This window comes from Ochotona curzoniae, unplaced genomic scaffold (genome assembly GCF_017591425.1).
Source record: "Ochotona curzoniae isolate NIBS_2020 unplaced genomic scaffold, NIBS_Ocur_1.0 contig_2723, whole genome shotgun sequence".
Taxonomy (NCBI): Eukaryota; Metazoa; Chordata; class Mammalia; order Lagomorpha; family Ochotonidae; genus Ochotona; species Ochotona curzoniae.
The window spans coordinates 11092823-11232070 of NW_024465573.1; the positions used below are offsets into that span (position 1 = coordinate 11092823).

At 39.4% G+C, this 139248-nt stretch overlaps 2 protein-coding genes and 1 pseudogene across 2 annotated transcripts; 2 read left to right on the plus strand and 1 right to left on the minus strand.

Annotated features, from left to right (window-relative positions):
• Positions 1 to 23433: 23433 nt before the first annotated feature.
• Positions 23434 to 46528, minus strand: ANGPTL5 (angiopoietin like 5). Its single transcript, XM_040977218.1, has 8 exons — positions 46344 to 46528; positions 43854 to 43995; positions 38473 to 38576; positions 37621 to 37714; positions 34983 to 35083; positions 32999 to 33119; positions 30315 to 30500; positions 23434 to 23753 (listed from the first exon to the last, which is right to left on the minus strand). The coding sequence occupies exons 1-8, from the start codon at positions 46437 to 46439 to the stop codon at positions 23434 to 23436; spliced, it is 1164 nt and encodes a 387-aa protein (XP_040833152.1). The 5' UTR covers positions 46440 to 46528.
• On the plus strand, positions 39495 to 40196 carry LOC121154205 (annotated as a pseudogene).
• Positions 46529 to 50975: 4447 nt separating the features above from the next.
• On the plus strand, positions 50976 to 106983 carry CEP126 (centrosomal protein 126). The gene is made up of 11 exons (XM_040977219.1): positions 50976 to 51103; positions 54002 to 54121; positions 60697 to 60842; positions 63404 to 63515; positions 71727 to 71925; positions 76771 to 78916; positions 85932 to 86044; positions 89465 to 89540; positions 95133 to 95342; positions 99630 to 99694; positions 106337 to 106983. The coding sequence occupies exons 1-11, from the start codon at positions 50976 to 50978 to the stop codon at positions 106397 to 106399; spliced, it is 3378 nt and encodes a 1125-aa protein (XP_040833153.1). The 3' UTR covers positions 106400 to 106983.
• The last annotated feature ends 32265 nt before the right edge of the window (positions 106984 to 139248 follow it).

Here is a 139248-nt window from a genome sequence, read left to right on the forward strand (position 1 = left end):
CACACCTTTAACAGATAGGATCGTAGTTTGGTGAAGAGCATGAAACCAAGCCCAGATGTCTGTTTGCATTCACTTCAGCCTCTTCAGGGCCGCGCACACTTGGGCAAGCAACCAGCTTCAAAGTGCCTTCAGGAGGAAACGCATGTATGCAATGAAATAAACCGGTGGTGTCCCATTACTTGATGCATTAGCGTTGTGTCTCCAGCTTAATGAAAATTTGTGTCTGACAAAATCCTAGAGCAGAAATGACTATTTTCAAGTCTTACATATGAATTCTTATGTAATTCAGATTTGAGAGGTGTAACTACGCATCAACATGAATTTCTCAGCACTTAAACTTGATTTCCAAGATGTTTTCTAGCTTCATAATCCCAGACCAGTTAAACAATAAAACCAAATGGCTAGCTGTTTGTTGGTTCCAACTTTTATTCTCATATTCTCTCTTATTCTCTGTTGGCAAGAGATAAACATTCTTGAATTGTTTAAGTACGGACTGACTATATAGTAATGAACTAGTAGTCAAAAGATTCCTGGGACTGTTTTTGATAGTTTTTTTTTTTCCCAAATAAAAACTTCATCAGATATTCCTAAAGGCCAAAAGGAAAAAAATCTTTGCATGAGCCTTACGTATCTGTGATATTGTCCAAAAACTACTTAAAATAACCCACAAAAATATGCATATGTGTATTTTCCTAGAGACTAATATTTAAAATTTTAAAATAGTGGGAAATCAATCTTAACATGATAAGCACCTCAAATATAAATGATCTATTAAGTCTCTCACACTATAGAGTTATGACTCTCATTAAATGTGTTCATTACAAAGAGATTTTTGTGGCCAAATATTTCACAATTAGCATGGATTAAAATGTAATACATACTATTTTAAACTTCAAAAAGATGAAGATTAGCTTCTGTTTACAAAACAGTACTAATATAAGCATTTTCATCATGTTTGGCCTTGGGTCACTGTGTTTTGGAAATCAAAAAAAAGCACGAATTTTATATTACCACAAAGGGCAACACAGCACAAACTGCAGATGTGTCTGGACACAGGAAGGCCCCATCATTCCTAATCACAGCAAGACACCACTCTCCAAAAAAGTTAAGTTTAAAAATGCCTTTCAGGAATAAATGATTTAAGGAATTCACAGCTGTTCAGAAAAAAAAATAGCAGCAACAGACATTTAGATGTAGATACAGTGCCATTTGTGTGGACTCCATCATGTCAGAATTTAGAAAAATTCTTATATCCACTTTTAAAGTAAAAGGATGAGGTTCATGACTCCCCAGTGATCAAGTGGATTAAAACCCAATCAGAGAGGAGGTATGGAAGGGCTGTGGTTTACACACGGATGTTCACAATGCTTTTTATGTTCTGTTACTTAAGATTGCTCCATGAAGAAAAATAAGGCAGCACATGATAGTCTGGATATTGAGAATTAGGTTTTGTCTTAATCCACTCAAGTTTCTGCAAGATATTACCATTAATTAATATTAACCTTAAACTCATCAATCAAGCAACATAGATTAGCAGGCAGGATCAAAAAACAAAACCCATGTATCTGTTGCCTACAACAAGAGACACATCTCACCAACAAACATATGCAGAAACTAAAAGAGAATGGATGGAACAAAGATATTCCAGGCTAATGGAAAAGAAAAAGAGGCTGGTATAGCCATTCTTATATTGCATAACATAGACTTCAAAGTGAACAATACTAAAAGAGATGGTGAAGAATACCACAAAATGATCAAAGGAGCCATTCACCAAGAAGACACCACCTTACTGGTTGCTTAGGATGTTTTCTTTTACACCTCTAATTTTAGTTGGTTTTTCTCTCTTGCTTTGCTTTGCTAGAATGGCTAAAAGTTTGTTTTGCTCATCTTCTTAAAAAGTGGCTCTTTCTTGTTGCAATTTGTAGTTTTTTTTGTTTCAATTCTAATTATTTTTGGCTGTGATTTCTTGCTTCCTGTTCATTTTTGCTTTTTCAATAAGTCCTTGACATGCATTGTTACATCATTTATTCGAGATATTTCCAATTCTTATAAGCACCTGATGTAATGAATGTCCCTTTGAATACTGTTTGTGCTATATCTCATGGATTTTAATATTTTTGTTTTTATTTTCATTTCTTCAAAAGAGTGGTTTTTGTTAGTAATTTCTTCAATGACACATATGTCACACAGTAGCATCATTTTTTTCAAGATGGTTTTTCATTTTCTTTTTCATTTTTCCAGGAACACGTTAGTCAGTCTGTAGCATGCTATTTAATTTCATAGCATTGTAAATTTCCTATTTTTATTCCTGTTGCTGATTTTGTTTTACAGCTTTTCTCTTAAGGGGATGCATAGTAACTGTGTAATAGAATTATCATATCCAGATGTGAGGATACAATGTGGTATGTATCTCTACTTCCAAATCAAAGATGAACTCTCAATGAAACTGTTGAATGTATCTTGACAATTGGATGCTGTAGTGTCTGTCATTGTCCATACCTGTAATGTCAGGATACAATTATATAGCAAAATGATGGACTTACAACTGTTTATGAAGCAGTATACTGTTCTAATATCATAGGGGAAATCAATGAGGATGCAAGCAATTTGTGGAGGGAGTAAGAAAATCCCAGGACCTATGGAAATGCACCATAAGATAACATAATATAATTAACTAATTAATTTTTAAAACAAAACTGATGTTGGGCGTGGCACAATGGCTCAATTGGCTTAGTCCTCACCTTGCAAGCACGGAGATCACTTATGGGCCTCAATTCATTTTCTGGCTGCTCCATTTCCCACCAGACTCGTTGCTTGTGGCCTGGGAAAGCAGTAGAGGATGGCCCAAAGCCTTGGAACCGTGCATCGATGTGGGAGACTGGGAAAAAGTTCCTGGCTCCTGGCTTTTGATCAGCACAGCTCCAGCCATTACAGCCATTTAGGGAGTGAACCAGCAGATGCAAGATCTTTGTCTCTCCTTCTCTCCATAAATCTGATCTGCTTTTCCAATAAAAATAGATTTTTAAAAATGATGTTGTCATAAGTAGTGACAGAGATAGGATAGAAAATCCAAAAACAAATCTATCTATGTATGGATTCACATTGACTTTTGAAAATCTTTTTTTTTTAATGAGACTAAGTGCTTTTTGGACCAGCAAGATATAGACAGCCATGCGGTGTGACCCCAGGAGAGGGGAGGCCCAGAAAGGTTCCAGGTCCCCCAGGTCTAAGTGCTTTTTGAACCAGCACAGGTGCAGACAGCTGGGCTACGTAACTCCCTGGGGGAAGAGGAGTCCTGGACCACTTGGCAGCAAGCTTTTGTGATTTGGACAGGGGCTTACAGGGGCTCAGGGGCATAGCACAGGTTGGGGTGAGCGGGAATCTGAGGGTTTATGTCCAGGTGGGAATGACTACCGAAGCCAACATTTGCAGGTAAGCGACAGGGCTGAGACTGGGTGGTTTGAAGAGGGGAAGGGGAAGACCTTGAAGGATCAGACCAAAGTACCAGCATGCATGGGAAACCTGAGCTTGGGTGGTTAACACCGATCATAACTGAATACCACTCACTGCATTATGCTAAAGCTAAGGCTGGGGCCTACCTGGTAGGGTTAGATCACAGCACCCACCAGTGTGATTCAGAACAGGAGATGGATAATGTGAAGCTGAGACATGACACTAATCAGCACGCAAGAGAATTAAGTCTAGAGGCAGAATCTGTGGCAGTATGTGGGCTCACCCATATGGAATGGCAATCTTCACTGGCATGTGCAAAATCTCTGGCTTGGAACTGGCCTGGTTGGGGAGCTCAGGGGATGCCCTGCCTGAGTCGGAGATCCCATTGGAGAGCACAGGAAGCAGAATGGGGATAGTGGTCTGGGCTGGATATGGTTGCAGTCTCCCTCAGTATGGGTGTGGACTGAGTCTGGGAAGTGCCAGGCTGGGCCAGATTCTAGCACCCACTGGTGCTCATGAGAGCCAAGGCGGATATACAATTGGTTGGTGTAGATCTTGACTCCAACTGACCCACATGAGAGCTGTGTCTGGGCGAGAACCAGGTATGGTTGGGCTGTAACTCCCAAGAGTAACAACTGGAATGAGAGTGGACCAGCTGGGAAATGACACTGTAGCTGCCAGGACAGGAGGTGGACTAAGTTTTACTGGGCCAAGGACCCACCAGATGCACAAGATCTGCCGCTTGGAGGAGACCTGATAGAGGAGCTTCGAGAACTCCTTTGTCAGGATGTAGTCCCCGCAGCTGAGCACAAGAACCAAGAAGGAAGCAGCCCAGATCATGCTAGGTTATTGTACCTGCCAGCATACATGTGAGTCAGGTCTCGGGCTGGATCAGGCTAGGCCAGTTCATAATATCCACTGGCAGATCTGGAAACCAGGACAAGTTCTGGGATGGTCAGATGCCAACTCCAGCCAGTCCAAATTAGGGCAGAGACTATGGACTGGACTAGGATGTATCACCCACCAACAGGAGCTAGAAATAGGAGCGAGCTGGACTGAGCTGGCTACAACATCCACTGAGGTGAAGACAGCCATGTAAGTCTGGACATGGTGAGTGCCAGGTCTGTGAGTCCTGGTGTGGGAGGGTCAAATGGTATCTGGGTCACCTGACCAGGTCCCTAGGCCTGCTTTGCATTGTGGGTACTGGATCTGTGAGCCTTGGAGATGAGGGGTCCAGTGGTGACCAGATCACATGGCCCAGGTCCTTGGGTCCACCTGCATAGTGGGTGACAGGATGTGAGCCACAGGTCACCTGGCCCAGGGCCCCGGGTCTGTCTGCAAGAATTGATCCTCTTCAATAGAAAAAGTGAAGCAGTGGACAGCAGATTCTGATGCCATGGAGGATATAGCAGCCCACTGGGTCCTGCATAGAACATCTGGTACATAGCAGAGGAAGGAGAACAGAAAAAAAATGGACAACTACCCCAGTCAAAGGATGACAGCAAGTATCTGGGCAAATGGAGACTCTAAGGTCAACTAAGTCAGCCAATTGACATTGGAAAGATTTCTTCGACCATGGATCAGTGAGATCAACATTTCAGAACTACCACAACCACCTGGTCAGAACCCTCAGAGCACACGAAAATTGTGATCCTGGGTTGATATCAGATGGCCTTTCCCCATCTCCGGGTACTGGGGCAGTGGGGAGGTTGGGCATGATCTTGGTGTGCGCAAGATCTACCACTGGGAGGAGACCTGAGAGGGGACCTTGGAGAACTTCTGTGTCAGGATGCAGTCCCTGCAGTAGAGCACAACAACCGAGAAAGGAGCAGCCCAAACCATGCTAGGTTACAGTGCCAGCTGGCATACATGTAGGTCAGGTCTGGGGGCAGGCCAGGCTGGGCCAGTTCAAAACATCCACTGGCAGATCTGAGAACCAGGATGGAGTTCAGGCACTCTCCAAGGGGCCGCAGTGGCTGGAACAGAGCCAAGCTGAAGCCAGCAGCCAGGAGTTTCCCACGTGGGTGCAGAGGCCCAAGGATTTGAACCATCCTCTACTGCTTTCCCAGGCCACAAGCAGGAGCCAGAAGGGAAGTGGAGCAGCCAGGAAGCGATCTGGCACACATATGGGATCACAGCCCATGCAAGGCAAGGATTTAGCCTTTAGGCTATCACACCAGGCCCTGAAAAATTTCTTAATGTGTGAAGGGAAGTATTTCATTTTAGCTGGCTTCCCCTAGGAGGTAATGGCCTGGCATTTAACAAGGGGTAATTTGAACTCTAAAAATCAATACTACTTGCATGTGGGTCATGTCTGAACTGTCCTTAATTCAGGATTAGCATACATAATTGAGTTTGATTTTATGTAGTCTAAAGATAGCACATATTTTTAAAATCACAAAAATGAATGATTTTGAAGCTTTTAAATAGACATAATAAAAAGAATCTTGAGGCAGGAGGATCAATGAATGAAGTTGAATTTAATCTATGGTTTAATATATTACTGCCTTTTAAAAATCATTCAAGTTCTGATAACCAGTAATAGTTAACATTTTGCTGCCATCTGCTGGTAGACATTTGAAGCACCATGTGTAATGCTGTAAAGCTTATTTTGTTTCCAATGAAACTAAATTATTTGTTATTGTTGTCAACGCATGGATGTTTCACACTAAATTTTTTTTAAACACGAAAGATAAACATTGAGCCATAACATATATTGGAGATATGCTTAAGACATAAAAAATGCTTTGAAGAAATACACACAATGGAGGGATGTGGATTTTTCATATGCATGGCTGGCGCATTGTCACCGCACTTCTCAGGCCATTGGACACTTAGCCAGGTCACTGAGAACCGGGAACAGAGATCATCCCTAGGCAAAGGCTTTGAAGGGGAGAAAGAAAAGCACAATGTCCTCAAGCACCACAGAAAGTGCAGTACTCACAGAAAAATAACTAGTGTCACACATGTGCAATCCTAAGCAACTTTTTAAGACCAGAAAATAATTCCACCGCAAAAAAAGTAGACATGTTCACGTTCCAACTGCTCCCCTATTAGATTGAATGAAGTACTGGGTCATGACAAGAGAGAGGAAGGCCAGTTGACTAGTATCTTGCAATACAAAAAATACACATCACTTTACCTCTTCTTCATGTGATAAAGTAGATGAGTACACATAGGAAGGAATTTAGGCTTCATGGTGATTTTTTTGTATTAATTTGGCTAGGGCTAGGTGTGCATTCCATGGTCAGACCACATATCCTGCAATTTTCATCATAGTTGGCATTCTGAATCCAGTGATTCAGTTGAGGGGGGTCCCCAAATAAACCTCCCCAGAAGTAACCCAGACCTCATCTCTGTGTGAGTCAGCCAGTGTGGAGTCCGCCTCAGTCCATCATCACATCAATCTATACATGCACTGATAGTCGCAGTGACCTGATCAGTTCTGGCCCCAGACTCTCTCACATACAAACCAATGGATGTTTTGGCCGAGCCTAACACTGCCCACAACACACTTAGTTCTCATACACACCAACAACAAGTTCAGCCTAATTGTAGCAACCCCAAGCAACCCCCAGACCCAGTTCCTGTGCATTCCGATATGTGCAGCAGTCTGGTCTAGAATGTCCCACATCCCATTTGGCTCTTGTACACACCAGCGGGTATTGGAGACTAGCTCAGCCCAATGGACCCCACTATACAGCCCACACTCATGCCAGCAGGTGCCACTGCCTATCCAGTCAAGGCTGCCCCCAGCCCTGATTCTCATACTCACCAGTGAGAGTTGCAGCCCATCAGATGGGTGCCCACAATTTCCCTACACTGCCCACTCCCAATCACAGATCTTGCACTTAGAATGGTGTACCAGACTTGGCTAGGCTCTAGCACCTGCTGGTGTTTGCAAGAGCCAGGACATAGAAAAGGGATCTGTTGAGCCACGTGAGAGCTAGAGCTGGACATGGAGCTGGCAGGACTGGGCTGCAGCACCCAACAGTATGAAGCAGAATGGGTGTGAGCTGGTCCGGCAAGACCACTATACCTGCCAGGACAGGAGGGCCAAGCCAGACTGAGCCAGGAACCCACTGATATGCACGAGATTTGCCACTGGGAGGTGATTTAATAGAGGAGCTTGGGGAACAACTCTGTTAGGACATAGTCCCTGCAGGTGAGCACAACAACCAAGGCTGGGAGCATCCTACACCAAGCCAGGTTAAGTACCCACTGGCGTATGTGTGGCTCAGGTCTGGAGGTGGGTCAGTGTTCACATTAGGGCCAGGACTGGAACTGTAGCACCCACCAGTATGAGTTGGAACTGGAGGCATGCCAGGCTAAATCAGGCTGTAGCACCCGCTGGTGAACTTACCAGGGTGAGGCAAGCAATGCCAATCTGGGTAACAGCCCACAAGTGCACATAAGACCTGGATGGAGGTTGGCGAGCCCAGCAGGGTAGCTTCATAGGCTCCCTGCACAGCCACTGTTCTCACTGGTGAGCATGAAAGCTAGGACTGAGGGCAGAACAACCATACCCACTGGTGCATGCAAGAGTCAGAGTAGGTGCAGGATGGTTGGGCTTTGCTGTAGCATCAGCTAGTAGTTACTGGGACTGGGAGCAAGTCTTGTCAGTTCCAATCTTAATCCTCAACTCTTGCTGGAAACTTCTGAAGTTTCTTTTGAATAGAATTCCATTCTTCCTCTATCAGTGTAGCACCTTTCAAGCCAAAATTTCTAGTACTACGTTATTCTGTGACTTAGCCATAATTACAGCCTTAATATCTGGGTGGAGAGGTGAGAGCAGTCCTGAAGAGAATAAACATCATTTTGCAAGAAACATTCTTGGGGTTTTTATGACAGTTTAGTAGGCACTGGTGTCTGCCCTCCCCCTCCCCCTGTTCTGTCCCCTACCCTTTGTTCTCCCCTCCAGTCTTAGAGTAGGTCAGAAGTCCATCATACTGCTGTTGAAGTGTCTCCCAACAATGGCAAGAAACATTCTTATGCATAGTCTTATAGCATGAGGAAGTTATTCTTAACAGGAACCTGAGAGTCATTTCTGCAAGTTGATTGAGGGGAGACTAGTGAGGAATCCATTTAGATATCCTTATCTCATGAGTCAGGCCTAAGATTCTTTTATATATATATATAAATATATATATATATATAAAATCTTATATAATATACATATTATATGTATAATCTTTACATAGTTGATTAGAGCACAAAGGGTCAAGGGCTACAGGAAAGTGGGTAAGACCATTGTGTCCACACTAACACCATTTTTTTCTGTATCTGGGGTCAGGGGAGAAACAAAGGGAGATGCCCCACTCAGCCACCCACCCATCCCTGGTCCCCGATGTGAGGCATGCTCCGAGGGTCTTGCTCAAGCAGTTTTGATAGTTCAATAGTTCTGAATTGCTGCCAATCTCGCCATTCCAAGCATGATGAAATCTATTCAGAATCCACTGGCTGACATAGTCTCTTCATGGTTAGGGTTCTCAGGTCAGCAGTTCAGTTGGAGGAATGCCCAAAGAAACTTCGTCTGAGGTGATCCCAGACCTGATTCTTGTGTGTGCTTGCCAGTATAGGGTCCAGCACAGTCTCACATCTCAATCATCTTATGCGCATGCTGGTGCTGGCAATTGCTGGGTCAGTTCTGTTTCCAGCCCTGTCATCCACACGAACCATCGGGTGTTGCAGTCCAGTCCTATCCTGCCCACTTCATACTCAGCCCTCACGCAAACCAGTGGGAGCTGAAGCCTAGTTGGGGCAACTCCCCATAACCCCCACCAGACCTGCTCCCTACCCTGGTTCCCATGCTTGCCAGTATGTACTGCAGACTTGTTCAGTCTGTCCCACATCCCATTAAGCTCTCCTACATGTCAATGGACATTGAAGCCTAGTTCAACCCAACCAGCCCAACTATCCAGCCCACAAACATACTGACAGGTGCCATTCTGTCTAGCCACCCCTGCCCCAGTTCTGGTTTTCATGCACTCCAGTAGGAGTGGTAACCCAAGAGAAGCCTAAGATTGTTCCAACCAGTACTGTGAACTCAACATCTCAAACATTTTGGTTTGGTATTTAAGTTTCTTTGACTTTTAATCATTTTCACTATTGGACTCTGCCTGTTCCTTATCTTTATCTGTCTTCCTTAATGTAAAAATTTGGGGAAGCAATAGAGAATGGCCCAAAGCCTAGGGACCCTGCACCATGTGGGAGACCCAGACGCTCCTGGTTCCTTGCTTCGAATCAGCTCAACTCCAGCTATTGCAGCTATTTAGGGGGTGAACCGAGGGTTGGAAGATCATTGTCTTTGTGCCTGCTTGTCTCTGTAAACATGCCTTTCCAATAAAAATAAATAAACCTTTAAAAATGTTTTTAAACTGCTCTGTATTTTAATTGTCTGTTTCTTAACAAGAGTTTTAACAAAATCCATCTAACTCATTGTTTCCTATAGATTCTTTCCTTTGTATGACTCAAATACCTGACACACTACATCTACAAGTGGTTACTTGCCATATTGCATGACAGACTATCAGAATACATCACCAGTGGAAACTGCATGAGCTCCTTCTATAACAACAATAAGGGTCTTCATTTCCTGGTTGACAGTGGGCAATTCAGTTCCAAAACCCCTTTAATTATTTCCTTTTATAGTCCATGCCCATTCTATTACAATTAGTGCGGGATAAGTTCTCCAGCAGCTAACACTGAGACTGATTTTTAGGACGTGAGATATATTTTAGGAATTAGCCCTTATGAAGGAAGGGGTTATGAAGAAAACTTGATAGAAAAAATTAAGCTGCAATGAAAGGCTAACAAATCTAACAAATAAAAGGGAAACTCCAGAGTGAGTATTGTGCACCAGAGCTTACCTCCTTCAGGCTGCAGTGGTCAGGTTTCTTCACCCTGTCCACCTCAGGCCCTGACTTTGAGTTTCCCAGCAAGGGAGTGACCTTGGGTGAGGATGTTTGCTACCACAGAGACAGACCTGAGGGAGTGGACAACTGGACCACTGCACCCTGCAGAGCTGGTTCTCACACGAGGCTCCCTCTGAGCAGCAATCTCTGCACCCTCCACTTGGTGGCAGTGGAGGAAGGACTAGTCCAGGGTTATCACAGGCACACTAGACTGCCAAAACAACTGCAGCATCTGGTAATTTCCTTGGCAAAGCACAAGGAAAATATATGGGGTTGAGTTGGAAAATGTGAGGCTACTAAATCAGGCAAACACTAACTTTTAGCTTGGGCTTTGCTTAGTGATGTGGATATAATTACCAGATAACAGATTAAAATCTGAATTAGGTTGTTTTCTTGCTTCTTACAGTTAAGTGATAGAAATCTGAGCTCCACAGTGGCCTAAACTGAGTTCTGGCCCCTACAATGTAAACAAAATATTTCTGTCAACTAAGGACTTTTCTATAGCAAGAAGATGACTCGAAAATGGTGAAACCTTTCCCAAACACCTCCACAGAGCATCCTATTGCTCAAATCATTTTGTATCAGAAAACTATGTCTTTAGTAAAAAGCATGCAGCCTGACAGGGCTAATTGGTTTTTGAACATGACATTACTAGGATAAAAACATATAGATGGTCCAATAATACTCAACTTTATTTTTATAATGAAAATTCTGTGTAGAACAAGGGTCTGTGTTAAGTCTCAAATAGAGACTAACAGCCTTCACCAAATTCCAGAACTGTTTCTGTTCAAACCCTCTGCATATAAGGAATGCCATCAGGACTCCCACACAGAGATGGCCAAAATGTACACTACACAAATTTAGAAGTACCACTTCCAATTACAGAAATATTGTAGCGTAAAACAATAAAGGATTTCAAAGACCAAGTGCTATTGCTAATAAGTTTAACGTCAGTACAAATGTGTCTGTTGCCTTAACATGACAAGTTGGTTGGTAATTTATTCTCTTGGCTCTTTCTAATGAAAACTATTGAAATTTTCAAGGTTACCTTTGCACTGGATAAAGAGACATTCCTTGACCTTTTAGAATTATTGGGCATTGGTTCTAACAGTTAATGTTTGGGAAAGCAGAATGCTACTTTGCTGTTTTGACATGATGGAGACTTGTTGAGATTAGAAGATGAGTGGACCGTTGACCATCTTAGCATAGCCCATTTGGCTGTGTAGGTACCACGTGGTTATTTTCCCAGCTTCTCAATGCTTTTTTTTTTAATAGATATCCTCAAGAACTGGAAGAATCTGCACAATGATGGAACACATAAAGAATAATGGCTATTGTAGTAGGAAAAAAAACAACAAATAAAAGCCATATTAGTTCTACAATTCTTTTAACAGTAAATTAGCAGTAGGCATTAGGCCTACTGATTAAGGTGTTATATGTGATGCCCACATTAAACAGCAGAGTTCTTAGCCCAATTCTGGTTTCCTGCTAATACGTACCCTCAGAGGCAGGAGCTTGTAATCAGAGTATAAGACTCTGACAATAAAGAAGGAAGGAAGGAAGGAAGGAAGGATTGATTGATTTTTTTTTTTACCAAACATCCATGGTAAGGTTAAAAACAAGGATAAAAATAAGGAGGAGAGTAAAATAAATGCATCTATTTAAAAATACATAAAAGAAATAACACTGGAAATAAATTGCCAGAATCAACTGTTATGGAATTATATAAATAACCAAAGGCCTGCAATAATCTGTGACTACTCAGAAAAGACAGTTGCATCTTGCTAAAAGGAGAGAAATTAGTTTATAATTTTCTCTATTTCTATACCCCTACTCAGCTCAGCTATATCCCTGAAAACTACCTACAAACACAGAAAAACAGTAGCCAGCCATTCAGTGAAGAAGACAGAATGAGACTGGAGGTCCTTCAAAGCACATTCACAAAGAATCGTTGTTACGCTTTCTGCCTGGTAGTTACCTGGAGGAGGCCCACTCTCACTAGGCTTTCCTTATTGTACCTTATTCAGAGTTCTTCCATTGTGAAAAATGCCTTTCCCCGGGTGAGAAAAAAAATAGAGGATAATGTTTAATATTGCAACTGTCTGAAGCAATGGATAATAATTGGGGATGAGTGGAAGTAAATGGATCAAAATGCTTAAAAGAAAAATGTGACAAATAGCATGTCTATGATGAATTTGAAAAGCTGACCATAATTCTGGTGATTGAGAAAGTCACTTAGACTTACAGGTCATAGGTAGTAGGCTCAGGAAAGACCTGACAATGTCCCACTCTCATATCTGGGTGATCTTGAGGTACTGAGCTAATAGAAAGTGAATGTTACGGCAGAATTGTCAGCTACCTAGCTGTATGTCAACTGCAAACCTCCAAGACAGATTAAACGCTTACTGATCTCAGACATTTGAGAAAATTCCCAGTCAAATAGTAGTTAACCTCTAATATAACCCATTAAGTACCCAAAGATGAATAAGAATAAGGAGTATATGATATTAATTCCAATGATTCACTAAGCAAATGAGTAAATAACAATAACAGCAACAACAATAACCCCCTAGGGCATCATGAAGATATGGGTTCCAGAATTGCCATACTGAGTCATTTTAAATGTCCAGGATAGGGTTTGGATACAGTGGTTAACATTACTTGAGACACCCACATCCCACATCAGACCACCTGGGTTTGTGTCCCAGCTTAGCTCTCAATTTCAACTTTCTGGAAAGCAGCAAGTGATGGGTGACTCAAGTACTTGGCTCCTTGCCACCCACGTGGGATCCCCAGATCCAGTTCTCAGCTCCTGGTTTTGGTCTGGCCTAATCCTGGCTGTGTTGTGGACATTTGGAAAGAAAATAGGAGATCTCTCTCTCTCTCTTTCTTTCTCCTTTTCACTCTCTCCTCCCTCCCCGCTCATTTTCAAAATAAGTCAAAGTAAAATGATAAAATATACAATTTCAAAAGAAAATTATAAAACACAAATAAGAAAGTACAACTCATATATAACATACTCATACAGAAAAAGTCATTAAAAATGGTCCCTGATGAAGACTAGATATTGGAATTACCATACAAAAACTTTAAATTAGCTATCTAAATATGGTCAAATAACTAAAGAAAACCATGTTGGAGATCTAAAGGTAATTTGGAGAAGATAACTCACCAAATAGAGAACATTAACAGAGTTGGAATTTTTTTTTTTAAATTTGGACTTGAGAATCACAATAACAAGTCAAAAATTGGGGCTGACATTTTCAGCATCATGACATAATGAATTAAGATGCTACCTGCAATGCCAGCATCCCATAAGAGCCCCGGTTCAAGTCTCAGCTGTTTCACAACTGATTCTATTCCCCATTAATGCTCCTGCGAAAGCAGCAAACATGGTTCAAGCCCTCTGGCCCCTGTAGGAGACACAGAAGAAGCTTCTGACTCCTGGCTTTGACCTGGCCCTGGCCTGGCCCAGATCGGGCTGTTGAGGCCATTTGGAAAAGGAATCAATGGATGGAAGATCTATCTATCTATCTATCTCCCTTTATTTCACTGTAACTCCACCTTTAAAATAAATAAGATATATACTTTTTAAGTAAAAAATTTACTATAGGAGTACAACAGCATATATGAGCAGATAGAAGAGTCAGTGAACTTGAAGGTAGATTGAGATTGTCCAGTGTGGGAACGGGGGAAAAAAACGAAAACAGAGCCTCAGTGTTCTGAAGGGCAACCAACAAGCATACTGAGAATCCAAAAAAGTAGGAAGGAACAAATTTAAAAAAAAAAAAAAAAACCTTTCCTAAGAATTAATAGCCGAAATTTCCCAAATTTAATGCAATCATTAATGAACACATGCAACAGGTTCCAAAAACTCCAAACAAGTTACAAGGCTGGCATTAAATATTTCTAAAATCCTGGGAATGGTCTCACAATCGGGCGAATATACCTAAAACTACTGAATTGCACTCTTCAACTATATAAATATCCTACTAAAACTGTTCTTTAAAAAAAGAAGGAGAAGGTAAGGATGTTCTGAATCACAAAACCACAGTGAGAAATCTTGAAAATATCAAGCAAACAAAGCCAGTCCATTCACATGAAACATTCCTAATGGACAATTCCGAGGATCAGAAAATAAAGGTGTGGTTTCAGGAGTTGGAGCAGGGGGAGTAAATATAAAGTAGCTGAAAGTGGGTATGGGCTTTCTTTAGGGATGAACAATTTGTACAATTAAATAGTGACAATGCTTACAAAATCTTGTAACTATAATTTTAAAAAATTTAAAAATAAGAAGCAGGAGAGGTGGGCAGGATCATGGCCCAGCAGGCAGCTACTGCTGCCTTGGATGGCTGCACCCCAGATCAGAGTTTTGGTTACAGTCCCAGTTATTCTGCTCCCAAATCAGTTTCTTGCTAATCCACTTGGCAAGGCAGCAGATGTCCGTTCAAGTACTTGTGTCCCTGCCACCCACAGTGAGAGGGGAACAGAATTTCTGGCTCCTGGCTTTGGCCTAGTCTATCTCTAACATTTGCATTCATTTAAGGATTGAACCAGTGGATGGAAGATCTCCTTCTCTTTTTGTTTCTCTCCCTATCTTTCTTTCTTTGAACTCTGCCTTTCAAATAGATACAGTTCTAAAATAACTGAACTGCATACTTTAAAAGAGTGAATTTTATGATATGTAAAGTATACCTCAATTAAGAAAATTTTCTCCTCCCCAAAACTCAGTGGCAAACTATTGTTAAAGTTGCACATTTTTATGACAATATGTTGAAGATTTGATGAACTGAAAATTTTTTTAAGTAGTGCTATACTTTATTTAGAGATGGTTATTACTTCATACTTCTTCTTTTTACAGTTGCAGGAAAAAGAGTAGTGAGCAATATATCAGAAGGCATAGTCAAGCGTCAGCGAGTAGATTTTCTAAGACAGTTATCTTACCCCTGAACAGGACAACCTTCGCTTATCTCTAGGAATGCCTGGGATTCTGCATTGACCCTTAGCTAACGCAAGGTCAATGACCTAATGATTTATGACGTGTTGTTGAAAGTTAAAATTCTCCTGGCAATGTCCAGGACCAGTTTGTTTACTGATGGCTTATACTCAGTGTAACCAGTTTAGACAGCCTGGCTTGGATACATGATCAAGAGAAACATAAAAGACACTCACGCAAACAGAATTAAGTGTCTTTCCCCAAAACAAATACTCTTATCACACAATTTTACCAATTAGATCTGAGACAATATATCCTTGAGCAAAAAAGAAAGACACCGGTGAGCTGGACATGCAAGTTTCGTGGGGCTTCCCTAGGATCTCCTGCTCCCGACCTGGTTGATCTTCTGCCTTTATTGAATATGCTCCATGAGGTCTTAATCATCCAGCCCAATGCACACTTTTATCAGTAGTGCATTTCATACTGAAAACATTTTCTATAAAAAAGAAAAGGAGCAGCAGCCTCAGTAATTCTACTCCAGTGAGGCTTGCAAAACACACTGAGCAAAGATAAGTAGTATGGGCCTGTCCGTGGGCCAGAGTTAACAAACTCAGCAGTTTATGAAAAGAAGACAGTGCCCATTCCCAATCCTGGAAACCTAAACATGGTTGTCCAATCTAAAGCATCAAAACTGGTGAATTCCCCACATAAGGGCACAAGAATTATATTTGTAAAAACAAACAAACAAACAACAACAACAACAAAAACTAGCTTGCACCAAGGCTTGAAAGAAAACATCAGTTCCCTAAACCCAAACTCTGAAGATCTGTGCTAGAGAACTACCCCAGCCCACACCATGCAGACCACAGGTCCAAGTCATTGGTTCTCATGACCTTACTGTGCACACCAGAAAATTGATCCCAACATTTCTGGTAATGTGTGAGTAGAAAAAGGATTGGAATTGAAACGTACCATCATAGCTGTTGAATCTGCACATCCAGTTAAGAACAACAGTCTCAAAAATCTCCTACACGTGTAACTCACTCTCCAGTCCTGTAGAAGCACTAGGCATAAGGTGTTACTCTTTTTCAAATTACAACGCTAATGAGCTATCAGAATAACTGGATCCACACCGTCCTGGGCTGTCATCCTTATTGCTTTCCTTGAGCTCACATCATCAAGAAAATGCCTGGGCATATCCATGAGCCTAACCACCAGACCACTCCTTCTGGTTGCTACCTAATGTGTCTGCTCATCCACTTTCAATCGCTCTGTCATTTTTTCTGCCCAAAATGTAACCAGGTACAGCTTGCCACCACCCTGGAAGATTTCAACAAGGCTCACAGTTCTCTGACCTCCTCTCTAACAAAGACTATCTATGAGTTTATACTCATCGCTCATCTCCTCCCTCACCCACACCCCTGACCGTGTTCTGGACTACACCACAGGGTCTATTCATCTCTTAGACCCGCGAATTCAGCAGCAGTTATCCCCTTGTACTTGCTCGATAAATAAGTGCAGTTAACAAGGGGGAGTCCTGAGGCAGGCGTCAGAAATAATTTGATCCTCCCCACACAAATTAAGCCAGAAGAAATTGAAGCTGGTGAAGCATCTAGGTTGGCAATAAAGAGCTGAAGTAGAGAGTCTTATAAGTAAGGGTAAAATAAGAAACACGTGGGGAATTCTCCCAGCTGGAGACCCTAAGTAGCCTAAGCAAACTTTAAACACATAAAACAAATTTCCTTCCTGTCTTGAACCATTTAGTCTATTCTAACAAAACACCATTAGCTAAGCAGCTTGTAAACATAAATTTACGGGCCTGTATTGCAGGATAGTAGATAGAGCCGTAGCCTGCCATAATGGCATCCCTATGGATACTAGCTCGAGTTCTGTTGCCCCCACTTTTAGTCCAGTTTCCTGACAATGGCCTGGGAAAGGCAGCAGAAGGGGGTGCAAATGTTTGGGCCCATACCGTCCACATGGGGGACCAGGAAGAAACTCCTGGCTTCAGCCTTGCCCAGCACTGACTGTTGCAGCCTGAAGGGGGAAGGGGGACCGAGGAAGGAAGGACTTTCTCTGTCTCTATCACTATCTATAGCTAGCTTTTAAATAATGAGCCAATATTTTTAATACTTCTTTTTTAAATGTTTTTTAGTTTTTATTTTTCATGATGCAGGTCCATAGGCTCAGGGGTTTCCCCTCCACCCTCCCAGGGTTTATTAGTGCTGGTTCAAGTCCCAGATGCTCCATTTTTGATTCAGCTTTCTGCTAATGAGCCTGCGAAAGCAATGTATAATGGTTCTAGTTCTTGGACACAGCTACCTCTGTGGTTGACCAGGATGGAGTTCCTGCCTCCTGGTTTTAGTCAGACCCAGTTCCAGCAGTTGTGGGCATTTGAGAAGTGAGCCAATGGGAAAATCTTTCTCTCCAGTCTTTCTCAGCCTCTCCCTCTCTTTCTTCCACTCTGCCTTTCAAATAAATAAATAAATTTTAAAGTCTTGTTGTAATAAAACTTATATCCAACTGCAAAATTATTGTATTACTAAGGTGAATTAAATACTTTCAGATGTGATTTTAAGAAGTGGTGCAACTTAAAAAAAAAAAAAGCAGTTTTCTTAAAATTCATCTCAAGTTCTGCTTCAAACATTAGTGGAAAATAAAATACCCCAGTCTTACTACCAGCTGCTTAATGCATTAAATTCTTAAGTGCCACATAAAAAGAAATCCTTCTTAAATTCTTATCTTGGGCCCGGCGCGGTGGCGCAAGTGGTTAAGGTCCTCGCCTTGCACGCCCTGGATCCCATATGGGCACCGGTTCTATCCAAGTAGCCCCACTTCCCATCCAGCTCCCTCCCTGTGGCCCGGGAAAGCAGTTGAGGACAGCCCAAAGCTTTGGGACCCTGCACCCTTGTGGGAGACCTGAAAGAGACTCCTGGCTTCAGATCGGCATGGCATCGGCCGTTGCGCTCACTTGGGGAGTGAATCAATGGACGGAAGATCTTCCTCTCTGTCTCTCCTCTCTGTATATCTGCCTTTCCAATAAACAAAATAATAAAAATAAATCTTTAAAAAAAAACTCTGATCTTAACAAAGAAAAGACTATATTAAATGTATAATACCAAGAACAATTAAGTGAAAATGGACTCTTAAATGCTTTAATATTAGTATGGACTCTTAAATGTTTTAATATTAGTGATTTTTTTCTCATTTCTATTTCTCAAAGCTTTTTTAATTACACTTGTTCATTTGAATTGAAAGTACAGATCCTGTGAATACCTTACCTCACCTCTTGGATGGGGAGCTACTATTTATTTTACCTGCTTACCTTCATATCTCCTGTTCTTACATTAATGCATAGCTTTTTCAAACTATTCCTTCATAATATTACTGAAAAACTATTTTTAAATGATATGAGGATGGGTTGATTATGATTATTGATTATGTTTTTATAAGAATGTTCATTGTATAGGACTCAGTGCAATATCCTAGAGACTATTTTGCACATACCAGGATCCCATATGGATGCTGGTTCATGTCCCAACTACTCCACTTCCCATCCAGCTCCCTGCTTGTGGTCTGGAAAAGCAGTGGAGAAAGAATCAAAGGTTTGGGACCCTGCACCTGTATGGAAGACCCAGCAGAAACTCCTGGCTCTTGGCTTCAGATCAGCTCAGCTCTGGCCATTGCATCCACTAGGGGGCTAAATCAGCAGAGACCTTTCTTTTCTTTCTTTCTTTCTTTTTTTTCTTTCTTTCTTTCTTTCTTTCTTTCTTTCTTTCTTTCTTTCTTTCTTCCCTTTTTTTAAGCTACATTTATTTCATTTTATGACACAGTTTCATAGGCTCTGGGATTCCCCCAATACCTCCCCCCACATTGAATTCCTCCACATTGTTACAGTAGTACAGATCATAACCAGTCATGATATCGTCATTGTGGACATGGATCATGCAGAGAGTCCAGCATCTTATTGTCCAGCTAAATTTAACAGTTTCATTGGGAAGCCATCCCTCGGCTGAAAGTAGGGCTGGCAGAATACCATCCCCTTCAATGAAAAGCCCCTACATAATTTCAACAACAATTTACAACATCATGAAGTTAATTGACATGGTATTGAGTGACCAATATGTTAGAAAATGCAAGTTCTTAACCACATCCTGTAATCATTTCATTGACATCTCAATTATAGTTTATACACAACCGGCTGCTATACACCTTAAAATAGCTATATGGTACTATTCAGCTGTCTCATGTCTATTTTCATTTTTATAGTTAGCAGCTTAAAGTATTCAAGCGTGGTTTTTACTGAACTACACAAAATTTAGGATAGTCCAAACAGGTTTATACCTCAAACAAGCCATATGTTAGCAACTGAGGAACAGAACAGTTTTAGGAGGCGTGTGCAGAGAAATCTTCAATACCTTGGTGAGGAGTAACCAATCTTTGTGTCCTACCTAGTTAGGTATATGGGAGTCCAAACTGACTATTTCCTGTCTGTTTTAAGCTTTCCTTATTGGTCTCTGTCTCATCTAATTTGGGGGAGTGGTTCCAGAGCGACCCTGATGGGCATTGCAAGAGAGGGTGGAGAGCCAAAGTTGGAACTGAGTTAGGACCAGAGAAAGCTCTCCTCCCGAGTCCCAAAGGAAGTTAACTGTTCTGTTTCTGAGCACCGCTCAGGGCTCCTGGCTCCTGGCTGTTGTTCTGATGACATTAGATCCTGTGAGGAAGGATCTGGGCTTCTTGCATCCCATGTGGGAGATCCAATAGGGAATGGATGACCTCAGAGTTCTTGGCCTATGAGGGCACTCCAATTCCCTGTGGCCTCCTTGGCAGATGGGATACAGTCCTTGGCGCCCATACTGGTAGTCCTTGGTGAGGATCCAGGAGTCTCCAGGGATGGGATACAAGCCTCCTCCTGTCCTTCTGCTCCGCTCTGGGGTCCCCCCTGCTCTGTGCATATGACCTCCTCTTAAGAGGTTGACAGGATCGCTCTTGGAACCCACTGTATGCCTTTATAGTTCTTGTTAATGTCTAATGCAGATTCAAGTCTGCTGTCTGTAAGTTACCTGTTACAAGCAGAGATCTTTCTCTGTCTCTTATTCTCTCTGTGAATCTGTCTTTCAATTTAAAAACAAATAAGCCTTTAAAAAAAGAATGCTCATTGTATAATAACATAAACAGAACAAATGGCTATGAGCAAACAGGGGCCGGGTTGAGCACATGAGAGCCTCCACACTGCCTGCCACATGCAGCTTTTGCAGTGTGATGAATAGGGTAGGGAAGACTTGGGTTAAAACTCCAGTCCACCTATACATAAGTGGTAGTGATGTAGTTATGTATTAAGCTAAATCATCTTCTTCAGCAAAGATTAATATCGAATTGATAGAACCTTTTATAAGAACTAAAGTCCATGCATAATACTTAGCATAATGACAGGTAGAGAATAAACACTAAATATTAGTTATGATTGAGTATTTGTAATTATGGGTATGTGAATATATTGTATAAAACAAAGATAGGCTGTTTCTTCCTGACACAGTGCTCAGCTGTAGACAAATATTATGAAGCATACCTCTCAACAAACTCACATCAATTTACATTATAACAGCTGTATGAGTAACTCCATTCCCGGCTTCTATACAAATACAGTGGTGTTACTGCATGGAAATGCTGGCAATAGTTATAAGATCAGTTCACAGTGACTATATTCTGACAATTGCTATTCCTGTCCTTTGCCTATTTTATAAGGAGTCTCTCATATTCTAGAATGTATCATATATAAAAATAGACCATTTTTATTTTTTCATTGATTATCCTTTATTTTCCATGATACAGTTTTATAGGTATAGGATAGACTGTCATTTACTAAAATACTTTATCTAGCTTTTCTTCACATTTCTGATTTTAACTTACTATGTTAAGGATATATGGTAGCCTCAAATATTCTAATAATTCGATAAAATCGTCTTGCCTTTGAGATGAAAAAGTTCACTCACATATTTGCCTAATACTAACAATTATCCACAGGTACCTGAAACTTCCAAAAGCAAACCCTCCGGTAACAGGCAGTCAGTGGTCACTCAATATTTCCACCATCTCCACAGTGTTTAGATGGGATAGCACTGTGAAATCCCTAAGCTGTGAGGGCCACCAGGAGCTCCAGAACAGACTTAACTTGAGTTTCAGAGCTCAAGATCCAGGCATCAGATCTGGCTTGCTAAACTGCAAAATTATTGCTGCCATCTATAGATTAATTTGCTTTCTGATGTTAATATCACTATGGGTATAAAAGGCAGTAAACCCACAGTCCTTTCTTCTTGTCAGACCGGACCCCATTGCCAGTCCTCAGCTGTGCTTTTGTGAGATGCATAAGAGGGTATGGGGAATTGCGTACACCCACCTACAACTTCATTCTGTATTTATCCTCATTTATATTCATGATCATCATTTGCCACCCCTCAACCTACAGATTCTCAATACTGGCCAAGCTTAGCCTTATTCTGGAATCAACTCTCTCATTTTGTTAACTGTATCTTTGTAACTACCTTTTTTATTTATTGATTTTCTTGAGAAGCAGAGAGAGAGAGAGAGAGAGAGAGAAATCTTCCATTTCATGGTTCACTCCTTAAACTCTTGAGCAGTCAGGAGTGGACCCAGACAAATACAAGAGCCCAGAACATAATCTGGGTTTCCTGCATGAGCTGTCAAGGACCCAAGTGCTTGATCTACCACCAGTTGCCTCTGATGATGTGCATTTGTAGGATGCTGGAATGTGGAGTGGAGGTAGTCGTCAAACCCAGGCATTCTCATATTGCTGAGGGAGTTGCAACCAGAATCTTAAGTGCTATGCCAAACTCCCACTTGTGTATCTACTTTTAACTCAATCCTCTTCCCACCTCATTTTTCAGCCACTTCTTTCCTCCTTTGCACACTGTATAATGCTAACTCTCAACTAAGCACTTTATTTTTTCAAAACTAAGTCTTAATTGCTGACCTTATTTCTTTTACCATTAATCAGCATTTGGCCCAGCATGTCTCTCATGCTCTTGTCCCATGGAATCATTACTATTCAACTCCTCCCAACTTAAAAGAATGAAGGACTCAGTTTCTTCCTATAGCAAGCTAGACCACTGATTCATCTTGATTCTTGCCCACCATTCCTACTAGTATCAAAAGAGATAAGATACAAATGTGTTCAAAAAGCAACTGATCGTGATATAAACATACAATAAATTTATTGCAAAGAGGAATACAATTATCAAGGCAGAAGCAAGAAGAACTTTATTGAGGCAGTACATTTATTACTTGTAAAGCATGTGACATCACATTAGAAAAGTATCTTTTTAGGGCCCGGCGCGGTGGCGCAAGTGGTTAAGTCCTCGCCTTGCACGCCCGGGATCCCATATGGGCGCCGGTTCTAATCCCGGCAGCCCCGCTTCCCTTCCAGCTCCCTGCCTGTGGCCTGGGAAAGCAGTTGAGGACGGCCCAAAGCTTTGGGAACCTGCACCCGCGTGGGAGACCCGGAAGAGGCTCCTGGCTTCGGATCGGCATAGTATCGGCCCGTTGCGGCTCACTTGGGGAGTGAATCATCGGATGGAAGATCTTCCTCTCTGTCTCTCCTCTCTGTATATCCGCCTTTCCAATAAAAAAAAAAAAAAATAATAAAAAAAAAAAAAGAAAAGTATCTTTTTAAATGTGAAATTCATACATTAATGTGTATAAAAGTTATTCCTTATAACTTCCTTCACACAAAATATCTTTAGGTTACATAATTGGTCATATAAAAATGAATATAGTAGTAAGAAAAATGTTTCTCTCAATTTTCTTATTTAGATTTTTAATTTCTAAGAAAACATAAAATACTTCAAAAGCACTATAAATTTCAGGAAGACAAGTTGTAATTTATTTTTTAAAACTTTCATTATATATTGTTAATTCAATTAGTAGCAAAAACAAACATGATTTATCTTATGCAGTGCAAAAAACTGAAATTCTCTCTCTAACCCTCTAGCATCTAAATGGTATCTACAAATGTTGCTAATGTATCTGACACTAAGGAAAAACAGGAGTTGCATAAAATTATGATGATGTTATTTAAAAATTACAGAGCTTGCATAATAATTTACAGTGAGATTACTTAAAGTATGGGTTGTAAGTTCTTCTGATTTTCATTGAAACAGATTTAATCTTGACAGGTAAATCGTTCTTGCTCCATGTGCCCCACTGAATCCCAGTTGCCAGCAGCTTTCCCGAAAAGTGAAGAATCCCATTTAGATTTGCCAGACCACATTGGCCAAACCACCAGCCAGTATTATTGTTGAGATAACTGCAGCTCTTCACAGACTGACCCTGGACCACGCATGCAGGGTGACACCCATCATTGTCAACATCTGATGTGCTGAAAGGCATTGCATTTTGATTATCTTCTTTTCTGAGGCCCCGGAATGCATCACCTGGGTAAAACAGGGGTTTTTTTAAGATTTTTTAAAATTTTTCATTGGAAAGGCAGATTTACAGAGAGAAGGAGATACAGAAAGAAAGATCATCCATCCACTGGTTCACTCTCCAAGTGGCTGCAACAGGTGGAGCTGAGCCAATCTGAAGCCGGAAGGCAGGAGCTTCTTTTGGGCTTCGCAGATGGGTGCAGAGTCCCAAAGCTTTGGGCCATCCTCCACTGTTTTCCCAAGCCACAAGCAGGGAGCTGAATGGAAAGTGGAGTAGCTGGGACACAAATCGGTACTCATATGGGATCCCAGCACATGCAAGGTAAGGATTTAACCACTGAGCCATCACGACAAGTCCCAAAACAGATTGTTTTAAAAGGGCTGAATTTGAGGTGATTTCCATTCTTTCAGTTGACCAAACTATTATGATAAAGCATCATACCTTGAAAACAAGCTTAAATTATTTTTTTTGTGGTTGTTCCTATAGTAATTTCTCAGACATACACTATTCAATGTTCCAGAATCTGGCCATAAATTCCTCAGCATGTGGAAGTTTGATTACATAGACAAAATAAGGTAACTTAGGTCAAAATGATAGGAAAGAGCCAGTCATACTTAGGGAGACCAATGAAGTGATTCATAAATTAGAAAAATAAAACCATTTATACATAGTTTCATATCACTATCATTTACCTTACATCATTTTAGATACAGAAATGTAAATTCTAAACACATGACAAAGTGAACGTCAGTTAGTATATTTGGAACACAAAGAGAAATGCTATGCGAGTTGTATGGAGAGTCAGGGACCTGTGTTTGTTTCATTATGTTTCTAAATAATTGGGCCCACTTGAGATAAACCTCTTGGGGATCTTGAAGAAGCTCACTAATAGTTGAGGCCTAACTTCTGCCTCAGCTATGCTGATTAAGAAAGTCTTTGCCTCTGCATTTCATGGGAAACAGAATACATAGAGAGAATATAACTTTCCAGAAAGAACACAAATTTCAACATACACAAAGTGCAATGGTTTTCAGGTAAGAGAGAACACTAATAGAGAATTGCCTAAATTTTGTTAACAATCTATGGTTACCCTCCCTGGGAAAAGTCCAACAAGAGAACCATTATGCACCATATGAGTTCTTCTATGGATTATACCTAAAAACTCACTGAAAAACGTATGTAGTGGAGTGGGCATTTGGTCTAGCAGTTGAAACACCTGCATCCCACACCAGAGTGTCTGTGTTCAATGGCCAGCTTAAGCTCCTGACTCCAGCTTCCTGATAACACAGAATCTGGAAGGTGCAAGAAATGGATTCCTGCCACCCACGTGAGAGATCTAGACTAAACTCCTGGCTTTTAGCTTTAGCCCAGCCCCATCCTGGCCATTGCAGGCAAGTGGGGAATATTTGGAGAATAGACCACTCATCATTCTCTTTCTCATTCTCTCTCTCTCTCTCCTTTTTCACTCTCCCTCCCTCAGAGGTTAATGAATAAAATAAAATTTTTAATTTTTAATAAAATTTTACAAATAAAAACACATGGATCTATTTCCTACACAATTATCCATTCAAATCCATTTGCCATGTGTACTATCAGAGTTTAGCTGGAGACCACCATACTCTACTTTCTCTGAGAACCCAAAGAATTTCTATGAAGTTTTATAATATGGAATATTATGCTTCTCATGGATCTACCATGTTGCTCAATTGGCCTAATCTGTATTGCTATTTTTGCTCTTGACTCAAAGACAAATTGTGGCCCACTTCTACCTGTCTGTTTATATGTAACCCCTTCAATTTATTTATATTTCTATCCTTTTATTATTTATTATCATCCTTTTACTTTTATTATTTATCATTTAGTGTCATCCTTTTATTTCTATTATTTTGATTATATTATATGAACGATAGTTAAAAGTCACCTAACAGTCTTGTTGAGAAAATGTAGAATATGGCATTGCAAATTCTGAGGGTTCTAAAATGAAAAACTTTTGCCATTATGTTATCCTGTAGTTAGATCTACTCATCAATTAGAGAACCTCCACATAATATTTTCCTAACATAGAATTTCCATATTCAAATATCTCTTTACACATTTAGAACTGAAGCATTGAAAGTTTCAACTTAAAGTCTTCAAAATTCTCCAAACATATCAAGACTTGAATTTCAGGCTTTCATTTAATATCCCAGTGTAAACCCTCTCAGACGTCATAGATCCTAACCCCACCAGCATCTCTTTTTGCACTGTAATTTTTCTTCCTCTATATCCTGACTCAAGCTGATCAGTCTGCCAACATATACTTGCCAAAAGCCAATCCATTCCTCCAGGACCAGGTCAGTGGTTCTCAGCTGTAACTGTTTCAGTACATCCTTCTGGCCCAAGCTTACTGAATCGGATACAGCAGGGATATGTATTTATCAAAAGTTTTACAGCTTGAATCTAACATCAACCCCTTGTTGCAAGCTGCCCCATCTAAAGATTCTCAGGATGCAATCAATTGGAATCCCTCCCACCCTCTCTTCAGCCCTCAAAACTGTATCAGTATTCTGTTGTGGTCAGTTGAATGGCAGTGAAACATGGATCATTCATGTCTAAAACCGAATATGCATAATGAACAAGTACCATGAGTAGTAGTGATGATGGGAAAGTCAATATTTCTGATACTTTCAATATGAAATGAGATCAAAAGATCTCTCTAACATTCTATGACTTGTGGATGCCAGCCATTTTGAAGATACAAACGGGAATAATACCTTTCCAGACCATTGCATAGTCTCTCTACAAATAGAACAAACTGACACTACTTAAGACAAATTATTTTAGAAAGTATGAAATGATCCAAATAATATGATGTTACCACAATCTTAACAGTGTTTTGGCTCAAGAGCTAGCCAGGTTTCTTATTTCTAATCTATTCTATTTTCAGTTGTATATCAATCTAACAAGATAAATGCAATTTTCTGTCTAATAGAGCAATTTCTATTAAAATATTCTGAACATCTTTAGAAATTAATAACTTGGGGCTGGCACAGTGGCATAGCAAGCTAATCTTCCTGTGGTACCAGCATCCCAATTGGGTGCCATTTCCTGTCCCAGATGCTCCACTTCTGATCTTACTCCCTGCTAATGACCTGAGAATGCAGCAGAGGATGATCCAAGTACTTGAGTCTCTACACTCACATGGGAAACCCAAAAGAATCTCCCGGCTTCCAGTTTCAGATCAGCCCCGTTCTGGCCATAGCAGCCATTTGGCAAGTAAACCTACAAATAGAAGGGGTGTGTGTGTGTAATTCTGAATTTCATGTAAAATAGATAAATTCTTGGAAGGAAGGAAAGAAGGGGGATTGACACAGTGGCTCAACAGACTAGTTGTCTGTCAGCATTCCATAAGGGTGCCAATTTATGTCCCAGCTTCCCATCCAACTCCCTGCTTATGGCCTGGGAAATTAACAGAGAATGGTCAAAGTCCTTAGGACCTTGAACACTTAGGGGGGACTCGAAAGAATTTCTTGACATCTGGCTTTGGATTGATTGAGCTCCAGCTGTTGCAGCCATCTGGGGAGTGAACTAGCAAATGGAAGATCTTTCTTACTGTGCCTCCTTTCCTCTGTATAGCTGCTTTCCAATAAATATGAATAAATCTTTTTAAAAACTCTAAAGTATTGCTAAGAACTGTAAGCAAGATAGGCATAGAAGAAACATTCTACAACATAATCAGAGCAATTTACGAAAAACCCAATGCTAGCATCATACTAAATGCAGAAATATTGGAAGTTCTCCCATAAGGTCTGGAACTAGACAAGGATGTCCACTATCACCACTGCTACTTAACACAGTACTGAAAATACATGCAACAGCTATTAGACCAGAAAAAGAAATTAAAGGAATTAAAATTGGAAAAGAGGAAATAAAACTATCAGATGACATGATTTTATACATGGGAGAACCAAAACACCCAATAAAGAGACTGCTAGAACTTTTAAGAGAGTTTGGTAAGGTGGCAGGGTACAAAATAAATGAGTGCAAATCAGTGGCCCTAGTGTATGCAAACAACTCCAAGACTAAAAAAGAACTAATCAGTATGGTGCCTTTCAAAATAACAGAGAAGATACTGAAACATCTTGAAATAAACCTAACTAAAGGTATGAAAGATCTCTGTGAGGAAAATTACAAAACATTGAAAAAAGATACAGAAAACCTTCCAAAGTGGAGAAATATACCATGTTCCTGGATGGGCAGAGTCGATATCAAAATGTCTATATTATCAAAGGCAATATGCAAATTCAATGTGATTCCAATCAAAATATGAAGAACATTCTTCGCAAAGTGGGAAAAAATGGTACAAAATTTTATCTGGAAACACAAGAGACCGAGAATAGCCAAAACTCTTCTGAAGAATAAGAACTTAGCTCGAGGGAACACAATCTCAGACTTTAAGACATACCAAAGAGCAGTAGTAATCAAAAGACTCTGGTACTGGGACAGAAACAGAAAGGAAGATTAATGGAACAGAATAGAAACATCAGAAGGGAGTCCACACCTGTACAGCCATCAAATCTTCATCAAGAGAGCAGAAAACAACTCAGGGAAGAAATAGGGTCTCTTCAACCAATGCTGTTGGGACAATTGAATAATAGCTTGCAGTTACAAGAAACAAGACCCCTACCTTTCACCATACAAAAAGATAAAATTTAAACGGATAAAGGATATAAACCTACACCCAGAAACTTCTGCACAGCAAAGGAAACAATCAAGTAATGAAGCAACTAACACAGTGGAAGAAAATCTTTGCATACTATACAACAGAGAGCGGGCTAATATCCAGTATATACAAAGAACTCCAAAATACCCATAACAACAAAACAAACAAACCAGTTAAGAAATGGGTGAAGGAAATGAGCAGACATTTTTCAAAGGAACAAGTCCAAATGCTTAACAGACATGAAAAAATGCTCAATCTCCCTAACAGTAAGGGAAATTCAAATAAAAACAACACTGAGGTTCCACATAACTCCAGTGAGAATGACCCACATACAGAAAACTACCAACAACACCTGCTGGCAAGCATGTGGGGAAAAAGTTACCCTACTCCACTGCTGGTGGAATTGCAGGCTGGCGCAGCCACTATGGAAGTTGGTATGCAGAATACTCGGGAAACTGAAAATTCACCTACCATATGACATAGCTCTCCCACTCCAGGGAATATATCTAAAAGATCTGATACATTCATATGAGAAAGCAACTTGCACCCCTGTATTCATTGCAACACAATCAACAATCACAAAAGCATGGAAACAACCTAGATGCCTATTGAAAGAGGACTGGCTAAAGAAACTGTGGTACATCTACTCCATGGAATACTACTCAGCTATTAAAAAGAATGAAATTCTATCATTTGCATCCAAATGGGCCCAACTGGAGAACATTATGCTAAGCAAAATGCTAAGCAATCCTGAAAGGACAGATATATGTTCACTATAATATAAGACATCTTTCATCAAAAATACAAACAAAAAATAAAGGTGAACAAATACACATGTGTAACCCAAAAACAAAGGATGTGATAGAAACCATAGTACCAGGAATCAAAGAAAATCAGCAGCATGCATATCTACTAAGGAATGAAGGCAGACTCCCAATGAAACTTCTAAATATACCTAGACAACAAAAAATTAGTGCCTTGACACATAAAGAACAGAAATGCAACCATTTCTCTTTTATCTCTAATTTTAAGTGGTTGTTCTCTCATGATGCTATTTGTTAATATGCGTGAGGGGTTGTCTCTTTCTTGTTCCAATTTGCAGCTTTTTTGTTTCAAAGTTTTTGTTGCGAATTTTACATTTTAGCACTTTCTATTCATTTGCATCTTTTTCAATAAGTCCTTGTGATTCATTAATAGATCATTCACACGAAACATTTTGATTATTTGTAAGCACCCTGATGTTATAAACATCCCTTTCAGCACTGCTTCTGCTTCATCTCATGGACATTGATAATCTTGCTTTTATTGTCATTTCCTTGGTGCCATATCGGTCATGCAGCAGCAGCATTTTCTATAAGGTTTTTGATTTTCTTTTTCACCACTTTAATGACACATTGGTCATTCTGTAGCATGTTGTTTAATCCCATGTTGAGGTAATTTTTCTGGTTTTCTGCCTGTTGTGCATTGTGTTTTCTGGCTGTATTTAAGGGGATGCATAATAGAAGTGCAGCAGACGTCCAGATGTGGAGCCAGTGCAGTGTGCATCTCTGCATCCAGACCAAAGATGGACTCCCATGAAACTATTGAATATAACCTGACAGTAGGATGCTGGATTTTCTGACACTGTCCATGCCTACAATGTCAGGAAACACTTCAATAGTGGAACGATGTACTTATGACTCTTCATGAAGGACTACCCATTGTAATACCAGAGGGTAAATCAGTAGGGGAAGAAGGAGGAACTTCTCAAGAGGACTTCAGGAGGGACAAGGGAAATCCCAGAGCCTATGGAACTGTCTCATAAAATAAAAGCTTAAAATTTTTTAAATCAAAAAAAGAAGAAAAAGGAAAGAAATTTAAAACTTACCAGCATTTCCTGAGTACCGTCCTAAGTGTATTTTAAAAAATCTTGTTTCGTCTTCTAGCCAAAAATTATCATACGTTGCATATGCAAATGTGTCATCTTCAGCTTCCAAAGCCACATGCAGCATAAAAGTACGATTTTTTTGATTTACTATATAGAAAATCTTTTTTAATCCTAGCCAAAATTCTCCTGTTTAAAAAAAAAAAAAGTTTTGACTGAGATGGCTCACAGAAATAGAAATTGGCTGTGCTAGTGCAAATCTTCAGTTTCCCTGATCTATTGAAAGTATTTCCCCTGGGCCAGTGTGATGCCTAAATGGCTAAATCCTTACTTTGCACACATCAGGATCCCATTTGGACAGTATTTCATGTCCTGGCTACTCCACTTCCCATCCAGTTCTCTGTTAATGGCCTGGGAAAGCAGTAGATGAAGGCCTATAACCTTGGGACCCTGCACCTGCTTGGGAGATCTGGAAGAAGCTGAGCTTCAGCCACTGTGGCCATTTGGGGAATAAAACAGTGGACAGAAGATCTTTCTCTCTGTTTCTCCTTCTCTGCATAAATCTGACCTACTTTCCAATAAAAATAAATAAATCTTTTTTAAAAATACCTTTTTCTTACTTGTGCCTCACTAGATTGTTTTATTTCTATATGCCCAATTAAATAAAAAACCAAGTCTTAAATTAAGACATGTCAAAAAAAAAAAAACTGAAGAACAGGCAGATAATAAAATGATGTCTACCAAGAAATGTAAATGTTTAACCTCCAAAGAAACATATCCTGAAAATGCTCAGTTGAAATTATTTTTTTCAGGCCTGGTGCAATAGCGTAGTGGCTAAAGTCTTCACCTTGAACATGCCAGGATCATATATGGTTGCCAGTTCTAATCCCGGCGGTCCTGCGTCCCATCCAGTTCCCTGCTTGTGGCCTGGGAAAGCAGTCAAGGACGGCCCAAAGCCTTGGGACCCTGCACCCAAGTGGGAGACCTGCAAGAGCTCCTGGCTCCTGGCTTCGGATTGGCTCAGCACCTGCCGTTGCGTTCACTTGGGGAGTGAATCATCAGACAGAAGATTTTCCTCTCTGTCTGTCCTCTTCTCTGTATATCCACCTTTCCAATAAAAATAAAAATAAATCTTTAAAAAAAGGATGTTTAAATAAAAAGAAAGAAATTTTTTTTTTCTTTCTGGGTGAATGAGTGAATACATTCAGAAGAAATAGCTCTCTGTTACAACGGAGCTTTTTCATCCCCTTATAACTGGAAATAATATTCTAAAACTTGAGTGTCCTTGGGCTTAGGATCAATATTTTCAAACTTCTGTACATACAGGATGAGCTATAAAACTCTCCAATTCAGATAATGTACTTCCTGCATGTATATTCTAACCGATGCCTCTCCCACCCACAGTGGTAGAGCCTAAGTGTGGATACCTCTCTTGAAATGCAGCCTTCTACTCGGATCACAGGTATTACTAAATTATGTAATGGTGTAGTAAAACAAAGTTCAAGGAATTGGAAAATAATTTGACAGCTTCCAAACTACGATCATTATAGCTAAGATGTTAAGTCCTTCTCATAGACTCACAGGAGAGTTACAGTTACCACCCACCTGGCATTAAAAAGTATCCAGAATTGCAGCAGGAAAGTGGACATATGGGGATGGCCAAAGATGTGGTCAGTCTCATGCCATAACCCTTCAACTCCAATATCCCCATTGTCCTTCCCCTTTCTCCCTACTTCAAAGTTAAAATTTAACAATACATTTTCCTGAAGCTCAAAATAATTTTAAAAGCAATGTTAAGTACAAAGGAGCCTTGCTTTAAATGAAAGACACCTGCCTGGAGACTAAATTAGTCAAAAATTTTGTCATTTCCCTACAGAAATAAGTATCAAGTTAGGAAGATGACAATTCAAATTTTAAATGTTGTTTTATGACAGTTTAAGTAAGGAAGAATACTCATTGGAAATTCTGAGGTAATGAAAGTAAATTAACTGCATTCCAAGGAGAGTAGATAACTGCTATAAACAAATTACCTTCAAAAATTATTGGCATGCAGTAGACTTCGTACAGTGGAGCTAACACAACTTACTGGATCCTTGAATGGCATTATTACAGGGGTTACTTCTCACCTGGAGAAGTTTTGACTAATAGAAATTCTGCAGAACACTGTCATTTGTCCTTACCAGAAAAAGTGATACTGCCATGTTGCAAACACATTTTACAGTTCACATTGGCCTGTAATTCTCAAATTTTTGTTGTTGTTGTTGTTTTATGACACCGTTTAATAGGCACAGGGTCTTTACTGATATCTTTATAAAATACTCTGTCCAACTCAAACAATTTCAATTTGGACTAAGTATATCTCAGTTCTCCATTCCATTTGGTTAACCAGACACCACGCACATCTCAACCTGCCAGCCTTTGTCAGGACACTATTGGGTGCATACTGGACACTTAGTAAATATTGCACACGAATTCTCACTCCAATCACATTTCAATAAAAACCTAACAATAAAGATTTCTAGATCTTAACATCTACTAAATCATTTAACATAAGGAGAGGATGATCTAAGTCATATTTTGATATTCACATGCATTTTCTATTTTCTTTAAAGATCTGATGTGTAAAGACATAGCCTGTAAGAATATCAAGAAGAAGGAAAAAAGAACAAAAGAACATGAAATTTGACCTAAAAGGTCACCAAATCCATCCAGATAGTCACACCACAATCTCTGGAAATTAATTACTCCATCAATCCTTTTCTGTATCACAGTCCATCCACCCCCTCTGAAATCCATATCACACATGACCTAAAACAGGACAAAAAGACAACAACAATACAGCATTAGTATAATGACCTGAATCATGCTAATCTTAATCCTAGAGAAAGAGAAAAAGCCTCCACTGAAAGTTTTCAATGTCTTTATGTGTCACGAATACAATCTGATTTTTAAATCTCTAGAAATGATCATTGTGATTATTATAAGGAAAACTTGGAATGAACCTAATTACAGTCTCTGTCATTTTTTTTTAAATATATGCTTACAGAATGCTAGTCATGTTAGTCAACTCTAAAAAGACTTTTCAGTTTCATGTTTATTGTACTGATCTTATATGGCAGAGTGATAGATTCCTCTACAAGTTAACTTTTCACTTGAACTAAAATGCTATGGGTTTTTCTTGTCTGCCTGACTTTGATTGCTCTTTCCTCACACAGGCTGGCATTTCTCACACAGACTGGCACTGCCAGACAGAAAGGTATGATCTACGCCTACTCAGCAGGCCCTCTGAAGTGTAGCTATTGATACTGTGCAAAATGCCCCTCTTAGAGCACCTGCAGGGAACCCATTACAGCAACACAGGGAAGAAATCAGAGCCATATTCTCTATCAGAAACTTCCCACATGAAGACTGAGAAAGGCAGTGTGGAGGAGGTGAGGGACTCAATAATTTCCCACAAAAGAGGTAATTATTCATCCCACTCTCTACAAAATTAGAAGTTTTCCCTTTCCACAACTGTTCAGATCCACTTTTAAATCTATAGACGAAGCAATTTAGGTAATAATTTTAAAATTATTTCCCACCTAATTCTCAACTTTCTGACATTTTATCAATGGATGTCAAAAAATGGAAATAGCACTAAGATCTCTACTTAAAGTTATTATATAATAAAGACCATAAATGAGGTGTAAGTACCACAAACTTTCTTATGCACAAAGGAAAAATATCTAATTATATAGGGATGGATATAAATATGTTTACATGCATATATCTCATCAATGTGGATAATCTCTAAAAATTTCTTCCTGAAATCCTTTCACAGAACTAGCAGTGATAGACATAGAAGTAATTTATTTTATTCAGTTTGTTAGTCAGCTTCAATATACATCACAATCCAGTTTTAGGTTCTTCTAAATTATTTATGTCCTATGCAATTATATGAAATCATTTATCATAAAAAACATACAGGAAAGAAAATTGAAAATAACCTCCAAATCAAAGCATAATTTTTTAATATCCATCAGCTAATTAAAGCATGTATTTATATTGCATGGTTCTGTCTATGATGATCCTGTCTAATGTAAGAGTAATAGAAGGTCGTATTGACCATAGAGAAAATAACCACGAAGGGCATAGCAAGTTAGGCCACTTCTTACGACTAAGCATTCCATATTTGAGTACTGATTTGAGCCTTGGCAGCATCAAAGCCAAACCAGCTTCCTGCCAATGTGTTTGGAAAGGCAGCAAAGGATGGCCAGTGAATTTCAATCCCTTCCATCTATGTGGGAAAATAGGATGAGGTTCCTGGCTCGTCCGTTTGACCTGATCTACACCTGGCTCTGGCCCCTGGGGAATGACCAGCAGATGGAAAATCTCTGTCTCCCTATGTCTCCGTCTCTATCACTCTACCTTTCAAATAAATTAATAAACATTTGTTTCTTTTTTAAAAAGACATATATAAAGACTAAAATTGAAAAGTAAAATGTAAATTATTCTGTTCTATTGGTTCAGGATTTAGATTTTAGAATTTTAGAAAACCAACATTTTGAAACTGGAAATTTCAATTACTTACTTTAACTTTTCAAGGAAAAAACTAAATAGTAAACCAGTTATAATTTTAATATTAATTAAATTGCCTGGATATTTAACTTATTCCATAAGAGAAAGCTTTACCTCAAATGGATAACTAGATCCTTCTGGGTAAATTATATACAAGCCACTTGGTGTCTTGGTCACAGAGCCAATGGTATCTTTAATGTCACTGCAGTCTAAACCTAGAAAAGTAAAATTTGTTAATTAGTAAATTTTCAAGTAAGCATTTAAGACAATGATTTAATTGTAGAGAACTGATTTGCTATCTAAATGTTATCTTTATTTGTGACATGATCATTCTTAACTTCCTAAAAAATTAAAAATGATCACAATTTCAAAAATAAAAAGAAAATATATGAGAGAACCAGAATTGAAGAATGCATGCTGCATTAAGCCCTCACCAATAACCTCTCTTAGTTCTATGTTGTTTTTAAAATTTCATCTGGAATCAGCAGTCGATATATTTTATTGCTGTACATTCTCTTTTCCAAAAAATAAAAAAAAAAAATCTCTTTCAGGAACTTGGGTTTATATTACAGAACATAATGTGTAGGAGAAATTATTACGAATGGATAATAAAAAACACAAAGGAATAAACAGATGGCATATACTGACTCCTTGACTACTCCAGTCTAAACATTATTCTACTGTGTAAGTGAGCACTGACACACTCTCTTCACCCAGAAGAAACCAAAATTCAGACAGAGCCAGTTCTGTTTACAACTGTTATGGGCATATATGTAAAATCACATTCTCCAAAGCATTCAGGTCTCTGGGGGATTGTAAAGATGTGTGTGTGTGTGTGTGTGGATATTAGATTTTACAACAATTATTAAACTTTACTCAAAATACTCAATTACATCTTTCACACACAAAAAAAGGTTTAATTTCAGCCATTTTAGCAATAGTCAAGAAGATGTATGGATTAGAGTTTGCTACACAGTAACTTAATGCTTCAAACCTCATTTCTTCCATGTAATAGCAGAATAATAATAATATCTACTCATAGATTTATTCTGACAATTTATATAGTAAAGCACATGTTGGTACACAGAAAGCATCTCTGAAAAATGTGCATACTCTTCATTTCCAGGGGATACAGCTGTGTTGCCTGTGTTCTAAAACGTTAGGAGACATTGCTGAAATGACATCTGCTAGAGGTCCACATTGAGGGACTAACCTGGGTTGAAATATGTTTTGTCACTATTGTCTAACTCGGCATAAACAACTTAGATTTTCTAGGCTGCATAATCCTCACCTGACATTGACAATGATCCTAACAAATCCTTACATTATTCTTCTATGCTTCCAGTAATATTTTTAAAACTGCATGTATTTACTCATTTAATCACCACAACTGTATGGAGATCCTCACCACCATACAGCACTTCCTGTCTAGGGATACTTATAAGAAATAAATGAAATATGGAGACAATGGTGGGAGGAACATGAGAGGATGCAAATGGGTTAGACCAGTCTCCTGGCCAAGCTTTTCAGCATGTTCCTGGGTCTGTGGATGCACTAAGGTGGACTATGTCAATCAATAGATCTTGGAAAGATTTTCTTAACCAAAGAGCAACAAAACTGACAACATCTCAGGGTTATCAAAACTATTCAAGCAACCCCCTTGGCTCACTCGTTCCCACTTCAGGGTCTCTAGGGAGTCATCAAAAGATCATCCTCCATCCCCAGATGCTGATGTGATTTTGGCATCAACAGCAACCCTCTCCCCTTCTTCCCCTGTGGATAGAGGAATAAAAAAAAAAAGAAAAGAAAAGAAAAGAAAAAAGGATTGAAACAAGTCCCACCCACCTTCCTCCATACCTGACCCTCCCCACTCTTATCAGAGGCTCATATGAGTGTACATCCTTCTCAACTACGTAAACAATATTAAAAAGAAGATGTTAAAAAATAAAATAAAATCAATTTTTAAAAATGGTGGGAGGGAAAAATAGGGAGTGATGAAAGGAAGGTAGAGGAAGGAATCTCTATACCTACAATACTGTATCATGAAAAATAATAATAAATATATCATTAAAATGATTACTTTCTAGGGGGAAAAAAAGAAATGAGATAGAACAAAGTAATGTGTGAAACTGCCTATATTCATACCTGGAACATAAGAGATTATCACGTATTGCTTATTGCTTTGAAGAAAAACATAAAGGCCATACACTCGGCCCTGTATAATAATGTATTTGCTTGAATTTTTATATAAATTCATAATTATAAGATTTATAGAAAATGTTGCCTGAAAATCCCAAGCTTCTAGGAATTAATATTGCTATAATGTAGTATAAAAAGTCTGACTTATATTTCTGCCTTAATCTGTCCTTTTCAAATTTTATATCCCAGTCTGAAACATTTCAACCATGTCAAAGGCATTTCTCACAGGTAGGAGTAGCCCAAATACTCTGACATGAAAAATAATCATTAATAAAATGTAACAGTAAAGCTACCTAAAACTACGCCATTTTTAACAAAGTCAAGATAGTTTCAAAGGACCATGGTTTTCAAATGATCAGGGAACTCTTGTAGTTCAGGCCAGTGCACATCTTTTGTGGTATAACTTGAGAATGGGCAGGAATGTGACCTCCGTACTGTTAGAGAATAGTGAGCTGTATTTTTAAGATGAAAACTTCTTAAAGTGCCAACCTTTCCAGGAATGCTTTAAGCAATAGAGGACAAATGCAAGAAGGCTGAAATATCAAGTCCCTACCATGCGATTGAACTGGTCTGTGCGGAAAAGGATCCAGCTGTTTTCTGAAAACTTCAGTTGTTAAAAGGAGAACTCGATTCATGAGCTCATTAACCTAAACACACACATAATTCACATACACATTTAATTAAAGTTATGTTTGAACCTACTTTCATCAGCTAAGTTCCAGTGCAGTAAAGGCATAGCTAAACAGCGATTACTAAATTCAATAGTGCCTACATCCCTGACATTGAGCTTGTCTGGCCTTGTTTCTGAATTTGATTGCCCCTATGGATCTGCCCTCAACATTTGGCCTGCATTATTGCTATAGATCCTTCTTTCCTCCCTTTGCTCTTCCCCAAGTCATATTCCACACCAATTGACTCATGCCATTTCTTTGTCCACTCAGTGACTTCTTGGTACAGAATTATTTGCTTTCTGACTATTCCTTTTGTTGGCTTTCCCCACCAGTCAATCCAGCCCTGCACAGTATCTAAGAGATGCCTCCAAAACGGAATGCCTTCCACTCCTTACCCAAGCTTTATGACTTTGAAATCCTTTGAAAGCCTTTAGTCGTCTTACACGGCTCAGCTCGTGGGCTCTCTTCAGTCTAAGAGTGCTCACATTTGTGTGTGTGTGTGTGTGTGTGGGTTTGTGTGTGTGTGATACATTTTCCTGTTCCTCTAGGCTGCATGCCCCTAAGAGGAAGGCCCAGTGCTTTTATTGCTCCCTCTAATGATCCCTCTACTACCAGTAAGCACGAAACAGATGTCTGAATGTGACTGTAACTGAAAAACGACATTATTATACCTCTCATTTACTGCAATCAATGTGTACATGAAACAACAATATAATAGTAAAGAAAATCCTTACCTGGTTAGATAAATAATCCAAGGATGCTTGCTGTTCGTCCATCATATTTCTTAATAATTTCTTGGTGCTTCGTGTATAGGAAAGGATAGAATTTTGCAAATTTCCTTAAGTATAATAAAAAATGGCTACTAAATATTATATTGCAATTCAAAAAATTAATTTAAAATAATGTCACTTGATTTTGCATAAATATGCAAACTGAGTAACAGCTTAATTTATCTGAATACCCAATTGTGGGTTTTTTTTTTCATAATTCTTTATCTCAGCATTAGTCAAAATAATGATTGCTTAGATATAACATAATGAAACTCTGCTTCCTAATATAATGATAGGGTTGACCCAAAGTCATCTGCTATAATTTAGAGGTAACGTTCTGAATGATGATTGTTACTTTATCATATAAGAAGTACAGAGGCAGGAGATAGAGGATTCATCAATTCTTATTATATAAAAAGGCAAACAGCAACACTTTCCTATCAAGCAAGTTCATTTTTAAAATAAACCTTTGCTTTCATTTGTTGATTGTTAAGTTTTACACAATTAAACTACCAGTACATATATGAACAGCTATACACCTAGAAAATCTTAGCCAAAGTTTTCAACTAACCGATTTCTGAGTGAACTTCTACCATATGGTTTTCTGGTTTAAGGTGCTTTTATTTTATAACACTATTTCTTGCACAATTACAAGTGGACCTGAACAACCGGCAAAGACAGGAGGGCTGGACGGCCGTCCTGCGTCCTGAACCGGCTACCCAGGACCCAGTGAGACACAGCCTCTCCCGACCAAGCTACCCTGGCAGCCCCACGCCCTAGCGACCCTGCCCTTGCTGAGCCAGCGTCAACCGCTTCCTGCGCCGCGCACCCCGGGTTTGGAGCTCAGACCCACAGATAACAGTTCTCCTTGGTTTTCACCTAAGTTTAATAAGCTCTTCGCACGCTTCAGTTTTCACTCAGAGCCATTCCAACTGAAAACAGAATTTTGAAATCTTAGGTGTAAAGGCATCTAGCCATTCTAATTGTGTGAAATCACTAATGTGGGTGAAATCACTACATCTTCCGACCGAGAACCAGAATCCAGTGAGGAAGAGGGCGATGAATGGATTCTTGCAGGCTTCACAGATACTTGCACAGATTTCCCAGCAAAGACGACATCCATGAAGCGCCGCCTACTGAGCATCCTTGTGTCTTTACCTGGTTGCCTGAATCTGGAGTGCTTGCCTGACACAAGTGATTCCTGCTTCCTCCAGTCTGAGTCCTGTTCCATGGAGAAGAGCTGCTTTATCACCTTTCCCCCATGTTTCACTGCAAGTGGATTAACCGCTATCAAAGTGGAAACAAGTCGAACAGAAAAACTGCTCATCCAACATCCCAGCATGTCTATCAATGATCTGCATAACTCCTGCCCAAGGACTTCCAAGATCGGGGTAGTCCCAGGGCCAGGAAAAGCTGCTTACAAGACTCACGGATACAGAAGTGGAAGCTCAGAGTGAGATGGAGCCACACATCTGCTGCTATGTCACAGCTTTTGCTGCTCATGCAGCTTTTCTGGAGCAGTCCAGGCGCTTTCGCCCTTCCCAGTGGATAAAAGAGCACAGTGAAAAACAGTCTCTGAACAGAAAGAGCTCTCGTCGTCAAAATCTTACCAGAGATTGCCACTCTCAGCAAGTCAAGCACCATGGCTGGGTGTTCACCAGTCCTGCCCATGTCAGTACAATTATTAAGAATTTCAAGTTGGGGTTGGTCCCCCTAGAATAGTGCACACACGTGCATTCGTGCCATGAGCACGCTGTCTGTTCACAGCTAGTAGCGAGAAATCACATTGTGGATACTCTTGAAAACCCAACTTATGTACCTGGTACCACGCAATGCCTTGCTCTTAACACTTACTTTTTGTAGATTTTTATCGGAATATTTTTTGACATATCAGTACAGGTTACAATATTTGATGTTGGCGGATGCCTTTATTGAAGTGTACAGGAATTAGCGTTTTAAAGACATGTCTTCCCAAATATAAGAACAGGTATCTTTTGGTTTTGTTTTATTTTGTATTAATATTCTGAGTAAGCAAAAACTTATCCTCAGGGTCAGCCATACATTATTGACCAGTACTTGATAATTTTTTCTGTATATGATGTCTACGTTTTTACACTAAATGAATATCAACAAGTGAGAGTTGCTATGGATATAGTGGCATTATGGCTGGACTCCCTTTTAAAAGAAAACTTGATACATTTCTGTGTATGCAGTCTTGTGTTTTTTGTATTTGTGGGTTGTTTTCTCCAGATTAGTAGTGGAGCTCGTGTTGGGATTCAGGTTCATTAAGCTTTAACGAACAGTGCTTTAGTAATTGCTATGAGACTGGTGGCGTGGTACTTTGGCAGAAGGCAAGGGTCGCCTATGCAAAGGGATCAAATTAGCCTGCAAAATGACACGTGGAAAACCCAACTTGCTGCCCGACCCCTTCACTTCACATTTTTAAGTTGTTTCGGTTCTTTCCTGCTAGCTCTGCCTACTGCCCACCTCTGAATTTGGAAGGAGTTGTCTGGGCCCTTGGCATGACTGTGTGTGTGTGTGTTTGTGTACACACCCGTGTGTGCTTGCGCCCGAGAGAAGGCGGAGACTTGCCATGTCCACATGCGCAGGCAGAAGCGACCCTTGCACTCAAGCCGGGTCTCCCTGCACGAGGCAGGGCCAGGGCGGCTTTCTGGCGATAGCTCGTCCAATACCTGAGCTGAGGCAGCAGGTGAGTTTCTTTGAGGATTCGTTTTGTGTTTTTACTTCAGGCCAAGTCTCTAATCTTCCTGGCCTCGGGGAGCTCCGCCACCTGAAGGGGCCTTTCCCCAGCCCTTCCGAGGCCCTCCTCCTAAGGCGGTTGGTGGCAGGTGCATGGCTGTGCGGCTGCTCCCCCGGCATTGGCGCCACTGTGGCCAGGGCAGAGGGCTTAGCTCGCAGGCAGGCCAGCTGCCTAGACTGGAATCAAAATGGACTTCTCACCTCCCGCCAGTCTCTTCCAGCTGCCACGGGGGTTGGCTGAGCCACGCGCCCTCAGTGGTGCCCTCTGCCACTCCGGGGAAGGCCCCAGCACCGCCTGCCCAGTGGCAGGCATGGTTGGTCTGTCCTTCTCTGCAGCCCTCACTACCTGAGCTAGGCTGGGAAGCCTTGGGCACAGTGGGTAGAGTGCCGGGTGGTGAAAGAGTCATCTCCTGCCCAGGTCCAAGTGCCAAAATGTCTCTTTAGAGCAAGAGGCAATATCACCCCTTCCTACCCCTCCTTCTCTCATGTGGGTTTCCCCTGTATTTGTTTATTTTCTAACTATGGGCCAAGATTGCCCAATTTTTGTAGTTCACTTATTTGCAGTTGTTTACCCGAATTGGGAGATAAGGTGAAATTTTCCCGAAGGCATGTGTGTGTGTGTGTGTGTGTGTTACGTCAACTGTTCTAGGAGAACAGTTTGGAGAATAGGACCATACTTCAGTGACTTTAAAACTGATCAGCTCACTGTCTTCTGCTGGGGAGACGGAGTGAACGGGGTCTCTGCGAACAAGCGTGGTTAGTACTGCACCAGCTCCACAAGTTTAGCCATAAGAATTTGTTTGGCACCGAGAACAGATCTATATATAAAAATGTAGTGGTCTTTGTTATGATTTTTTTTTTTTTAGACTACCTGATACCTGAAACAAATTTACAACTGTTAGTTACTGTCTTTTCATTGGCCCCAGGGTCCAACTTTCTATGTTGTTTACGTGGAAAATAACAGATGTTTGGATGTTGGGATTTCTTTTCAGGATTAGGGTTACCAGCCACCTGTGGCACCCTGCTATGGTGTCTGTGCTGGCAGTTTCTGCAGTTGCATCTAAACTTGGTACATGTAGTAAATAAGAATATGGTTGCACAGTTCAGTTGAAGTCCTCGACCTAGAGAAATTTCTTAGCATCTATTGTATTTAAAGATGTAAGGCCAATAATAATATAGAATGATGTTGACCTGTTAAGTATTCTCTGAAATGTAGCCAAAATACACTCTGAATTTATTCATTTTGCTGTAGTAAACATCAGTGGTTTACAGTGTGCTTTAGTACATATTCCTTTGACTTGGGATCAGAGAACAAGCGGGACCCTCTGAATTCAGTAGCGAGACTGCTGACTTAGAATGCCATTTGGAAAAAGTCTGAAATATTTGGGCACACAAGCAGTGCCTCATGGATGAGTTTTTTAGCTTTTACAATTTGCTCTGTTTCTGAAAGTTTGTGGTCTTGCTAATAGAATATTGTCTGCTCCATCCCCGCCTCCCCCCCCCAAAAAAACACGATTTCTTATTTAAGGTTTCAAGAACAGCAAAAAGTACTGACTTTCTAAGGCATTTGAGACCATGTTACTATGGTGTCCAAAATCCCAGCTGTTTCATTGTGTGTTGCTAATGCCAAAGACATTAACAACAAAACCATCCCACTCAGGAATAAACACTGGCTACCTACACCATCCAGATCCTTTTTGTATTTCGCCTATGACAGTTATGATGTCTCCTATAGCAAAGCCACATACATTAATGCATATTACTCCTTTCAATATTATTTTATGTTTCTTTCATTCTGGCAATAGAATCACATAAGGATTTACTGACATTTTTAACACTATCTCATCCAATTCTATTTCTTTTTTTCCCTGACCAGTCCCTCGCTCCCTAGTGCATTTTCCTTGGATTTAGACATCTGCCTCAGTGGACCTAAGGCTGCACTCGTTGCTTTGAGAAGCTTCGGAGACTTGTGTGGCACATCGAGTTAACTTGATTGATGTAACCCGTTTCTGCCTCCTGATGTAGGAGTTACAAATTCTGGAATCTAGATCAGATCATCCCTTCTGCCTTTTTTTTTCTTTTTTTGAGCCTCATTTTTCAGCTCACTCATTACATACTTTTAAAACACCAGGAAAATTACTGCTTGATATGGTCCTGAATTAAGACTAATTTTTAAATTTATTATGCTTTCTTACATAAATCAGCTATGGGTTTATATTAAACCTATTATAATATATAGTACTTACACTATATATTATATTGCCACACTCAGTACTAATGTGTCTGCTTCTAAAATCCACTCCCTCCCAAAATAATTAACAGTGAAATTTCTAAGGTCATATGAAAATAAGAATTAAGTCCTAAATGACAGTACTACTCTCAGTGCCCTCTGGTTTGTCCCTTCCCTCTAGGACATCAACTGAGTATATAGAAAGATAGACTTTGTCTACCAAACATTTACTAAACATCTAGCTAAACACATAAAGCCTCTGACTTAAAAAAAAAAGGTAAAATACATCTTTTCTATGTCTATTATAGAGATAATAAATTATAATTTTATAATTATAGTTATTTTTCATACTTACTGCACATGAAATGCTTTCCTTCTCTTGTAATTTTAGTGGCAACATCACTTGAATGCTCATAGTCTTTATAAACAGTGTCATTACTTCTGCTTTTATCTTTTGCGTTAGATACATCTTCTACAATGTTAACTGCTGGAAAATCCTTTGTGTTAAAAAAATATAAATAGCAAAAATACATGATGAGATATGTTGGAAAACCTTATATATATAATAATTAAGAAGACTATAGGGAAAAGGTTAGATTTCAACACACGAAGTAGGTGATCATTAAAAACACTTAATGAACTGGTTAGCTGAAACTTCAACAAATACAACTATGGGTGAACTTTGAATATGGGTAATAAATGCACATTAATCTAATATTTCTATTCTCTTCTTCTCAAGCTCAGAAAGAATTTATTTAGAGTCTGTTTATTCTACAGAGACTCCACAATCCTGACCTTGGACTTTTCCAAATTTTGACAGATAATCTCCACCTTGGTTTTCCCTCTTTTAAAAGGGACTATAAAATTTCCCTGAGATATCTACAACATGTACTTTCTGCCACCAATTACGAATGATAGCAAAGTAAGATGCCTGTTTCTATTTTTTTTTTTTTTTTACATTTTCTATTTGAAAGGCATTTATACAGAAAGAAGGAAAGACAGAGAGAGATCTTCCCTCTGCTAGTTCTCAAATGGCCACCACGGCCAGAACTGAGCTAATCTGAAACAAGAATCAGGAGCTTCCTCCAGGTTTCCCACATGTGTACAAGGTTCCAAGGACTTTAGCCATCCTCCGCTACTTTCCCAAGCCATACATAACAGGAGCTGAATCAGAAACGGGGCAGCCTAGACATGAACTAGCATCCATATTAGATGCCAACCCTGCAGGCAAAGGATTAATATGATACAACACACACTGGAACTCTGATGCTTTGTTCTTCTTGTTGTTTTTTTTAACATTTTTTTTCACTTATATTTTAAAGGTAGGGAGAGAGAGGGGGCTGGTGTGGGGTCTTCTCATAACTTTACCACTGTCTAATTCCTTTACATAATGCAGTAGTCGGAGGTGGGCCTTGCCAAAACCAGGAGCCAAGAACTCAATCGTTCTCTCCCATACAGTTCGCATGGACTCAAGCATGTGAACTTGCTGCCTCGCAACTTGCACTTTAGAAGGAAGCTAAAGTCAGGAAAGGTGCTGCAATTTAAACCCAGGCACTGTAACATGGAATGTGGGCGTCCAAAGGAGCAATTGAATTCACTGTACCACAGTGTCCACCCCTGCCTCTTATTTTTGCACGAGCTAAGACACTTGAAGATTTAGAAAGCAAAATACTAATACATCTGAAAGATATCAGTGATAACAGAAAAAAGTATGGAGTTTTGCCTTGCAAAATCAACAGAAGGCAATATTTTAAAAGGCCAGTTATCAGTCCTTAGGTATCTGCACTTGTTAGTACACTATTCATTTCTTTAATGTTAAAAATATTCTTTGGCATTATACATAAAGATTTAATAACTGTTGTTTCATGACTCCTGGCTTTAGCCTGGCCAATTGCTGGCCATTTAGGCCATCTAGGGTGTAAACCAGCAAATGGAAAATCTCTTTTTCTCTGTTTCTCCCTCTTTCTCTAACTCCAACTTTCAAATAAGTAAACAAATCTAAAACATAAAAGTGCTGTTATATGAAATCAATAATAACAAGCTTTGTCTTCCTTTACCTAAACATTGAAATTTTTTGAAGGAATCATTATTAAAAGAAATTAGTCTTGAAAAGATACTTGCATTTTGTTTCATGCATCTAATTTAATCTTTCTGTTCCTTATCTATACATTTGTAATGATTGACATGTTAGATTTGTTCAAAAACTAAGATAAATTGACATTTTTAAAACATAAATGTGATTTTTTGTATTTTGACATGTTTTAGATGCTTCCAAAAATGGATTATTGCTTCAATCATGAGATTTTGCAATTTTGCTTTGATACAATGGTAAATGCATTTTATGACATTTAAAAATTATAAAACAATATTTCAATGTGTTGAAGTTCAAATTCCCACCTAATCATGGTATTGGACATACAATATTAGCTACTATTTTGGCATTATTTTGAGATACAACATTCTATTTTTCTAGGCAACACCTCACAAAAAACATATTTGAAATGTAAAAATTTATAGACTAGCATTTTTAAAGTGGAATGATTTTTAAATTATCCATCAACTATATTATCAAGCTAATTGAAACTTTGCAGACCAGTTTTTAACCCAGGCTTGGAATTTCTTTAAAATTATTCCATAGAAAAAGTGTTAAGTCAATTCTCAGCTTATAGCTTCCTAAGTTCAAAAGATTAACAGTTAAGCAATTTCTCACAGCATTTCTTTAAAAAAAAAAGTGCTAATGATTCCATAACTCATACTTAGTAATATAATCTTTTCAAAATGTTAACATGTATCTTGAAAACTACTAATGCTTTCCTAGCTAAAATAATATTGCTAAAATTCTTACCTTAGAATGATGTTTACAGTTACCTTGCACAGCTTCTCCACAAATAAAAATACATAGATTTAAGAACAAAAGTGAGACTTGGTATGGACCCATCATATTTTTCTTGAGTAAATGAAAAACACTTCTTGAAATATCAGTCCACTCTCTGTGGAAAAACCTAAGTGCACAGAGTCCTCAGTTCAAAATTCTGGAACGTGTACAACAAAAACAGAAGCCAATGCTTGCTGGTTTCCATGCCCTCATTTGAAACAACACCCTTCCTATGAAAAACAAGGTAGCTTTAGAAATCCTATCATTTTAAGTTAGGCAAATTCCTTGTGTTTTGCTCCCTACCTACATGATAAATCCATTCTTCTGCCATACAGGCAATAAAGGGATAAATAAGTAAATTCATAATAAATTGACAGATAAAGATAAGTCTAATGTGCATTTATAAATTCATCTATCTTTTATGGATCAGAATATTCTTTTTGTCTTGAATAGCTATACCATGATAACTGTGAAAAGACTTGCACAAAAATAGAATGTAGAAGTGACTGATGGGATGGGAAGAATATCACACTGGAAATATTTTGAGGAAATATTGAATAGAAATTTGTTCGATGTGGACATCAGAGCAGATAATACAGACTTAAAAAAATACTTTTAACTGATTGCAACTATTAGCAATGGTCATATTAGCCATATAGATGCCAAATTTGTAGGTCTCTTATTTATGACTATATCATTGAAACTCCATGGAACCAGCACTGTGGCATAGTAGGTTAAGTGCTCACCTGCAATGCTGGCATCCCACATGTGTACCAGTTTTAGCTCCAACTGCTTCACTTCCAATCCAGCTCCCTGCTAAGACATCTGGAGAGGCAATGGAGGATGACCCAAGTGTTTCAGCCCCTACACCCATGTGAGAGACCCAGGTGACATTCTTGGCTCCTGGCACTGACCTGATGTGGCACTGGCCGTTGCAGCCATATGGTGAGTGAACTAGCAGATGGAAGATGTCTCTCTCCCTGCCTCCCTCTCAATCTCTGTTACTGTGCCTTTTGGGAAAAAGAAATATATTAGGTTCTGAACATAAGGAAATTATTGTTACAGGAAAATCACCATTCTCTGACTGATCTTTGCTAGATCAATGCTTTCATGAGTCTGCAGCTTTTCTTTCACAATGTTTCCTTGCCTTCATTCTACAAGCCTATCTAAAAGTCATTATTCTAAAATGAAGAGGCAAATCCAAACTTTCCTGAGTTGTCTTCTGCTTCAAAATACATTTTCTACAACTTCTTTCTTAGACTGAGAGCTAAAGGGTACAGATCAAGCCATGATATTTATAGTATGAGTGTATAGTAACTGATATAAGTAGGCATTCATTATCACTTAATAAAGAAATACATTAATTATCTATTTTACCACTTTACTTTCTCCTCACTTACTATTCAAACTGAAACTTGCCAATGAGGCAGCAAGAGGTGGTTAGGAATATAGATCTTCTGGAAACCTGAGTAAGTTAGCTGATTACTATAGTTCTTTGTTACCATAGTTCACTTACCTCTCCTTTATAGTGGGTGTTTTTGAGAGAATTAAATAACGTAATATATGTTAAACACTGGCACACTGCGTGGGAAACAGCAAGCATTCAAATGTTTGTGTGATTTTGATTTCATTTGGTCTATATGCCATTCCAATGTTGCTGATAAAGTATAGGGCCCTTATAATCTGTATCAGGAGTAAAAGAATATGTATCCTTAATGTTATATTTCCAGTTGAAGTCCTCCTACAAAATGGAAATGAAGACGCCAAAACTTTAGCCATTTTTAAACAGCCAGACATTAAAATTCTTTGTTCTTTCACAGCCTGTCTGCAGACATATTTAGAAAATCCTTATTTGAACAAGAAAATATTTCAGCAGAAGATGGAAAATGTAGGCTTAGCCAAAATGAAAGCGAATGCACAAATACTGTCCATCACAAGCTGTCACACAACTTTTAAGGTTATAACAGTTGTTAAATAAGATGCAGTTGCCTGCGGCTGAATCCACACTCTGAGTCCCTCTATAACAAACCACAATGTACCTTCTGAGTGAATTTTGGTTTTGGGAAAAAATGATACTCAGATTTCAGCCAATCACAAAACTTGCTTCTGCAAGTTACAGATAGTCTACTAGTCTGTACCAATAAGGCAGATGTCTTGAAGTGGCCACTCACATGACTTCTCTACCTGGCCTCTGTGTTGAGCCTCTACATGCCCCTGCTCTCTGCTTTGGATCTGAGGGCTGTCTTTGCTCCAATCTTTATTTACTCTGTTAATTTGTCTGATGTGTTTCTTTTAACTTAGAATTTAAATTTGGCAAGTCATGAGAGCATGCATTGTAACCATAAAGTGACTGTTAGTCTCCTTTGTAACATTTGTTGTCTATTCATCACTACCAACATATCAGACCATCCTAATGAAGTTGGATTCTAATAAACACCTCATATTTAACACATTTGAAGCCTAATACTTACTCTATCTCTCCCTATTTATTTCTTCCCATGTTTGCAAATGACAAGCACTTTTATCCACTTATTCCGGCCCTAAATCTGAGTTCTGTTTGACTCTCGTCTCATCTCTCACTTGCCTCACCTACCCATCAACATAGCTTATTGACTGAAGTTCAAACTGTAAATACGTCTTGCCACTTCTATCACTGCCATCCTAGTTCCATTCTCTGTCATCTTTCTTCTCACCTGCAACTAGTTTCATTGTTTCTGGTCTTATTCCCTATGGTCTAGATTCCCCATAACAACCACCCTAATTTTTTTGGAGGTTTAAACTAACATTATGTTAAGCTACCACTTAGGACATCCTAACCTATATTGGATGAAATTTGCCTTTACTCCCCATCCTGCTTCTTCCTAATGATCTGTAAGGCTACAAATGATGGCCCAAGTATTTGAGTCCCTGCCACCCATAAACTAAACCCATCTGGAAATCCTGGCTCCTGCTTCAGCCTGGGCCAGCCATGGCTATTATGGGCATTTGAGAGGTAAACCAGTTGATGGACGTTTCCTCTTCCCCTCCCCCCATTCTCCCTGTACTCTACCCTATGAATACATAAATAAGGAAACCTTATTTTTAAAAAAACTAAATTATTTTTCTTAATGATAATATAACATGCAACAGGGCAATAGATAGCTAAGAGTTACAAGATACCAGACTAACAGACAAAACCACTTTCAGAAAAACAGATGTGCCCAAATACTCCAAATTGCAATCACAATTTTATCATTTTATTTGTATTTTATATTGCCCTACTTTGCCAGCTTACAAATCCTGAGAGACAGACTTGTGATATTATTAATAGGAATATAATCAAGGGCAATTCCTGTAACTAGAACAACTTAAAACTTGCCAAGCTAGATAATTGTCCAAGTATATCTGTTTAGTTATATATCTTATTCTCTTGTCACACTCCTAAAAGGGACTTAAAAGCTTTGTGTCTAAAATCAAAATTGGAATTCATTATGGCACTTTAAAAATCTCACTACCAACAACACATTCCAATTTGTTATAGTAGCCAAGTTTGTAAAAATTTTGTTTCAAGCAGTTACAGCTGGAAAAGTTATTAATTCGACTGTAAAAATGAAAACCATGATATACAAAGGCAAAAGAGGCATTTGAATAATGAATAATCTTTGCTTCGTACATTTTCCACTAAAAAACAAACAAAAACTGGTCAAAATATAGTCAGAAAAGCTTTTATGCTGAACAAAAAATTCTAGGATTTCTCCCAAGTTTTATTCATATAAACTTTAGTTGAAAAACACAACTCCAGACACGATTTCAATATCATGACCTAGTATATCCTCCCAAGAGATGGCTAGCTTAAATCTGGACTCCTTTCCAGGCCGTCTTTGCCGTTCGTCCATTTCCAGAATCTGGAAGCAAGTGAGGGCCGTTGGGAACTTGTGAAATGTAGACTTTCTAAGTAGGGCAACGGCAAAGAAGATGACAGCAGAGGAAAGGGAGAAGCATCAACAAGTGGGTGGGAGGAATGCAGGAAAGAGAAATTTGTACTTTTTTTTTTTTTTTAAGAGCTGGCGTTTGAGAATAGCGATAGTGCTCACAGGCTAGCTCAACAACAAACCCGACACTTCATTATCCAGAGACTTTATTTCAGAATCTGCCCAGTGGCATTTGCCTGCTCTGGGAACTTTGCCTCGCAATACCCCGGGTTAACAGCCTCCTGGAACGGGAGGTCCGGGGCTCTAACGAACATTTAACGGTCCCCTCGTGCCACCACGTGGCGCCCTGGGGTCGCGGGGGACGTCGGGGGCGGCCGCTGGCGCCTCCTATTGGCTCCTCGAGAGCGGCGCCCGCCCCGCCGCTCCGCCCCAGTTTCAGTCGCGAAGGACGCGGCGTCGGTTGGTTACCAAGATGGCGAAGGCTCGGGTGCCGCCGCCACCTTTGCTTTCGCCGGGCACCGTCTTCGCAGTCGCAGCCTCCGTCGCCACCACAGTCACTAGCGCCGCACCGCGGGACCCGGGGCTGCCGCGACCAAGCTGCTGGCGCTGGTGACGCGGGGCCTGAGAGAACCGAGCTGCCATGAGGGAGCAGGCGCTCGGGGCCAGCGAGGAGGCGGCGCTGAGGTGAAGGATGCTGGCCGGGAGGCCGGGAGCCAGGAGCGCCGTCGCCGGACTGGGCGCTGACTCTTCCGACCCCGGTGGCGGAGCGCCCCTCAGCCCTCGAGAGAGCGCCGGGCGTCGCCGACCTGCCGCTTACCTGTATCCTTCCAGCCCGTGGCTGCCGGGGTGGTGGCGGTGTTGGCAACGGGGCCGTGTTTTCCCCTCCCGTTCCCCAGGACCAACTGACGCAAGGTGATGCAAACCAGCAAGTCATCCTAGTGCGGGTGCCCTCCCTCCCACCATCCCATCCGTGCCCGCTCCCCGCTCGGCCCCGTTGTCCCACCCCACTCATCAACTTTGTAAAATGTTGGGGACTTTTCAAATATACCAACTGTGTATGCTGTGCGAGTTATCATTATTATTATTATTATTTTGCCTTTTAGAATTGTCACTTTCTATTCTTTCCCGTCAGATTAATCACTTCTTGATAAATGCCACTTAGAGAAATGAGAAAACAGTGAGAGGTTTTGCTATCCTGCGTTGTGACAGCAGCACAGCCGCGGTGTGTTTAGCAGGGCTGCTGGCTCCCTGGGGTGGTGTGTGTTCTCTCTGTGTGCGTCCAGGCTCGTCAGACAGCCGAGAGGAAATGAGAAGCGGGGGGTCCCGACACCCCCAGGCCGCGTTGCCTCTGACTTGACCTCAGGTTTGGTTGTTTGATGTTACTGGTGGTTTCATTTCTCTTCACAAATGAACCCCTGCTTCCCTAACCCCGTCGTCTGTTTGCATGTTTGCATCTTCTGGAATGTCCTTTTAACTTTTGGAATTTTAACAGCAAGCAAGCAAGCAAGCAAGCAATTTGTGTGGACTGTGTGCTCCCGGGCAGACTTCGTCCCAGAGAGACAGAGAGAGAGGGGTATGTGCAGAGCCTCGCCGAGGGCAAATGTCACTCCTCTGAACAAGGTGCCCTTCACCTGCCAGCCCCTCTGTATTTTCTTTCTTTGGACAGGTTTTCAAAATGATGTCCCACAATAGCAGCTTTCACTTCCTATCATCTGTTCATAATTAGCCCCACTCAGTTTGACTTTTACCCTTTCTAATCGCTAGCACTGTCCTCTCCAAGATATACACTGTGGTCTGTACACGGTTACGTTCTGCGTGCATTTGACTCTGCTGCACGGACATTTTATTTTCTTGGACACTGCACTGCTATTACACTGACACCGATTTATAATAAACTCAGAAAATAGGAGAAGCATTGTAAATCATTCTTGGACAGTGTATCATTCTATTTCACTAATTAAATGATCAAAGACTTCACTTTGTAAAGTTATAGTGCTTTTTTCATTGATACAAACACCACATACTCATACATAAATACTCATATGTATAACAAGACTTTAGAAAGTTCATATAGATGTTCATAAGAAGTTCATAAGATGCATGTCATGAATCACATAATACATGCGGTTTCTGCCTCCATGATCAAGCAACAGGGATAGTAATATCTAGGCTTAAACAAGATGGCTAGCTACTAAAACTCACCATTTTGCAGTAAGAAAGGTACAACTTCCTTTCTAGATATTACTGCACAATATGTAAGAGAAGAAGAGAAACTTTTAGCTGTTTCTGTGCTAGAAAAGAACAAGATTTTCTTCCCTTTCTGCTTCATCGTTATCAATCCTTCAAGAATACTTTACACAAATATAAATACATGTATGTGATTGTGTTGGGCATTAGTCTTGAGATAGAATGAAATCTTGTAAAAACTGCAGATAAATTATGGCCTGTGATACAAAGATGATTAAAGAGCAATATAATTGAAAAGAAATAAGTTCCCACTAGCCTAGATACAAACAACCAAAAAGTCCAAAGACATGGATTTTGACATATGTAATACCATTACTAAAACACCATAGGATACTGAAATTAATACACTTCAAATGAACAAATCATGTACAATGAAATTTACCATATGTTTGTATTATGTTTTACCAGGATGAGTCAATTTGAGGCATAAAATAATTTTATTTAAATGAACCCCATAAAAAGAATTTGAACCTGTATTTTTTGGAAAGAAAATTTTAAACAGTGTTTATTCTGGACAGGACAAATCTGTGTGTCCTGTATGCAATCTGTGACTTCAGCTACATTCCCATATATTGATGAGATACTGAATAAACTGGCAATCAAATGAGAATTTTTAAAATTTTAAATAATTCAAAACAGAATTACTGACAAATTTCATGGGTAATTAATGAAGTGGAAATCACTAAATAGGAAAACCAATCCTATTATTTTAACTTGTAATATTTTTTATTTTTTATAAAATTATATTATTACAATTTGAGAGAAGTCAAATTTTAGGTAATAACTTTCCAATGAGTTGGTGTTTAGCAAAACCAAAATGCTCATTTACTTTTTTGGGAAAACTCAGGATTCATATGACTATATTTGGTTTGGTTTTATTAGTCTCTTATGGTTGTAACCTATAGTAAAATCTACAGGAAAATAACTGTCCTCCCAAACATTCCAATTATGTTGCTATTTCATTTTTAAATTTTTTATATGTGGCCTTTTATACTGCATGTTAAGGATGCATCAAAATGTTTAATTCATCAGATTAGTTAAATGCAATCTTCTCTCCTTTTCTTATATACATGCCTAAAAGGCAGCTTGTTAGTAAGTACTCAGATACTTATCAAATTAATGAAAATATTCTGTCTCTTTATCTAAGCTCATAAATTATAAAAGCAATCCCTGCCCAAGAATTAAGATAAGCCATAAATTCTAGTAGTGACTGGGGAGGGAGTAGGGGAAATCCCAGAGCCTATGGAACTGTATCATAAAATAAAATAATAAAAAAAAAGTTCTAGTAGTGAGTCACAGTTTTTTTTTTACAGTTGGTCATATACTAAAACTAATGTGTAAACATGCCAATTTTTTCATGAAAGCATTATTACATCATTAGGATGAGTCTGTAATTTTATTTCTCTGATATCACTAATATTCAACTATAGAAAATGTAAACCATTTTTCTTAACTTGATGCTTTCATCAGTGATATGAAAATATATTTAGAGAAAAATTTAGAAGAGGAGCGCCAGATATTATTGCAACAACAAAAAATATGCCGAAATCGAGCACGTAAACATTTTGTGGATTCAAACCGGAGAAAAAAGTAAGTGATTGTATTAGATTCAGAAGCATAAGCATTCAGTCAACATTGTTTCACTGCTTCTTAAAAAAGTGATGACCATTCTCTATTTATAAAACACTGACAAGGATTCATGCAGCGTCGTAAATATTTCTGCCTGAAGTGCAACGAGAGTAAGTCCATTGTGCAGTTCACCGACTATGACCGTAGTGATCTTATCACAGAACCTCTTGCTGTACAGTGTCATCACACATCGTAAGACATATTTTTTGTTTTTTTTTTTAAATCATTTGATGAATTAAAGGACTGCCAACTAAGTCCATCATTTTATTTTTCACATCTGTGTATTGGTTTTCTAAATATGCTACCTTCATTCCTTCAATTTAAAAAATGGGAAATGTGAACAAAGTGGAGATGTATAAAGAATGATTTTATAAATAACTGCCTAAAACTATTTCGTAGTATAAGTTGGAAATTAAAACAGTAAAATTGCAAAGTATCCAATCACTACCTGGTATTTTTCAAGATTTTTTAATTGTTAGATATCTCTCAAGACAATAATTATGACACATTGTAATACTATTTTGCTGCCTTCTCCATATTTCTACAATATGTGAATTGCAGAAAACCCCTAGAGTCTACTAACAACATCATCGGTCATATGCTTCAAATCTCACTTGGGGAATAGAATTGTTTGCCTGTAATTTTTTGTGCTTGTATTTTATAGTTCTCTTTAATTAACTCTTTAATTTTCTGAGATAGTTGGAATGATTTAGTGAGGCTTGCTTTTGGTTTTGTTTGGTTTGTTTTCTGGTTTTCTCTCTTAGTTCCTGAATCTTCTGAAAGGTACATGATTGTATTCAGTAAAGATGAATAGACTTTTGAGTCAGAGACCTTAAAAAACAAACTCAGCTTTATTCACTAGAATGTTGATTTCATCTCTTTGAGCCTCAGTTTGCTCTTTTATAATTGGAATTATAAACATCTTAGTCAAGAAATTCTTATGTAGGACAAAAAACCAAAATTCTATAAAATTTCAGAATACATATGAAAACACCACAGTGTGACAGTTCCTCCTTACATTATTAATAATTTATATTCTAATCATTGACTTGATTTATGAAATAGCAGGTTTTATAAATGGAATTTTACTCATATTCTCTCATCAAATACTCATTAAATTCTAATGCGGAAAATAATAGAGGAGAAAATTTTATTTAAAAATTTTAGGAGGCAGAAAATTTTCCAATATAATTTTACTATGCTTTACTTTCCTATTACCCTAGAGTGAAATGTAAAGGCATAAAAATTTATCTTAAAACAATCATTTGTCCTTGTATTTCACCTTTTATAAATGGAGCCAAAATATCAATACATTTCTGGATTTCAGAAACTTGTCTATGGATATAGTATTTTTGGTTACCATTATCTTTCCATTTATCTATTTTTTGGAAAGAAAATGTTAAACAATATTTATTCTGAAAAGGACAAATCTGTGTGTTCTTCATGTAATCTGTAACTTCAGCTATAGTCTCAAGTACTGATGACATACTGAATGGCAATTAAATTAGCATTTTTTAAGTTCTAAATAATTCAAAGCATAATTACTGACAAATTTAATGTTTATTCTGTTCACTTAAATTATACTTATGGAGATTTTTATAAGTGTTTTGTTTTTCTTGGCCATTTGTGATTTATACTTCAACAGTGCTGTCCCCTGAATTAATCAAAGGAAAATGTTCCTAGCATCAAGAACTCTTTGTTTATTTCTACTAATTATTTAATGTGAACAGAATAGATATTTTTGAGTTTCTATTGGCCATTTTTTGCATTATATATTTTGTCACATTCTCCAGTATTCAGTGTGCTGCTTTGTAAACCAAGTAATTTTAAGATGTACATACAAAGGAAATTATTTTCTAAATAGTTTTCACTTTACTACTCAGGACTGTCATTTAGTAAATAAGTAAATGGATATTTTTTCAGACAGCATACATAGCTAATTGAATATCAATAATTCAGCAATATATAAAGGAAAAAAAGTATTTTTTAGTCTTAATTTTAGACTTAGAAAATGGCAATAATCTGATTTAATGCACCGTAATTAGGCAACAAAGTTGAAATCCTAACTCCAAACGGACTCCCAAGTTAACTCCAAAAATTTTATTATTTTAAGTGTGTTTATATAAAGAGAACAGATTTCATGTCTTTTATATATACAGTTTTAAGCACATATTGATAATTTCTACCCTACTTTCTCCCCTCCTTTCTCATTCCTTACTCTTTTTCTTGTTAGCTATTGTGATAACATACCCTCAATTTACTTTATACTCACAGGCTTAATCCTCTACTCTATAAAAAATTAAACAAGTTGAAATTAGACCACTGCTCAAAAGGAGTATTCACAGGGGCTATAAATCATAAACAAATCTCAAGATGAAAATTTCATTCATATGCATTACATTTTTGTACTTTATATATTTTTTGCACAAGTCAAAGAAATATGATACTTGTATTTGGGGTCTAGCTTACTTCACTAAGCACAACGGTCTCCAGTTGCATCCACTTTGTTGCAAAAGACTAGAAAACATGTCACCTGAAATGTTTCCTCATAGTTAAAAGACTCTTAGCATTTATCTTAATTATTTTGCAATATAAAATGAATTATTGTTAATCTGGGCACTATGCTATACAGTAGAAAACCATACTAATTCATGATAATTTTTAAGAAATATTTATTTCAATGGCAAAGTGACACAGAGAGAGAAAGAAAGAGATCTTCAGTCCTTTGGTTCATTCCTCCACTGCTGCAACAATTAGGGCTTGTCCAGGGCCAAGTCAGGGGCTAAGTACTCAATCTGGGCCTCCCAAGTGGGTGTCTGGTGCCAAAGCACTTGGGCTAACTTCTGCTGCTTTGCCAGGTACATGAGAAGGAAGCTGGACTGGATGTGGAGCAGCTGGTACTTGAATGGGGCATCCCAGTATGGGATGGGGGGTCACAAGAGTAGCTTAAGCTGTTGTGCTATACCATCATCCCTTCTACTATCTGAAACTTTGTACTTCTTAATCAGCACTTCCCTAACCCCCAGGCCACTTTTATGGCTTTCAATAGTTTGAGGAGAATTAAAATCAGTTAATCTTAAAAAGTTTCACAGAAATGGGCAATGAAGCAATCCAGTCCTAGGCTTTTCTTTGTTGAAAGGGTCCTTATTACTGATTCAGTTTCTATCTTGGTTACTGGTCTATCTAGCTTTTCTGTCTTCATTTTTCACTGTGGTTATTATGTATCCAGAAATGTACCTAGATTTCTACATTTCCCAGTCTAGCTGCTTATAGTAATTCCTTATGGAATTACTTTCTGTGGTATCTGGGTTTAATATCTTCTTTTTCATCTCAGATATTATTAATTTGGGACTTCTCCATTTTTATTGATTAGTTAGGCCAATGCTTTTACCAATTTTGTTTATATTTTTTAAAAAATTAATTTTATGAAGTGTTTCTATCCTTTATTGTGCACTGTCACTTCTCAAGACACAGAATATTTCCTCACCACAAAGATCCCTCACATTGCCCTTATAGAGCTAGACCCACTTCTGTTTTACCCCAGCACTCTTTTTTAAGGGTGAATAATATTTCTTTCTCTGTATAAGCATATGCCAAATTCTGTTTATCCATTGATAGGTCAATGGACACAGGGATTATTTTTCTATTTTTACCAGTCATAAATAATGCTACTATTAAAGCAGGTATATTGGGTCAGCCTTGTGATGCAAAGGGCTAATCCGCTGCCTGCAAGGCCAACATTCCATATTGATGCTGTTTCAAGATCCAGCTGCTCCACTTAATTCAGCTCCCTTCTCCGGAAGGTAATAGAGGTTGACCCAAATTCTTGGACACCTGCCACGCAAATGAGAGAACCTAATGAAACTCCTGGCTCCTGATTTCAGACTGGCCCATTGCCAGCTATTGTCGCCATTTGTGGAGTAAGCCAGCAGATGGAAGATCTGTCTCTTTCTTTCTCATCTTATCTGTAGCTCTACCTTTCAAATAAGTAAATAAACTTCTTTTGTAAAATAGGAAAAAGGCAAATGTATAAATTATGAACCCCTATTTTCTTTTGGCTATATTCCCAGAAGCAAAATTGCTTGATGATATAGTAATTATATGTTTAAGTTTCTGAGGAATCAGTGTGCCATTTGTTACTGTGACTGTATCATTTTACATTCCCACAAGCAGTACAAAATGATTCTAGTTTCTCCATATCCTTGCCAGCAATTGTGTTCTTTCTTTGGTGACCTTTTGGTGACATCCATCTAAATGAGTGTTCAATTATATTTCATTGTGATTTTATTTTCATTTTCCAAATTATTATTTGTGATAGTAAATATTTTTACATGTGCTTCTTGGCATTTGTATACCTAATTTGGAAAGATTTCAATTCAAGACCCTTGTCAAAGTTGTCTTGTAGACGTTTTCTATATATCCTAGATCCTTATCAGATGCTTAGTTTACAAGCATTTTCTCCCATTTCTTACGTTATTTTTTCATTTTATTGGTGGTGTCCTTTGATAAATAAAATTTTCCAGTTATTGAGTCGTTTATCTATTTTCTTCTCTATGTTTTTAGTGTCATAGCCAAAAAACCATTGCCAAATTTAGTGTGAAAAAACTTTCTCTGTTGTCTTCTGAGTTTTAGCTCTAATGTTTATATATTTGACCCATTTTGAGTCTTGTACATACTGTAAGGTAAGGGTTCAGTTTATTTTTTTGCATATGAGCATCTTTTTCTTCCAAGATTATTTGCTGAAAAGCTTGTTTTTCCTCAGAGAATGGCTTTGGCACCCTTACAGAAAATTGAATAACCATATATGAAAGGATTTATTTCAAGACTCTGTGACATTGGTATATAAGCATATCTTTGTGTTAGTACCATACTGCTTTGAATACTACAGATTTGTACTGAATTTTGAAATCAGGAAAGGTAAAACTTTGTTCTTTCTAAAAATTATTTTGGCTGTTCAGGCTTCAAGAACTTGGGCTACCTTCCCAGCATATTAGACACAGGCTGATTTCAGGGAAGAGCATTCAGTACTTGAACTACCACTCCATTATGAGCTTCTGGCATTCAAAGTAGCAGCTTAGGACACTGTGTCACAATGCCAGCCTCATCTTTCTATATAGAATACCATGTCATGTATCATTTTCAGTGCTTATTTTCTTTTCTTGCCTAGTCAGCTGGCTTAGACTTCCCGTGCAGTTAAGTCAAGTAGTGGAAGTACCTCCTTGTGATAGGATGGGACTGGGAGGTATTTTGGGACACAAAAACTATCTACCCCGCGTAGCCTTCTGCCTACCACAGGGGTTGGACCACTGAAGATCTGCTGTTTTACTTCCAGAAGTAAAGTTGTTTAGACTCGAATAATGCTCCATCCAGGGAAGGTCTCGAGCTGGATGGTTAATAGTAACCCAAAGCACTAAAAATATTAAAACAGTTCTTACCAACCATCCCCTAACCTTGTGCATTCCAAGGAGACCCTTTATTTAGAAGCTCCTCTTTGAGGGAGTTAACAAATTTGCCTTTCCATTTTTCTCATTTTCCAGCAGATAATTATTAAAATCACAGATATACACACACATATTTTCCAAGTACAAAATTAATGTTTTGAGACCAAACTGCTTATCTAGAGAACAAAAATTCTCTAGTTGACCAGGAGTAGATAAAACAGAAAAGTTAAGAAAAAAGGAATGACAAGAATGACAAGAATTATGAGAGAAGTTTATATCTTCCAGTCTTTCAAGTTAGAAATTAACATTTTTTGTATGAATAGCTTGGATTTTTATCACGATTCAAATTTGATATGACAGCTAATTTTAAACCTTTGGTCTAAAAGAAAAGGTGACACAGTAGTTCTTGTATGTCCCATTATTTATCTAATTTTCACATTACAGAAAATAGCATAGCTTCCTTAAAAGAGAATTTTTTGTTTGGTTTGGTTTGGTTTTTAGAAAAGATTTTCTTATGCAAAGCTTGGGAGATGGGAACAGCTATTCAGACCTTCCAGAAATTAGAATGGGTCTAAGTATTCTCTTGCAAGTAACCTTGAGTTACCATTCACAAAGTTATTTAAATTCGTATCAAGTACCTGTTTTTTTAAGTACAAAGTGTGAAAAGGAAGTTTATCACAGGTGTTAAGATGCTAGTTTGGACGCCCACATTCCACATCATAATGCCTGGGATCTGGTCCTGGCTTCCAACTGCACAGCCCTGCTAATGTTCACGCTGAGAGGCAGTAGCTATGAAAGTACCTGAATCCCTGCCTTCCACAAAGGAGACCCCAATGGAATACCTGGCTCCATCCTGGGGAAGGTTCAGCTCTGTGTGGATTTTTTGGAGAATGAAACAATGGGTGGAAGATCTCTCCCTTTCCCCCTTTTACTCTCTGCCTCTCAATAAATAAAAGCTATCTTTAAAATGTTCTATGTAACTTTTGAAATGTAAACATTATTTAACAAACTCATAATGTTTTGAAGCTATTTCCTTTGTTGTGATTTTTTGACTTACTGCCTATTTCTGTTATCTGCTTTATGTTTTAAACATAGAGCTTTTGAAGAAAAACGAAAAGAACAAGAAGAAAAAGAATACCAAATCAGAGAACAAATTCTTCAAGAAAGAAAACAGAAACTTGAAGAAGTTACTGAAAAATTTCAGCGTGCCCATATTCCTCTTTCTCAGCGGAGGAGAGCAGGTGCCTTTATTTGTGGATTAATATAAGAACAAAAAGTAATGTTATAGTTTGATTTTACTTGAGTGGATAATTAAATGGTATTTTAGAAACAAATTGGAAATTCAGTCTAAAAATGACCCATGTATATTTTGAGTAATAGAACTGTAACTTAATGAAAAATAGTTACTTGACTGTGGCTTAATTTGCAAACAATTTGTTGACTCTAGGAAATTCTGAAAACTCACAAATTTGAATCAACTACAGACTGGATTAGTGCTCTGTCTTTTTAAATTGATTTAGTAGAAAAAGTGGCTTATAAACATACCATTTAAGAATTGAGTTCAGGAAATCACTGTCACATTCATTCGGGTATTTTATTCACAGCTTGTTCCCAAATCATATTTGAAAAAGTAAGTCTCAGAATAATGTAAGCCAGCAATTTAAGACCTATAATCATAGTTATGAATTTAAATAAGTTTGGATGGTTCTTTGTGTCACATTTACACTAAGAGTATTGATCCTTCGTAATTAGATTATCACCATTCATCAGGGAAATGGATTCTCTTTAGAGTTCAAGTTTGAACTAACCCTTACATAGTGATAAACTGTTTTGCCTAAGTATTGTAGGGTAACTGTGAATTTTGTGGTATCTTAGAAGTCAATGACAATCGAGTATTTTAGGGAAGAAAACAGCAAAGAAAGTTTGTGCTATCAATGAGGAACTGAAGGTAGAAACGCACTTACCCTGCTTCTGAGCTTTACATTATTTGTAGCACACAATGGGAGAAAAGTAATGACTCTGCCTGAGACACCAGAGAAACAATATCCTTGAAAGACAGTTATGTTTCCACTTGAATAACAGAGGGAAGAGAATATTTCTAGAGAAATAGTAGAAATGGGATATTTTGAATACGTAAGTATACATTCAAAGGCTTTGGGGAATGAGTACAAACAGAATATCCAGTTGGTGTAGAGGTTATGCAGATCAGGGTGAGTGTCTATAATAATGCATCACCTTGAACAAATTACCTTCTTGGTTTTGCCTTGGTTTCCTCAATTGTAAAATTAAAATAGCATCTGCTTCATAGGCAATAGTGATGATTACCTTAGTTAATACTTGTAAAGTACTTGAAAATAAGATCTGTGGTGTGGACAATTAACCTGGATGTAAGGCACCAGTTAAAATATCCACATCCATCATTGAAGTATCTGTGTTCAATCTCTGCCTCAAACTTCTGTTTCCAGCTTGCTGGTAATGTAGACTCCGGTAGTCAGCAGTGAAGGTTCAAGTCATTGGGTTCTGCCTCCCACATGGGAGACCTGGGTTGACGTCACAGCTGTTGGCTTCAGCCTGCCTTAGTCCCAATCATTGCAGACATTTGGAGAGTCAACCAGTAAATGAGTGCTTACTTTTTGTCTCTGTCAAGCTCTTGATCACCACATGTCAAGCAAATGAAGGTTGTTTTTTTTTTAAGATTTATTTATTTTTATCAAAAAGGTGGTTATACAGAGAGGAGAAGAGACAGGAAGGTCTTCCATCTGATGATTCACTCCCCAAGTGGCCACAACAGCCGGTGCTGTGCCAGTCCAAAGCCAGGAGCCAGGAACTTCTTTCCAGGTCTCCCACGCATGTTTAGGGTCCCAAAGCTTTGGGTCATCCTCTACTGCTTTCCCAGGTCACAAGCAAGGAGCTGGATGGGAAGTGGGTCATCAGGGATTAGAACTGGCGCCCATATGGGATCCGGGTGCATGTAAGGCGAGGACTTTAACCATTACGCTATCGCACTGGGCCCTGGAATCCCAGTGCATGCAAGGCAAGGACTTTAATCACTATGCTATTGCGCTGGGCCCCAAACAAATGAAATTTTAAAAAGTCATAATAATAGCCTGGCATGATAGGCTAAATCCTCACCTTGCAACCACTGGGATCCCAAATGGCTGCTAGTTCATGTCCTGGCTGCTCCACTTCCCATCCAGCTCCCTGCTAGTGCCCTGGGAAAACAATGGAGCATGGCCCAAAACCTTGGGACCCTGCACCCTTGTGGGAGACCCGGAAGAGACTCCTGGCTCCTGGGTTTGGATCGGCTCAGCTCGAGCTGTTGTGGCCACATGGGGAGTGAACCAGTAGATGGAAGATCTTTCTCTCTGTCTCTCCATCTCTCTATAGATCTGACTTTCTAATAAAAATAAAACAAGTTGTTTTAAAAAGAAAAAAAAGTCATTATAGTATTCAACAAATGTTGTTTGATATTTCCATATTCTCCTCTGTCTTTATAGAGCTATCTTTAATTTGGTCAGGAATCTATCAAACTACAAAATCAAAGATAGAGGGGATTTCATGCCAGAATGGAAAACCTAAGAATTTATCAAAGATTTTTTCAGATAATTCATAGTGAAATTTTTGAGTTAACAGGTCTTTCTGAGGGATTAGATGTCAAAATTAAAATATTTAAACTACTCTAAAAGTGCTTTCTTTTCTAGAAGGTTTTAGGCAGATTTTGTATCATTGACAAATTACATACAGAGATATATTGAAAATGACATAATCTGGTTTTGTTTGTTTTCTTTATTTTTCCCTTTAGCTTTTCAAAAACCAGTTCCTCCTTTAGAAGAAGCCCTGAAACAAATTCAGGAATCTAACTTAAAATCAGAAGTAAACATTCCATTTTCCTACAGACAAACAGTGAATTGGAAGTAAGTAATTTATAGTATCATGTGTAATTATTTTTAGATATACTGCTTATATATCTCTGTAATTGTTTGTTTATATGCCTTTATTATTAATTACTCCTCACCTCTATTTTAGGACTGATAACTCTGTTTTCACAAATTACATTGAAATAGAGTATAAATTGCTGTGAGAGTTAAGTCAGAATTCCAGTTTGTTGTCTAAAAGTCTTTCACATTATAAATACTACATAATGTTCAATCATAAACTATCATCAAAACTATTATGAAATATTAGTACTATTATTAGTTCATCTTCACTGAGAGGAGAAAATTGTACTAACAGTGGTATAAATAGTAGTAAAAAGAATAACTGTGGTAGAAATGAATTTTTCATCCTAAGTCTTACCTGGATATCTCAAGAAAAAAAAGCTACAGTGTCTCCTGACTCCCTTTCAGGATGACATAAATGAATCATCTAGAAGCAAAATGGGCCAATCAGCCACAGAGCACCCTCTGGTACCTTGTGTTCTCCATTTACTTATTCCAAGTATTTGTTACTATTACTACAACACAGAACTATTTCAAGTGTTATAAGGAGATATAAAAAAGTATAGCACTGTAAAATTTTAACCCTAATGTACAATCTAAAACAGAAATGAAATAATAACTCATCAAAGTATAAAATAGTATCAAATGAGTAATGATAATATTTAACATTTACTTATACAAAGATATGTACAATTCAGGTAACAATAATGCCAGAGAACAACAGTCTAAGAAAGTACAAGCAGAGAAGGGTGTGGATAGAATGACTCTGTTGGCAGCTAAAGGATGAGAAGAGAACACTATTATGGAAATCACAAAGACAGAATCACAGAAATTGTATGAGAGGGTAGTATAGTGGAAACTAAGTGTAGCGTTTCATAACAGGGATCAAATGGCTCCTATATAAATTGATAGTGTAAAGGTGTTTTATCAATCAGAATCTTGGCAAGAAACAAGAAGCACATTGAAGAGTGAATGAGAGTGGCACAGGACAGTAGCCTGGTGGCTAAAGTCTTCGCCTTATGTGCACTGAGATCCCATACGGGCTCTGGTTCATACCCCCAGCAGCCCCCCTTCCCATCCAGCTCTCTGCTTGTAGCCTAGGGCAGCAGTCGAGGACAACCCAAAGCCTTGGGACCCTGCACCCATGTGGGAGACTTGGAAGAAGCTCTTGGCTCCAGGCTTCGGATTGGCTCAGCTCCTGCCATTGTGGCCACTTGGGGAGTGAATCTGGAGACAGTATCTTCCTCTCTGTCTCTCCTCCTCTGTATATCTGAGTTTCCAATAGAAATAAATAAGTCTTTTAAAAAATAGTGAGAGGTTAATTTAAAAAGGTTAGGAAGCAGTAACAGATACTGGCTCTCTCAGAGAACTGACAACAAAGTCAGTATTTGTAAGCAGAGATAAGCTAAAAAGAGCTATAGCTGTGGAAAAGAGCTGCTGTACAGGACTGTGGTCCTACCTGAATGAACATATCCATTGCTGAAAGACATCTAGCAGTGAGGAAGCCAGAGGAATGATTATCAAATGCCTCTTTATTCTGTTACTCTCCCATCTCCTGAAAATGCCATCCATTGGCCATATTCAGCCATAAATCAGAGGCAGGAGTAATTCGGTCTCGGGAGCACAGAGCTAAGTGGAAATTGAATCTGAAAAAAGCAAGAATATAATTTTTAGCAACATGTCCATTGTATTTACAACAAAAAAAGTCACTAGCACTTTTTGTCAGAGAAATTTCAGTGGAGTTGCAGGTGCACAAAATAGATAGCACCACTAAGAAACAAATGGTAAGAAGGAAATAGAAATATAAGAATTATGAGTCAGTTAAAGAATAATAGGACAATAGAGGAGATAAAGAACCATTTAATTTAAGATTAGAGATCTGGTATGTTTGAATGAGTGCCTATGTGATGAGCCTATGTGATTATAGTCTAGAAAGACAGAATAGGATAAAAATGTGAAATGTCTTAAGAATCTGTTCTATGCTGGATACGGGCCTTTTCTATGCCGCGCCATTTATTAGTATGAGTTACACATGTGAATGAGATCTGATTAAATTGCATTATAATACAGTCTAATGCTTCCAGTATGAAAATATACTTGTGTTCCTCTTACTGGGGACTGCCACAAAAATTAGCAAAGTGATAGAGAAGTATAAAGCAGAAGTGAGAAAATTATCTCAAAATATTAGTGAAAGAAATGTAGCAATTAAATTTTAGACATGTTCTAGAACACAGTGAATCTTTCACATGCTGCTGTTCCTTCTGTTATTTTTTTTTCAGTGTTATATGTGTTGGAAACAGTAATATTTTAAGTGGAGAAACACGATAGACATAAGGGAACATTTAACAGAGGATATAAGCTTTACCTCAAGTTTAATAGATAAGGGAAATATTCATCTCAGACAAATTTTCAGAGAGAACTTCAGATATAAAAAATAGTGTTTAAAAAGTCATAAGAGTTAAAAAACATAAAGGGCATGTTGTGTTAAGGGAACTTCAAGCAGTTCAGTTTGGCTAGTGTGTACAATGAGAACAGAGTTGTGGAAAGATAGGTTAGAGAAAAAGCCATGAATTAAGTCAATAAGAGCCTTTATAATGTATTTGTTCTAAATACAATTGTTAAAAGATCTGAAGAAATCATTAACACTTTAGAATTGCCAGTGGACAATAACAGAATAAAACTATAGATAGAAAAATCATGAAGAGTGATACTTTTTAAACAAAAATCTTGACTTTTTAGGAGGCAGAATCAATGTTTTTTGGTAATGGTTTAAGAACTGGAAAATGATTAGTAAGAATTAAGGATGTCTCCTGAGATTAGTTTTGGTCACTGAATGGATGGTGAAATGATCTATCAAAATAAGGGAGTATGAGGTGGAAGGAAAGTTTCACATTAAGTGTTCATTTTTTAGTGAAAAACACTAAAAGTCACTGTGAGAGAGTGATTGAACAGAGAATTATAAATTTTGAATTTGAGATATGGGATATTCAGGAACTAGATTCTCATGGCAAGAGATCTGGATTGTCAATATAGGTAGGTATGACTGTCAGCAATAGATTGGTGAAATTATAGCAGAACTACAGCCATGGCTCCATATGTACCAGTGATGGGCTTAAGCTAAACTAAAAAAATCAAACTCCCATAAGTTAAGTACCCATTCTTGCCTTCATTTACAGGAGGACACAAAACACTGCATGCCAAAAATGCAGCGTCCTTCACTGGGAGGCAAGCTTCATGGCAGCCAAAAAGCAATTGAGAAGCTAGTCTTTCCTGTTTCCCTACCAAGCCCCAACAAGTGACAGCTCACTTGTCAGAATATGATACTTACCATCCAGACTTAGAAAGTTAGCCCAAAGTTGAATTTGTCCTTAATGGACAAATGGAATTTGTTAACACTTTATTCTCACACGGTTATAGATAAGTTCACACGGATAATATATAAAATTACATACAGGGTACTGGTAAAGTAAGAAAAGAACATAACTCAATAATTCTGACATGTAAAGGATAGGTGAAGAAAGAAGGGCTCAAGCAAGACCATTCAAAGGATAACCAGAGAAGTAGGAAAATAATCAGTTGAACATGAGTTAAAGTCAAGAAAGAATGGTCAAGACCATATTTAGTTACTAAGTTAGTTCGTCACAAAGCAGTGCATTGAAATAGTAGGGTGAAAGCCAGATAGCAGGGGTTTAAGAACAAATGGAAATTGAGGAACGTGAAGACAGTATAATGTTAGGGTACTCAAGGAAAAGCTTGTCTGAAAAATGCATGACAGATAGGATGGGTCTTGAGGCTTACAGTAAATTCAGTCTTTTTAAATAACCCTTAAATATTTTAATATAAAAGTAATATAGGGCCCGGCGCGGTGGCGCAAGTGGTTAAGGTCCTCGCCTAGCACGCCCAGGATCCCATATGGGCGCCGGTTCTAATCCCGGCAGCTCCACTTCCCTTCCAGCTCCCTGCCTGTGGCCCGGGAAAGCAGCAGAGGAAGGCCCAAAGCTTTGGGACCCTGCACCCGTGTGGGAGACCCGGAAGAGGCTCCTGGCTTCGGATCGGCATAGCATCGACCGTTGTGCTCACTTGGGGAGTGAATCATCGGACGGAAGATCTTCCTCTCTGTCTCTCCTCTCTGTATATCCGCCTTTCCAATGAGAAAATAATAAAAATAAATCTTAAAAAAAAAGTAATATAAATTATTAAATACAGGGTTCTTCATCTTTAGATTTTTGTTTTGTACATGTTACTACTCTTTGCATGAATCAGATATATTCAGTAAAAAATAAATCAGTACAATAAATGAGAGCATGGATATTTTATTATGTTTAGTTGCTTGAAGTTTTAGAAAAGTTAAACTGTCAAAACAATTTTTACTTACCTGAAAGAAGTAAACAGAAAATCTTTCTAGGATTATTAAATAGCATATATCATCTTTTTTAAAGATTTATTTATTTTTATTACAAAGTCAGATATACAGAGAGGAGGAGAGATAGAGAGGAAGATGTTCCATCCGATGATTCACTCCCCAGGTGAGTGCAATGCCTAGTACTGCGCCGATCCGGAGCTGGGAACCACGAGCCTCTTACGGGTTTCCCACGCGGGTGCAGGGTCTCAAAGCTTTGGGCCGTCCTCGACTGCTTTCTCAGGCCACAAGCAGGGAGCTGGATGGGAAGTGGAGCTGCCAGGATTAGAACCGGTGCCCATATGGGATCCCAGCGCGTTCAAGGAGAGGACTTTAAGCTGCTAGGCCACCTGTGCCGGGCCCCATATATCATCTTTGTAAGAAGTTATTTTTATTCTGCATTAAAATACCTTAGTTTTTGCTTTATTATATATTTTTATGGCTGTAACTGCTGATGAGATCCATTTCCAGGAGACGGGTTGTGAGTATGTGTGTGTGTAAATGCATCAGAAAATTGTTATCTGGATCAGAAATGTGTACAGTTATAAAAAGTACCATGGACTTCTCTCCATAGATAGCTAACAATATTGAATAAAGTATTTGAAAGTGCTTTGTAATTTATAAAATGCTATATAAAAGTGACACATTAAAATATAAAGGATGAGTTGTTAGGTTAAAGGAAATGTTTACATTTATTGCATATATAATTAAGCTACAAATATTATTATCACTGAGATAAACTTTCAGTTGAATATAAATGTATGTTCAGGAATAAAGGAATACCAACAAAATGAGCTGTCAAAAAAGCACTATTCATTAAAGATAGTTCTAATGTAGAAATTATTAATGGTAGGTAAAATCTACCATTAAGAATGCTGGCAATGTGATCATTCAAAAGAGAAAAAAGTATAAAAAAGTATAGGACTTCTAGTGCTTAAGCAAGAAGAATCAGACACAGAAACTACTTCAGGAAATAATGAAATATAAGAATATCAACAAGAGTATAAAATTAAAAATGTTGTGGGTGATCAGTCTTCATCATAACCAGATTCTTATCAGAAAGCTGCCCTTCTGGCAGCTACAGGGTAAAAGAGGGAATAATCGCTCCTGTATTAAATACTTTAGCAGTATGATATATTAGATATCTATCTCCAATACCCATGTATTTTGGGTGAGACAGTTGATCTTGAACCACATGCTGCCCTGAGAAGTCTGGACAGAGCTGAGCACTTGTCTGTTTGATCTTTAATTGCCCTTTGCACCTGTGCTGTGCAGGAGATTTTTCCTGCCTATATTCATGTTTCACTTCTCTAAGAAGTGAAAATAAGAGCAAGGAATCAGGAAAGGGGAACCTGAGTAAGTAATGTATATTTCTCAGTCCGTGTGAAAGGACACTGATTGGTAAAAAGATCATGCCTGGATCCCAAGGGGAAGAAAATAAAATGAATTAAAATAACATGAATGATGAGAGACAACTTTAAAGCACACAAAGAAACCGTCTTAATAAGGCTCTTTCTGCCTGCCTATCCAAATGCTTTTCCACCTGCGCAGATCCATTCCTGCTTGTCCAGCTGTCTCCACACATGATCCCTATCTACCTAATCAGCTGTCTCCTCCACGGGTCCCATCGCTATCTCATCGTTCCCACATTCTTCCTAGCTACCCAACTCTTCCTCCAACCCACCAGCCTATTCATGCTTCTATTCCCTCTACTCTTCCTAAGTCTTTTATAACAGCCCCATTACCATCTCATCCAATCAAGTGTCTTCCTCATCCTCCAGTTACTTCCAGCTTTTCTAACAGTTTCCCTGGTCTGCCACTCCCTATTTCTTCTGGCCTGCCTGGCCCATCAGACCATCTACCCCACCCATCCCAAAGTTCTCCAGTCCTTCCTGAACCTGACTCACAAAACAAGTTATTTTACAAAACCTTCAGACCCAAACATTTCCTCTCAGCACAGCGTTCTACTCCAGCTACTCTGATGCCTGCCCTTGTTCGTCGTTCCCTTCCAGCTCGATTGATTTCCCCAACCCCTTTGGATTCTCTCCCTGTTTTGAAGCCTTCCTGTTTATCCAGTCACCCCCCTCATCAGCCAGTTCCCACTCTTTCTTATGTCAGTCCATTGCCTGAACATCCTGCTAGATTGAATACTTTTCAGTCAGTCCTGAAATCTCTTCCACAAGTGACGACTCTCTCAAATCAGTCCCAGATCCCTGTAGACCAGCTGCCTGCCTCAATTGTTTCCCGTCCACCACCCTGTCATTCTCCATCCTCTTCGTCTTCCTCTTCTACATCTTCTCCACTCTCTACACATTTTTCTTCCTCTTCGTCTACTCTTTCCTCTCCTTCACCTTCCTTTCTTCCTCCTCCATCCTTACCTCATTCATCTGTTTTACCTTCTGCTTTGTGTTCATCCCCTTCTCCATGCTTGCCTTCGACTTACTTAGCTTTTTCCTCCCCAGTTTCTCCTTTTTCTTCTTCGTTTCCTCCCATGCTTTCCTCTCCTGTTATTTCTACCTCCCCATCTCCTTTTTTTCCTGTCCATCCCTACAATCCTCCTAACTGGGGGAAGAAAGTAGAGAAGAGAAGAGAAGAAAGTGGAGTAGAGAAGAAAGCAATAGAGAAGAAAAAGTTGAGAGACGACAACTTTAAAGGTAAATACATGAGTTTATTAGATATTTTGTAGATGTAGCTATATTTTGCGGGGAAGGGTAACTGAACTGGAAGATTTTTGAAGAGTAGCATCTGTGAAAGCAAAAGACAAACACAAAATCTTAATGTTCAAGAACTTGTATTACGTATCTTCTTGATCTCTTATTTCCCTGTGATGACAAAGGGACAGTCAGGAATCTTTAACATTGACTATTTCAGTCTGTCCAAATAAGAATATATATGGGTATTGGAGATAGATGTATGTCACATGTTTCTCCTTTTAAAAAACATTTTTATCACTAAATTGGGAATCATTCAGTTGAATTGGGACCAAATGCCCTTGGGATTCATGCACTGGTAAGCCCTATGCAGCAGATAGTCAGCTAGCTGTATGGTGCCTTTATCCCCATTCCCTGTTTTATTCCCCCTTCCCCCACCAGATACTCCTTTGTTTTTCTATTTTTTTCCCACTGTATATATGCTGAAATATATTATATGGGTTTCTAGAAGACAGAAAATTTTAATAGTGTGTGATGGCATTTTAGCACACTAAAAGTAGACCTGTATATAATGTACCACCATTCCTGATTATATTCCTACATCAACTAAAAGCAAATATATGAAATCTTCTCCACTGAGTAAGAACCAAGCTCCCAAATATTATTAACGAAGGAAGAAATTTCTGTATATCCTGTCAAACAATTTTAGTATGTCTCTCTGCTTGAACCTTCAACCAACTTTATTAGGGTTTAGGAATACTTTCCTGATATGACATCAACTCAGAACAAACAGTAAAACATGTTATTCATATAAGAAAGCTCTCAAACAGAGGGCTGACTCATCTATAGAAATTACTTCTATCCCTATCTCAGATGCTGGAGAAAGAGGATTTAATAATTTAAAGCCATGTTATTCCTACATGAAGGTAGAATTCTTTATTGGTGCTATAATCTCAATCATTTATTTCTACTGGTTTTTCTAAATTCCCATTATAGTGTATCTTCATTTCTCCAATATCCTTATATGTGATTAGCTGGATAAATACATATATCACATAAATGCATCATTAATATAATTACAGGAAAGAGTAGATTTTACTTAAATATACTAAATCTTTTTTTATTCCTGGTTTACAGAGCTGTAGATTCTGCCTTGCCTTCACCATTGTCAAAAAATGAACAAAAGTGTCAGAAACATCTCTTAACCAAAAACAACTGTGCCAAGGAAATGAAGGAAAACAGTGGGGCACACCAGGCTCCTAGGAAAAATGTATTCCAGCTTAAACTAGAGGAAACTGAAAAACTTCTAAAAGATCAACACCTCAGCAGCTTGCAAGTATGAAACTATAAGTGTTATTAATATTTTAATTTCTAATAATAACTTTACCCCCTCCTTTTGCCTTATTTTTCAAGGCTAATGTATGGCATTAGCCAAATAGGCATGAAAAAAGTTTTATATAAATTAGCACAAATTCATCACAGACACTAGAGAAGCATTTTTTGGCTTTTTCCTTGTGTATTTTTTTCTTCATGTCTCTTCTATTTCAAAAAATAGGTGCTTTGTAAATGCTTTTGTAAAGATATTAAAGCAGTTTATAAATGCAATATAATATAAATGACATTGTTTAAAAATATTTTACAAAAAAACCTGAAAATTATAATATGTCAGGTTCATACAGAAATATGACAGATTTAGCTAAATGGTGCTTCTAATTTATTCCTAGAAGAACATTTCCTTTATTACTTTTTAAACAAATGAATATAGATTTCAGCTAATTTTTCTATGTGTTCACAGACTTTATTTTTTTATGAATAACACATGAGTTTTTTTAAGGTTTGATGGCTGTTATAAAAGTAGTTTTACAGTTAACCTATAAATTATACATCAGAAAAAGCATTGAGAATACAGCATGAGTAACTTGATTGATTAGCAAACTTAAGCACAAGTATATGTCAGTCACTAAAAAATACTTTTAAAAACAGCTCATTAGAGATTTAAGTTACATGACCAAAGGGGTTTTGTGTTGATAAAGCAATCTTAGTTTAGAAAAGAATGATAAACCAGTTTCAGCAATGATTTAAGATCTTTAGACACTTTAAAAATTACAATTAATTGATTAGAATCACTTCCTGTGTATAGTAACGTGAGTTTACAATTAGAAAACATTTATCACAAAGTTGTAACTCTGTAAAAATCTCTCATAAGAGGTCGCTAACAGGAGATGACTATTCATTGCTTTTGGTGGGCTCTGCTAGATCAAGATACAAAACAATTTTGGCAAGCAATGGGGTTTTTTATGTAGATGTTATTTCGCTTATCTCTTATCTTGCCCCTGTTGGCTAAAAGGTGGGGGAGGGAAAAAATTTAAAGTGGCCTTTGAGAAACTACAGCCACAGGGTGCAGCTGATTTAACAGAGAAAGCAGAGGGTGGGCAGGGAGAGCGATTGTGACTGCTGTTGTGGGAAAGGGGGGAACTTTGTCCTGGAGGTGGAGGAAGGGGAAATAGGGGCAAGTGATTGGGGTTCAGCATATGAAAGAGGCTGAGCAGGGAAAGTAGAGTCTTCTGGTGTGAATGCTTAGAAGTCAGATTGGTTAGGGGAATAGTGAGTTAAGAAGGCTGAGAGTTCGTAGTGTGCTAGAAGAACTTGAGAGGGAAAGCAGGATTGATGGAGGGTGAGAATGGAGAAAAAGAAGGCTTAAACATAGGAGAGATCTCTGTTTATCATTACAGTGACAAATTATCTAGATCACAGAGATTTTGGAGGTCAGATTGAGTCAGTGTCTAATTTGTGTTGAGTCCAGCTGCCTTGCAGAAGAAAATTAGTTGGCATGGCTGGAAATCTGAGAGTTACAGGGTTTTGAAATTTTTAGCAAACAGCCAAGTAGCAACTCTAGGGGCCTTGAACTCTCCAGCCTAGCTGGATTATTCAGAGCCCAAGGTGGCAGGATTTTTGTAACCTCAGATTTTCATAGAGGGTGAGGCCCAAGAGCCAAAAATCTAGAAAAGAATCTGTTGAGAGGCGAGAGGTTGCATTTACCCATCACTTGAAACAAGTAGTAGACCAACATTAACCTGGTTGGAATAGCCTGTGGAGTCAGCAATGGCTGAGAAGCTATGAGAAGTTTCCTTCACAATTAGTCTGAGTCAGGATCAAAGAAGTGATTGTGGCAGCTCAGATCCCCAGTGGGGAGAGACCCTCACACAGAGGGGGGATGAAAGGCAGGAGAGAGGAAAAAAGGCAAGGTGGCGAACAGGGTCCCACCATGTGGGACGACAGCCTGGTACGGTTTTCCCAGTTGAATAGAGGAGTCCACAGGGGTTGGGTGTTCAACAGTCATCCTGTGGCCCTCACCTCCAATTTGTTGTGGAAACAAAGAGAGCTAGGAGGAAGAAGAGGAGTTCAAAAGAGACATGGGTTCCTGAGGGCAAGAAGCACTTGGGCAGGTAAGCAGACAGAACGAAGAGTGGGCTTGGATTGTAGACAGAGGATCTCTTTCCATTTCCCCCAGCACCTGCAGAAGTTGAAGAGATCTCATAGGATATCAAGATCCAGAAGGCCACTAAGCAGCAACTTAGAAAAGTTGTTTAGAGTATTGAGGCCAAATTTGGTGGTGCAAAGAAATGAGCCTTTGAAGTTTTAGATTAGATATGAGTTGAAGTGGGCCTAGATTTGCCAGGGGCAGCCCATTGGGGAGTTGGGGGCAGGGAATGGTTGAGGTGGTCACACCCATGAGGTGGGGGTGGGGGAGAGTCCAAAGAGGGAATTAAAGTCCAGTGGTCCAGTAGGGATAAGAAGAGCATCCTCCTGCTATTCCCTGTTGGATGGACAATGGTCACAGGCTACACAGGGGATCATCATCACCACCTCAGTGTGGGGTTCCCCCAACACACTGGCCCGGGACCAGGAGTCCATGGGGGAACTAAAGTGCCCAACATCAGGCTTGCAGCAAACTGAACTCCAGGGAAAGAGGCTTTCCCGGCAGAATGAACCACCAGCCCAGGTTCTGCCCCAGGTCCCATAAAAAGAAAGGAGAACTCATCCAGTTACCTAGTGTTGTATGTCAGGATAGTGATCAGTGAAATGGAAGGTGACTCCATAGGGTGAAGGTTTCATGACCAAGGAGGCATAGGATCCCAAGGCAACTCAGATCCCCCCATAGAGGAGGGCAGATCTGAGTCACAGTGCCAAATGTTAGCTTTTGGGCCACAAAACCACACCACAGGCTGGGAAGCACTCAGAAGATCTACTGGCAGTAGCCAGGGCCCACCAGCAAGGCTGTCTCTCACAGTGAAAGAGCAGCAGCCCACTGGTAGAGGATGAAAGCGATTGAGAGAAAGCGAGACAGTCTTTTAGTGTAAATAAGGGTTTCATCAGTCAGAGGCGAGAGAGTCTGACAAACTGCTCCCTGGAGGGAGGCAGTCTGGGACCACCTCCACACGGCAGAGTAACCATGTGAGGGAAATGGCCCAACATATGAGATTCTTAACTGGTTAATATCAACATTCAATTTATAACCCTGGTCTGATTCAAATAGCTAACCAACCAACAGTAACAAGGTAAAGAAAGGGAAAAAAAAAGATGTCTGCTGCCGGTGCTGATTGTGTCCTTCCTGCCACAATCATCTTTAAATCTGAATAAAATATTTGAAACATCTGTTGTTAGACATTGGGTAGGGAATGATTTTGGAAAAGCTAAAACAATTAGCAAACCCTCTGATCCTCCTAGGCTTTCTTCCAAGACAAATTCTTTATATAACACTCCAAAATTCTACAAATAACAAGTCTACCTGTCAATAAAAATACTTAACGTTGTCTTAAAGTCTATGAAATCTAAACATACAATATACTGCTGACACAATACAGTGTTGATACAGTGTCAACAATGAATCAAAGCTTATCAGAGAGCAGAAAATACAAACCATAAGGGGAAAAAAGCCAATGTATGAAAGACAAAATGGCAGTGATAACAGAAATAACAGCCAAGAGATTTAAACCGTCCTGATATTTTCAAGTAGATTTGAACATAATGAAGAAGGATTTTTTGAAGGTTTTTTTTGTTTTGTTTTGTTTTTACAATTTATTTTTAATTGGAAAGTCAGATTTACAGAGTGAAGGAGAGACAAAGATCTTCCACCCACTGGTTCACTCCCAAAGTGGTCGCAATGGCCAGAGTTAAGCTGATCTGAAGCCAGGAGCTATTTTTGGGTCTCCCACATGGGTGCAGTGTCTTATACCTTTGAGCTATCCTCTACTGCTCTCCCAGGCCACAAACAGGGAGCTGAAAACGAAATTGAGCAGCCAGGATACAAACCCGTGCCCATGGAGAATCCCAGCACGTGCAAGGTGAGGACTTTAGCCACTAGGCTACTGTATCAGGCCCGGGAAGGTATATTTAAAGAAACTAAATAGACCTTCTGGAACGTAAAAAAAAAAAAAGAAGAAGCTTAGGCCCAGCATGGTAGCCTAGTGGCTAAAGTCCTCTCCTTGCAAGCATCAGGATCCCATATGGGCTCCAGTTCTTATTTCAGCAGTCCCACTTCCCAAGTGACTTGGGAAAGCAGTCAAGGATGGCACAAAGCCTTGGGACCCTGCACTCACGTGGGAGACATGGAAGATGCTCCTGGCTTCTGGGTTTGGATCAGCGCAGCTCTGGCTGTTGCAGTTACTTAGGGAGTGAGTCATCAGATGGAAGGTCTTTCTCTCTGTCTCTTCTCCTCTCTCTATATATTTGACTTTGCAATAAAAATGGATAAATCTTTAAATTTTTTTTTAGAAAGCTATATTTCAAACAGAAAGCTCATTTTATAATCACATAGCTTGTAGTAGCCACATGAAAAGTGGCAGATGTTTCAGAAGAAAGAAAACACACAAAATTCCACTTGCTATTATGAAACTTCAAGAAATTCCCTACACTAAATGGCGTGGTAATGACAAAATTGTTTTCTAAATTATGATTTGCATAATTAGGTATAGTTACTTTAGGAGTTAAATTAACACAAGCATATTTTACTATGACATTTTGTTACCTTTCTATTTGTTTATCCTGGACACTACAAAGAAATATATCATGTATGTACCCATATTTTTATGGTCATATTTTGCTGTTTTGCATGCCAAGAAAAATTAAACTCAATGTTGAGTCCTTAATTTGAGAATTTAAAAGTTTTTTGTTTTTTCAGAAATTTTGTGATGAAGTTAATCGAATAACCAATTCTGAAACCCTCTCAAGTGTTGACAGCCTGGAGGTTGGAGAACGTGAAGAAATATATTTAGCACTTAATGAAGAACCTTCCACATCTGTCCACCCAAATTCTTTTTCCCTTGGATCTACAAATCTACAGTCAGCTAATAACGCAGACTACTTTGTTGAAGATAAGTTGTCATTCTCTAAGACTGAGCATATAAATAATTGGTTAACAAATTTAGATGTTCCAATTTCTCATACTGCGGTACCTTTCTCAGATATTTTAAGTCAACCTAGTGTTGTGCCTTCCAGAGAACACTTCAGTAGTAAAGAACAAAGCCCAGGTACTTTGAGCAGAACCACGGAAAGAGCCACAAGTCCTGCTAATAATTCAGAAGGCTTTGTGTACAGTATACCTGTGTTTGTACTCGACAAAAAAAGTGAAAAACCCTCTGAACCCAGTACCAAGAGGACAAGTGACTGTACTTCTAGAGCGTTCCATAGTGAGAGGCCATTAGTTACTGAGAGCCCAACATTTAAACTCAGTAAAGCCTGGACTGCTCCAGATTGCGTAGCTCAGGAAGTGGCTGCATTTTCAGACCAACAGAAACACTCAGAACTAACTCAAGCAAATATTATTACTTCAGTTCCTACTTCATTAGTAATGACAACACCTATATTTCTGCCATCTAATACACAGTCAGCTAGGCCTTTAGCAAAACACAGTATACACATAAAAGAAATCAATCCAGTGCAGTGTTCTGATAAGTTAGATGAATTCAAAGATGTTAAAGATGAAAAGGTAAAATATAATTGTAATAATAAAGAGTTGCCTTTATTTTCAGACAATTTTCAACCTGCCCATATACCTCACAATCCTAATTCAAAAGATAAAAAGCAAAAAACTGAGACATCAATATCCCTGTCTAATATAATTCCTAATTATGATTTAGTTAGCCAACACAAGAAAATGAAATACAACATTCATGAGAGAAATAGTGTGAGGTTCCTTAAAAGTATTTTAAAAAAGGAATCTAAATATGAACATGATTATCTTAAAGCAATTATTATAAATCAAGGCTTTATACTTGGAAATCAAAAAGCATCAGCTATTAGAGATAGTATTGAATTAACAAAACAAAAAGGGAAAAATGCAGAAATCCCAAAGACTATTAAAAAACTGAGGTGGTTTGACGAAACTGGCGATAGAGAAGACAGTGCTGGGGATGGTCCCTCCATGAAGAATAGAGCAGAAGTCATCCAGCAGTGGTCTCCAGAATCGCCCATGAAAAATGATGCTAACAGCAACATCATTAGTGTTCCAGCTTGTGCTGCAAATGCAAATGATAGAATGAAGCCCAGTGATATTTCTGGCTCTAGCAGTGTTGGTGCTTTAGAAAGCAATGAGCCAGATCATGTGCCTTTGAACTGTTTTCTACCATCAGGTTATCATTTTGCTAAACAAGCTTGGTCAGCCTCAACTAAAGAAGAAGGTAAAATATCTGTTCATAATGGTGACTCTAAAACTCAGAAAGATGATCCACAAAGAGGCGGGACAAAAGTCATTAGAAGAGCAGCATCTGCCAAAGTCCAGCCAGGCAATATACATACAAATAGAAAAGGCACTGGCGTTCAACCGTTGTCCACAGGCAAAGCCAACACATTTTCACAAACTCAGGGCAAACTCATTGCACCTCCACCCCCTCCTAAACCTACTTCAGATATTAAAATCGGTAAAAATAAACAAGTGTTTCACTGTCAATCAGCCATTCCTGAAATGTCTCAAAATACTGTTGGATGTAATTATTTTAATTCAACACATTCACTTCCAACAAAGCATAATTTGAATCAGTGGAGGCAAGAATGTGGTCCTCAATTCTCAGAAGCTTCTGCTGACCTAGTCACTGTGATACCATCTCTACCATCTTACTATTCCTCTGAGTGCCATACTTTACCAAAAAGACATCATTCAAATGGCACTCAAATGATTACCCAGCAAGATGGGACATTCTATTGCACTCAAAGAACTCCTGTTTATGAAGAAAGTTGTAAGCCTGGAGCTCTTAAAACTATTGAGGAAGAGTCAGTTTTCTTGTGGAAAACAGGGAAGAATATTCTACATCAAAATGGGAGGCCTACCGGTAAGTATAAATTTACATATTTTTACAGATAAAACATGCATTCTTTAAAATTCCTGTGAAATGTTTGTTATTGAAAGATACTAATGTGTGCTGCATAAAAATTAATAGTCACAAAGTAGCCTTATGGAAACAACTGTCTTACTATATGTTGTCTGAAATTATAATTTGCATAAGCTTTTACTAGAATAGTTCAAATAGTGCTCTCCTAAAATCAGACACTTTTGCCAGACTCCATTTTTTCACCTTGCCTTTTCTTTCTTAAAGAGGGAAGCAAGGAATAGGCTATGATTCTCGTTCCATATTGTTGTGTTGTTGCAATGGCAGTCAAATTTTCTTTCAAGGAAAACAGTGAAAAATATTGAGGCCAACACAATGGCTCAACTGGTTAATCCTCTACCTACAAGTGCCAACATCCTTTATGGACACTGGTTTGTGTCCCTGCTGCTCCACTTCCCTTCCAGCTCCCTGCTTATGGCCTGGGAAAGTCGTGGATGATGGTCCAAAACTGTGGGACCCTGCACCCATGTGGGAGACCCAGAGGACACTCCTGGCTCCTGGTTTCAGATTGGTTCAGCTCCAGCCTTTGTGGCCATTTGGGGAGTGAAACAGTGAATAGATGGTCCTTCTCTGTCTTTGCTTCTCTATATAAAAGTATGCCTTTCCAGTAAAAATAAATATTTAAAAAATAGTAAAAATACTATTCAAATCATCCTAAATAGACAGATATAGTAATAATGTATAATTTTTAAATTTTACTAAATTGAATTGTTAATGTATATACCTAAGTTTCCCCATTCAGTTCCTAAAAATCAGGCTGCTATGCAATTATCTGCTCATACAAGTCTACTTAAAACTGCTCATGGAAAAAACCAATTATAAGCTAATTTTGGTGTAAAACAAATTTGAAGTCCACCCATAGTTGTTCATATTATACCTTTGGCATGAATTTTTGAAAACTGTTCATACACTGATTTTCATGTAAGGAAGAGTAGGATACCATTGCCTTCAAAGTTTTTGAAAATTAGTTATCTCTAGAATGCTATTGCTCAAATTACCTTCTTGTAAATAACTTTCCTCAGAGAGTATGGAGCAGAATGCATATATTTTCCTACCAGGAAGCATGATTGCTTATTGAGAAAAGCTTAGGGTAGGAGGGAAGGGAGAGTATAAGTACAACTTTCCTTTTTCCAACAGTACAAATAATAATTAACATGAAGAAAGTTCAAGGTTTTATTTCTGTTAGATTATGGACTTTTAAGGACAAGGGATTATTTTGTGTATTATTTTATCCCCAGGTCCTAACAATACTTGGTACTTGGTAGACATCAGACTTGCTTGCATGCGTGAAGACAAGCCACTTCAGTAGCTGAGGAACTACATGCAAAGACTGTCATCTAAAAATCTTATGAAAATCTATAAAAATTTAAAATTTACCTAAAATCTAAAAAATTCAATTTTTATGTGTATATTTTTTTAAATTAGAAAGTCAGAGAGTTCCCATCCACTGATTCATTCCCCCGGTTTCTACAATGACTAGAGCTGTGCCAGGGCCAGAGAAATAGCTAAGAACACAATCCAGGTCTCTCCCATGGGTGACAGGAATCCAGTTAAACCATCACCACTGTCTCTGGAGTCTACACTAACAGAAAAGTGGAGTCAGGAGCCAGAGATAGGAATCGAACCCAGATCTTCCAGTGCAGGATGCAGGGCATCTTAAGCAGCATCTTAACCACAGGCCAAATCTCATTCCTAGATTTTTAAATGTCCCTTAGTGAAATTTTGTTTTCTCCTTACCCAATCATTTCACAATGTAACCTTTGAATGTTTGAGTATTCTCAAGAAAGGAAGGACTCATGCAATTCAAATCTCTAAAATAAATCATTGTAATCTTTTTGAGTCTCGATCAGTCACAGAATATGCAATTTTAATTCTGGACTCACTTAAATCTTTTTAACAAACCTGAGAAAAGTCCATTTTTTTTTAACTCTGCAAAGAAGGAAACATAATTGTCTTGTGTCGAAATAGTAGAATTCACAGTTAAGTTTTAGTGGTTCCAGCTGTTATTCTTCTCCTGCTCATTATTATTATTGATGCTCAACATTACTATTGAGCAGTTATATCCCAGACCCTGAGGTAATCCCCAAAAAGCTGGAGAACATAGTTTGTTTTTATTTTCAATTTCCTAGTAATATAAAAAGAGCAAGTGTCATGCATTCCATAAAGTTTTAAGAAGACAATCACACGTCCCTCACTCTTCCGCTTCCTGAAAATACTATCCCTTCCCTCTCTTCAACAGTATTTGCACACATAGAATGCTAATTCACTGTGTATTCACAGGCTTGCTTTCCCACTAATCAGGACACTCAACAAGTAAAAAGTAGGAAGACCACGAGGTCATGTTACCACTGGAGTATAAACACTGGCCAAAACAGTCAGTCATGATATCCTAATGTGACCAGTTCATTCAAAACTTCTTTGTGTGTTCTGTAGTAGCTGCCACCTATCAGAGAAGATATTATGTTTAGCTTCTTGAAGCTGGCTTATTTCACTAAGTATACTGGTTTGCAATTGCATCTATGTTGTTATACATACAAGATTTCTTTTTTTTTATGGATTAGTAGTTTCCCATAAAGTATGTATACCACATTTTCTTTATCTATACATCAGTTAATGGCACTACAGATAGAAATTTACTTGCTATTCCACACCACCAGCCCAACAACTATTCTTTTAAAAATATGCGTATACACAAAACCAAATAAAACCTAGACATTTACCAAAGAATTATGACTTGCAGTAATATTAGGCAACAATAGATCTTTGTTCCGTTCAGCAGAGCCAGTAACTTGGACAGGGAGAGGGTCTGGGGATGAAGCACCAACAGGTGACCAGTGATGGTAGCAGTCTGCAAAGTCTCCCTTTATTGCTCCTTCACCTCTCCCCCTACACTCTTCCCCCGCCCCCACATCCTCAATTAGCAGGATATAGGATACAGATGAGTCCAATTAGTCTAGGTATTTTTAGCCACAAGCCCAGTTCCTGTTCCTGCCCAGCCCAATGAGTGCTAATCAACTCCTTAAACCACAACAGATCTTTGGAAATAGTTTTTTTTAAACATGGTTTTGGGCATATATTTTAATGGATAAGTAAGCAAACAGTAATCTAGGACTATGAAAAGAGTTGTTTTGTCTGAACATAAATTAAAGGAGCATCACCCTGTGAGATGACCGCTGTGAACAAATACCTTAAGCTCTCTTATGAAAAATAAGAAATAAAATGGATAGGCTACAGTTGCAGGGATGCTTCAGAGTAAGGAAGGATTTAAGCTACAATGGAAGATGATGCCCCTTGGGTGGTGATTCCTCCTCACTGTACTATTAAAGCAGATGGTGGATGTTCACCTGTGACTAATTTAGACACGTGAGTTAGAAATTGAAATCATTCTAAAATATTTTCTAAAGCACTACCTTTGTGAATTTCTCCAATATTTTATGTTTCCAATTTAAACCACTGCTGATTTAAAAATAGCCTCTATGGGGTCGATGCCATGGCATAGTAGGCCAAGCCTCTGCCTGTGGTACCAACATCCCGTATGGGTACTGGTTCATGTCCAGCTGTTCGATTTGCAATCCAACTCCCTGCTGATGGCCTGGGAAAGTAGCAAAAAATGGCTTAAGTCCTTGGATCTCTGAAAACATGTGGGAGATCAGAAGAAGCTCCTGGTTTCAGAACAATCCAGCTTCATCTCTCTGTCTCTCCCTCTGTGTGTGTGTGTGTGTGTGTGTGTGTGTGTGTGTGTGTGTGTGTGTATGTGCGTGTCTTTCTTTTTTTGTAATCCTGCCTTCTAAATTAAAAAAATATTTTTAGGGCCCGGCGCAGTGGCGCAAGTGGTTAAACGTCCTCGCCTTGCACGCCCGGGATCCCATATGGGCGCCGGTTCTAATCCCGGCAGCCCCGCTTCCCTTCCAGCTCCCTGCCTGTGGCCTGGGAAAGCAGTCGAGGACGGCCCAAGGCTTTGGGACCCTGCACCCACGTGGGAGACCCGGAAGAGGCTCCTGGCTTCGGATCGGCAAAGTATCGGCCCGTTGCGCTCACTTGGGGAGTGAATCATCGGACGGAAGATCTTCCTCTCTGTCTCTCCTCTCTGTATATCCGCCTTTCCAATCAAAAAAATAATAAAAAAAAATAAATCTAAAAAAAAAAAGATATCACATTTATAAAAATATTTTTTTTCCAAATTTTTTTTTTAAGATTTATTTTTTTTTTATTATTTTTTCATTGGAAAGGCGGATATACAGAGAGGAGAGACAGAGAGGAAGATCTTCCGTCCGATGATTCACTCCCCAAGTGAGCGCAACGGGCCGATACTTTGCCGATCCGAAGCCAGGAGCCTCTTCCGGGTCTCCCACGTGGGTGCAGGGTCCCAAAGCCTTGGGCCGTCCTCGACTGCTTTCCCAGGCCACAGGCAGGGAGCTGGAAGGGAAGCGGGGCTGCCGGGATTAGAACCGGCGCCCATATGGGATCCCGGGCGTGCAAGGCGAGGACGTTTAACCACTTGCGCCACTGCGCCGGGCCCAAATGTGATATCTTATTGTGATTTAATAGTCAGACATCTTTGAGGCTCTTTAGTAAAACTAACATATGCAGAATTGTATGTGTAACCACAGATTTGGCGACAAATACCACTATGAACTGTATTTTTTGTTTTTGCCATAAGTGCAGAGATTCTTGACCTTTTTTGACTAACTACTGATTAATATTTAAGTGTATGTTTTGAATAGAACAATACATAAACAATATCAAGCATACTTGTCCTGTTTCTGGGATCAATATTCTACAATCCACAAAGCATAACCCATACACAAAAAAAGATAAGTCACAAAGATAAATAATCCAACCAAAAGTTTACAACAGTGTTAACAGAATTTGCCTTCAGAAGCTTTATCAACAAGCTAAAAGGTGACATAAAATCATGTGGTAATAGCATTTCATCAAAATTTCTTTAAGGTATGTTTAAAGCTCATCAGGAGCTTAGGTGTTGTGGCATATGGGCATATGGGCTAAGCCACAACCTGAAACATCAACATCCCATCTGGGCATTGGTATCACTGCTCCACTTTCCGTTCAGCTCCCTGCTAATGCATCTGTGAATGCAAGAGAATGGCTGAAGTGCCTGGGCTGCTACCAGCCACATGGGATATTGAAAGAAGTCCCTGGCTTTGACCTAGCGTCTCCCTGGCTACTGTGGCCAATAGAGGAGTACACAAGCAGGTAGAAGACTTCTGTCTCACCCTTTCTTTCTCCCTAACTCTGCCTTTCAAATAAGTAATTTAAAAAATCTCTTCTTGGGGCTGGTATGATGGCATAACAGTTGATCCCTAACCTACTGACACCAGCATCCCATATGGACACACGCTGCTTCACTTTCTGATCAAGCTCCCCGTTTATGGCCTAGGAAGGCAGCGGAGAATGGTCCACATCCTTGGGACCTTGAATCTACATCAGAGACGTGGAAGAAGCTCCTGGTTCCCAGCTTCAACCCGCCCAGCTCGGGCTGTTGCAGCCATTTGGAGAGTGAACCAGTGGACAGAATTATCTGTGTCTCTCCTTCCCTCACTCTCTCTGTAGCTCTGACTTTCCGAGTAAAATAAATAAAATATTTTTCAAAAACACAATATCCTCTTCAGAAAAAGAAAGGTGGGGATTTTAGAGGAAAAGAAGCTGAAGCATTCCAATCAGACTGTGTATTGTGGGCCAATTTATCTCACTAGAAACTAGCATTTAGCATATCAAGCTTATACTCATGTGATTGGGAATAAGCCTAATTACAGTGCTTGTTAAGCTGTGAGTAATGACCCATTAGTGTACTGTGAAAGCAGCTTAGTGACTGGGGACTTCTCTATGAAATCTAATTTTAAAATTTGAATATCCACAATAGAAATTATCAGTAGGAGGCAGATGGTTTTTTTTAAGGCTGCCTGTATCCGATAGCAGGGTGCATGATTCCAATCCCAATTCCTCCACTTTCCATATCCAAGTATCCACTGTGAGTTCCATGCTTACAATCTAACTTCACGCTAAGCCTTCTGGGAGGCAACAACTGATGGCTCATGAACTTGGTTCCACCTCCGCATTTTGGACTCTCTCTCTCCTAATCAGAACCAGAGGCACACGTGGAGCTGTAACCACCTCAACTTTGTAACAAACATGAAAGTAAATATTTTTAAATGCAAAGAAAAAGAGAACATGGGTCCCTGGCACCCATATGGGAGACTCAGATGGTATCCGCAGCTCCTGACTGCTAGAGGCATTTAGCAAAGGAACCAGCAAAAGAAAGAAAGCTCTGTCTCCCTGTCACATAAAATGGAAAGGAATGTATTTTATAAAACTATGTGCCTATATTTATTTTTCTTCTGGGTCATAATGCAGCATATATTCTAAAATACAGTTTAAGTAGGTATCCATGAAACACAGATCAAAATATAACTTACTACTGACATAATAGTAAAATTTTAGAGTTTACAGCCCACCTGATGAGCTGACTCTCAGCTTTGCCCTCTACTAGTTCTGTGACTTTGGTCAAGTTACCTATATTCTCCTGTGCTTTGATTTCTTTATCTATGAAAGTAATAATGATAATAATGCCAGTAAACCTTAGGAGAATGTCTAGCAATTTATGAATGCTAAATATTAGATTATTTTTTACTCAAAGTTGATGTTGATTTATTTTTCCACTTTTCTTAAAAGTTGAAGGATTTTTTTGTATCTTTGCTAATCCGTATGTGGTGGTATATACATAAGAGTATTGTGGTATACAAGTATATACACATGTGTAGCTATACATTTGTAGCTTTAGTACCATAGTTAATGTGGATTTACTTAAACACTCAAACCCATGTTCTGAAGCATATAATCAAATTCCAGGACTGAAAATATTTTAATTTTTTTCTCCTGCCTGAACTCTTTGTCTTCTGTTTTTTTTTTTTTTCTTATATTATACTGGCATTTGCTTAAGATTCTGCTGTCACAAGAAGAAAACGAATTGTTGGAAAAAAGCAGAGAAATCTTTTTGCACAAAAAAGGCAGAACGCTGGATCTGTAAGACAGAAGTACAATGAACAAATTAATGTGAGTGTTGTAAAAAATTTCTATTCAGTAGTGGAAAATTCTTTGGAAAACAGTATTCTAATGGAGTATGTTTTTTCTTCAAACTGTGTATGACAATCTTCAATATAAATACAATCAACAGCTTTTGTAAAACAAATTTGGAGCATCTGTGTTAGGAGCTCATGCTTTATTGCCTGTACAAGTACAGTAAAATACTGAGAAAGGTTTTACATAAACTTGTTATCAGCAAAATTAATTACTTATATTTTGTTATTACTTATAGCCATCTCTAAAAAATTCCCCAAAAACATCAAAGTTATTTAAACATAGATTTTTAAAAGATATAAAATTAGTCATGAACAGAAGAAGCAAGTATGCTAATCATCAAAATTAATTTAGTCCCCTATGAATATCCTGTTTGGTCTGAGATTTATAGAAGACATGGCTAAAAGGGAAAATTAGGTGAGCCAAAAGATACGACTAGGAATGCTATTGAAAATACAGAATTTTAAAAGTTATTTTACATTGAAAACTTTTGTAGATCTTGAAATATCTAACAGATATATCCCTAATAACAGATAAAGAGCAAATAGTTTCAAATAGCTTTTTGAGAAAATAATCATCAATTAAACCCAAAAGCCTGATAACAATTTTTAGTTGGAGGTGATCTTGTTAGGGCTAAGTAAATGTTACCAAAATACAGCATTTTCTAGAAGTCTAACTTGATCCAGTGATTGACTATAGAGGTTTTAAACTCTGGACCCAGTGCGGTAGCCTAGTTGCTGAAGTCCTTGCCTTGCATGCACTGGAATCTTGTGTGGGCGCCAGTTCATGTCCAGGCTGCTCCACTTCCCATCCAGCTCCCTGCTTGTGGCCTGGGAGGGTGGTGAGAGGTACCCCAAGGCCTCTGGACCCTGCACCTGCATGGAGGACCTGGGGAGACTCCTGCCCCTTGGCTTCAGATCAGCTCAGCTCCGGCCATTACAGCCTCTTGGGGAGAGAGCCAGTGGATGGGGATCTTTCTGTATCTCTTTCTATCTATATATCTGCCTTTCTAAAGAATTTTTAGTTCTTTAAAAATTTATGACTTTTAAAAGGATTTTAAAATCTAAAGGGACAGGGCCCGGCGCAGTGGCGCAAGTGGTTAAGTCCTCGCCTTGCACACCCGGGAGCCCATATGGGCGCCGGTTCTAATCCCGGCAGCCCCGCTTCCCTTCCAGCTCCCTGCCTGTGGCCCGGGAAAGCAGTCGAGGACGGCCCAAGCTTTGGGACCCTGCACCCGCGTGGGAGACCTGGAAGAGGCTCCTGGCTTCGGATCGGCATAGCATCGGCCGTTGCGCTCACTTGGGGAGTGAATCATCGGACGGAAGATCTTCCTCTCTGTCTCTCCTCTCTGTATATCCGCCTTTCCAATAAAAAAATAATAAAAATAAATCTTTAAAAAAAAATCTAAAGGGACAAGCAAATAATAATTCACTTGTAGTTTTTTCTATAAACATTACTTCTGATTTTTTAAAGAAAACTGCAGCATAGGCTACCCTATAAAGAATTTATATTACAGGGCCTGGTGCGGTAGCCTAGTGACTAAAGCCCTACCTTGCATGCCTGGGATCCCATATGGACACTGGTTCGTGTCCAGGCTGCTCTACTTCTCTTCCAGCTCCCTGCCTGTGGCCTGGGAAGGCAGTCGAGGACAGTCTAAAGCCTTGGGACCCTGCATTCAGGTGGGAGACCTGGAAGATGCTCCTAGCTCCTGGTATCAACCAGCTTAGCTCCAACCGTTGCAGCTACTTGGGGAATAAACCAGCAGATGGAAGATCTTTCTCTCTCTGTCTCTCCTTCACTCTGCAAATCTGACGTTCCAATAAAAATAAATTAATAAATCTTTAGAAAAAAGAATTTGTATTACAAATTATAAGCTGAGAATTCCATCATTTGAATATTATAGAAATTATTTATTTTAATATGAATAATTATTAATATGGAGAACAATCAGCCATGTTCTAATTTACCATTAGATAAATAATAAACTGATCCGTTCACTTTAACGCAAAACTGATTAGTTAGTTAGATTTTTATGTGATTATAGTCAACCCTGTCACCAATATTCATATTGCTTAGTAACAAACATGGTACTTTATTACAAACAAATCTTCTTAATTACAAATATAATAATGTCTAATTTATCATTTTTAATTTTCTTCTCATCAGTCAAAATTCATAGTGAACCCACTTTTTATACTTTGTTTTTATTGAAATTTTAAATATAAAAGTGAGACATAAAAAAACAACAAAAAAGTGAGACATAGTTATAAAAAATAAACAAATAAGCCTTTACAAGACTATTTCCTAGCACTCACTATATGTAAATTCATTTTTTTTTTGTTTTTCTGGATCTTATTTTCTTGTTTCTTATTTCTTTGTATTTTATCTTATTGCCTTTAGAATCAATTTTATTCTTTCCAAAAGTTTCCCGTGTCTACTTCCACATCTTTGCGTCTTAATTAACCTTAGAACTAGTCAGTGTTCCAAACTCAAACTTAGTTTGTAAGTTTCAATTTTTCATCTACTTTTTTTATTCCAAAGTTCAATTAAGTACTCAGTTGTTGTAGTAGTAATCTTTGTCACCTTGAACTAGAAAATGAATTTTGTCATACTGGACTTCTTTTAGTCCATCATTTTTGTGTAGAGAGAGTCTAAAGACATGAATGATAAAAAAAAAAAAAAAAGCACCATTGCTGTATTGGCCATGACTGCAGTCTGCGGTGTCTTGAGTCTAGAGTGGAGGAAAGTCGGACTAGGAGAAGAAATGAAGGAGATCTGTTGCAAAAATCTGCCTGAGCTATTCTCCAGGTCAGACTGAACAAACACTAAATCTAGCCATAGTCACTCAGTTTTGTCTGAAAGAAACAATTGTTTTTAAAAGTGAAACATCATGGCATAAAGAAGCAAAGTAGAACTACATTCAAAGAAAATTGATGTCTTGAGGTAGTACTGAGTAGGTTTAAATTTTTCTTTTCTAGCTTCTGTGAAGTATTGGTGCAGCTGTTTGCTTTTCCTGTGCGAAATAGTTACTTACCCTTGACAGCATAAAGATTTGTTGTTAGTAATTGTGACGCTCCTGATTATGCTCGCTTTAGCAGCACATATAATAAAATCACATTAACTTCCTGGCTGCTGGCTTCCAGCTTTACCCACCCCAGCACTGTCCATGTGGCCATCTGGAGAGTGAACCAGTAGATACAGTATAACTCTCATCTTAAAGTTAATACATAAATATTTAAAACTATATGTATATGTACATATATGTACATAAATGTGCAACTTAAATGGACAGTGATTACTGAAAATAGACACAATTAAGTCTTTTTTAAAGCCTATGTATATATCATTAACTTTAAATGTAGAGCTAAGTTCTGACTTAATATTCTGTCTTTGCAGAATTTGGGACCAAGTATCCAGCTAGTTTCAAGTGAGCCAAAACAAACTACGAGGGGTATGTCTAATACTGAAGAAGGTATGTTTTAGCTTAAATGATTTCCTCTGAGCTTTGTTACCAGTGCTTTTATTTCTTTGTGTTTAAATACTATGTAACTATTAAAGCACCACTTAAAGCTTGAACTCCCCTCATCTCTGAATATTCAAGTTGTTCACAGTTTTTATTTTTAAAAATTATGTATTGAACATCTTTCTGTAACAATCTGTTTCCTGATTTTTGAAACATTTCTGTAGGATAAATTACCCAAAATGAAATTAAGGTACCTTCCATTTACTTGGCATGTCAGAATGCCAGTTTCAGTCCTGGCTACTCTGCTTCTAACCCAGCTTCTGGATAATGTGACTGGGAATGTATTTAAAGATTATTCAACTACTTGTGTCCCTGCTATTCACGTGGGAGACTTGGATGAAACCCCTGTCTTCTGGCAACAGCCTGATCCAGCACCAACCATTTATACCATTTTGGGACTGAACTAATGGATGAAAGAAAGCTCTCTGTATCTCATCCACTCTCTGTCACTCAGCTTTTCAAACAAATATTTTTCAAAAAAATAGATGAATTCTGACTTAAAGGATATAAGCATTGACATGGCTTTACATATGTATTACTAAAATAATTTTTTGGAAAGTATTATCATTCAGAATTCTTCCAGTATAGTATGTCAGCTTAAGGTAGAATCACTTCTCTTTTTTCTTACTTCTTTTTTTTAATTACTATTAACATTTTTTTATTTTTTAAAGATTAATTTTATTTTTATTGGAAAGGCAGATATACAGAGAGGAGAGACAGAGAGGAAGATCTTCCGTCCGATGATTCACTCCCCAAGTGAGCGCAACGGCCGATGCTATGCCGATCCGAAGCCAGGAGCCTCTTCCAGGTCTCCCACGCGGGTGCAGGGTCCCAAAGCTTTGGGCTGTCCTCCACTGCTTTCCCAGGTCACAGGCAGGGAGCTGGATGGGAAGTGGGGCCGCTGGGATTAGAACCGGTGCCCATATGGGATCCTGCGGCATGCAAGGCGAGAACCTTAACCACTGCGCCATTGTGCCAGGCCCTAATTACTATTAACATTTTATTATAAAATTTCATGGGCCCTGGGATTTTCCTTACGCCCACCTCAAGTTGCCTCTCCCCCACACCCCTTACTGAGTTCCCCTATATTATTACAATAGTTTAGTTCTTCATAAACAATCATATGCCCATCATTGTGGGCATTACAATGACAGAGAGTATAGCATCCTATTGTCAAGATGTAATAAACAGTTTCACTGGGAGTCCATCTTTGATCTCCAAGTAGAGATGCAAACTGCAGTGTGTCCTCACATCTGGATATGATAGCCTCCATTACACAGCTACTATACATCCCCTTAAATGAAAAGCCACAATACAAAATCAACAACTGAAAGAAAAATAGAAATTTACAATGCCATGAAGTTAAATAACATGCTACTGATTGACTAATATGTCTCTCCTCTTACCCGAGATACAGGGGGGAAAATGCTAATAGTGTGGAAACAATGGATTACCCACTTTCCTGTAGCCCTTGACCCTTTGTGCCCTAATCAACTATGTAAAGTTGATCAAAAATATATTTAAAAAATGGAAAAGGAAATCAAGAACCTTCTTGAAGAAAATTATGCTGCCATATGATAAATGAGTCAGTAAACAATTTAATGGGAAAGAAAGTGTTTTGAAAAGATGAAACTAAATTAAAAAATCAAAATCAATGAGATATAGTTTCCAATGGTCTTTGTTGGTGAAATGTGTCTCCTGTAGGCAACAAAAGATAGGTTTGTTTTTGTTTTATGCAGTCTACTAATCTATGATGTTTGATTGATGAATTTAAGCCATTTACATTCAGGATTAATATGAATGGGTAGTAATTTGGTCCTATCATTTTAGCAACGGGTTGTTCATTGATTTAGTCTTCTGTAGTTATTTTACTGGGATGTTCTCCACATTCGCCTTTGGTTATGCTTGGTGCTATTCCTCTGTCAAGAGAACATCTTTAAGTGTCATTTGTAGGGCAGGCCTGGAAGAGGCATATTGTTTTAACTCTTTGCTGCAGAAGACTTTTATTTCATTTTCAAAGACAAAAGAAACCTTTGCTGGGTACATAATCCTGGGCTGGCAATTTTTTGCTTTTAGAATCTGGACTATGTCTCTCCATTCTCTTCTGGACTATAGTTTCCTGTGAGAGATCTCCTGTAGTTTAGTTGGCATCCCTGTATATGTCAGTTGATTTTTTCACATGCATATTTAAGGATCCTTTCCATATGTTCAAGTGAAGAGAGCTTGATGATCATGTCTCATGGTGAAGATCGCTTTTGGTCAAGCTTGTTGGGAGTTCTGTGCCCCTCCTGAATGTTGTTTCCCAATTCTTTCTCTAGATTAGGGAAACTTTCCCTTATTATTTCATTAAATGCATTTTTCTTTTTTTTCTTTTTCATTTATTTTTTGGTATTATTATTTTGATATTTTGATACTCTGCATAGTTGATTAGATGCAAAGGGATAAGGGCTACAGGAAAGGGGGTAAGACCATTGTTTCCACATTCTCTCTCTCTCTTTTTTTTTTTTTTTGTTCTGTATCTGGGGTAAGGGAGAGATAAAGGGAGAAGCCACACCCAGCCTCCCACCCATCCAACGTGGGACATGCTCCAAGGGCACTTCTTAAGTGGTTTTGATAGTTCAACAGTTCTGAATTGCTTCCAATCTCGCCATTCCAAGCATGATGAAATCTTTCCAGAATCTACTGGCTGACATAGTCCACCTTAGGGTCTCCGGTTGCCCAGATTTTCACTGCCAACGCTTGGCTGGGGTAATTGATCAATTTGTTCTGGCCTCCGTCTTCTCTTGTGGTACCAGGTGTCCTCTGCAGGCTCTGATGGACTGCCATATCCTCCATGTGCACCTGGATATGCTGTCCTCTGCTCCCTCTGAGCCTCTGAGGAGGCTCAGCTTTGACACATGCACTCCACAGTCAGACCATGGAACCTGCATTTCTCTTTATGGTTGGGGTTCTGAGATCAGCAGTTCAGTTGGATGAATCCCCAAAGAAACCTCATCTGAGGTCATCCCAGACCTGATTCTTGTGTGTGCATGCCAGTACGGGTCTGGCAGAGTCCGTTGCCCCAATCAACTTATGCCTATCCTGGTGGTTGCAATTGCTGGGTAAGTTCTGTTTCCAGCCCTGTCTTCTACACAAACCAATGGGTGTTGCAGTTCAACCTGATCCTGCCCATCACACACTCGAAATACATTTTTAAACCCAGCTTCTCTTTCTGCACCTTCTGGGACTCCCGTAACTCTTATATTTGGCCTCTTGCTAGTGTCTTTCAATTCTTGAATACTTTTTTAGCTTGACCCAGTTCTGCTTCTAGCTGTTTCCTAGTTTCCTCCTGGTGACAGGAAATAGCTTCCAATTCTGAGATTTTTTCTTCTGCTTCCTTCATTCTATTTTGGAGACGTTCCACAGTACTTTTAGTTTGCTCCACTGCATTCTTCATTTCTAATATATCAGATTTTATTTGATTCATTTCCCATGTGACATATTCCTTTAATATCCTTGAACTCCTGCTTTACATGCTTCTCATTGTTGATAGGAAGCTTTAAAAACAAGTGTTTTGAATTGTGTATCCCCCATCTTCTCGGTGTCTTCCTCAGTGAACTCTGAGGTTAGCAAAGAGTTTTGCTCCTTTGCATGGGAGTCTTCAGTAATATTCATTGTGTCTCTGTCTCTTCTTTTGCTCTTGGTCATTGTATTTCTGGTTAGCAGATTCTTCTCCTTGGGGCAGGTTTCTAAGCTGTGTCATGCACAGGTCTACAGTTTGATTTTACTTATTATGGTTGGTACATGGCTCTTTGTGTGCAGTTACTTGTACCACTCCCTCCAGCGAGTTCCAGGTCTGGGTTCTTATGTCAGACTTCCACCATGGTCTCTGTAGCCCCAGCTCCTGGCTTGCCAGTCTACACCTCCTGTGATACCGTGCTGAGGCTGCACCGTTGTGTACAACCTTTCTCCCACTTCCAGTTGGAGCAGTTTCTACAATTAGAGAGACACCAGGTGTCCTATATAGCTAGGTTGTTGGTGGTGCTGATCTTGCTGGGACCTGTTGGCTGTTAGGTCTGAGAGTCACACGGACCTATTTTGACCCATACACTGCCAACGTCAGTATTATCTTCCCTGTGAAACCAATGCAATGCAATGCACTGAGCTCAGTGAGTTCTCTCCCAGCTTAGCACATGAACAGCTCACTGTTGTTCCTGCAGTCTTAAATTCTTTGCCACACTGTAACAAATGGTGCCTAATGTGCCACTGCAGTTCTTGATCTGCTGGCTGTCAGGTCTGAGGGCTACCTGGACCTGTCTTGGGTGGAACCTTTTGGATGCCACACTGTTGCATTTCACAGAGCCAGAAATTACTTCACTCCCAGCTCAGTGCATGTGCAGTGCTGTCCTATAGACTTTGCCTCCCTACACAAAATGGCGCCCAATTCAGCTCCAGGGGCTGACTGGGCTGTGATATCCACCCTGTGCTGCACTGCACGTCTGGGACCTGACAATCTATCTCTGCTCCTGGTCCAATGAAACAGACCAGCAGGATGGGCAGTTCTTTGGGTTCACCTCCTGAACTCCTGGTGAAAGCCCCTTCTCATTTGTTGCTGGTAGAGTTTTGGCTGCCCGTGCAGTTCTGATCATCACTTTCTGAAAGCCACTGGGGTATCAGTCACTGCAATACCACACTCTTGTGTCCACAGTTTTATTATCACCGGGAATTCTATGGTATGTCAGCCTGAGGTAGAATCACTTCTAATACTTGACTGTATGAAAACAAAGAAATAGTGCTGTTATCTGTGTTAAATTTTTATATTTTATTAACATATACAAGCATTTTTTCTAGTTTTTCTTTTTTAATGCATTATTTGTATTTTTCCCTTTAGATGTTAGTCTTTTATTTTTTATTAGTTCATTCAGGAAATAAATTTAATGATTATTTCAGCAAATTTTCTGTGATAGGTGGATATTGGATACAAAATTATGAATATGAAAAAAGTATATATTAATGTTGCCCTTCAGAAATATGAAGTCTGTAAGGGAAGATTCAACTTAAATCTTTTTCTTATTGGTTTCTCCATTAATTTAAAGCTCAAAAAACCTCCTGTTACAGAAATTAAGAAGTGTTTGTTTCTAAACATTTTTAGTTTGATTCCTTAAAATTTAACTTTTCTGAAATCTTTGGAACAAACTTACTGAGTCATCATGCCCTTTTTTCAAATCGTTATTTGATCATATGTTCTTACTAAATGTAACTGAAGTAGTTTCTAAGCTGTCAGTTTTGTTTAGCTAATGATTCAGTGTTCTAATCTTTCCTTAGGTTCCTTCGCTCTTACTGTTTTAACTCATTTTAACTGCCATTATAAAGACAATCTTCAGCTTCCATTTACACTACCAATGAATAATAAAAACATTATCTAAACATGATATAGTTTTTTCCTTTATTTCAGTTAGCATTCAAAAAATTTTTATGACCTCATTGTCATTATTTTGAATATTCTTAAAAGGGCTGATCCAAAGGCAAAAGGAGTAAATGACTAATGAGAGGTTTCTGTAGTTTCAGAAAGTACTTCTGAGTTTTTGATGGCTGAAAACCTGGTGAATGCATTGGTACCTGAGGATGAAATTTTAACTATCATGAAGAGCAAGCAGACAGAGAAACCAAGTCTGATTTCAAATAAGACTCAGCAATTCAACATTTGTGCACTGTCAGCTGAAGAACAGAAGATCCTGCAGTCCCTTGATCACCTCAATGAAAAATTGCACTGTAAGTATAGAATAACATCTGCTGCAACAAATGTTGCATTTTGTAAATAAGCAGTTATACTTAAAGTAGAAACCTATTCAGATCATTGCCTTCCTAAGGTAATTATACATAGAAAATAATAATTTTTTCATATATGATATTGTTTCTAATCCTTTGACAGCTAAAATTATCTTTATGTGAATAGATTTCTGTTTCAGCAGTGGAGAAGCTAGGCATCTAAGCAGATGATCCATCATAAATTCCTAATTCAGTATTTTTCAAACCTTAAATACAGAGATGAGTTGGTAAGAATTTAAGGAATTCTCAAGATCTAAATATTAATGAGAAAAAAAAAGGTAAGATGGGCAGCTAGCTTTTATCCTGAGGATATTTAACTCATACAGTGAAATTGAATTTGGTTTTACATGGCCTCACGGGAAAAAAAAAGGAAATAGGAGACAAAAATTCAATATCCAAGTAGTCTCATAGTCTGTCCTCCTGCTATAAAGTTGAGTCACCCAATGAGCTATGCTCTACATCTACAATCACATGTATTTCTTGAAATTCTGTTTCGAATAGATGGAAGGAGAATGATACAGAATCTTTCAAAGAATTTGGAACCACATCTAGAAAAACACTAATTTGTAACCCATATTCATATTACCCAAATGGTCTTCCCTGAAACCTCAGTGAAGGAATTTAACTTAGAATGATCATAAATGAATAGTACCCCCAAAACACCTGGAAAAATTAATCTTCTGAAGAAACCTAACTATGTTGCTATCCTTGAAGAATTGTCAGAAATAAAATCTAAAGGAAATAAGCAGCCTGAAATACAAATGTAAAAATAAATAACTTAGTCTTTAAAGAAAAAAGGCATCATGAAAAAATAAGTAGCCATAAGACTGAGTTAACAGAGATTTTAGATAATGAATTTAACAGACTATCAAATAACTGTATTTATATGTTGTAAAGAAATTAAGTTTAAAAATATAGTCAGATAATATTAAAATATGAAAAAAATAAGCACATTTGAAAAAACCTAAACAGAATTTTGAAAATGTGATAAATGAGAAATTCAAGTTTACCACATGGTTTACACTCAAAACCAACATCTGAGGAGAGAATCAGTAAGAATATAAATCAAATCGCATACCCAGAGTAAAACACAGAAAGACAGAGATGGAAAATATGAAACTGGTCTGAAAAGGCGCTGTAAAGAGATCTGAAATGGAGCAGAGGCAAAATTGGAAGTGATCACTGATGAATTTCCAATGTTATAACACTGCTGCAGATGACAGGCAGCCTGATGATTAAAAAATCTGCCAAACTGAAGGAAAAATATGAAAAGAATATTGCTACATGCCCAGCTAAAAGAGAGGGAGTCTTCAAAGATGAACACAGCAAGGAAAAGAAGGAGGAGGAGGAAGCTGAGGCGGAGAAAGATGAGGATAATGATGGATAAATTAGTTCTAATGCTGGTTTTTTTCATTTAACCCATATCTAAATGACTCATTCTAAAGAAAAAAAAATGGAAATGTGAAGTTGCATAAGGTGTTTTAAAAACTGTAAAGAAAGAAATACTTACGTTGCAATTACATAATTAGAGGTAAAATATGTAATGACTCCTGTATTGCTAGACAATTAGATTAAGATACAGGTTAATTGAGTCACAACTAAAGTATTAGAAATATACAACTTCCAAACTGGTAGGAAAGTGACAGCCAAAAAAATACCAGTCAACCCTTAATAAGAATATAGTGCTAGAAAAACATAGGAGAGATAGGTCGATTAGAAATACTGTGAGATGTTGCATATACAAATGTTTATACAATAAATATAGGTAGACTAAATGTGAACAGTTTAAAGACAGATTGTCAAATGAAGCTTCATATTTCATATTTATATTCCTCAAATATATTTCAAATATTTGTTGTTTATTAGTAATATATTTAAAATATAACTATAGAAAATCTGAATGCAAAAAGAAAAAAGATGGGAAATATGTGCTAAATTCTTACCAAAAGAAAGCTAACTTGGCTATAGCATTGCCAGAAAAAATTGACTTCAGAGTTGAAATCATTAGTAGACATTAAAAGGATCATTTCATGATCATCAGAGTTTAATGCAGGACAAATGCATGAAAGATTTTAGGAAATCCAAGATGGCAGAACAAGGTATAGCCACACTAACTTCATTTGCCTTAAGGTATAAAAACAGCAAAGGAAGGCCCAAGTTTCTAGGAGTTTGATTGACAGAAATTCTCAGCCAGGACACGAAAAAGCAACGGAGCCCCCTTAAGACAGAAGAGGGGATAAAGACACTGCTATAGCCAGCTGCCCCCTGTGACCCACCATCTTAGCAAGTCAAGGTCAGAAAAATCCACCACTCTCTGCCATTTGCAGTTTTAGCAGAGAGGATTCTGCAGTCATCGTACACTACTGCTTAGACCTGGGCAGCTGACTAGGATCTCAGTGACTGCCAGGGTTGGAGAAAGGAAGCTGCATGGCCACTCTTACCTCCCTCGACCCCACGGGCCACAAAGTCCTGGACTCTACACCAAAATGTCCTGCAGTGTATCTCTGCTCCATTCCTACCAGAATCAATCAGTCAATCAGAACCAGAGTCAGGGAAGTTTGCAGAAGCAAAGCTCATGATTCCCTGCATCCTGCAACTGTACAAGTTCAGGGGCATTAGCCCCAGGCTATGCTTATGCACTCTACATGTGTGGAAGTGGGGGGAAAAGTGGTGTGAATTGTGAGGTGGGAGCCAGGTCGATTTCCCAGCTTCTGTGGACTAGCACTAGCAGCAGCCCATAAAAAAGTCCACCACCACAATAGCAGAAGAAGGAGGGCAGAACTAATCAGATAACTACCCCAGCCACAGATTGACAGCAAATATAAGGGCAAATGGTGATTCTGGTATAGACTATGTCAGCCAATGGAACTTGGAAGGATTTCCTCATCCTTGGAGCAACAGAATCAGCAGTATTTCAGAACTATCAAAACCACTTGAGCACAACCCTCAGACCCTGGGAGGACCCTGGGTGGCTGTTCCCCATCCCTGGGTACTGAGGCTGTCAGGAGGCTGGGTGCGATTTCTCCCCTTAAAGCCCTCCTTCCCCAAGATACAGAAAGAGGAAAAAAAAATTGAAACAATGGCCTCATCCACTTTCTCCAAATCTCAACCCTTCCCCATAATCAATTATGTAAACATCATCAAAAATAATTTTAAAAATAAATAATGTCCATCATAACCACCCTAGGAAATTTGTGCAATTACTCCCACTGTATTCAGCAAGTAAGATGAATAAATTACAACTATGTAGATCATCATTGAATAGATCTTAAAGTAATTTTGAGCAAAATTGAGTTAATGTGAGTTAAAAACAAATTATGTTAAGTCCAAAAACATGCAAAATTAAACAGTGTTATTTTGAAGATATATATACACATCTATGCCAAAACTACAACCAAAGTCAACTGCAGGTGCCAGAAGGGGCTGGGACCCGAGCCATGTGGGACAAGGAGCTCCAAGACACTTCTGAAGCAGTTCAAAGATGGTTCTCAAGTTGTGAAAGTTCTGAAGATGTGTTCAGATTTCTTAACCCGCATGGTTACCCAGACACTAGCTGCGTTGAAGGGTTTTATTTACTCTTTAACTGTATATTAACCTCAAAATTAAAGTCATACTTAATATATTAATAGAAGGCAGGAAATGGTAATGATAAGTGATATAGAACTAATGCTATAGGATTTAAGGTATAGAATTAGGCAAATAAAGAGAAAAACCTCAATAGCTGTAAGGTTTTTAATTTTTTAAATTTCTATTAAGTGAAAATTTAAATGCTTCCTATAAAATATACTGCCTGTTTTTGTTTTCATTTTTTAACATTTTTTTCTCTTATTCAGATGCTTGCTATTACATGGACAAAAGCCTAAAAAATTGAAAGAGCAAGTATTAGCCAAATAACTCAGTTTTTTTGTATCTCAGTAGCTAAATAAGTATCTCTTCCTGATAGCTCAAAGGAGGAAATTCATTTTTGGTTAAAAACTGAAAGAAAAGTAATATTTGAATAAAGAGTATTATATAATTGTCAAAATACTAGACATTATCACATAGCTTTTAGATACTTGTTTCTAATTAATTTCATTTTCAGACCTAATGTAGGTATGAAGATTATTTCTAAAATAAATAGAAAAATGCAAACTTTGAGCATTTGAAGCATCAGAATTCAGTACTTGCTTTCTAGTCATTCTCTTTCAACCTTTATAACAATTTTTTTGTATTATGATATAATTATTTCAGATCTACAAGAAACCATGAGCAAACACTCATCCATCAAAAATGCTTTTCAAATAGTCCCATTTATGGTAAGTATTTCAAGAAGTTTTTCTTAGTTTAAGGAAACTCATGATTTTACATATTGATCAATAGAGATAATGACCTTGTGATGATATTAATTGTCTCAGTTAGGTTTTAGAGATATGTTTCTTCCCAACCAACTTTTTATCAAAAAAATTCATTAGCATCAAGCAATATATTCTAATTTCTTTTAAAAAAGAAATGGCTGTACTGTAAAGATTTTTATATCTGGAATATCTCGTCAGTCATGAAAGAAGAAACCAGGTATTAGTGTACCAATCCCCACATAATTTCATGTTTAGCCTACCTTGGAAATTACTCAGTTTTGTATTAGAGATTAACTCTGCCCTTGTTTTGATGGTTTAAAAGTACATATTACTATTTTGAATCTGTGCTTTTTGCTTCAAAACTGGATTCTAGTTAAGATATACATATAAATGCTAAGTAGCTACTGCATCCAAGAAGTTTCACTCAAGGGAGAAAGACATATGCAATGATAGTATATACAAATAACTGTGATACAAGCTGGACATCTATGAGGCACAACCTTAAGAAACAACACAAGTGGAGCGGGCATTGTGTTGGGAAAGGGTTAAGCCACTGCTGGTGAGGCCCATATCCCATATGAAATTGCCAAATTCCAGCCCTACTTCTGCACTTCTGATCCAGCTTCCTGCCAAGTGCACCCTGAGAGACAGCAGCTGACAGATGACTTCTGTTTTTAGTTCCCTGCCATCCGCATGGGAGACCTTGATGGATTTCTTGTCTCATGGTTCCATTTGGGGATTGACTCACATAAGATAGAAAATCCTTCCTCTCTCTCTCTCTCTCTCTCTCTCTCTCTCTCTCTCTCTCTCTTTTAGAAGAAAGGAAACAAAAGGGAAAGGAAGGGGAAAAAATGAATGAGGGAGAAGGGAAGGAAAGGAGAGGAGAGAAGAGAAGAGCAGAAGGAAAGGAGAGAGGGAGAAAGATAGGAGAGGAGGTATGGGGAGGGAAAGGGAAAGGGGAAATCAGATCTGTGTGATCAGGAGGCATCCAGGTCTGCAGTAAAGATATCTGCAAACTAAGATACTGCCTGACTTTCACAGTCCTCAAGTTAGGGTCCCACTGAGAATTTTTTTGCTGAAGAATTAGATGCTTGCTCAGTTGTTTTTCATCATGTGCCCTAGTTTTGAAATCTTGATAGAAAAAGTAAGGTTATGTAAGAATGCTCATTTTGCTTATAAATACTTTGCACCCATGTTTTAGAGTCTGCTGTGCTCTGGTTATAATAGTGAATAAGAGTGATTAAGAAAAAGACTAGACCTGTTCTGAGAAAACTTATTATTTACCTCTGGACACAAGACTAAGTGATGGGGGATAATTCTTTGCTACTGTGATTTTTAAATATAACTCTTGGCAACAGTCATTGGATATATTTCCATGCCACTTTTTTACACTTTAGTTCCACTTTTTTCTCTCAGTTTTCATCTCCGGCAACTTTGAAATTTAAGTAATATTTATAATAATAATTTTTCTGTGCTCAAATTTTGATTGTGACAATTCTTGTCAACTGCACTTATATTACTATGAGTTAGCTTTATTTAGGTAATATATATCTGTAGTGACTGACATCACTTTTCTGTACACTTCAGCTCAATTTGAAAACAGTGAGCTAACTGCAGACAGCCAAGCATGAGTATTAAATACTACTTGGTAATCAGAAAAAGTCACCCAATCAGGAAATTATTCCTTCATGCACATTGGTTTACTGGCTCATTATGTTGCTGGAGTACATAAGAACTAACAAGTTACTGATGTGGATTCAAGACCACTGATGGGCTTGAAGTCATTTATTTTTTGTTGTTTTGTTGTTTTTCTTTAGTAATAGTTACAATTAATTATTAGTGTTTTTCAGTCTCTATCTCCAAACAGTATTCTTGGAGTTTTAAAAATCACTAATTATCACAGGTCAGAACCTTGAACTATGGAATAAATTACAGTGCCTGTTTGAACAACTGACATCAAAATTTTTTTGTTTGCCAACCTTGCATGGAAATTTAGACATTTCATATTTATCTGTCATTTTCCATGCTATTTTTATGTTATATTCGTCACTGGAATTTCACAAGTGTTTGTCATGCTTGCTTTATCGACTGCATGAATGGATGGATGAATGGGTAGAATACATGGATAGTATACCATGTATGAACCATTTGAAAAAACAAATTGTGGACATTATGACACGTCCCCCTTAAATGCTTCAGTACACAAGCTGTCCTAACAACACTTCCATGTAACTACAATGGTGTTATACTCGAGAAACTTAATTTTGATACAACTTTTTTTTCTGATTCACATTCCATATTCAGAGTTCCCAGTTCTGTAGGGGAAAAAAAAATGTCCTCTGATCTACAATCAGCTCAGTTATATAAACCACCCCAACATATGCATATTTTCTTCTTTTGCCTGTTTCTCTCACCTTATTTTCCATTAGGGTTCTTTATCTCTACAGTATTTAATTATATTGATTTGCATCTTTCAGTGAAAAAAACTGAGGTATTCAGCATGAATGTTTAAAATTAATTGTAGTGTTAAAAAGCATTTTAAAACTGGTTAGGTCATTTGGAAGCAGTTATCTGGAGAGGATAGCAATGATTCTCTAATAGAATTTCAGCCATCCTACACTGGGGCCAGAGAAGTATTTGGGAACAGGTGAGGATTGTCAGCACTTCTGGTGGAGGGCAGCCATTCATTCCTTAGAGTAAGTGGGGCTCTGAAATTTTAGAAAACAGAAAACAAAAATCCACAACTGACCCTTTCCTATGCCATTTCTTAAAATGCTCATAATCATTTTTTTTTTTAAGATTTGTTTTGTTTGAAAAGCAAGTTTACAGAAAGAAGAAGAGACAGAGAGAGAGAGAGAGAGAGCTCTTCCATATTCTGGTTTACTGCCCAAATGGATACAACAGCCAGATCTGGGCAAACCCAAAGGCAGAAGCTCCTTTCAGGTCTCCTGAGTAGGTAAAGGGTCCATGGGCTTGAGCTATCCTCCACTGCTTTCCCAGAGCACAAAGGGAGCAGAATTGAAATTGAAGCAGCCTGGACATAAACCAGTGTCCATATGAAATGCCGGCATTGCAGGCAGAGGCTTAGCAGACAGTGTCATAACACCAGCCTTATCATAATCATTTTTAGTAATAGCATCTACCCCAGCATGTATCTGAGGATTATATAAAATAATCAACCATTCAAAGTACATAAAACAGTATTTAAATATAGCACATGTTAGGTTATAGTATTATCATTGTCATTATTTGGCTCATCTTATTTAAAGTATTTGTTTGTTTGAAAGACAAAGGTACAGAAAAAGGGAGAGAGACCTTCTATCTGATAGTGCATTTCCAAAATGGCAGCAGAAGCTAGGCTGGGCCAGGCTGAGGCTGGGAGCCTGCGATTCCATCTGGGTCCCCCAGATGGAGCATCTTCTGCTTTCCCAGGCACATCAGCAGGGGGTTGGATTAGAAGTAGGACAGGACTGAAACCAGCACTCGTATGGGATGCCAGTATTGGTGGCAGTGACTTAACCCACCGTATCATAGCAAAAAAAATGTAATAACTATGTTGAGAGTAGATAAGCGAAATATGCATGTGAAGCATAGCTTTCTGTTCTAAAAATTAGGAATTATTTCAACAACCTTTTTAGTGGTTCATTCCTGTACACTTACTCTCATTGCACTAAGGTAGGCATCTTCCATCATAATAAGAACATGATCCAAAAAAAAAAAATCATAGAATGCAGTTAAAACACAAGAATGTATTTATTTATTTACTTAAAAGCGTAACAGAGAGGGAGACTCAGATGGATAGATCTTCCATCAGCCTTCTTACTCATCAAATACCGGAAATAGCCTGGGCTAGGCCAGATGGAAGCCAAGAGGCTGAAATGCCACTGGGGTGTCCTACATGAGGGTCAGGGACCTCAGAACTGGACCGTTCTCTACTTTTTTCCCAGGTGCATTAGCAGGGAGTTGGATCAGGTGAGGAAGAACTAGGAATTGAACCTGCACTCCAGCATGGGATGGGGGTGTCCTAACCATAGCTTAGCCACCACACCACAACACCTATCCTGGCAAGTTTATTTTGGTGCAAAATTTATCCCAACCCATATACAGGTTTTTTTCATAATATGCATTTTCTGTGAATATTTTGAAAATTTGCAATATTCTTTCTACCTCATAGTTTGCTTATATTCATGCTGAGTGCACTTTAGTATTGGGGTTTTTTTTTCTCTTCTTTCCAAATTCTATCCTATTCAGTCACATCCTTCGTGCATCCTTCATGCAGCCTTCCATAATAACCAGGATAGTGGAAGATAATCTTACTGTCCTCTGTAGTTAGTACTGTTAATACTGTGCTATCGCAGGTACTTATTTTTGTCTTCTTAATTGAAAATTTTATTTGAACTTATATTCTTATAACCTCAGTTGCTTTTCACTTATGCATCTACTTCATAGAAACTAGAGCATACTAAATACTTAGAAACTATTGGATGACTTTTTATAGTATATTGAAAGACTATAGATTATGATCTACCTTTTCAGACTACTGTAAAAATGTAGATTTATTAGAGCCTGAAACTTCTCAGATATTCTGGAGCAGGAGTTTATACACTGTGAAAATCCCACTGCTTCTGCAATTCTTCCAGTGCCCTTTAATGAATGTTGGTATGTAACAAATTAGAATTATTTAATGACACTGAACATTGTTAATATGTAATTAGAAAGAAGAAAAGAAACTTATACTTACCAGGCTCTTGACATTAAAAAGTGTGGTTTTACAGTGTCAGATGGTTTCCCATATATTCTATTGTTTAATCTTCTGAGCCAGGAATAAATACCAATGTAACTTTGCCAAGGTCTCAAAACCAGGATTTACTTATTTCTCCTTTTCCCACAATATCCATCTTTTTTCAATCTGTATTTCAAGTAATGATTTTATCATCTACCAAATTTCCCGGATAGAAATGATTTGTGTAGCCACACTTCTCATTACTCCCTAGTCAATAAGTCTTCTTAATTATGCTTACTACTTGCATCACAAATCCCTCCACTCCTCTCCATTCTTACTGATAACGTTTTTAGAATTTATCCTAGGGAGCCCTGCATGGTAGCCTTGTGGCTAAAGTCCTCGCCTTGCAACTGTTGGGATCCCACATAGGCACCAGTTCATGTCCCAGCTGCTCCACTTCCCTTCCAGTTCCCTGCTTGTGGCCTATGAGGGCAGTGAGGAATGGTCCAAAGCCTTGGGACCCTGCACTCATGTGGGCTCCTGGCTTTGGATAGACTCAGCTCCAGCTGTTGGCAGTCACGTGAGGAGTGAACCAGTGGATGGAGGCTCTTTCTGTCTCTGAAAATCTGCATTTCCAATAAAAATAAATAAATCTTTAAAAAAATATGTTTATCATAGGGTAGCATTGTGGCATTTCAGATAAAACTGCTGCCTGTCACCCTGGCCACCCATATGATCACCAATTCAAGCTTCAGCTGCTCCACTTCCATTCCAGCTCCCTGCTCATGGCCTGGGAAAGCAATGGAAGATGGTGCAAGTATTTAGATCACTGAGGCTATATGGGAGACCTCAGTGAAGTTAATGGATGCTGGTTTAAGCCTGGCTCAGCCCTGGCTGGTTCAGCCATCTGGGGAATGACCCAGCAGATGGAAAACCTCTCTCTCTCTCTCTCTCTCTCTCTATTTTCAAAATAGATAAATAAATCTCTAAAAAGAATTCTGTCTCATATGGCCCGTTTCATCGGTGAATTTGCTCACTCCAGTGCATTTTACACCACTGTCACCAGAGTGATCTCTTGGAAACACAGCTATGAATGTATCACTGACCTGCTTAAAACCCAACTTAAGTGATTACCTATAAGAGAAAACAAATCATTCTGGATCTTTTCAGTCTTACCTTCACTTGTTTCCCCAGACTCATCATTTACATGCTGTTGGTTAGTGCACAGCTCCCCCTGGGACTCCTTATGTGCGTGTAGGCCCCACAGAGCTCGCACTGCACTGCAGGATTTACTCTTATCTGATCTTCCCATAGATCAAGCCCTCTGCTGTGGCTTCAACGAAGAGAAATGTATCGCATTTTCATAGGCACAGCATGCGATATACATTATTTTAGACTTGCAGCAGAGCAACCTGAGAACCCCTTTTATTGCCTTGGTGATGGTTTCTAATGAAAAACAAACATTAGTCAAGGAATCAGCATTTTCATTTTAAAGTATTTTATTTACTTTTTAAAGTAAGATAAATTCAGTGAATTTTTAACAGTTACCCTCCCAATCAACTTACTTTTTTTAGCCCAAATATATTGTCAAACTATCCCTATGCTGGTACTTCCTGTAGAAAATAAAATCATTTAATTTTAACCATTTACACAGGAGATCATAATAAGAGCCACTTTTAAGTGTATTTTCCAATAGCGAAGAGTGAAGACTGTGGATTATTATATTTAATATGGTATGCAATTTTGTTGAAATATGTGTATATGTAGCATTTGAGAATTGATAATTATCAGTTTAATCTTATTGAAGTTTATTGTCTATAAGATTTGTCTGTTAAAATCCATAAATACCATAGTAAAAGAATATTCTGAAATTGTTGCAGACCAGCCAGCCAAGAGCCAGTCCATCTCCTGATGTTGGATCCAGATTACAAAGAAAATTCTGATGCAGTATAATAGTAACTATTTAATGGAATCTTTATTTTTGAAAATATCCTGTAAATGTGTTATATATTTCTGTGTTTATTAATGATTAAAAATACTATAGCCATAAAATCAAATTAGATCATAACATGGGTAACGGAAATAAATTGACTAGTTCACATTTATGCATTACATTGACATTATAGTTGTTATGTATTTTATTGATAATACTTTTTAATGAACAGAAATATTTAATTGTTTTCAACAGGCATGCTACTAGATATAAATTAATTCTATTTAAAAAGAGGATATTTTGTTATTCAAATTATGTGTTAGCTGCAATTGCAAAGCTTTGTTTTCTGAAAATCATAATAAATTTTATTAATTTTTTAAAGTAATATAAGAAATTTATGATTAAAGCAATCCATCTAAATGGTAAAGCTATTTATTCAGGATGTTGGCAGGATCTCTGTAGTTGAAAGATGTTACCAAGGGTTATTGTTATCAGCTCTGCTTGTTCAAAAAGTAATGTTATCACTTTATCCAGGGAGATTAGGTTCACTTCAACGTAGCAGGGACTAATGGCAAAAATAAAAATAAACAATCCCAACTGGATTACTTGAACTGCCTGATAGCGATTTCTTTTTCTGTTATAAATGTCTGCTCTGGATCCAAGATTTATATTAGAAGTTCACTTTTTAAATGTTATAAGCAAAGGCAAAAGTTGTTTGATCTTAATTTTTTTTACACAATTGTGACTCTCATCCATTCTCTCATTTTCCCTCAAATATTTCTACCTAAGGCCTTCATCTGAACTGCTTCAAGCTGAATATTTGCTTCTTGTGAAATGTTGCAGGGGTAGGGAACCTTTTTTCTGCCAAGGGCCCTGTGGATATTTGTAACATCATTTGCAGGCCATACAAAATTATTGACTTAAAAAAAATTAGCCTGCTATAGATTTATTGAGTTTCAAATACCTGCTATTGTTGCCTTGGCAGAACCACATTAAATGATTTTTAAGGCCTCATATAATCTGCAGCTGAAAATGTTAATGAAACAGCCAGTATAAAACCTACCATTATCAATCTAACCTTGAAGGTTTTCAGTTTTCCCTTCAGCTATTGAAGAAATAAGCTTTTATTTAAAAAAAAAAAAAAAGTGTATTTCTTAACATCTAAGATTCTTCCTGTTCTGAATCCCTGTCTGTTTACCTGGTGCCGTGGTGACCAGTGTCCTACCATGCCAGTCATTGTAGTGTGCCACATTACTTGTACTTGCCCACATGAAGGTTGTACATGCACTATACTCTTGGACTGGACTAGCCCTGTATCTCCCCGCCATGCAGCTTTTATCTGATTCATTATTCATTCTTTCAAATACTGTTCTGAGCAAACCTTCTCTAGTCCTACTAATCCTCTACTATTTCTTTTTAAGCAAATTAATGGCCTTTTTATATAGCACGGAACCTATTTTTATGCACATATGTTTCTTCTAGACCAAGAGCTCCTGGAAATAGACGTTGCTATTCATTTCTATACTCTTAGAAATTTAAAATAGCCAGGATACCTAGAAAAAGGAGAAAATATTCAGTCACTTAATGTGTCAAACCCCTTCATAAGCTAGGTACCATCCTATGTGTTAATACATGCAAGATAAATTATTTGCTATCATGGAGCTCATACTTTAGTGGGAATATTGTTTTTAAATATATTAAAAGCATACTTTCAGGTAGTGTGCTAAATGAAAACTGGAGCATGGCAGAGAGGTGGAGAACACTGTGTAGATGAAGAGGTAAAGTGACAGAGAAAGTCTCTGAGCAAGTTTCATTGGAGCAGTGATCTGAGGGAGGTAAGAGTTAACTTTCATGATAATGGGAAAGTAGCATTCTATTTAAAAGAAGTTGGTACTCAAGAATGTAGGAAGGTTCTCAAAGGATTCCTCTGGTACCCAGAGAGTCTATCTGATGGGTAAGGGAGGATGTGACACATATTTAGGGAAGGGAACCCACCAAAGAGATTTTTCAATGACCTAAGTGAGAAGTTCTGGTACAGATCAGGTTAATCATGGTGGTAATAGCAAGTGGATAGATTCACAAGACATTTGAACTCCTTCCTTCCTGATGGAGTGGATGTGAAGCATATGTAGGAGGAAGAATCAACAAATTCCAAAATGATATTTTGGCTTTAGTAACTGTGTGAATGACAAAATCATTTTCTGAGATGAAATACTCTTTACAAAGAGAGGAGCAAATGGGTACTGAAAATCAGTTCTTAAATTTTGACTTATTTTTTAGCTAGCTGCATACTGAGTCTGAATAGACAGAGACACAAGTTTGGAATTTGGTGAGGTGCTGGCTAAACATAATTTGTGGACTGTTGGTGTATGGATGGCATGAAATAATATATGACCCAAAAAAACTCTGAAGAGCTAAGCATGAAATTGTAACTGAGTCAGTTAAATGAAGACTGAGAAATTCCCTGTGGATCTGGCTCCCTTAAGGTAATTGGTGGATTTGAAAGAAAAAAGTTTCAGTGGGATACTGGGGCAAGAAAACCTATTTGTAATGGATCCAAGAGAGAATAGACAAACAGATTGACATACAATATTGTTGGTAAGATTACAGTTAATAATCTTAAAATGTAAAGCAAAATTATAAGCCCTCCAATTGTCTGAATCTTCCTCCCTGAAACTTGTAAATGTTCTGTCATGCATAGCAGCAGGAATTTTGCAGATCTAATCAAGGTAAGGATCTTCAGAAGCACATGAGTCCGTGTGAGTCCAATGTAAATATAAGTGTTCCTGTAGGTGAAAGAAAAAAAGGCCGCAGAGTCATTCACTGCATCAGAGAGTTGAAGACACACACTGCTGGCTTTGAGGGTAAAGAAAGGAGATCAATAAATGTGGCCTCTAGAAGAAAAAAAAGGGGGTGAGGGTGTAGGGGGACAAGGGAACAGATTCTCTCTTAGAACTTACAAAAGTAAGACAGATCTACCAACACTTTAATTTTAACCCAGAGAAACCCATTTCAGGTTTATGACCTTCAAAACTGTAAGCTAATAAATTTGAGTAACTTTCACTATTAAATTTTTTATAACTTGTTACACCAGCAATAAGAAGCTAATATCCTGTGCCTGGAATTTGACGCAGTGGTTAGAATGGCGCATGGGATGCCCACATCATGTATCTGAGTGCCTGGTTGGAGTCCCAGTTCTGCTCCAGTTCCAGCTCCTTGCTGATGTACAATCTGGGAGGAGCAGTGATGGCTCAACCACTTCATTCCTTGCCATCCACATGGGAGCCCCTGATGGGGTTTGGGGCCCTTAGGTTCAGCTTTGTCAAGTCTGGACTGTCGTAAACCAGTGGATGGAATGAATGGAATCTCTCTTTCCTTCTCTCTCTTTCCCTCCCTCCCCCTCTCTCTCCCTCTCCCTTTCTGCCTTTCAAATATATATTTTCAACAGCTAAAGCTCTAACAGTCGTAGGTTATGCACATTTTTGGACCATAATTCTGTCCAGCATAATTTATCCTCCTCTTTCCACAAATGCACTTGTCTACCCACTTCCTCAGAAGGTCCCTGAAGACTTTGTCCTGTCATATCATCAGCCCAAAGTCAAAAATCTCATCTAAATCCAAGCAAATCTAAAGTCCTAAACCTGAAGCTAAATGACAGATGGTTGAGCATTTTGCCAGAAGCCGCAAAAGGAAATCAAATTGTACCTGGAAATATCCTGGGCTAAATATTAAATATTGCCAACTTCATCATTTCTAAAGCTGTACTCTCCATATAACTACATGACACAATTCTACTGTCTTTTTTTTTAACCTTTGTAGCAAGAATCCCCCTAAGTTTCCATTAACACATCGCTCATTATCTTTTGAGTAACTGACACTGATGTTAACATCCATATTTGTGACCAAGAATCTGCTCATGATGACTTAAACATTCTCCAAAATTAAACATCTTTTCTTTTCTTTTTTTTTAAAGATTTATTTTTATTATTTTTTTTTTTTATTGGAAAGGCAGATATACAGAGAGGAGAGACAGAGAGGAAGATCTTCCGTCCGATGATTCACTCCCCAAGTGAGCACAACGGCCGATGCTATGCTGGTCCGAAGCCAGGAGCCTCTTCCGGGTCTCCCACGCGGGTGCAGGATCCCAAAGCCTTGGGCTGTCCTCGACTGCTTTCCCGGGCCACAGGCAGGGAGCTGGAAAGGAAGCGGGGCTGCTGGGATAGAACAGGTGCCCATATGGGATCCCGGGCATGCAAAGGGGAGGAGCTTAACCACTTGCGCCACTGCGCTGGGCCCTAAACATCTTTTCTTTACCAGACTCTTTTTAACTCCTCTGTGTTCACACTGCAGAGTAATTAACATTCATATTTGTTGAAGATTTATTAATTTTTATTTAAAAGGCAGATTTGAAAAAAGAGAAACAGAGAACTCTTCCATCCTGATGTACTCCTCAAATGGCTGTGATGACCAGAGGTGAAACCAAGATCCCGGAGCTTCTATGAAGTCTCCCACATGGTTTCAGCGGCCCAAGGACTTGAGCCATCCCTCGTTGCCTTCATAAGCAGGGAGCTGAATTCAGAAATGGAGCAGCGGGGACACCAGCCAGTGCTGATATGGATACCGATGCTGCAGGTGTAGGATTAGTGTGCTATACCACCACACCAGCCTCCCAACATTCATATTCCTGCTGAATCTGATCAATGCAGGTTTCTCTTAGCATCTCCTCGATTCTTCCAGCCTCTGCCCACTGTCATGTTCTGAAGCTTCTTACATTTTCTTAGGTATGTATTACAACAACACCCCATTTCCAGTACAAAACCTGTGGTAGTTTCCTATTGCTGCAATAACAAGCAACCACAACCAAGTTGCTTTTATAAGAACACACAAATGCAATCTTATAATTCTTGAAATTTAACATTAGCCTCTCTAGACAAAAATGTAAGTATCAGTGAAGCTGTGTTCCTTTTTGGAAGCTCCAGGAGAGAATCTGCATTAACCTGTCCTAACTTCTAGAAGCTACATATGTTTTGTGAGTCAAAGCTCTATTCCTTGTCTTCAAAGCAAGCAATGATGGGCCAAACTTTTCACACAGATTTCACACAGCTTTAACCTCCTTTTTATGGTTTTTCTTTTTGTCATTATGATTGCATGGTTGATTGGGATAGGAAGGATCAAAGGTTAGGGAAAAGTGGGTTAAATTATGGTTTCCAAATTTGCTATTTCTTCTTGTTTCTGGGGGAAGGAGAGAAAAAAAGGGGGAAGGCACACCCAGCCTCCCAAATGTCCAATACCTAGGGATGACGAAGCGCCACCCAGTATCAGCCCAGGGTCCTGGTGTGTGCGTGTTCCGAGGGCTCTGCTCACGTGGTTTGGATAGTTGTGAAATGTCAGTTTCACCGATCCAAAGTTGAGGCAGTCCTCCTAATGTCCGTTGGCTGACACAGTCAGCCTCAAGTCTCCGTCACCCAGATTTTCACTCTCATCGTTTGGCTGGGGTGGTTGTCCAATTGGTTCTGTTCTCCTGCTGCTACTTTTACCTCCCTTTCTGCCTGTCTTCCATTTTTGAAGACCTGTATCATTACCTTGGGTTTCCCTGAATAATTCTGTGTTATCTGAAAGTTGATTGACTAGCAAACTTAATTTTATTGGCAAAGTTAATTCCCCTTGGTCATGTTACCTAACACAGTCCCCAAATGCACAGGTTCTGGGATTAGAAAGCGGAGTTCTTAGGGATGTGGGAATGAAGGGAGACCAGAAAGGACGTTATTTTGTCTACTGCATGTATGTGGAGTCCAAGGAAGACTTGAGTGACACAGACTGCTAGTTGTCTAGTATTTAGTCTCCAGGTTTTTTTCCTTAGTAATTTATAGGCATGTAACCTATAGATGAAACAGTAATGTGTTCTGTTTTTTTTTGTCTTGTTTTGTTTTGTTTTGTTTTGTTTTGTTTTGTCTTGTTTTGTTTTGTTTTGTTTTCAAACTGAAAGCAGTGTTTCCTGGTCTCTCTTGCAGCTAAAAATGGTCATGTTTGAAACTGTTTCCCTAAGGAAAAGGGAAAATTGTCCTTTTCCTCTTCAACTTCTTCATGATGGCTGGAATGCAGACTTAGTGTGTATCATGGCACCTTGCAGACAAGCCTCCTATCTAAAGCTGATGGAGAAACAAAATAAATGAAAACCACGCCCGTGGTGACATCACAGTCACAATGCCAGCTAGGAACCTTTAGGTGAACAAAGATATCAAATTTTATCAAAGTTAAGATACTATTTGTTTGGTTTTTGATACTGTTCTCTTTAACCTCTGTTGAAACTATTGAATTTCAGCCTAAGCTAAAATTTTTTTAAGGTGCTTCAAATGTGGCTACAATACACTTTATCAAGAAGGTATGAAAAGTTTTATTAATTATATAATTGAGATAAGCAGAACTACAGGTCAGGCAGGCCTCCCAAGTACACCAGAAATGGCATGAAGAAAAGAAAAGGAGATAGCTTTAGGTTTTATTCAGTTAAGGGTATAGGGCTCAGCTAATGGTTGCCTTCTACAAACTAGGACTTGAATTTCCTGGTTTAAATATCCTGATGAAACGAAAAGAAAAAACATCAGGACTTTGTCATCAACAGACTCAGATTGGGGGTAGAGGGAATAAGAGAGGAATGAGCCTTAAACACAGTCATCAGTTAAACATCAAAAATTGTATGACACTTTACTATATATTTTTTAATTTATTTATTTTTATTGGAAAGGCAGATTTTACAGAGAGAGGAAGAGATGGGAGAAGATCTTCCATGCACTGCTTCACTCTCCAAATGGCCACAACAGGCAGAGCTGAGCCAGTCCGAAGCCAGGAACCGGAGCCTCTTCCAGGTCTCCCGCATAGGTGCAGGGTCCCAATTACTTGAACCATCCTTTGCTCCTGTCTCCTGTGGGGTTTCTAGGATGAAATCTTATAATGAACTAGAGGAGTTAGAAAGTAGAATGTTATCAGCAAACCCAGTGCAATAGCCTGGTGGTTAAATCCTTGGCTTGCTTGTGCCAGGGCTCCATACAGGTACCATTTGATATCCTGGCTGCTCCACTTCCCATTCAGTTCCCTGTTTGTATCCTTGGAAAGCAACAGAGGATGGCCCAAAGCCTTGAAACACTGCACCCACATAGCAGACTCAGATGAGGCTCTCAGCTCCTAGCCTCAGATTGGCTTAGCTCTGGCCATTGCAGCCACTTGGTGAGTGAGCCACACAATGAAAGATCTTCCTCTATGTCTTGTTTCTCTGTCAATATGCCTTTAAAATAAAAATAAATAAAATTTTTTAAAAAGAAGAAGAAAAAAAAATTATTCTCCAGGTGGCCTGGTGGCTCAGCTGGCTAGTTCTCCACCTGCAAGCACTAACATTGTGCCCCAACTGCTCTACTTCCCATCCAACTCCCTGCTTGTGGCCGGGGAAATCAGTGGAGGATGGTCCAAGGCCTTGGGTCCCTGTGCCCATGTGGGAGTCCTGGAAGAAGCTTCTTTCTCCTGTCATTGATTCAGTTCAGCTCTAGCTGTTGTGGCCATTTGGAAATAAACAAGCTGATGGAAGATCCTTTTCTGTGTGTCTGTCCTCTCTGTGAATCAACATTCTCAATAAAAATTTTCTAAAAAGTAGAATATTTTTAAGGGATTTATCTCAAAAGTGACAGAGATTTCAACAAGCAAAGAGGAACAATGGTATGAGGTAGTACTTTGCAGATGTTAGTGAACTCTCATAGCACCTGAGGATCCTGGCAGATGCTTTTTCTCGTGTAGTATGTCTGGGGTGGGACTCGGGTAATACCAATGCTTCGGGCCCATTTTTCACACTTTGAAAAACAAGAATCTAGATTAAAACAAGAATTTGCTGCATATCAGGATCACGTGTGAGCTTTGAAAAATACTGATGCCAGGTTTGTACCTGGATCATACAAGCCAGGGATTTGGGACAGTTATCTGAAGAACTTAACATTATTGCCAAAGCAGGTGTAAGTACTACCGTTCTGACCGCCTACCCATCTAAACCCAGTAGTTCACAGGGAAAAGGGTCCAAGTCTAGCCTGCCCTGATGAGGATGCCAGTGGAGCTGGCAGTCCAGAACCTTCTCCCACGGAAATACACCAACAAATGCTTTAAACATTCTTTCTCTGAATTTCTTTTAGCTATCCATTAACAATAAAATAGCAGTACTACTTATGCAATTAACTATCAGTTCTAATGAAGTTTATTGAAAGTGATCTATGAAATATTCTAATACTTGAAGAACTAATTTGTTCTGCTTCTCATTTTTAGTATATAAGTGTTCATGCTATGCCTTCTTCACTTTATTAAGTAACATACTCTGTCAAGGGCCAGTAATTGCAGTGCAGCAAGTTAAGTGCCAGTTGGAGTTCCGGTTGCTCTGCCTTGCATCTGGCTGCCTGCTAATGTCTAAGAAACAACAGAGGATCATCCAACTGCTTAGGCCCCTGTCACACACCTGGGGGACTGAAAAGCAGCTCTAGGCTCCTGAGTCAGCCAGGCTCAGTCCCAGCTGTCACAGCCCTTTGCGTAGTAAGCCAGCTGTGGAATGCTTCTTCCCTTGTCTTTTCACCATTTTGCCTTCCAAATAAATCATTTTTTTGTTAAGTTTCTCTCTGTATATGTGTGTGCGCCACTCTGCTTTTCAAAACAGTTAAAATTTCTCACTCTATTTAAAATATTTTATTGTACCATATGTACCAGTTTTGGGCTCAGAACAAATGTAGCTATAAGTGTCTAAAACATTAAGGTACACATTGTTTTTAAAAAGCATTAAGAACTTACATAGATATGTATATTAAATGGATTATACAAAGTAATATTCTTACCCACAGGAATCTATACTTTAGACAGTCTGTTTCAAAACCGCATCCCAAGCCCAATATAGTGACACTACAGAAGGAAAAGCTTTCACTCAGTGCTCAGATGGTGAAAGAACCTCACCCTGTTGTTGAGGCATCTGAGGCGGCTGCACAGGTAAAGGCTCTGAGGGTGGGGAAACATGCTGAGACCCCAACTGATGCCCGCGGTGCCCTGCCTCGTCTGTAACAGCCCCCGGCTCCCTGCCCGGCTCTCCCCGCCCCAGGCAGAAGGGGAGGGTTCACTAACAGCTCTCATTGTCACAAGCCCTCTTTAACTTCTGTGTCATCAATATCACAGAAATCCTCCTCTCCGTTTGCACAGTGAAGGAGAAAGCCACTCCACGTCAGAGAAATACCAAGGGAAACGTGATCATATCCTGTAATAAAAATCTTTATCCTGTGACAGCAGCTAACATGGTCTGAAAGTTTACAACGTACCAAGTCTTGTGCAAAGTGCTTTATATGCAGAATGTCATGTAATCTTCCTGGCAACCCAATGAGGTAAGTAGTACTGTGATACTCATATTTAATAGACTTGGAACAAGATTAAGTACTATGCCCAAGGTCACAAAGCTAGGAAACGACACATCCAGGAATCGCACTAAAGTCTGTATGACTCTGAAATTCACAATGTACAACCAGGTTTGACAGAGAATTTGCAAGACAATTATAAGTTTGGAAATATTTACAAGGTTTAGAATAAGCTAAAAATATGTTTGGAAAAACTTAATGAATATGCCAAAGGGGTTATATAATGAAGACTTTTATAACAGATATAGATACCACTTGGATGGAAAACTTTTATTTGCTGAGTACTAGGAACATGTTAAAGCTTGACTCTGAATCCTCTAAACTTTGACAGAGCACGGTAGGAAGGTAGCACCGAAGGTGTCACGGTCGTTGTCCTCTGGGCACATGGGAAACAAAACCCTCCACCTACTTGGCTGAGTGAATATTGCAAGGTAAGGAAAGGAGGTGAGAACAAAGTAAGGAAAGAACAATGTTGATTTAGTCTTAGCTATTGTATTTCTAAGGGGATTAGCATACTCCAGGCTGTCCTAGGGGAAATTTAAGGTGCCTGAATTATTCTCCAAAAGATAATTTCCCCTTCGTATTCGACAAAGCCTACCTTTCCCTCTCCATCATGGTGAGCAGTCTGTCTGCTGTATGCTTTGGCAGTGGGAGCGCTGTATACAAAACGAGAGGGCGTACAGATCGGTGGACCAAATAGGAGGTTAACTCATTACAGCATCTGGCCATAGCATTTTTATTTCACTTACTAACGTCTGTATTTTAAGCACCAAGCAGACGCTATGATACACAGTTAGAGAAACAAACATGAGTAGTACATACCCTGAGCTCTAATGGTCCATGTTCAGGGAGAGGAAAGACAAAAACAGCTGTGACAAGGGTTAACTTGACCCCAAAGGAGTGAGAGAGAGAAAACACTCTGATTTAACTCTGGCTGAGAAAATCAGAATGTTGGGACTTGAGGTATGTAAGTTGGGGTTCACTAGGCAGACAGGCGTGGAAACAGTCTTCCAGAAAGAGAACAGCATGTGCAGGCAGTTACAAGCAGGTCAGCGTGGCTGCCTTTCAGACGGCAAGCTGGGGAGGGGCAGGATGTGAGACTGGAAAGACAAACATGGACGAAATAAACACAGATCGCTGCCTTGTATTGGCACATTTGTTTCTGTAATAATAGCACGTGTCCTATGAATCCCTAACTCAGTGTGTATCACGTAGTAAGTCCTCAAATAACAGTAAAGTAACAGTCTAACAATTTTTTCAAGTATATTTTTATGTCTACCATTCACATGTAACTAGGTCATCTCTACCAAGCCTTTGAGAGTTAAAAACTAACGTGATATATTGCCCTCTAGTGGTTATAAGGTAATAAACTTTATCACAATGGTTGCCAGCAGCTTTTTTTTTTTTTTAAAGATTTATTTTTATTATTTTTTTATTGGAAAGGCAGATATACAGAGAGGAGAGACAGAGAGGAAGATCTTCCGTCCGATGATTCACTCCCCAAGTGAGCACAACGGCCAGTACTCTGCCGATCCGAAGCCAGGAGCCTCTTGCGGGTCTCCCACGCGGGTGCAGGGTCCCAAAGCTTTGGGCCGTCCTCGACTGCTTTCCCAGGCCACAGGCAGGGAGCTGGAAGGGAAGCGGGGCTGCCGGGATAGAACCGGCGCCCATATGGGATCCCGGGCGTGCAAGGCGAGGACCTTAACCACTGCGCCACTGCGCCGGGCCCGCCAGCAGCTTTTGAAAAATCTATGGTTGCCGCAGAATAACGTGGAGCAAAAGGTAGAAACTTTCTCTTATGTGCGTAAAAAAAACTCGCAGGCAAGGATGTTAAATTTGATTTCCCAGAAAAATGACTAAAGGGTGGCTCACAAAAAAATAATAATAATAAAACTGGGCCCAGTGCGGTAGTCTAACAGCTACAGTCCTTGCCTTGAACGTGCCAGGATCCCATTTGAGCACCGATTCTAATCCCGGCAGCTCCATTTCCCATCCAGCTCCCTGCCTGTGGCCCGGGAAAGCAGTCGAGGATGGCCCAAAGCCTTGGGACCCTGCACCCATTTGGGATACTAGGAAGAAGTTCCTGGATCCTGGCTTCAGATCGGCGAAGCGCCAGCTATTGCAGTCACTTGGGGAGTGAATCATCGGACGGAGATCTTCCTCTCTGTATATCCGGCTTTCCAATAAAAATAAATCTTAAAAAACAAAAAGAAAAAAAGAACACAGGCTCTTCACCGACATCTTAACCACCAGGCCAAATGCTCATCCCTGACTTGCTTCAAAAGCAATTGCTAACAGGCAATTAGTTATCTTCAGCTACTAGTGGTTTACTACCCAGGCTTACTTTATGAATATATATATATATATTTTTAAATCAGAGGAGACGGTCTCATTTGCTCTTACTCGATTTTTCTAATGGAAATTGTTATATATGTGTGCATAGACACACAATTGCAATGTAGACTTATGGGGAATACAGACAAGTTTACTGAGCAGAGGCTCAGTAAAATCAGAGGCTACTGATTGTGATTTTTTTTATTTTAATATGTTGTGATACATGTGTGAGGTCGACTACAGTTCATGGTTTAGTCCACCTGAAAATAGCTATGGTCTAACTTTTTCTCAAACAGTAAATTAAAGTTTAATAATGTGAGATAATGATACGTAAAAAGACTCCTGCATTAGTACTAATAATTATACTCCCAGCATGCCCTCTCTTACATACACACTCATTTCACTTATGGTCCTGATTCTCTTCTATAAGATCCTGGTTATTTTTCTTCTTCAGAGTTAAAAACTGCATTTACTCAAGCATCGAAATATTTAAAGATATGTAAGAAAGCGTATTGTCACATTAGGACAATAAGGTAGCATTCCACGTGACAGTTGGGAACTCCATTCACCTGATGACTTCCGCAGGATCATTAACATAATAGAGAATAACAGTGATTCGTTGCCAAGTGGAGATACTGATGGTACCTTAACTCTGACAGGAAAGAAACTAACATCAAGAAAGAAAAAACAGGATATCCATGTGACCGAATATCAGCAACGATTTTTTTCTCGACAGGACTTCAGGTGAATTTAATTTCTGCTCAGGAAACTTGTCTGTATTCCCCATAGGTCTACATTGTGATTGTGTGTCTATGCACACATATATAACAATTTCCATTAGAAAAATCGAGTAAGAGCAAATGAGACCGTCTCCTCTGATTTAAAAACTATATATATTCATAAAGTAAGCCTTTCCAGATTTTCCATGAAAGATGAGTTTGCCTGCCACAAAAGCATCTTGAAGGGCAAGTCTCATGGTTCAGCAGCTTGGGCCAGTACGGCTTGCAACGCTGACGTCTCTGTGGCAGTGCTGGTTTGAGGCTGAGCTGCTTCGGTCCCAGTCTGGCTTCCTGCTCATGTGCCACAGGCCAAGTGTGTGGGCCCCGCGACCTACCAGGATGGGGTTCCTGATCCTGGCCTCAGCCTGGCCCAACCGCAGCTAGCACACATACTTGGGGACTAAATGAGTGAATGGAAGCGCTTTCGCGTGCTCTCGCTCTCTCCCTATGAAAAAGTGATTACTTAAATGAAATTTTTTAAAAAGCATTTCAAAAATATTTGAACAATACATACAGGAATATCAGCGAAAACAAGCTTTCTAACAACATGTCAGCCTTTTGTTGCGCTCACTGGGGCTTTTTTTATTTTTTAAGATTTATTTTTATTAGAAAGGCGGATAAACAGAGAGAAGGAGAGACAGAGAGAAAGATCTTCTGTCCCATGCATGGTTCAGTCTTCAAGCGGCCGCAACGGCTGGAGCTGAGCCAATCCGAAGCCAGGAGCCAGGAGCTTCCTCCATGTCTCCCACGTGGGTGCAGGGTCCCAAGGCTTTGGGCCTTCCTCTACTGCTTTGGGCTGTCCTCGGCTGCTTTCCCAGGCCACAAGCAGGGAGTTGGATGGGAAGCATGGCCGCTGGGATTAGAACCGGCGCCCATGTGGGATCCCAGTGCATTGAAGGCGAGGACTTTAACCACTGCACTAGCGTGCCGGGCCCTCACTGGTGCTTTTAAAAACAAAGTATAGGGGCCTGTGTTGTGGCATTTCACGCTAATCTTCTGCTCTGTATAAAACAGACTTTAAAATATATTTTGCATTTTAATACCCTGTTTTATTGCATATACATAGTAGTTGTGATAACATTTTTATTCTAGAGATTTCAACAATCCCTAGGCATTAAAAAAAATTACTATTTCCCAAAGTTTAAAATTTTTTAACATTTATAATTACTATCATTAATGTTAATTATCTTAAAAGGAAGAGTTGCAGATAAAAGGACAGACAGATTTTCCATCCACAGGTTCACTTGGCAAATAGCCACAACAGCTGGAGCTGAACTGATCTGAAGCCAAGAACCAAGAGCTTTTTCTGGGTCTCCCATTGGGGTGCAGGGACCAAGGACTTGGGCCATCCTCTCTTGTTTTCGCATGCCCTAAACTAGGAGCTGGATTGTAAGTGAAGCAGCTGGGACACCAACTGGTACACATATGGGTTACTGGCACCACAGGCTAAAACCTAGCTCACTACACCCTAGTGCCAGCCCTTTTTTTAATTTAAAAAACAAAGCAAGAAATAACACCAACTGCTCCAGACCCATCATATTAAAAATGCAATCTAAGTATTCTTTAAAGGTCATTGACCAACACATTAGCACCTATTAATCTAACATCCATGGAAATAAAACAAGTATTTTGCCTTTTGTATTACTATAATCCCAGCAAAGGAAAAAAAAATTCTTCATGGAAAAGTGAGAGTTCTGTGGTGTATTTTTGTATTCGCTCAATACAACTTGATTGAGTACCTCTCCAGGCTTGAAAGTGAGACCATCCAAGAGATCAAATACAGTCTCATCAGTCAAGAAATGAGCACAGATTATAATAAAACCATGTGTAGTGGATGTCTAATCCAGATTTGGGCAGTGAAGGCAGGCTTCCTAGAAAATGTGACTACTCAGCTGAGATCTGAAGAATGGGTCAGACAAGGAAAGACTAAAAAAGAAAGCAATTTCAGGGACTAGAAATAGCGGTCGGTGCTGATACCATGGTATAGTAGTCTAAGCCTCCATCTGTGGTGCCAACTCCAATTCAGCTCCCTACTAATAGCCTTAGGAGGCAGTAGACAGTGGCTCAGATATTGGGCCTATTGGGCCTCTGCCAGCCATGTGAGAGACACAATGGAATTCCTGGCTCCTGGCTTTGGCCCGGCTTAGCACTGGATGTTTGCATCCACTTCTACTGAACCAACAAGTGGAAAATCTCTTCTGTTCTCATATTAATTCATTTGAAAGGCAGAGCAAACAGGAGCAGTTGTGATGCCAAGGGGTCCATCTTCCAACTTCTGGTTGATTCCCCCAAATGGCTGCAAAAAGCAGGCTTGGCATGGCTGCAGCCACTTCAGTAGCAGGGACCCAAGCACATTCTCTTCTGCTTTCCCAGAGGTGTTAGCAGGAAACTAAATCAGAGGCACAGCAGCTTGTATCAATGCAAACATTCCAATACAGGATGCCCATGTGGTGAGCAGCAGCCTAGCCCACTACAACACAACACTAGTTCCATCATTTTGTTTTTAAGCTATGTGTAACTTGTTTAAAATCAAAGTAATTATACTAAAAACAATGTCTACATTTTTAAAAACCAATGAGATTGCAACAAGAGTAACATGTGAATGTATAAATAGATGTTAGAAATCAGTAAAAGGGGGCCCAGCAAGATACCCCAGCAGCTGAAGTCCTCACCTTGCATGCACCGGGATCTCATATGGGCTCAGGTTCTAATCCTGGCAGTACCACTTCCCATCCTGTTCCCTATTTGTGGCCTGGGAAAGCAGTTGAGGACGGCCCAAAGCTTTGGGACCCTGCACCTGGAAGATGCTCCTGGTTCCTGGCTTTGGATCAGCGCAGCTCCGACCATTGCGGCCACTTGGAGAGTGAATCAATGGACAGAAGATCTTCCTCCCTGTCTCTCCTCCTCCTCTCTGTATATCTGACTTTGCAATAAGAAAGAAAGAAAGACAGAAAGAGAGAGAGAGAAAAATGAAGGAAGGTAAGGGAAGATTAAGGGAAGGTAAGGGAAGAGGGGGTGGGAGGGAGGGAAGATATTGCAAGTATTTTGAGAGTGAACGAGCAGATGGAAAAATGGAAGCTTCTCTTTCTCTGCCTTTGAAATAGCAAAAATTTTTTTAATATTTTACTTATTTGAAAGGCAGATTTTACAGAGAGAAAGGACAGATAAAGGTCTTCCATTCACTGGTTCACTCTCCAAATGCCCACAGCAGGCAGAGCTGTGCTGATCTGAAGCCGGAAGCCGTGAAACTCTTCCACATCACCCATGTAGATACAGGAGCCCAAGGGCTTGAGCCATCCTCCACTGTTTTGCCAGATGTTAAACAAAGAGCTGAATCAGAAGTGGAGCAGCCAGGATAGGAGCCAGCAACCATAAAGGATGCCAGTGCCGCAGAATAGAGGATAAGCCTGTGGGCCACTGCACCAGCCCCCCACATTAAAAAGAATTTTTAAAAAAATCAATACAAGCTAAATTAGCAGGTGATAATAAAAATTGCAAGTGCAAATAATAATGTTAAAATACTTCATCTTAGAATCAAATGAGTATTTAGGAATATTGTGAGTTGGGGTGACTAGCTTAGCAGTTAAGGTGCCCACATTGGAACACCTGAATTCAACTCCCAACTCCAGTTTTCAACTCTAATTTCCTGCTAATTGAGACTCTGAAAAGCAGTAGTGATAGCACAAGTTACACGATTCCTGCCAGCCACATGGAAGACGTGGATTATACTTCTGGCTCCTGCCTGTGGTGTTGGCTGAGCCCCAGTCTTTGAGGTCACTTGCAGAGTAACGCAGTGGATGGGGACGTGCTCTCTCACTCTCTCCCCCCGCCTCCCTCCTGTATTGTGTGTGTGTGTGTATCTTTTGTCTCTGTACCTCTCAAAAGACAGTATTTTTTTTTACAAGCAATACTAAAACCACTTGTAGACATACCCAAGATAACTGAAGACATGTCTGCACGACAATTTGCACATAGATGTTCAGACTAGCATTACAATAGTTAATAAGAAGAGATTACCCAAATGTTCATCAACTGATAATGAATAAGTAAAATATGCTGTATCCCCACAATGGAATATTATTCAGCAATAAAAAAGAATGGACTACACAAGCTGCAACATGAATGAATCTTAAGAACATGGCACTAAGTGAAAGTAAGAGTTATAAAAGGCCACATGGTAAATGACTCCATTCACATGGAATGTCCAAAATAGGCAAATCCACAGAGGCAGAAAGTAGACTAGTGGTTTCAAGGGGTTAGTGAGGAGGAAATAGGGAATGACTAATGGATATGCAATTTCTATTTGGGGTTATAAAAATACTCTATAATTAGATAACAGGAATACTTTCACAACTCCGTGAATGTATTAAAAGGCCCTAAATTTTATATTTTATAGGACTGAGTGTTATGATATTTAAATTGAATCTTGATACAGTTGCTATAAAGAAGAAACAGAAAAGACTTTTAAAATATTTTGTAAAAAGCAACATGTTGGCCCCAGCGTGATGGCTCAATGGTTAAATCCTCACCTTGCAAGCGCCAGAGTCCCTAATGGGCTCTGGTTCATGTTCCAGCTGCTCCACTTCCCATCCAGCTCTTTTCGTATGGTCTGGAAAAGCAATGGAAAATGACCCAAAGCAGTGGGATCCTGTGCCAGCATGGGAGGCCTGGAGGACGGTCCTCGCTCCTTGCTCCCCGCTCCCGGGTTGGCTCAGCTCCGGCTGCTGCAACCATTTGAGAAATGAAAAACATGGATGTAGGATCGTTCCATCTCTCCTCCTTTCTGTAAATCTAATCTGCCTTTCCAATAAAAATAAATCTTATTTTTTTTAAGCAAGATGTCTGGGGCAGAAGAAAATAGCCAAATTAAAAGAGAACAGAAGAAAAATCAGCAGCCACAAAAAAAAAAAAAAGCCACAATTCCAGCAAATGAATTTTCAGTTAAGTTAATGGTAAAATTACTGAGCTTCTTACTCATAAGGTAACTCATTTTTCACATCTCAAATCTGCACATGAGAACTAAGAGAGTCGTTTTCCTTTTCATGTGCCATTTCTGTAAAAATACTCTATTATATGTACTGATGAACATTAAAAAGACGTTCACATACTCCAGACAGTGGCTTTTCGTAGAAAGAACTGAGAACAATATCAAAATGTGTCCATCAACAGAACAAGGATTATTTTCTCCTTGCTTTGAAAAAAAGAAAAAAAAAATTTAAAGAACTTATAAAACCACAGACTGAGCAAGCAGATACGTATTTCTATGATAATCTAGCTAATCTAGACCAACTAGTGCAGAAGTATTCTGTTGCCATAGATTTAGGTTGTTTACCAAATGTGTATACTACCTGAGGTAAGGTTTCAAATAGCTTTCCCAGATGGATTGAGAAGACAAAAATATCATCAAAGACCCAGAGATACTATCAAAGTATTATTGGAAAATGTACATGATGAGGAAGCCAAGAAAATCTTTCATCCAAATAAATCAAGAGCCAGAAGTTTTTCTTTAAATAAAATCACCATCTTCCAGAAAACCAATTCATTGCTTTATAGTTAATTCTATGACAAACCAGCTAGATATTGTAAGATTTCATTGATGGGGCCCAGCGAAGTGGCCTAATGGCTAAAGTCCTCACCTTGAACGCACCAGGATCCCTGTTGAACACTGGTTCTAATCCCGGCAACTCCATTTCCCATCCAGCTCCCTGCTTGTGGCCTGGGAAAGCAGTCAAGGACAGCTCAAAGCCTTGGAACCCTGCACCCATGTGGGAGACCCTGGCTCCTGGCTTCAGATTGGCATAGCACCAGCTGTTATGGTCACTTGGGGAGTGAATCATTGGGTGAAAGATCTTCCTGTCTCTCCTACTCTCTGTATATCCGACTTTCCAATAAAAAGGAATAAATCTTTTTTTTTTAAGATTTATTTTATTTTTATTGGAAAGGTGGATATACAGAGAGGAGAGACAGAGAGGAAGATCTTCCGTCCGATGATTCACTCCCCAAGTGAGCGCAACGGCCAGTACTCTGCCAATCCGAAGCCAGGAGCCTCTTCCAGGTCTCCTGCGTGGGTGCAGGGTCCCAAAGCTTTGGGCCATCCTCGACTGCTTTCGCAGGCCACAGGCAGGGAACTGGATGGAAAGTGGGGCTGCCGGGATTAGAACTGGCACCCATATGGGATCCCGGGGCGTGCAAGGTGAGGACCTTAACCACTGCGCCACCGCTCCGGGCCCAAAATGAATAAATCTTAAAAAAAAATTTTTTTTTCATTGATGACCCAGTGTGGTGGCCTAGCAGCTAAAGTCCTTGCCTTGCTTGCTCCGGGAACCCATATGGGTGCTGGTTCTAATCTCAGCAGTCCCACTTCATATCCAGTTCCTGCTGTTGTAGTCACTTGGGGAATGAATCATTGGACAGAAGATCTTCCTCTCTGTATATCTGACTTTGCAATAAAAATTAATAAATCTTTTTAAAAAGATTTCACCAATGGTGTTATTCAATTTTTAGTAAATTTTAAAAACTGGATCTACACAAAATATAATCACTCCCAATAAACATCTGATATTTACCCGTGTAGTACTTTAGTTGAAATATTCTCCCAAAGTAATCCATAAATAGCTTATATAAATTTTTAACAGTATTTTATTTATATTTCTTGAGTTAGACGATTAAGGCAAAGTTTATAGAAACAGCAAGGGAGACAGAGAAATCTCCCATGCTCTGGCTCACTCTCCAAGTGGCTACAACAGCTGGAGCTGGAACAGACCGAAGCCAAAAGCTGGGGGCTCTTTCCAGGTCTCCCACGTGGGAGGTGAACTTGTGCCATCTTCCACTGCTTTCCCAGGGACAACAGCAGGAATTTGGACTGGAAGTGGAGCAGCAGACTCCAGCTGGCACTCCTATGGGATACCTCAAGGATGCTCTAAGATAACATTTTTTAATTTACATTATAGTCTAAGCCTTAATGGCTCTACTAATTTGACACTTCAGCAAATCCAAAGTAAAAAGTCCAGAATCTAGCAGAAAAATAAGCAAAGGCTGTAAAAATAATCAAGTGAATGTATAATTTCACTTCGGAAAAACTCAAGTTTAAAATAGTCAGAAAATCATTAAAACTGTGGTAGCAGGGCCCAGCGCAATAGCCTAGTGGCTAAAGTCCTCACCTTGCATGCCCAGGATCCCATATGGACACTGGTTCTAATCCCAGCGGCCCAACTTCCCATCTGGCTCCCTGCTTGTGGCCTGGGAGGACAGTCGAGCTCTGCCCAAAGCCTTGGAACCCTGCACCTGTGTGGGAGACCTGGAAGAGGCTCCTGCTCCTGGCTTCGGATCAGCATGGTTCCAGCTGTTGCAGCCACTTGGGGAGGTGGACCAGTGGACGGAAGATCTTCCTCTCTGTCTCTCCTTTTCTCTGTATATCTTTCTAATTTTTAAAAAATCGTGAAAAAATCTACATACAATATGTAGCATACAATATGTATCAATTTATTTGAACAACGATTTAAAACAAAGCATAACACAATACAACAACAAAATTGATATGCATGGGTATTTCTCTTTTTTTTTTAGTTTTTTTTTACTTTATCTGCCGCATTTAAGGAAGAAGTTTTTGTAACATTTAAATTATTGATATGATTTCATCTTTCAATATGGTTATTGAAAGAAATATCAAACTAAACACATTTTAAATTTTTTGAAAGAGAATAAAAACATAAAAGGATATCATGCAAAAGAACAGTGTATTCAAGCACTATGTTTCAACTGTTTGGATCCAGGAGTATAAGCTTTTAGCGCTACCGCAGGTGTATTAAGTCTCTTTTTATGGTTAGTAACAAAAACTATAGTGACATTAAAAATCCATATACTAGGGCCACACTCTTATTCAAATAATATAATAATAAGTCTAATAAAATTTCTGTTCCAATATACTCTTCAAAATTTCTCACTTTCAAAAAGATGACCCTTTTCATATCGCACAATTTCCAGAATACGTACTATTTTGAAGTTAAATTTAAATTTCACATTAATAATTATTTTAATATTCCTTTTATCAGATTAAAACAAATAATAACTTAGCATGATGGCATAGTGCATAAAGCTGCCACTTAGCATGCTGGCATTCCCATTCAAAGCTCCAGTTCAAATCCTGGCTACTACACTTCTGGCCTGATTCCCTGCTAATGGCTTGAGAGAAGCAGCAGAAAATGGGCCCTGCTACCCACCTGGGGGACTCGGATGACGCTCCTGGCTCCTGGCTTCACCGTGGCCCAGAGCTGACCATTGGGTCCACTGCAGAGTAAAACAATTGATAGAAGATCTCCCTCTCTGTCTCTCCCTGTCTCTCTGTAACTCTGACTTTTAAATAGAAAAAAAAAAAAACCCTGTAATAATAATAATAATTTACTGGAGATTTAACATACATGATTCAATAATAGATTTAAATACATTTTATCATAAAGCTAAATCTCCAGTCAGTTTTTATCAAGGACTCACTTCATAAACTAAGTGGTTCAACATAATCTTTCAGAAATACACAATGGTACAAAGTTATGTGCAGCTTGAGCAAGTTGTAGTAATAATAGCGGTAACCACACTTGATAGCACATACCGTGTGCTGGGCACGCGAGAATCCCAGCCAGTGCTCCCAAAGCTGTGAAATGTGTGTAGAATTGTTCTCTCTCAGCAGATGAGAACAGTGAGCAATAGCTTTAAGAAACTTACCCAAAGCCACACAGAAAGTATGGCAAACTGATTTTAAACTAGGCTATTGGAGCCCGAGACATACACTCTTAACTACTTAATGCTACTTTTTGAAATTCAGAAGGAAATCAAGCTGTAATTGTCATTATTATTTTATTCCATAACGGCCTGGAAATGTGTCTAGACAGCAAACTCTGCACATGAAATCAAACCGTAATGAGTAATGAACGGATGCAGACACAGAAGGAATCGATAGCATGAGGATACTTTACCTCTATTTTTTGGCAATGGCTAATACCTTGAATAACAGATTTTCAAACATTTTAAAGCCAAATAATCTTCTTGGCAAGTGAAATCTTATCCAGCACTTCACTTTCTAAAATAGAGAAGAATAAAACTGCTGTCTTTGAACATGGAAAGGAAAAGCCATTCTCTCCCTAGTCCATCCTCGCAGACAGATGCTGGGACACAAAGAACTCAGGATTCCAAGAAAGCCTAAAAAGCACTGACACAGACACAAGTATTGATGAGGGCCCAGCAGATCCTATTTTCCAGAAATGATTGGATAAACTCATGACAGTCTTTCAGACAAAATAGATGAAACAAGCATGGTTATGTACAAAAATAGAAATACCCACTTAATGGAAGGTTTTTAGCATTATGTCAGAGAACTCTATCAGGTCCACAAGCAAGGCCATCTCTTCTTTCTGTGTTTTTGAAAGACAGTTACAGAGAGACAAAAGAGAGACAGAGAATGTTCCATCAGCTGCTTCACTCCTGAAATGGCTGCAACAGCTGCAGTTTGGTTGCTCCAAAGCCAGGAGCCAGCAGCTTCCTGGTCTCCCACATGGGGACAGGAGCCCAGGGACTTGAGCCATCCTCTGCTGCTTCCCCAAGCCGCAGCAAACACTGAGAGCTGAGAAGTCCTGGAGCACCCAAGAGAGGTAAGAGAAGTTTGGGCATCTGTTGCAAGTGAAGGGACACCCAAAAGAGGTTACTTCATATAAAATTGTATGTGTATTTACAACAAAATCCTCAAATCTTAAATCTGCAATTTGATTAATCCTCATACACCATTATCATGATGTGTTTTCAGTACTCCAAAAGTTTCTTCCTGCCTCTCTGTAGCCTCTCTCCACAAACAACCACCAATTTGCTACATACAATATTGAGCTTTGTAGAATGTAATTTCAGTGGAATCAATTAAGGTGGCTATATGATTTGCATGCCTGGTGCAAAGTTGATTGAAAGTGTAGTTCCATATTCAAACATTGTTAATCATTTCAGTGTAGTGATATCAGAGCATGAATTGGAGCTCAGAGCCCTTCTGAGCAGGAGACATGTGTGATTACCCAGGCTCCCTGCTCATGAGTCAACCCTGCTTACAAAACATAGGATTTTCATGTCTCACTTCCTTCTCTCAGTGTGAGGATTCATCCAAATTGCTATGTATGTCTGTAGTTCGTTCTTGTTTATGAATGAGTTGCATTTCATTATATGAATGACCCAAATTGATCTATCAATAGATGGACATTTATACTTTCCAGACTGGAGATATTATTAATAAAAACTGTCAAAGAACATTTGAATACAAATCTTCATATGATGTCTTTCAAAAAGAAGTTTTTAGTTTTAATTAAGTCTGATTTATCAACTTCTATGTCTTATACTTTTTATGTCTTTTCTAAGAAATCCTTACTTACGGTAACAAAAATTCTCTCCCATGTTCAAAAATTATAGTCATATATTTTTGGAAATTTTAGTTTTTGCATTTAAATCTATTCGCAAAATATTTTGAGTTAGAGTGGTATATGATGCAAAATATGATTCAACTTTATTTATTTACTTTTTTTTTTTTTTGCAGACTGAAAAGTTTATTTGCGAAGGGACCAAGTGAGTAGACAAAGAGGAAAGGGGAAAACATCTCCCAAGAGAAAGCCAGGAGTTAGGGTGCCTCTGAAAAGAGGGAGAAACTCCCAAGGGTCTTCAGCTTTTAACCCTTCCCTGACCCCTCCTTGTTGGGCAGGAACCTACAAGTAAGATGTTCCCCATCAGTGGTCTCTTAACCAGTTAGGAAATGGATAGGCAATGCTTGTGCCACCCACTTGAAGGTGTGGCCAGGATTTCAGCAGGCCTGGATGGGCTCAGACCCACCTCTTGGAATCCCGCATCCTACTTCTGTAGGGATAAGGGGCAACAACATCTTCTAGCTATTTCCTACTGAAATGGAGTTTTGTGTCAAAGAACCCCTGGAAGTGTGGAATCTACATAGTGATGGTTGCTGTGGTAGAATTTGGCTGTCATATCACGTTGCGTGTTCAGGGCCATCTGGAGTCTGAAGACCCCTAATTGGGTAGCAAAGACCACAGGACAGTTAAGAGTTCAGCAGACTTTTGAATACCGTTCCCACTAAGCACTTATATAAGACACTAAGGGCATCTGCTCTGGCCAGCAGATGTCATTCTCAGGTGTGATATTTTGGATTGTAGCCCTGTGATATGCAATTCCTGCCCATGGAACCAACATTTTGGTTGCTAAACTTACTTGGATGTGCCTTTCTGAAAAGGAGCTTGAAATCCTCCAGTGGTCCACAGGGGCGTTCTGGACAATCTGGTTGACTGGGAGTGCTAAGCTCAGACTGTGGAATAAATATCTATGTCAGGGGAAAACAGCCTTGCACATCAGGGGCTAAGACTAAGCCCACAGGACCTTGACCAGTGTATCTCACCCCCCAATAAAGAGGCCAGTCTCTCAAGAATAACAGTATGGTAGAAGTGGAGATCTCCCCAAGCACAGCCCACGACCAGAGAAGCTGGTCAGAGATGTGTTGTACAGTGACTTTGAATGGATCTCAGCCCAGGAGAGAAAGGCAAGGCAGAAAATCAAGCAGCTGGGTCTAGGAAGAAATTGACCTTCTGAGATCCCACCATCAAGGAGATCTGAGGCTCCTCACTACGAACCCTGGTGTTGGGAGCCTGGATAGGAGATCCCGGGACCGTCACTGGAGGTCCTGGTCAGCAGACTCCAGCTCCCTCCAGAGCTGGAGGCAGTTTGATTTCTGATGATTCCCCCTTGCAGCTAGGGCATGGTCCCAGAGGAAACTCCAAGCCTTTGGTTCAAGGGCACTCCCTTTGAAAATGGCCTGGCTTCCCACAGTTGTAGCAGCACCATGGGTTCCTTTTTCCTGATGTGGATGCACTCAGTGGCCAGCTTTTCACTATGGTGCCTGTCTTTCCACCTTTCTTTCTCTAAGTCTCAATTATAGTACACGGCATTGGCTGCTTGGATCAACTGGTGCAAAGAGGACTTATCAGGGTCTGCTATAAGCTTTTGGTGCTCTCTCCAGATATCCAGAGCAGACTGTACAAGAAACTTGTCTTTAAGACTATTAATTTAATTTTAAAATTCACTTTGCTTGTCCAGTTGTTCCAGCTCTGTTTGATAAAACATCTGTCCTAGGGTAGACATTGCCGTGTTGGTTGGGATGCCAGTTGAGATATTGCCATCCCACATCAGGGTGTCTGGAATGGAATCCCAGCTCTGCCTCCTGTTCCAGCTTTCTTCCAGTATGTACTCTGGAAAGCAACAGGGGATGATTGAAGTACTTGTGTCCTTAAACTATGCAGGAGACCTGAATCCCCAGCAATCTGCTTTCAGCCAGACCAAGCCCAGTCTCTTCTCTCTCTCTCTCCTCTCTTCTTCCCCCTCTCCCCTACCCCCTGGGTCTTTCTGCCTCCCAAATAAGTACATTTTTTTTAAAGGCCATTCTTTCTCCATTGATTTGCTGATATGTTTATGTGTAGGTCTGTGATCAGCAAAGGACTTCAACGAGACGATTGACGGGATCCTTTAGCAAGATTATGAGCACAGTGAATTATAATGAAGCGAAAGGAAAAGATGAGCCAGAAGATTATTTGCAGGTGAGAAGTGATGAGAGTTTTGGACTGCCCTAAAGCAGAGGAATGATGACATCTCAGTGTAGTTTCAATTGGCACTTCCTTAATGGCTAATGCCTCTGAGCACTGTTTCCTCCATCCGTTTGCTAAGCGTTTATCATTTTGGAGAAATATCTATTCAAGCCATTTGATCTTCTCATCCTCCCTGAACCTCCTAGTCTAACATTTATGTGTAATATGACTGGAAGAATCTAAGCAAAGGAATGACAAGATCTCATTGTGGTTGTATAGTTTTAACTGGCATACCCTGAATGTCCAATGATGTTGAGCATATGAATACACTTACTTTCTGCCATTGTTCCAGGTCCCAACTTTGACCTGGCCCAACCCTGGCTGTTGCAGGCATTTCAGGAGTAAATCAGTAATGGAAGATCTCTCTGTGTCTGTCTTTCTATCAATCAAATAAATAATAAATAAATCCTTTTTAAAATAACTTTATTGAAGAGATTCAAATACTTAAAACAGCAACAACAAAAAAAAACCATTTCTGTAGATTAATTGATCCTAGTAGGCAAGTTTTGCAATGTCTGCAGATCATAGATCAGATTGCACAGGAAACAGGTTGGAGACAGATCTGTGCATAAGAGGTTTGTCAAGGCATGCTCTCTTGGAATGAAGGAAGTACGACTAAGGAGAGGGAAGTGTTGGAACCATGAAGCAGTAACAACAGAGATTTCAATCAATTTTTACATACAGATTTTAAGTGCAGAGTGACCAAAGAAAATGGAAACAGAACTAGAGAGAGGATTTTCCATCTGCTGATTCAATCCCCAGATGCCCACAGTAGCTATGGTTGTGCCAGACTAAAACCAGGAGCCAGAAATTCCATCCAGACGTCCCATGTGGATGGCAGGGATCCACGCCCACAGGCCATCACCTGCTGCCACTGAGGCACGTTAGCAACAAGCACAGTCGCCAGAATATTAATCAGTGCTTTAATATCGGATGGCTGCATTTAAAGCACCCCACAATCACTTCTAAATGTCCCAAATGTAGGCAAGCAGGTGGCTTTGTCCAGGCACTGCATTCTGGTTACTTGGGGAGGTAGTATAAACCTGAGTAGAGCAGTACCTTGTGCTTGTGAGCAGTTCCAGGAGAGGTCCTCCACTATAATCTATCCACAGACCAGCGGAGGAGCGCTTCAGTTCCTTTTTTCTTTGCTTTATTTTTATCGCAAAGTCAGATACACAGAGAAGATGAGAAGAAGAACTTCCATCCGATGATTCACTCCCCAAGTGACTGCAACAGCTGGTACTGGGCCGATCCAAAGCCAGGAGCCAGGAACTTCCTCCACGTCTCCCAGGTGGGTGCCCAAGGCTTTGGGCCGTCCTCGACTGCTTTCGCAGGCCACAAGCAGGGAGCTGGATGGAAAGTGAGACCTCCGAGATTAGAACCAGTGCCCATATGGGATCCTGGTACGTTCAAGGCAAGGACTTTAGCTGCAAGGCCACTGCACCACGCCTGCACTTCAGTTGTGAAGGGAGTTCTGGGCAGCACAGCATAAACTGTGCTCCTTTGCATTTGTGCAGGCTGTTTCTTTTGTCAAGGACAAACATTTTTCACCATCTTCAACTCCTTACCCATCCATTAAATCCCACTGTAATACTACAGCATCCATTTCCTAAGTCTTCTCATTATAAATAGGATTTTTTTCTCCTCTGTCACTTTCTTGATTTTTTAAAAAATTTTTTGTGTATCTTTATTTGAAGACAGATTTTACAGAGAGACAAGGAGCTTCTTCTGGGTCTCCCACATGGGTGCAGAGGCCTGAGCACATGAGAACTGTATAATATAATAGGCCAAATTTATACATGCACCTCATCCCATCTATATTGATAGTTATTGCAGTACATGTCATGAGCTGCTTATGTGAAATTCATATTCTTCCTCAACACTTTACTGCAAATTATAACTCTTCTTATAGCATTAATAATATATCCCTTCCTTCCAGGAAAAAAAATAATATATCTCAAAAATTTGCTGTCTGGGATTTACAGAGACATCTGCCTCATTGGAAATCCCTCATTACAAACCTCCTACAGCATCCTGACATTACAACACTCACCTGTGGCTTGAAAGAGACTATGCCTCCAAAGAAGTTAGATGTATAATTATGGTGAGGAAGAGTCACTATAGACAGCCACCAAGTGAGCCCAACATAGTTACAAAGGACAAATACTAGGCCATGGGCCCTGAGAAGACCAGGAATGGCTGATAAAAGTGGGAGGAATTTGTGGTAAAGTGCTGACCAATGTTAGCAAGTGGACAGTCTGTGACTGGAAATGCATTTTAAAAGTGAGAAACAGAGCCAGGCATGATGGCTCAATTGGTTAAATCATCACCTTACAAGCACCAACATCCCATTTAAGTGCCAGTTTGTGCTCTGGCTGCTCCACTACCCATTCAGCTCCCATCTTACAGTCTGGGAGAGCAGAGGAGGCTGGCTCAAAGCCTTGGAACCCAGCACCTACGTGGGAGACTCCAGAAGAAGCTTCTGGTCCCTGACTTCAGATTGGCTCAGCTCCAGCTTTTGTGACCATCTGGGGAGTGAACCAGTAGATGGAAGATCTTTTGGTCTCTCCTTCTCTTCATTAAAATCTGATCTACCTTTCCAATACAAAACAAAATAAAAGTGATAAACAGATCAATAGTCCTTTTATTTAAACACTGTGAATCAGTGCCTAAATTAATTATAGGATTATCTATAGATGAACCCACATGAAAACCGTGTGAGTGGGCCCACTACAGTAGCCTACTGGCTAAAGTCCTTGCCTTGCATGCGTTAAAATCCCACATGGGCACCAATTTGTGTCCCAGCTGCTCCACTTCCCTTCCAGATCCCTGCTTGTGGCCTAGGAAAGCAATCAAGGACGACCCAAGGATTTGGGACTCTGTACCCAAGTGAGAGACTCAGAGGAGGCTCCTAGCTCCTGTCTTTGGATCAACTCAACTCCGGCCATTGCAGCCACTGGGGAGTAGACCAGCAGATTGAAGATCTTTCTGTCTCTCCTCTCTGTAAATCTAACTTTCAAATAAAAATAAATAAATCTTAAAAAAAGAAAAAGAAAGTCTTATGAATAACCATCAAGAGCCACCCCCTCCATGTGAAGCATCCTGTTGCTGTGTAACAGTTTCTCCTGGAATAGACTCCTGCCTTGTCTCTGTGTTGCCTTTTCCATCTCAGACAATAGTTATGGCCGTTTGTGGGACCTTACGCACCTCACACCTCTCCCCACAGCAGTGGAGGTGGGGCAAATTCCTTTGAGAAGGAAATTGGGGTACCATGTTTTAGAAGATTCCATAAACACTGTGTAAACAAAGGTAAACAAAAAACGGGGTTTTGCAACAACAAATATGTTTATAGAAAACAAAGGTTGACATGTGTTGTACCCAGCCACTGGGGAGGCAAAGGAACTGCTTTTCCTGACAGCCCTAAAAAGCTTTAAATTAATGTCAAAGACAGGAATTCTGTCACAGAACTGAGACATGTTCCAGCCTCTACTTGTTTATGTCTTCCTGGGGCCATAACTCCACCCAAGCCGTTCCCCCTCCACCCCACCCAAATCCGAGGATCTTCCAGAAACAGAAGGCAGGGAAGCTTAACCCTTTCTGATGCCACAGTATCTGGTCTTCATAAACCACAGGATGTCACTGTGCCAAAAGCCCAAGCTGATCAGCCAGGAGCAGCCACGCTCATCTCCACACAGTGCAGGCCCCAGGATGAAAGGGGACATACGTTTCCTCAGTTCTTGCAAGAACTCAGATGAGGAAACTGAGACTTGCAGGCAGTAACTAGTCAAGTTACTTTCACACAGTTACTGAGTGTCAGAAGGAAGCACAGATCATCGTGACCCTAAAATGCATGTTTTTAACTGTGGTTAAAGCCTGTACATTAAATGCACACCTAAGAAATTGTCCATGCATTTCATTGATTAAGACTAAAATTAATTCAATGTATAAATTTCTAAAAATAAATTACCTATAGATTAAATTTATAAAATGTTATCACTAAACTCTAAAATTGTTTTGAATTAAATATATGTGGATAACAAACAGGCTCATAGCTTAGTTGAATGTTAACAACAAAAATATAACTGGAACATCTAAACCAAATCATTTGTGTCTTTCTCATATACAATATAGATCAGTGTACTACTCAGCTTCCATTACTACAACTAAATACCTGCACAGGCAGATGGGACATGTCTCTCCTCTTTCTCTCCTCTACCCACCCCCTACTCCCTCCCTGCCTCTGCCTGTCTAGATAAATTAAAAAGAAACCAGAGGCTTCCTAACCCACTCAAGAGGAAAAAGAGGAGGAGTAGAGGAGAAGCTGGAGGAGCGAGCTCCCAGGGACCTACGGAGTTGCCCGTTTGCTTGTGGTAGGAGATGCCAGCATCTCCAGCCACCTGGGTCCCCTCCTGTTCTCCACCCCACTGTCCCTACCCCTCCCCAGCCCAGCACCAGCCAAGTTAGAACGGGGACCCACAGCCACCACCACCTGGCTTAGCCACCCTACGTGCTAGCTGTAAACTTTTGTCTCCCTCTGTTAGCACCCAGGACTCTGAGCAGCTGAGGCAGAGAAGTCCACAGCAGCCACTGTGACTGAGAAGAAAGAAGCCAAAAGTGAGATCCTGACAGCTTAATGCAACCCCAGCAAAAAAGCCACAGCCGGACCAGCAGCTACTCAAGTATGACTGCCCTGCTCAAGCTAGAGCATGCCGCCCCAGTGCTGTGCCGGAACACAACAGCACAAAGAGCTCTGATCTCTGTAGGGGGTGCATCTACTTTAGGATTTGGGAAGAAAGAGGCCTTCACTAAGAGCCATTTCTCTTCCACCAGAAACATGGAAAAAGAAGACAAACAGGGGTGTAGGGAAAGGGTCCCATCTCCACAACTTCCCCAGGTAGAGCCAGAGGGCCCCTCTCCTTTTCTGGCAGCCTTGGAAAGCCTGGGTACTGCCAGGTACCCTATTGACCTGAACACCTGCAGAGAATCCCCCCAGCAATTGGCCTGCCTCTAACCTCTGCAGAGCTAAAATCTCAGACTGGCTGTGCCAGGTACACAGCCCTTCCTGGACTTCCTGAATGGCTTCCACATGCAACCGTGAAAGTCCAAATCAGGCAATCAAGATGTCAGGGTCCATAGCCCTGAGGAGGAATGGGGATATCTTGTTTTCCATTGACAATGCAGGGGGACATTAGGTATGGGCAGCTCTCTAGCAATATACTTCACCATAGGACCTCTGCTATGCCACACATCTAAGGACCCATCCCTGCCAACCACAGGAAACTCTACAAGCTTTAGAGCTCATGCTCCCTTCTCCCCACTCCCACTGCAGCCTCTGGGAACCATCACTCTGTATCTCCACTGCACCAGTCTTAGTGGGATCCCCTTGCAGTTGAGATCAGAAAGCATTTGTCTTTCCTTGCTGATCCCTGTGTTGGTCAGTTCCATTGAACCTTGCCAAGGTACACACAGGGATCCAAACATCCCGGGACTCAGTCCTTGCATACAATTGTGATTTTTGCTCATGGAAAGCATTCAGCAAAGCCTCAAGGAAATGAAAACCCTCAGGCAGCTCAGCTTGAGGACTCCTCCTCTTGACGCCCTGAGTTACTCTCCCAGGGGTATCGCATTTGGGTAGTGATGTCAGAACACCCACTGCCTGCCTGTATGAAGAACCTTGAGAATCCTCTTGTTAAACCCCTGCTGGTACTTGCTTGCCTCTGGAGCACCGGATGAGGTCCCAAGCTCCTAAGGCTCACTTACAAAGCTACTGGTTGCATATGGTCCCCTCCACTCCTTGCAACAGCAGTAAAAGGAGAGGCCTCACAGACACACTCAGCCTATGGCCCAGGACTGAGGCCCCCCGCCCCCTGGTCTGGCAAAGGAGAGGAGAGCCAAGTCTGTAAGGCTCCACTTGCAGCCTCAATATCTGGTTTCAGATAGCTCCAAGACGACAGGTATTGCAAGGTGAAAAAGGAAGACTAACTCTGAGCATTTCCTCAAGACGACATATATAGATAAGCTCCCTAGTGCAGTGAGGCCACAGCCCAAACCACACTCTTCTGCCTGCTGTGGATCTGCTTGGAGCTCTACAAGGCAGACTGCAGACAAGGTTCTGTGGCACTAAGTCCAGGCCCGTCGGGCACTCTCTGACTTCAGGATCCTTATGAACAGGAGTCTCCACAGGTTAGACCTCATTCTCCTCTGCTTATTCTTGGTAGGGGTCAAATCACCAGTGATCCCTCACAGAGTCTGCCATGGGCCTCTCCCAGGTGTCCAAGGTCAGCAGGCATTCTAAAAGGTCATTCCCAGCTGAACTGACACAACATGGCAGCAGCTAGCAACCACACACAAGATACACTCCTGCAGCCCCCAGGCTGCTCCCATGGGAGAGTGGCCTTGCTGTCATCATTGTGAACAGAATCACGCCTAGACTCCTGAACGCATGAGACACCTCCAGAAATACTTGTGGGGCAGGGTACTATGGCATTCTGTAGAATCTGCTACCAGTTGTCTTTTAGCCAGCTGGGAACTCATACTGAAGTTGACCAATTTGATGTTCATGTGCGAGTCCAATAGCAGGTTGTTCAGCTTCAGGTCCCTGTGTGCTAAACAGTTTTCATGACACTAAGGGCACAGCCAACAGGATCTGGCTGAACAGGGACTTGGCCTTGTGCGCCTCCAGGCCACCCTGAAGCATTACCTAACACTAGAGATTTTTCTGCTAACAAGTTGCATCACTGGGTATGAATGCCTCCCCTCCAAGAACTGGATATCGCTCTCTTGGAGTGTATTCTACCTGACATCTACTTCCTCCAGCTTCCCTAAGTTGAATGATGTGTTGTGGCTTTATGACAAGTTTTTTAATAGCCACATGCTTGTCAGTTGTAACGTGGCAGGTGAACTTTACTGAGCTGTAGTGGAACTGGCAGACAGTTGTCTTCAAGAGTGTTGACTTCATAATAGAATGCCTTGCATCCTGGCATTCACCTGTCTACTCCATCTAAAGACTGCTGTGGGAACCACCATCTTCCAGTAATTTGCCAAGATGACAAACACAAAGGAAAAGAGAAGGGGCACCCACTCTCCCAGGCCTTCTAGGAAACTTGGAGTTGTTCCTTTGGCCACAAACATATACCATTACAAGCAACGTGACACTGTAGACATCAAAGGAATGATTTTCAAAAAAGCAATGCTCCATAAATGTTAGCATGGCAAAACAGGAAGAGTTAATGGTGTTTCCCAGCATGCTGTTGGCATTGTTGTAAACAAACAAGTCAAGGGCAAGATTCTTGCTTCCTAAATGAGTGAAAGAAAATGGTCAGAAAAAGAAGCCAAAGAGAAAGGTACCTGGGTTCAGCTGAAGTGCCAGCCCGCTCCACACGGAGAATCCCACTTCGTCAGAACCACTGGGAAGGAACCCATGCTGCCGGCCCGTTCCCTGTGAGCTCTCTGCATAACAAGCGAAAGGAAAATAAACGAACGACCTTGGGGATCCTAAAAAAGACTACTGTATCTCAACTACTCTGTCAACAAACACTAACTAATCAACTACCCTGACTGCAATACCTAATAAAAGAAACATAACAAGGGTATTAATGGTAATATCTGATGTACACTAGCTGTACTGACAATACTAGGTAGCAAGACACAGTGATGTCTAAA

Coding starts and splice junctions, on each gene's coding strand:
- ANGPTL5 (XM_040977218.1), bottom strand. CDS start 46,439: ATGATGGGTCCATACCAAGTCTCACTTTTGTTCTTAAATCTATGTATT. Junction 38,577..43,853: donor AGGAAAGCATTTCATGTGCA/GTAAGTATGAAA, acceptor ATTATACTTAAG/GAAATTTGCAAAATTCTATC. Junction 37,715..38,472: donor TGGATTATTTATCTAACCAG/GTAAGGATTTTC, acceptor GTGTGTGTTTAG/GTTAATGAGCTCATGAATCG.
- CEP126 (XM_040977219.1), top strand. CDS start 50,976: ATGCTGGCCGGGAGGCCGGGAGCCAGGAGCGCCGTCGCCGGACTGGGC. Junction 54,122..60,696: donor GATTCAAACCGGAGAAAAAA/GTAAGTGATTGT, acceptor TTTTAAACATAG/AGCTTTTGAAGAAAAACGAA. Junction 60,843..63,403: donor TTCTCAGCGGAGGAGAGCAG/GTGCCTTTATTT, acceptor TTTTCCCTTTAG/CTTTTCAAAAACCAGTTCCT.